This window comes from Melanostigma gelatinosum (assembly GCF_949748355.1).
Source record: "Melanostigma gelatinosum genome assembly, chromosome: 12".
NCBI lineage: Eukaryota > Metazoa > Chordata > Actinopteri > Perciformes > Zoarcidae > Melanostigma > Melanostigma gelatinosum.
The window spans coordinates 21128409-21272587 of NC_136645.1; the positions used below are offsets into that span (position 1 = coordinate 21128409).

The 144179-nt window shown below is 43.2% G+C and overlaps 3 protein-coding genes across 5 annotated transcripts in view; 1 reads left to right on the forward strand and 2 right to left on the reverse strand.

The window, feature by feature from the left end:
• adgra1b (adhesion G protein-coupled receptor A1b) overlaps window positions 1–5480 on the reverse strand; it is a 144449-nt gene extending 138969 nt beyond the window's left edge. Inside the window, exon 1 of the mRNA XM_079279793.1 lies at window positions 5228–5480. Within this exon, the coding sequence (XP_079135919.1) occupies window positions 5228–5448 (221 nt within the window). The 5' untranslated portion in view covers window positions 5449–5480. The remainder of the gene's footprint in view (window positions 1–5227) is intronic.
• Window positions 5481–33803: 28323 nt separating this feature from the next.
• LOC306785557 (gamma-aminobutyric acid receptor subunit pi) lies at window positions 33804–68173 on the reverse strand (the record flags this gene model as incomplete). The annotated part of the gene is made up of 9 exons (XM_079279980.1): window positions 33804–34175; window positions 34387–34577; window positions 35771–35923; window positions 36034–36171; window positions 40049–40131; window positions 41802–42019; window positions 42589–42656; window positions 45013–45125; window positions 68121–68173. 9 exons carry the CDS (start codon window positions 68171–68173, stop codon window positions 33804–33806), a joined length of 1389 nt encoding a protein of 462 aa, XP_079136106.1.
• A 67058-nt stretch (window positions 68174–135231) lies between these two features.
• Window positions 135232–144179, forward strand: part of LOC306786219 (serine/threonine-protein kinase mTOR-like) — an 8950-nt gene continuing 2 nt past the window's right edge. Inside the window, exons 1-7 of one of the 3 annotated variants that reach the window (XR_013772471.1) lie at window positions 135232–135349; window positions 135812–135954; window positions 136156–136264; window positions 136448–136680; window positions 137169–138308; window positions 139157–139296; window positions 143669–144179. The exon at window positions 143669–144179 is cut by the window's right edge and continues 2 nt beyond it. Coding sequence is in view for 1 of the 3 variants with exons in the window: in XM_079280918.1 (XP_079137044.1) it covers window positions 135826–135954; window positions 136156–136264; window positions 136448–136680; window positions 137169–137378 (681 nt within the window). In the remaining 2 variants the exon portion in view is untranslated. Of the gene's footprint in view, window positions 135350–135811; window positions 135955–136155; window positions 136265–136447; window positions 136681–137168; window positions 138853–139156; window positions 139297–143668 lie in introns of those variants that run through there. The other 2 variants (XR_013772472.1, XM_079280918.1) reach the window with 2 other exon arrangements.

Consider the following 144179-nt stretch of genomic DNA (forward strand, 5'->3'; position numbering starts at 1 on the left):
TGTCCTCGAATTTATGAGCCTTTAAGTAACTTCAGTATTTACTCAGCGGTGTGGGGGAGGAGGGATAGCATAGTATCCTTGGCAGACGCTGTATTTATCTTTACCTAATATTTTTAGTCTGGGTTTCGACACATTCTTGGGTTTCTTCAAGGCTGCAGAGTGATTTACCGACTCCCCCCTCTCTCTCTCTCTCTCTCCCCCAGCGGTCACGAACTCTCCCTCGGCGAGGCATCATAGCCTGGGGCAAAACCGATCGGCCGTTTTCTTCAAAGCGAACGGTAGTTACTGAGCTTTTTGGAGTAGCACAATCTCTGACTGATTTATCAATACAACGCCCACAGAAGCCCCCCCACAGCAGCTATTGGTGAACCAATAGCTGCTAATTGAGGAGGCCGTCTCACTTCTGGGGGTTAAGCGACTTGATGTTGGGGAGTGCGCTCATCTAAAGATAAACCTTTTTTGATTTCTTGAAATCTTCCATATCGCCGGAGATAAGAGCGAGCGAAGCCAGTTGAGAGAAGGGGGAGTGAGATTGGCGGGACCCCTCACAGCGTGAGACCATCTGGGGTCACCGGGGTCACGTGTCTTCAGATTAACAGCCGTGTGTACCAGCGACACACTGCGCTAAGAAGGTGCTCGCGGGGGGGCCAGGTGATGGCACGGGTGCCGGGGACCGTGTGTGTGTGTGTGTGTGTGCGCACATCGATGAAATATTCATGCACAAGTACTCACAACTCTGAAGAAGGGTAGAGCACAAACAGCACCTCGGCAGACGAGGAAAAAAGCCCTCCCGAGGAATAACAGAGAAGGAAAATAAGAGAGGAGGGGGTGGAGGTGGGGGACACAGAATAATATTTATGCAGATAAAAAAAATTAAAAAAAAAGATGAAAGAGGAAAATAAAATGAATTGTGTTTCGACTCTCCGTCACTCGCCTTGAAAACTTGAGTCTGCTTCTCACCTGTGATGCTAGTTCTGTGTGTTTTTGTTCTTTACTGTTACGTCATCTCTTTTGTTCATATTCTAATTGCTTTTGTTGTTTCTGTTTTTGCCATGTAAAGGGCCTGTGAGTACCTTTTAAAACGCCATACAAATAAAATGTATTATTATTATTATCTCTCTTGGAACATTGAATTAAAAAATAAGAAGCAAAAAACACCTTTTACTTTTCACGAATTCTAACAAGCTGTAGCTGTCTGTACTGAAGAAAATAACTGGTGTGTTGTTTTAGGCCGTTTGCTTTCTTTCCAAGTAAAAAATAAATAATAATCGAATTAAAGAGTACCCTTTGAAGGTGATTAAACCTATGACAATGTTCAACACCAAAAGCTTCCGCGGTAATGTCAACGACAGACGGATGAGCAAATAAACGATGACCCATTTGGTCATGTGATGAGCTGTTAAAGTTCAGCCTCCCCTCCCTGCCAGGTTGACACTGTTAGCGCCGTCAGTGTCACTGTCAACGTTAGCAGTGATAGTACCTCTCCTGTGTGAAAGTCAATTGAAACCCTAAATACTGGGCCGGCCACACTCAGCAGGTAAGAATAAAGTAGTCTGAATATTATGCAAATTATGCAAACCAGGCCAGCGAGAGTGACGGCGGCATCAGTCGTAGTACCTTAGAAGTTCGTAGGGACTTCATAAGTTTGTCGGTTATGTAAGTGCACAGTGTGTCTGCAGTTTCCAGCAGTGAAGACACTTAACCAAATGCTTCCCATCTCTCGCCTTCCCAGCATCCTCTGTCACTCCCCTTCATTCCTCTAATGGCTCTTTCACTGCCTCTCCATGCCCATCTCCCATCTTCACTCTACCCCCTTGTCTCTTCCCATCACAAGCTGCCCCCCCTCCTGTTAGAGCACTGCCTGAGACAACAGGTGGCGGGCCCACACTCTCAAGCTGCTCACTCCCTGCAGAGAGGCAGCGCAAGAGAGGATCGAGGTCAACAGAGCTGTCAGAGCTCCAAAACTGGACGATGAGTAAAAAAAAAACGAGCGAAACGGGAGCTACCGAACACAGTCTCACGCACACTTTGTTTTCAGCTTCCTGATTTACGCTCTCCCGTGTGATTGTGAAGTTGTTTTTCTTGCCGTTTTTCTTGCCGTTTTGCAAGGCGGCGCATTATCGCAGGCTCAGTTCCTCGTAAACATTTTATAAGTGCGACAGTAAAAAAAGAAAAGCAACAAAACCCAATGTGCCTCCTTTAATTAGAGGTGGCATTTGGATCCCGGTCGGCGCGCTTGAAGCGAGAGAGTCGTCGTTGAGGGAACGGCTCTACGAGGACGAGCTCTACATCCCCCTGATGCATCTGTTTATTTGCACAGCACATCCAAACAAAAGAGCGAGAGAGGCGGCCACCTCGGCCTGACAAAAGGTCACATTTCCTAACGCAGGAAAACAGTTTCCTGGCCGGCCGGGGCTCGGCCGGAAGGTCCGTCACATCGAGAGACGGGGGCTGATCTCAGAACAGCGTTTCTCCAGTGAGCTGAAGAAAAAAAGGGGGGGGTGTCAGTGTGTGTGAGCGTGTGAGTGAGTGAGTGAGTGAGTGAGTGAGTGAGTGAGTGAGTGAGTGAGTGAGTGAGTGAGTGAGCTTCACCTTGCCTTTATTTCGATCCCTACAGTATATTTAAGTTCATCTTTGCGGAGCAATTTAGAAGTAAATCAAACTTCGTTATCGCCCGCACCGCTCCAGAAGCAAACCCCCCCACCCACACACTCTGACGGATGGTCGACCGCAAAAAAACACAAAGCCTTTTTACCATTCCCCACTTAAAAAGGAAGCACCCTCCAGATAAATTGACACAAATAAACCGGGCCCTCGGTTCAGAGCGAGCGGTCGTCTGCAACCTGTCGAGGGCCTCGACGTCTCCGTGTTTTGTTTCCACTCTCGGGAAAAGGCAGACGTCAAGTTTCCAAGAATAAAACGCTCTATTAATCTAGCAGTCGATCCGCGCACCTGCAGGGGGGGGGGGGGGGGGGGTTATCAACCCCTCGAGCATTTGAAGTGCTATTTCATCTACAGGAGAGGCGCAGGTGAATACTAAAGGTCCCCCGTCGAAGCGCTACAGATCTATGTTTGAATAACTTTGAATGCAAACGCCCCCCCCCCCTGTAGAGCAGCATGGGGCTCACGCAGGGGTCTCAAACGTGGGTTTGCGGGGACCGCTGAGGGTCTTACGGTGCAGACGAGCATGGCCGCCATAAATATGGTGTTCATCACATGCAGCAAGAACAGTACACACTACACCAGGGGTGTCCAAACTTTTTTCAAAGAGGGCCAAATTTGATAATGTGAAAATGCCCAAGGGCCAACAGTCCCTGCTGACATTATTTTAAACAATACAAGTAGCCTATACATACATTGTTATTTTATCATTTTATTTTCAATGACAGCAAATAGCAATGTAACCAAATGTAAGCATTCATGTGTGAACACATCTCAACAACTATTCTGCCTTTCTTTCACATCTTGAAAGTCAGATAACAAAGAACAAGCCATCTAAAAGCTAATTACATAGGAACCGATCAATATTCTCACCTCAAGACAATCTTAAATATGACTTAGTGAGGGTGATGAAAAGTTGTCTAACATTTAAATTCAACACACATGAAACAGGCTCACGAAAAAAAATCAAGTTGTCTCTTCGTATCTGATGATAGCTCTTCAGCGTTACGAGCCAGGCAAACATTAGCAAACTCTGTCTTCTTCTCGGGGCAAATATGTTTTCTGCTATTTTCATAACACAGTCTTTGATAACCTCACATTCCGTAAAAGGTTTGTCATGTTTAGCAATTACCACGGCCACTCCGCAGCTTACTTTGATGATGTTTTCATGTGAAAGGGGCCGCTGCTGTGTGGCCAAGTTATCTTGGAGTTGCTTCACTTTTCTAGCACGGACGCTCTCTGATAGCTTGTTGTAGCATTAGCACGTTTGGTCTCGTAGTGTCTCTTTACATTATATTCCTTAAACAAGGCAACAGTCTCATGACAAATTAGGGAGACACAGTTGTTTCGGTTTTCGGTGAAAAAAATATTGCGATCTCCACCTCTCCTGGAAGCGGCGGCCCTCATTATCGACTTTCCTTTTTTTACTTGCCGTAGCCATGACAGTTCAAGGGTCAGAGCCAATTTCAAACAGCCAAACAGTTACAGAGTGGTGCTGCCACCATGAGGTAAAAATAGGAATTGCATGTTGAATTTGTATGATTTATTCATTCCGTTTTGACTGTGCTGGCGGGCCATAAATAATGCATTTTAAGACAGAAGGCGCGGGCCGTATAAAATCTGACCTCGGGCCGTGATTGGCCCGCGGGCCGGACTTTGGACATGCCTGCACTACACGAAGCTGCCTCACTACGTTAAACCTCTTCCCATCAGAGCAGATCCCAGACCTGCTTTAGATGCCAGTAGATGCTGAACTTGCAGGATTTAAATAGGATAAATTAAGATGACTTTTCTTTATAAATGTGTGCTGTTGTTTCTGACGCGGTTTGAATTGATTATCTCTGTTCTCATTTCTTCATCTAGATTAAATAATAGTCTTCATCATCTATAAATCCGTTGGTTATCTTTTTGATAACTTGTTTGTCTGTCTTATTTTGTCTGAGCAATAGTCTGAAACGTATTCCATTTAACATGATATATCGAGAAAGCAGCTTCGACTGCTGCCTTTATTTAACGACTGGAACAATAAATCAATTATCAGAGTTGTTGGCAATTATTCCCAATTATTTACATTGAATCAGTATCTGCAATGCTGGTGAATATTCTGTGTTTTGCTTTGTTCTCTTGAGGTATGACCACAGTACTTCCAGTTTGTTGTTGGGGAGTGATATTTCATTCTATGACCAACATATGGACCTCTATTATATCTGTAGATTAATATTCTGTGGAATATAAGCCGCGGTGTATTGATTTACTTGATTGGTGTGGAGCCCCTCTAAAGAACCCGTTCATCCAGAACCCGTTCATAACAGCTCTTTAACCTTGTGGAATCAATTCAGAACGGCTAACCCTCTCGCCCGCTCGTTCAGGGTCCCCTTGAGTGGGGATTTAAGGATCTCCAGGGGCCCTTTAAGGGTGCTCAAGGGCCCCATCCTCTAGACTGGGTCTCTTCGAATTCAAGGACAAAAATGAACTTTTGACTGCTCAGTGCTCACTGTAATCGCTTTCCAAACTAAAATAAAACAACACAAATCACACAGCACAGTGGACCGGAACCGATACTCACAGGGACACGGTTCTGTTGGGCAGGAAGCTGGTCTGCAGCGTGTCCATCAGGTCCACGTCCTCGCACACCACTTTGACTCTGCGGACGTGCTGCCTGCTCAGCTCCTTGGTCCTCTCCGCCGAGCAGTGACAGCTGTCAACGATCAGGTCCGGGCAGTTCCTGTTGCTCAGGCTCGACTCCCACAGCCCGACCGCGAGGCACAGCAACGTCAGCGCTCTCATGGTGGACTGAGATTCTCTTTTTATTATTACTTTCAGGTTATTTCCTCCCAGCTTCTGGGACAGGTCGGGACCATTTCACGTCGTCGCCCTCCGGTCACGTTACAGCCGCGGTCCGAATCTCACCTGCTGCGTCCCCCTAACCCCCCTTCTGACCCCCTCCTGGAAACTTTCAGCCTTTAAACGCCGACAGGAAAGTTAACCATCATCGGTGGGGGAGCGCTGCATCTTTGCCTCGCTGTGATAGAAGAAGTCCTCCAAACTGTTCTCCCGTTTCGGTGAGAGAGAAAAAACTTCCGACGGCGCGCTTTCAAAGTCCGGAGAAACTTTACTGCGACACATCCTTTCTTAAGCGGCGGCGCGAGCGAAACATGTGTCTGAGGTAGTTACTGTCATTACTTAGCATCATTTGCTGCTGCACGCCGTTCGGTGCTGCCGTTTTCGCTCGTCCATCATCCACTTCTTGCGCCCCGGCGACTTGTTGCGCAGCGTCCAATGAAAGTCCCTCCTCCCCCGCCGAGTCCCGGCAGACGAGCGTGCGCACGTGAGGCCACATGCACCAGTTGGATGACACGTCTGATATCGATAAAACCTCAGCGGGTGTTTCCATCATTTTGTTCCCGTTTTAAGTCACTGAGAAACAGTCTCGTCCCAACTCACAATGACGTTTTCTTCACTGTGCCACTCTATTGAGGGGGGTCCCCCGAAAAGTCCCCCCGGGTCCCGCTTTGGGGCGTCACATTTACACCAGGTGATTTAAAAGGTGTTGCGGTTTGTTTTGCTCCCCTCATTTACTCAGGAGCAGCTGCGAATGAGATGTTTATACCGTCTTTCTGTTGCCTGAACACAAAGTGAAAATGAATCACCGCGATACCCCCACAGCTGTCTCACTATAAGTCCGTCTTTCTACTGTGACGTTCTCCACAGTTGTCAAATGTGTCCCGGTTCCTGTTGCAGTGCACGTGAATGACTTGCGCTGACAGGAAATAAACACGGACCCAAGCTGTCGACCAGCAATGCAATTCATTTATTCAAGTCTCCCACAAAATAGCATGAATACTCCTCTATGTATTTCACATTGCAGTGTCATACAACTCTTCCACATAAGTCATACAATTATAATCAAAACAATCAATATAATATATCCCAGAATTCACTGAGGGTACGTGTGTTGGTCATTGAAGTATCATATGCTATATATACTGTATGTGTGTATATATATATATATATATATATATATATATATATATATATATATATATATATATATATATATATATATATATATATATATATATATATATATTAATGCCATTTAAAAATCAAACCCATCTCTGTCACGGTTGGGCATGCAATCAGTCAGTGGCAATCCATAACAAAATGATACGCTTATTATACCTAAACTATGTAAATAAATCAGAAAACACTATTTAATGATATGAATAATTTCTTATTTTGTTTGGTCAAATGAAGATATGTGATGATGTCTGCTGGGTAATGTATAAGTGGATGTCCGGTGTAAAGTTTATTTTTGATCATGTGACGAGACGATATCAATGCTCTCTAACAAGGATGGTGCATTAAAAGCTCAGCCAATTGTCAGCCAATTGTTTGATGGAATACACTTCCTGTCTCCCATGTGGGCGTGGTCATGGATGGCACGTTGGCCAGAGTGAGGTCTCAAACTCAGTAAATTTCTTCTTCAGATTTGTCCATTTTTTGTTGAAAAGTAAAAAAAAAAATTTACTTTTGTGACAATGGAGCGAAGGAATTGGTCATAGTCTGTGGTCAGGTTTACATCTCCCATTGTAAGTAATAGACTCAGCACCTGCTGTCATAGTCTCTTAACGGGGTGGGGCAGTGGTGAAACCAGGCGGTAACCTCCGGTTCTGCCCAGTGAATCCGATGTGGAAGTGTCTTAAAACTTGCATTCTTTCTACTGACCAGCAGGGGGCGACTCCTCTGGTTGCAAAAAGAAGTTTGATTGTATTGAAGTCTATGAGGAAATACTTCAACACAGCATGATGTTCATTTAGTAAATGATGATCCATTTAGAGTCAAACAGACTATAAAGCGGCGTGTGCCTTAGGGCGGGCTTTCTTTGATTGAGAGGTCTCTGCCGCTACCAGAGACGTATCCGGCGTCACTACGACGCTCCTCCGCATTCCAAATATGGAAACTTCCGTTTATCGGTTGCAAAAAAACAATAACATGGCGATCGCCGTAATCCAAGATGGCGATGGCGAGATCGTCGAACTTGAGGCGTCAAAGCATCGTTCCACAAACAAATGGGTGACGTCACGATGACTACAGTCACTTCTTATATACAGGTCTATGGGTGGAACCCATGTGACACAGATACAGGAAACTGTCTCTCAGTGCGCAGTCTCCTTTCTGAACCGCCTCTGAGCGTAGCTAGTTTGGGCTAAAAATCTAGCTGAGCACATCTGCAGGCAGAGCGAGCAGTCACGCCTTCCAACACAAAAGCAGTAGTAAGAAAAGACACGAAAGAAAAGAACAGGAGGGTGTCAACGCTCCTTAAATTCTGATTCCTTTGGCTTTTTTTTGTTCGTGCTTCACAACTAGCAACCAGCGTGCACTGCGGCCCGTCAAAACTCCCGTACGCCACTGGCTGCAGGCATCGGGCAAACTATACGAGCAAAGCCGGGACACTTGTAAACCTGACGCTCTTTTAAATGAAGGCAATCAATAAAGAATATGAGCTGGAAGGTGACCAGGTGGAGTCGCTCGGGAGATGAATAACGGCTCGCTTCTTTATGGCTGAACCTTAAAATATTTCAACCCGTGTTCACTCAGAAACGTCTCAATGTTCTTGCGGCGACCGAGAAAGCGAGGGCGACTCGGGAATCTGTCGGTGACCCAGACGTTATCGCTCACTCTGAATCGGAGATGGGAGTTTTTGAACAGCCCACACATTGTATTCGGCGGACATCAATCATGTCCGTTGATGGTGGACCTTGTGTATTAAGTGTCTTGCCCCGGGGAGACAGAAGCTGAGACAGCTGGCTGGTTGGGCTCCCCGGGGCCGGGGCGAGGTGCTTCCCCTGTGTGTGTGTGTGTGTGTGTGTGTGTGTGTGTGTGTGTGTGTGTGTGTGTGTGTGTGTGTGCACTGCAACCCTGTGCCAAATTCCTCTCTTATTATCCACATTGTCTCCGACGCAGGCCGGAGAGCACAAGGGAGGATTTGAAGCCGCTCCCACTGACCCCGCGAGCAGCTCCCCCCCCCCGTCCCCGTCCCCGTCCCCCGTCCCCGTCCCCGTCTCCCGTGTTGACAGGCGAAGACTCTCTCTCCCTGCAGGAGCAAACTGACCCCTCCCCTCCGCGTTCGTCCACATATGGAGGCCTTCTTTCCCTCCTCATTACGCTCCCACGGCGCCCCTTGTTCGACCGTCACTCACGCATATGTTGACACAGATGTATGTTTTACCACGTGGATGCAAGTGCGGAGGCAAGGATCCCTGACCCGCAGGAAAGTCACCCGGCGTGGCTGACGTTACCATCTCAAGGGGATCCATCTTTAATGAAGCCCGCGGGAAAAACATTTCCCCGGCCGCTCACCGAGCTACTCGTTAGCTCCTAATGGAAAACAGATCCATGAACACGAGTCAGGTTCTCTCTCTGGCAGAATACTGTGGTTTCACACCGGCAGACAGTTTCGTTTTTTAAAAGAATCAAACGACGTTATTTGAACTATAAAAAACCGTACGCGACCGTTAAAGCGACTCCAGATCGCAGCGTTAAACTCAAGATCAAGACTGGTTAGCACACGGCGGAAGAATGGAGTCAATCGCATTGGAGCAAACGCAAACAGTGTTCCTCCGCAGAGCATGTTCCGGCGTATCCCCCCGTCTCACATTAGTGTTCGCGGCTCTCCATTATTTCTCAGTGACAGAGATGAATCACGGTCCTCACTAAATATTTACCTGCTCCACTTGAGGAGGCCGCGCTACGGCGGGATGACGGACTCATTATTACTCCATGACTTTTGGGATAAAGACCCGCGGCGTTTTTTAAAACTTCTTCTACTTTTATGGGCCTTGTCATTGATGTAGCGTGAAAAGAAGAAGAAGGTGATGGCTGTTGTTTTGGCTTTTGGCAAACGTGACAGGTGGTTTCTAGTTTTTCATGGCGCGGTCATTAATACCGGTGTTATCTGTAGGGGGTGAAACAGTAAAAAGAGGCCATAACGCTCTCCTCGGTGGTTCAGTCCGAAGAGCCAGCTGACGTTAAAATTGCCCTCGCAAAATAAAACAGAAAGTTCGTGCTCAATATGGACATGTGGTTTTTCTACACCCTATTTATTGTGTTTCACTTTATTTTAAAGGTGTAATGTCAGCTTATGTAAAACTGCAGCCAATAACCAAATGTGCGTTTGTACAATATTTATATATTATTGGATCTTTTTCTGAAAGGTTAGTGAATGAACTTGCAGAAATACTAAGTCGCCTTATGTGTACAAATTTAAAGCTGCTCTAATAAAGTGTTTGTCATCACTCACCCAGTTGATGTTAAGGCTTAAAGTTATTATCACAACACCTCTTCAGAAAGCTATGCTTGATGTCACGGAGGCTACTTCCTTATTAAGTTTCGTCATTTGTCGATGATATGTCAATATTATGTTTACAGCTTGTTGCACTGCCCCCAAGTGGCCAGAAACGGGTTTTATTGCAGACACAAAACTGAAGGCAAGATCTCTTTTTTTTTTTTCTTGTTTCACCTTCTGTCTAAAGCACCTGGTCAGTACTTCACCTGCATACCAGCCACTTGCTGCTTTTCACAAATGCAACCTACTAATCTAACTGAAGTTAGTTTAGTTCACTGTTTCCATAGCAGCTCCAGCTGTGAGAACAGAGGCGGGTTCAAGTCCAAATCCATGAAGCTCACAACCCATTGGTTTGTCTGTGAGTCAAACATGAGCTGTTAATCAGCGTAGTCACTCGCTCCTTCTTCCCCACGTGTTACCATGTGCTCGTGCACGTTTGACGGAATGCGAGCGGGCACCTGTGGCAAGTATCGGTTTGACGCACTGAACACCAGCATGAGCCCGTGGCTTTTAAACCAGCTTTGAGCCCAGAGGATGTTGGTCAAGAGAAGTCAGGTCAAATCAAATCAGATTTATTTATGAAGCACTTTAAAAAAATCGAAAAACATCTACGGAGAACATAGGAAAAGGGGAGACGTAGCATATTACTCCACCAACAGTACAACAGCGCGGTATAAAAAGGCTAATTACATGTTGTGCACTGGACAATCTGGCCTCAGTTCCTGGTTGAAAGGGGGTCTTGGGTTGAATTTACCATCAATGAACCAAGACGGGCTATAATAAGGTGCCAAGAGGATTCGGTAAACCAGTGCTACTTTTAAACTTGAGAATGGAGGTCGGTCTGGTGTGAGCTGGCGCGTTAGTGCTCCTACAGCGGCAGGGTGGACCCGCTGACCACCAACCGCCGGCACAGGGACTCCAGTAAAGGTTTGGACCGTGTATAATGATCTCAACAGAGACGACTGGCATTAATCTCCCGAGGCCCTTTTATGAGAGCTATTCACCTCCACAGCTGTCTTCCACTTTCCCCCTCGCCCCGAGAATATCAGCGCTGCATCACAAAGGTGCCAACAATGAGTCTGAGCTCCAGTCGGTTTTTCCCGCCTCATTTACAACCGGGGCACGCGGACGCTTTTTCACAGAATTGTTTTCGACGGAGGCTGCGGACAAGAAGTCGAATGCATTCATTTGTAATCACCGTTTCCCCTCAAGTCTCGTAAACGCACCGCACACAAACTCCTCGGGCCGCTTTCACATCTCGATGCGATCATCGTGAAATTTCATCAGCCCGCTCGTTTGTCATCGTTAGCGTCGACGGGTCACTCCGCCGCCGCACGCCGATCCTCGACAATAAGTTTGACACGAATATTATTTATTTATTTTGTTGTTTTGACACGGAAGCGTTGGCAGAGAGACGTTTGCTTAGCTCCCGTCTGTGCTGCAGCAGTGAACCCGGCCTTAAGTATTCCGGTCTCCATCCGTAATCCGGGCCTGCGTGAGTGGGAACACAATGAGGAGATGAAGTACCATGGGAACGTTTCCTGGCAGAGGCGAAGGGAAGGGCACTGCAAAAGAAGATACTATTTCAAAAAGTCATTTTTTTCTGATCATGTTCCCATTCTTAAAATGAGGTTTTTTTTAATAAAACAAAACATTGAAAACAATCTGCCAGCAGGGCGCACGGAATTCACTCGCACCTTTGAGTTTATCTCCGTTCTCTTTTAAAACAAGGAGCAATGTTTCGAAACACATCACGCCGATCCTTGGAGGTCTTCCTGTGGCTTTTACTCCATTTAGAGATTTTAGAATAACAGATTTATTTCTACTGACATATTTTGTTGCAGTGTAAAAAAAAAAGAAAACATTACTCTGTTGATATTTACTTGCCATGTGAGATATTCTTGGATTAAGTGCAGTACAGCCTGGGAAAGGGCAGGATAGATACATGCACACATACACATGTGGAGAAAGAGAGACGCATGGAGCAAACAGTCCCACCAGTGTGATCCAAACATGGGAATTAAGTGGCAATATTGCTATGCTGAAAAAAAAGAAAGAAAAAAAAAAAAAGGGTTTCATACATTGGTTTCCACTGTTTTATAGTACAAACAATGAACAGGAAACGGAAAGGCAGAAACATGTTTTAAATAAATGAGCATATATATAACCAGAACCTATCTTTTTCAACACAAAGACGTATTGTCTGAATTGGTTGGATCTAAAAACAACCTCCGAGGGGCGGCTTTGCGTGTGAACTCTGACCCTGACGGCTGTAAACTAGAATAGCGAGGGGCAAACAGGCAGGGCTCCCATAGACTAGCCTATCGAGCCCATTCTTTTCAACATAATTGCTGCTTATTCTCGGTGGTGAGATATATCATAGCACAGTCCGGGCCGAGGCGCTCCGGTGGCGGCTGTTTCACGCCTGTTTCACGCCTGTCGGTAGATCTCTCGTCATCTCTCTGCCTCCTCTATTAAAAAGACATGCTTTGCCTCGTTTTTGGGGGGGACGTCGTTTTCATAGCTGCTGAGCGAGGCTTACAGCTGGACACGTTGGCGCGAGTGCATCGAGGCCTCGGTTCATCCCCGCCCCACTGCAGCATGAGGCCACTGAGTGCTTCTTTTTTTAACCGTCCTTATTTCACTGCGGATCCACTCCTCTTTGACGTGACCTTCATACAGAAACGTCTCTTTTCTGTTTCCCCACCACCACCACCAAAGAGGATGGATGGGAGGAAATCAAGAAAGCATATGTCTCCACCACAGGAAGCTTCGGCTAAGCCCCGCCTCACCGAGAGACAGTCCACGAAGAGAGTGAGGCAACTCTGGGCTTTTCAGCGATGCGTTCTCATTGGATATTTCACGGTCAGGGTGTGCTGGTGGCCTTCTTCCCGCCGCTCGCTCGCGCCCGCCTGCTCCGGCGCTTTTCGCAGGTTCGTGAGCCCCTCGGTCTGCCGACCAAACCGAGCCCTGCGCCCAAAACGCTTTGTAATTGGTCTAAACCGCTTATTTGGCTGGTGCGCCCCCGGCCTCCCCACAGAACGCTCCGCCGCTGCTCTGCCACAGCAAAGACTAGGAGGATACAGCGGGCTGTGGGCACAAGGAGGAGGGGTGTGGCTGGCATCGCCGAGAGAGAGAAACAAAAAAACCAGAAGGTCACGTATGTGTGTTCCCAGACGAGCTAAAACAGCAGATAGCCCTGAACAGCAGACCTCACTCAATCTGAGGGCTTTTGTAAGAATCTAGATGGTTATTATTACTAAATTACCAAAAAAGCAAAATTACTAAAGTGAATCTGTGACTGATCCTGCAGCTGGGAGGCAGAGCCTACGCGTTCTCACTCCCAACTCGTCGAATACCGACGCTTGGTCTGTTGCCATGATTCAAACTACGGCGCTTTACTTACCACTCAAGCGTCAGTTCTGTGGACGTGGCAGGGATGGCATGTCAGTTTCCGGTTATTACGTCCATAGTTTCTGTTCAAATAAACTTCCATCTTCACAGGAAACATACAGTTTCTGCCTGTTACATGCGCGACAGTCTTTTTTTAAATCACTTCCAACGTAGGTTTACTTTGAGGTTTACTTAGGCAACAAAATGATTGGGTTACACTTAGCAAAATATCCTGGATGGTAAGATAGAAAGTTTGTTTCATAACTGCCGTTAGCAAAGTTTGACAGTAACATAGCAAAACTAGGGTAAACACAAGACACAAACAGCTGTCTCCTGGGTGAAAGTCTCTGTGTGTTTGACTCATCCTGCCCTACGTGGACATTAAACTACGTCACTTGCTCTGAGTATGTTACTTAAAATTGTAAATATACAAGTTACGTAACTGCCGTTAAGTACGGAAGCTACGCAAAAAAGCTCAGCCAAAGTAAGTCAACGTTGTTTCACACGGGAAAAAAACAGAGGTCTACTTGGTGAAAGTCACGTGTTTGTTCGACCCATCCAACCTCTCGTCACTCGCTATGTAGACTCTCTTTTCTCGATGAGCTGAAAGCCTGATGCGTGTCATACAGACCCTAAAGGGTTCGGTGCGCAGTTGTGTGCAGTTGTGAATAATTCCTTTATTCTTCTTTGAGTTGAAGATGGAGATTTACCAAACTGGGTAAATCCAGATAGGGTTAGGTATGTTGCCGAACAGCAGAAAATCCACCCAAAAAAAGTACTTAATGTGACAGTCTAAACTGTCCTTTGCAGGAAATTTCCACCCGTCTGTCTCCATTTACTAATTTGCAGCTGCTATTGACCCTTGCTTGGGTTTCATTCTTCACTTAACGGACCATTGACATGTTTTATTGACTGAAGTACGTCAAGCTTTTTATTGTCCACGTCAATAATTCACTTCACTCCACAAACTATTGACGTGGAACCAGGCAGGGTTTCAGATGAATATATCTTTCAACATGTTCGGACTTTATGGACAAGTGCACCGGCGAAATAGCTACATAAGTTTAACACATGACTACGCAGGGGATTTATCACCTTTATTACGTAACTGTCATGAGGCAATAAAGATGTCAGACCCCCAGGTTGTTGGATGCGGTAGCAGAGGGGCCTCCGAGCAACAGCAGGATTTTTACGACTGGTGTTTGCTGGAATTATCGAGCATCTCTGCCCCCGCTGAAATGTTAACGTTAATGGCTCACATAGCACTTTAACGCCACAAGGGAAAATGAGTCCTATTTCGGTCCTGCACTCGGAATGCAGAGGGTGCTTCAAAAGATGGGGGGCTGAGGTCATTGGACTGTAAGAGAATCACCTGATGGTGTTCTGCTGCCCTACAAGGGCTGAGAGCGGTTACTAGGCCTGCAGAAACTGACATTTTATTTTTGAAAAAAAGTTAACCATTATCTTTGAACCGTGCAACATATAATAAGATCGCAATGCCTTAATGTTATGCCATTTTAGGCTGATTATTTTGCCCCCCAAAAATAAAAGCCCTAAACTGTATACAATTCTTACAAAACATGCAGATACTGCACTGTATCTTTGGATATTCTTCACAGAGAAAATGCAGCATTGACTAAATGTGTTCTTTAAGCTTTCTCATCTATTTAATCACTTTCAGAAAATAAACTGAATTGATTATTTACAGTTCAGGGTTTATAGGGACTATAGGTGTCTCTGTTTTGCTAGGAGTCCGCTCTTCTGTGGACTTATATTGAAAACAAAATGATAAATTCATTTAAGTATTTATGTATGTTTGAAGGTTGCTGAATCCATGTGAAGGTCATGTGAATTCCACCGGAGTCAAAACCTGAGTTGGCAGTTACTGCTACTCTGCTAAGCTCGTTAGCATGAGCAGGAGTTTAGCTAAGTCTATCTCCATCATTATTGGATTTAGCTTCCGCCTCATTCAATTATGTGGGCCAACAAACTGAATTATAAAAATGTCGGCTCATGAAATAGGACATGAGATAACAGCTAGGGAAAAAGCATTTGAGAAATTGAAATTTTAGCTTGAGCTAGGGCTAATTGTGGCTACCACACTGGCTAGCAAACTTATAATATCATGATAATATAATCAGCTGTCTAGTTGTCTGTCTCTTAGACACAAAGTATATTTAATGCAAACTGGGCAGCAACGGAGTTGTGAGAAAGCACACGTCTGCAGTGTTTTTGTAAGTACTCTCACTGCCAGAGGGAGTAGACACGGGTCCGCACTGCGTGTTTAACCATGGGGAAGTAATAAATACTAATGAACGAACCTCCAATTTGGGGATAGCTAAATAGCTATCAGCTAGCCAGCTTGCTACTAACTGGCACATAAACAGACAAGCGGTTGGTTCAATTCACTCTCTCGATGAACTAATATTCATAAATTCCAACTCTCTCTGTGCGGACCTTTTGTCTCGCCTTCTGGCAGTGAGAATAATAACAGAAACAGTGTTGACATGTATTTTTGTTCGACTGGAAAGTGTACTGATACTTTTGTAGTCTCTATTAGCAGAGCCATCTACACCAATAGACACTCCAAAGTTATTCAAAATGACCTCACATATGATTTTAGGCAAGTTTCATACGTCGTCCTCCCAGTCACTGATTCAGTAAAACCATCCAATTGCCGCTGTGTAGCTGGCGGCTGAATGTTCCCAAATATCATTCATTTTTTACAACGCTGCTAGCCCTGAACCGGAAGAAATGTGTTTCGAAATGTAAGTGAAGTAATGGACGGGGCAGCATAAGGTCAACGCGTTGGTCACCCATGAACTACTAAAGGATTTTTAACTTAAAAACTCTGAGTGCCTCCAATGTTTTCCACCCAACTACCACCAAGAACTTTCTTCATGAGTAAGCCGGACTGTCATTGTAATGTATTTATACATATTGTAGGGAGAGCAGATTAACCCCGGTGGAAGTCAACTCACCCCAAAGGGTTTCTCATGTTCACACATACTGTACTCTGCAGGGAGGTCTTGGAACTAGATGGATGAAACCTGAAGCTCAGTGCCGGAGTCCTCCGACCCCCGGGGCCGGCTAACCTCTGCTCCGCTGCTCCCTACTCTGCTCGGCCCTCGTGTGTTTTCTCTTTCTTCACTCGCTCGCTCTCCCCTGATTTCCTGGGCTTATTGAGTCATGATTGCGCAGCGTCGCCCAGTGACAGAGGGTGTCAGTTGGCTGTCAGGCATTCGGGAGGCTCCAGCTGAGTCAACAGTCGACGCACAGAAAAGCGCATGCACAGCATCTCGGTGTCTTTTGTATATATACGTAGCAGAGAAGAGCTTTAAAAAATATATGGCTACAAAACTAGACAGGAAGGTATTTACTACCTCCTATGGACATCATGGAAAAAGCATAACCTGAGGCAAACTGTATGTCGTGAATGACTTCAGAAGCGGACTGAACACCCTGGCTGAGCACACTCCTCCCTCTAGCCGCTCTTATCCTCAGCAGACGGGGCCCAGACGTCTAAGTGACGCACTGCAGGAGTTAAAAATATTAGCTCTTTTTCCTGTTCCCCCCCTCCTCCTCATTCCATTCGCATTTTCTCTTTTTCACTCCCTCCAGTTCATGACACTGGAAGCGTGCCAAGCAAAATGTTGACCCCGATTCCCCCGGCGTCACTCATGAGGCTGGTGCTGCAGGGCCTCGGCTCCGGCCACGAGCAGCTACGATTGGCTGTCGAGAGCCAACAGGCAGCGTTTCTTGTAGAATCTGAATTTGCTGGTGCACAAGGAAAGGATTTCATTTTTGATAAATAGACAGAAGTCCGTTTTAAGCTTGGGAAAAGCATTTTTCTGAATTCACTTTTTAAAAATAACTTTTTGGCTTGCCCCCCCACACCGAGTCTCCAAGGAGACGGTCAAACAGGATTTATCTTCAAAGGGATTGGACATGTCTAATCTGCCTGCTGGTCTGTCACCAAGAGGTCAAGCCATTCTCAGAACCTCCAGTGGAAAAATAATAATTCAGCATCGAAAATGTGCACACTTGACCTCCTTTCATTCAACTAAATTGACGTGGCAAATGTCACTAAACATTCAAAAATGACCAGATTGTTTTCACAGAGAAGTACCCAGCCGCTCTGAATACGGATTGAAATAAACCATCTGACCCCTTTGGATTCCTCTCCACTGGTTTTGCACGAGACTGAACCCTATATAGGTTCTACATCTGTGGGTAACTGCCATGGTCACCGCTGCACCCCAGATGCCCCCAGCCCAAAGCGGCCTGCAGCCTGGGGAGACTGGTACTGTGTGACATCACTTCCTGCCATTGTGTTGAGAACGCTGAGCCGAACAGACGAGAAAGCGGGGCCAGTAACATCCCAATCAAGTGTCTGGCTGCCTTCAGACCGACAAGAAAAACAGAACTTACAATTAGAGGAAAACAACATACTTTAGTCCAGCCGCATGAGTCATGAGAGATAATAGCCCAACAACAGACAGTTGCTTCTGTCTTGGGCTGGTAAACAAGTCAAAAATCTATTTTGACTGTATGTGACAAACTGCATATATGCCGAGTGTCATCAACCATATTTATCCTCGAATGGCCGGGAACGATTGAAACTATTTTATCTTGATGCAAAATATTGGAAAACATTGTTTTCTGCCTCCAAATGGCCAATACAATTATCGATACCAGCCTCAAAAATCTAGTGTTGGTCATGCTCTAAATAACATTCATAAGCCTCGCAGTTCCCAACCTGGGAGTCGGGATCCATACAGAGGTGGTCAATATGATTACAAAAAATACACACAATTATGTATTTTGTTCTGTTCTTTTTTTGTGTGAAATACTGCATAGTTCTATCTCACCAGTCCTCTAAAACTAGACAAGAAGATAAAAGAAATCTCTCTTCAGTTCCAAGCAACCTGTGACGAGAGGTCACGTGTAGACACTTCTTGTAAACATCTTCTAATTTTGTTTAGGCTTCCTACAACTCAACAGCAGCCTGGAAACTCTGCTCTGACTCATATGGATAAACAAGTGTATACTGCGTCTCAGAGAAGTTTGCTGATTCAAATTAGTGGGAAGAATCAAGTCTCACTGCACATCTGAGTCATCACAGCACTGATACATATGCACGAACTCTTGTGCTGGATAACAGCAGTGCATGGAAGGCAGCAGCTGCCCAAAAACAATGTTTGTGTTACACTGTGTCTGTCTGCTGAAAGTCGGTCAGAGTGTCATTTTTAAAAGAACACTTATTTAATTCATTACTCACCTGTACTCCTCTACAGCTCATGGGATGGAAAACGTCTGCTTTTAGACACTTGTCAGTTTCAAGCCAGCTTGCAGTTGACAGTGTTTTCCAACTCAGTGGTTGTCGAGGTATTTTATCAGCCATCGGGCTCACTTGTCTCGGGGCTGGGAGGAGATGTACTTCACTTCTGACTGTATCACTCCAGTGGTGCCTTCAACCAGGGATTCCCAGCCAGCGGTACTTGTTCACCAGGCGGACTTCTGCACTCGATGGATCGTGGAGTAGCTCAAGTAATTTGAAAAGAATGAGAAATTTCAATGTAATCAAAAAATATATATCAACGCATTGCATCAGCTGCACCTGAGCACCATGTAAAGTAATTTAGAGTGCGGAAAAAGTAATGGATAATGTGACATACATAGCTAAAAGTAACAGATAGCGTGAAATACGTAGCTAAAAGTAATGGATAATGTTGATAGCCTCAAATATTGAATAATGTGAAATGTGACTACATCAGACAAGAAAAACGGGAACCACTGCCTTAAAGTAACTATTCAACATTGTGACGGGCCGAGGCCTCTCCCAGGACTTGTGTGGGTTGATCCATCAAGGAAATGGAGGCAGCTAGCCACTGCTTCCAGTCTATAAGACCCGCCCCTTCCTGGGGGAGTGTGGGATTCTCTTCCCCAGGCACACCTTGTGCTATGTTGGACATTTGATTTGCTGTATCATTTATTTCAACATTACCTCAGTTGACTTGGCAGTATGTTCCCTGCCAGCATCATGTATTAGAATTCACATTGTGGTTACATTTGGTGAAGTAATTTCAATCTTTGTTCAATAAAAAGTCTTTATTTCGTCAATCTCTTGTGCGTGCTTCCATAATTTGCTTTGGTCTTAAAGCCGGACGATAATAACATGACAATCGTTGTGTCTAATATTTCGGTAATTTCTTAAATTATTGCAGCATGAATTATTTTCATGCTGCATTGGAAACATTGAACTCAAGTGCATTCTTTTTCTGCAGCGTGTTGGAGCGAGCAGCTCTGTGTGCTCGTCCTCCTTTGACTTGCCCGGGACCGGAGTGGCAGATGAAAGCTGACTGAATCACAAGGAGCAGCAAGCGGTCCACTCTGCCCGAGGATAAGACCCCCCCACTGAGGACTGTGGCCCCTCAACTTCAGTGACAAGTTCATCTGGAGAGGGCTCGCTCATCAGTTGGACCTATTCGTGTGTGTGTGTGTGTGTGTGTGGTGAAGACATGTCTGCACCAGGTGTTTGTACGGCACACACACGCTTCACCGCAAGCTTTGCCAATAAAATCATATCCATCTCGACGCCTTCCCATCCCCCGCTTCTAAACATCACCGACCCTGCGTTTACCGTCACCGGATGCCCGCAGTCCCATATGATGAAAATGAAGAAGCGGGCTGTGTGGTATCGCAGCACTTGAGTTGCAATATTAAATGATATAAACTGAATTGATCAATAACTTCACATCAATGTGATTGAGCATAAAGTCAACCGCACTCTGAGTATCGCATATGCTCAGAATGAAATCAAATGAATGGGTCACATATTGTCAATGAAAATCTCAATGAATTAGTCTCTTCAGCAGTACCAAGGAAATACAACTGACCAACACGTTACTGTCAAAATATTGGTGACATTTTTGCTTCATCGCTGCAAACAAAGGAGGCCATGTTTGAGACTACGCAGCCAGTATTTCACCACTTTTCCCTTTATCTCGGCCGTGAGGATAAAAATGTTTTTTTTCCATCAGCATTACAGTCCTTTCACTATCTATCACTGCCACCGACTCTCAAAGCTGTGGTTCAGTTTTTGATGGATTCGTGTTTTTTTTTTTTTGTTCCCCTGTTTTGGCAATCCAATAAATGTACAACGACCGCCGCTTTCATTCTGGATGTTGGAACAAGCTTTAACGCTACCTGTAGTTATCGAAGAAGAAGAAAAAATCAATTCAGTTTACGGCGTAGCAGTAAAGCTCCCATTTGTTTCCAGCTATCCCACAATTTCCACCGGGCTGTTCGGAGAGCTTTTTAACCCGCCGCCACACGTGATGGATGTGTTGTGCATTATCGGCCAGCGTTGTGCGCGTGTTATACATCTGAAGTTTTACATGCAGTTTGCACCGGGAACGGCTCTGCTATATCACAAAATGCTATTTTATATCACATTTCAGAAAAGGTGAAGATTACTTAGTTATTCAAGCTACTCTTTCAAAGAGGAAATTGCTTCTCGGCGTCGGTGAAGTTAGTCTTTGCGATACGGGAAGCGTCTAAGGGACGGTTGTTACAGTCTCCCACAATGCACCACTGCATCGTTAACTCCTCGTGTTTTCCACCTCCGGTTCCTTCATGCATGTCTCCCACGAAATATGTCCCTGCGCTGCTCCGATCAGTGTGATCGAAGAGCCCGCTCTGACATGCCTCGCTACCGATTTTTTCTAAACGAGCACTGAAGTGCAACATTCAGCTTTTGCACCGGTTATTAAAAACTGTGTCATAAATTAAAAGTAAACACGACTTGCCAGATGTTGTATGCAGCTTAATGCAAATGAATGAAGTGCTAGACGTGCTTTTTGAATTTTTAAAAGAAATTCTAAACCACAAACGTCTTTAGGTTTTGGATCGTTGAACAGTGAGGAGCATTTTTTTCCAGTGCCCGTTCGGAATAAGTCGAAAATTAAAAAATAATCAACATTGCTTTGTTATTCATATGGAAACAAATTGTCTTTTTTGAACGGCAACAGCAGAAATGTTGAACTAACTCACTATTGTTGACTGTACTGCTTCAATGCCAACAACAAATGTAAATTTCTAAATTGAGTATATTTGGAGTTGAGAGCATTGGTCCTAGTGGTGGTTAGTGGGACTAGCAGCTTCAAAATACATTAACTTATAACAACACAGCTGCTCCCGTCCACACCCTCCTGTGTCATGGAGGTGGTAGGGGGGGGGGGGGGTCTTGGCTGCAGCCTCAGCCAGTTCCCGAATCCTTAAAATACAGTCGAAGCTAAACAATTCGTTGAGCGATTAGCTTCCATTTGTTCGCCTATTCTTATGATCCAACTCCGTGTGGCATCGCTAACGTTACCTGCACTGGACGAGGATGGAGGATGGAGTAGAACACTGTGCATTTCTGCACATTCATGTTCTATGTGTTTGCTAAATGTTGTGATAAACTGCTGGTGTTTCCTCCCTTACTTTTGAGGGTTTTATTGCGTTTGACACAACGAGAGTTCTCAGCCTCTGCTGGAGTCAAATGTAGCCTCACTTTGGATCTTTTCCTTTTCTCTGCCATGACGCGTGTCTCAGCTGTACTGAGCCGGAGTCGGTGTGTGTGTGTGTGTGTGTGTGTGTGTGTGTCAGAGTAATGCACAGAGACAAAGAGACAGAGAGAGGAGGTTTGAGACGAGGACATCTCACTCTGTAACTTCTGAAGTACCGATAGCAGAACCGTTAACTCCAGACCCTATTGACACGATTTACTGCTGTGTTATCAGTTCCCGTTAAGAACCGGGTATCAGAGGGCATCCCCATGTGTGTCGTGTCAGTCATCTTCTGATCAGGCATTTGACAAATAGGAGCTTTTATCGTTTTACATTTGTTTGTTTTTAGGAGAAGATGATGAAATGAATAGATTTTTATTCAATATCAGGAATTCCCTAAACTGAGGAAGGATTAAAGGCCTTTGATTTAAATTCATTTAAAAGAAGGGAGTGGAGAGTGACTTTTCTTTATAGCCTTAATTACATTGATTTTGCTCTTAGATGGGCAGTGGTGAAGTGTGCAATATACCCCCCCCCCCCACACACACACACAAACTGTGTTAAGTGCCTGACTGTTTCTGTTGTTTCAGTTTGTCATATTCATCTCAGAACATTCTGGATTCTAAATGACAGAATTAAACTGAAGAACAGAACACAGTAGGCCCACCAGTAAGGAGCTCAGTCAGAAATCATTTCAGTGTCATCTGTTCAGACAGGAGACACAGAAAGACTCATGCTCTTCGAGTGCTTGGAATCTGAAAAAAAACTTGTCAACAACATGTCGCTTTCATCTGAGAGAGATAAACCTGCAGTCAGCAGGAACCTCGAGTCAAACAGGTGAGAGAGACTAAACGCGCCAACATGGTGTGAGAAAAGTCGAGATCCTTCTTCAAATGTTGAAAGCTGTCACGTCTACTCTTCAGCTACTTCTTTGTGATGTTCATGCTGTTTTTGGTTCAGGTTAGTTGAGCCAGAGGGCTTTTGTACAGTGAACTGTAACCTAGAGAGGGATGAGTCTGCAGTACTCAATAAGCACATTCAGAAAGTGTTTGTGAGTGAAATCACTGCAGTGAATTTATTCATTTATGTCAGGGGTCACTAATAGGCGGGCCGCGGTCCGGACACAGACGCTGTTGTATCCGGACGCTGGACGTAAAACCTAAAATAATTGAGAATTATGAAATTTTGGCGGAGCGCTTCTGTTTGAACCGGCGCAGCTTTTCCGGCCTCGTTCAGCGGCGCAGGAAACACACCGACCAATTACATGCGTTGTAAATCCATTCACGTGATGCTGCTCAGCCAATCAAATAATCATTACCTCAGCGCTCAGTCCCAAAGTGAAAAGGTATTGAAATAAAGAAAGATGCTATTATATCTAAAATTCACAACATGTTTTTATATTAAGATTTATTCGGCTCCAATCGATATTTGTTGCCGTCTAGCGTTTTTGAAAAACTGAATTGTCACTGTGGTCAAAAACGGTTTCCTCTCCCGCACGAATCACTATTGACGGGGCGCTCTAGCAGCAGTCTAACAGCACCATGAATTACATTTATATAAGCACAATAACACTAAAGAGGACGGACGCTAGTGTGTTGTTACTTGTCGCTTGAAACGCTCCAACAATGCGGTGAAGCATCGAGAAAGTAAGCGAAAAAGAGAGAGAGAGAGACTGACGACAACACAGAATTCCCAACAGGCGTTGCATACTTGAACAAGGACACCGGAGGACCATTACGGTGGCCAACCAGTATCGCGCTGACGACAATCTTGTCAAATTGCCCGAGCCTTTGTGGGGTTATGTCGGGTGAATATATTGGAGACTGTCAAGGCTTTCATTGTGTTCACTCTTTAGAGACTGGCTCACTTCCTCCTCTGTGTCAATGCGTCTTTCTTTGTCTCCCTCATTTCGTCCCATCATGTCTATTACACCGCAGGACGAGGGTTTATTCTTCTTCCTTAGGGACTCAGTGTCCTCTAACGCAATTGAATAAAACATTTATAACAAAAATAAAGACGAATAGGCATTTTGGGGTAAGTAGGGTGGAGGAGGAGGCATCTAATACCGACCATACTCGTGCTGCTTCTGATCTCAGAGTGGCCCACTCTTTTTCATTTGCTTGAACTTGTGCTTTTGCCGTCCCCAAAATAAACTGATTGCAGAAGGATTGAGACCCGTCGCGAGGGTCACTGAAAGCCAAATATGAATAATTTGTGGCTGCATCACATGAGCATTATCCTCATGCGGCACCCTAACAACGAGCAGCACAGGGTCACGTGGCGAGTCCACAGTGAAGTAGGGTCCTGCCATCGTCTTCACTTTATAAATTTTTTTTAAAAAAAGGTCCCCTCACACCTGTGAACTAACGTGGGGCCCTGAGCGCAAAGTTCAAACCCCCACCACCGCTCCCTCCGGGCGAGTGGGTGGTTCATCAGCCCGAGCTGCTGACGTCTTATTTCTGATAGGTGCGGGAGTGAGACTTTTGTGATTTAACCCGTGGGCCTTAAGGCCGTTCCCTTCCACCAGCTGGCCCCCCCTTCCCCTTTTCCCTCTCAGTGCAGTTGTGTGCGCTACTGACCCTAATCCCAAAACCGCTGCTGTCACTTCTGCTTAGCCACTGCCTCTGATTACTCTACAGGGGTAAAAACCCACTTTCTCCATTTTCTCCAGCCCAACACACGGAGTAGACTGCCGATGAAATGCGATACAAGAGATTTCAAGAACATAGATTTCTTTTTTTCTTCTTCTTCTGCTACTGCTGCTGGCGCTCTTTGCCCTCACCCCCCTCGTGCGCTGCGATCAGCATCTTGTGGGGCAACAAAGACGCCGTATGAATTCCACAGCTGTGGAATTGCTTTCTGTGTTGTTGAGGGGGGGGGGCTTTTCTTTCCTTTCGGTGTCTCACATGGAAAGAGCCATTTTGAAACGTTCTTTATGAAAAAATTGCATCGTCTCCTCCAGCAACCTTGAATATTCTGGTTGAATCGTATGAAAATAAGAGTTAGAGGCTTCGAAAATCCACGAAAAACACTGTTTAAAACGCGTTGCTTTGATCTTCATCGTGGCACCATGTCTCACCACCACAGTATTCATTTTACACAGGAAAGCTTTTCAATTAAATAAAAGCCGGAAAATGCCATATTTGTCGTGTAAGAAATTTGAGCATAGAACTGTGTTTAGTAGCTATAATAAAAGTGTTAAATAATTCATAATTAAGAATTCATAATTAGTCATAATCATAAGGGTTTTGGAAATGCATAATTAAGAAAAGCATAAAGTGTTTTAGGATCAGCAGCTAGAAGCAGAATTTGAGACATGAAGCTTTTGCCAAAGTTGCAGAAGTTTAACATTTATACTGAAGGATTATCATAGAGGGATTAAACAATAACTGACAGTCATTGAATGTGTTAGTAAACTCAGGGACAGAAAGGCAGACAGGCGAATACACTCCTGGAAGTTAGCTAATAGGAATTGGGATAGACTGAAGGGGAGGAGTTGCGAAGGGATATGAGGGCGGGAGATAGAAAGTGTTTTTCTGCCTCTTTTTAGCGTGTGGTTGCCTGGGACGGCTGTGTCCTGGGACCAGAGGTAGTTTTTTCCAAAGTGGGTTAATATTGTAATATTTCTTAGGAGTAATTTACTCCATTGTGTAACTGTAATCGTACTTGCATCAGTGGGATTAAATTCCTGTTAATTGTAAACCAGTTTTGGTAGATTTATTGTTGCAGCGTGTCGACTGTACAAAGCAGCCGGACACGTGCTCTGGCCTCCTCGCTGTGGAACAGACTCAAACTTCCACAGTCGGGGACACTCAAGTTCCCTGACGAATGAAGAAGAAACCCAGAAACAGGCTGATCAAAAGCCGCGCCGCCATTTCTAGCATCGTTTGAGCCTTTTTTGTATTCCTCAAGTCTTTAAAAAGGATCTTCTTAGTTAAACATAATCAAACTTTGAGAGTTTGATGAGGGGATCAAACAGATCAGGATCTGTTTGGTAAACACTCGAGAGGAAGTTACCAGAGAGCTCCTCGGACTGAAAGCTACTTATCTGGAGGACTGTTTTTATCCCTCCAGTTTGCCTCCTATGAATCATGGGAACAACACTTAGAGGCAGGAAATAGAAGCCAATGACTGCGTGCCTTATGGGAAGTAATGGTCGGTGTGCTAGGACCACAAAACAATATCCATCATGGCTCAGCCTCTAACAGAGCTTTGACAGAACAGAACATTTAAGCGTTTCGACAGCAACACAGTTTAAGTTCTGTGAAGAAACGTTTCTAAAAATAAAGAGCGAATATATTTATCTAAAATCGCTAAACATTAAAAACCAATCTATTGAATGGAAAGATGTACTTTATCAAAACCACGGCTCCCTTTTAAAAGTGCTCGTGTCTTTGCTCGCGTTCCGTTAACATAAGGCTGTTATTTTATCTTTAATATCACAATCCAAATCATATCCGACCATAACTAGCAAACAGTCTAAAGCTTCATTAATAATGTTGACATTTAAATGACTGTTATTGATAACTTACCATCTGTCTTCACTCTCTCCTCTCAAACACACAGCGAGCAACATGTCCATGAAGTCGTATTTTTGCTGATGACATCATTAGAGGTTGGGGGCCATTTCTGATCATCATCTGACAAATAGGGTCTATTGTCTTGATACATTTGTTTGTTTTTACGAGAAGATGATTTGACAAAACACTGATCAGACACGTTTTTTGATACTTATTTCAGTGTTAATGAATTGTTATATTAATCATGAATTAAAAAAAGAATCTTGAGAATAATGGGTCAGTCGATAGATTATGGGACTAAAGGATCATATCAATCATATGGTGCATCCCAAGACCGATCAAAATGACCAGCGGCTCTGAGACTCAAATCCATCACTGGAACTAACGCTGAGGATATTTCGGTCTCTGCTGCTTCAATTGAGTCTATTCTATTTCAAATCTCTCCCCTGCAAGTCCCACAACTTTATAAAAGTGCAATACCAAATTGCTGGAGCACCTCTTTAAATCCCTACCGAAAGCCACATTTTTGTCTGGGGTTGTAACTGCTAAGGTGCTAAGACAGGCGCAGGCAGAAATCCAAGTAGCTTTAAGCTTATTGCTTTTTCCCCTACAGTGCAGTCATATTGCACATCGCAGCGACCCGGTTGGTGGCCATATTCTGCCTGATTGTTACTCTGTTACTCATCACATTGCTGTTAGCTTTAATCCCATGCGACAGTCGTCTTTTTTCCGAATGTGTCATGAGCCGTGCTTTATCATCGTCACGCGATGACAGATGCTGAGAACTCAAAAATGTTCAACTGCTAATGATGAAGTGCAATGGAACGCCGAAAGTCGCAGATCCCACCTTTACAGTAAACTCTACCCCGACTTCATGAAGAAGCAGCTGTCTGACGTCACACAACAACGGAAGCTTGCATTGTAAACTACAAGGCAACATCAAGTATGTGCAACGTCTTCCACTCAATGTTACATTTTCAGGTATCGTTTTGAAGACAAATAAAAAGCATTACATTATGTTGATTCTCAGAGAGAGAGAGAGAGACAGAGAGAGAGACAGAGAGAGAGAGACAGAGAGAGACAGAGACAGAGAGAGAGAGAGAGAGACAGAGACAGAGACAGAGAGACAGAGAGAGACAGAGACAGAGACAGAGAGAGACAGAGACAGAGACAGACAGAGAGAGAGAGAGAGAGAGACAGAGAGAGGATGTGGTGAGAGCAGACATGTGATGGCGATATTAACAACAAAGTAAAAGGTAGTAGATCTACAGTGTGAACCCGAAGCGAGTGTCAACTTCGCCCTTATCTGTCATTCCTTTTCAGCTGCTTTTGCAACAATTTGGTCTGCTTCTGTTTGTCAGTCAGAGTAAAAGTTAAACCAAAATGAAACTGCTTTGATCTTACATCAATTTCAAATCTAAATAGAGGAATTAGCGCTTATGCTACTGAATATGACCGTTCCATAATGTCTGTTTGAACAGCAATAATGCAATTGTAAAAACAGCTTAAAATGTCTTTGATTTGTGGTCTCGCTTATTTTCTTCTGGATTCCACATTCTGTGATTCTGAACCATTCTGAAGGGGATCTTTTGACGGTATTTTGTCCCCTTACCAGCAACAATGCTCCAGTTTAAATGTCGAAAACATTTCACAGACATGAAAACAGTTCATGTTTATTATTAACTCAACACTCCCTGCTTCCATTTTAAAAAGAAGAGCCCCACTAGCACCAGTCTGTGGACAGAATCCCTTCATTTGTTCACACAAGGCTTTTACTCTGAAATATTTGTTAGTATTCTTTGGAAATGAAAGAATAAATGACATTTGTAATGGAATGAAATCAGACATTCTGGCCATTATGATAAAAAAACGATACGTCCTCAGTGCATCAACACGTGAGGGGATCTCACTGCTCTCTCTCCTGCTTTGCACCGCGGGTGGATTGTCTCGTGTGTAACGCGATTCCACACCGTCATCTTGTGGAGACTCGTGGCAGCACAGCGCACTCTGCATGTTATGGTATTCAAAAGAGTTAAAACGGTTTGATGAAGTGAATTTGCAGAGGGACAAACCTTTTACTCTCCAATGCTCCGAGCGACCACGTGGAGCTGAAAACAAACACAGAAGTAGTCAGATATTTTTACTGAAGTAAAAGTAACAATACTGCAGTGCAGAAATACTCTGCAATCTTAGTTTAGTGAGTATCAGCATCAAAATATATACACGTACTATGCAGATTGGCCCATTTCAGAATATATATATACATATATATATATTATATATATATATATTATATTATATATATATTATATATATAGGGTTAGGTTTAGTTAAGAGCGGTTAGGGTTAGGGTTAGGGTTAGTATAATATATATATATATATATATATATATATATATATATATATATATATATATATATATATATATATATATATATATTATTATTACTGGATTATAGTCAGTGAGGCATCATTGTCATTGTTCATTCATGTTCATTCATTGTATTCACTTTGAACTTAAATACTGACTGGCTCTCTGCCGTTCTCCTTCACAACACAGTCAGACCAGCTGTCCTGTGGGGAGCGTAACAGTTTTCACACAGAAACCATTGGTCACTTGATGGGTGCTTTCAAGATATCAAATTTTCCATATTCAGCAATAGTTTGACCCTGAAATCCATGTCAATTTTATAGTATTTTATAACTGTTTTTGGCTCAAGCGAGTTTCCTCGTGCACAATTGTACCTTTGAACGCAAACTGATGTCCTTACCGCACATTTAAAGAGCAAAACACCAAATAAATGCTCAGTCCTCAGTGTTAGCAGTGTGAGCTTTCCAGGTGTCTTCTGTGGAGTTGTTGAAGACAGTAGGGGGAGATTGAAGATCTAGATCAGGGGTGCCCACACTTTTTCGGCTTGCGCACTACTTTTAAAAGCATTAAAAATGCTAAATATCTATTAATTGATATATATATACTGAGTATACTTTATATTTACAATATATGTTGGCGTACCTTGCATACCTGCATGAACCCTTATGGCACAATTCAATTCTGTACATTTTTGCACTGCATGCACTTGCATGACTTGCACTGAATGGGATTGGCCAGAGTTGCATAGTCCGGACAGTAGCTGCTGGTAGCTGCCTCAAGCAGACTTCATCAGTTATGGTGGAACGGTGTTTGGACTTAATGTTCGTTAAAGACTGAAAAATGTCCTCTCCCCGAGTGTGTTCTTTCATGGGCAGTATTGTTAACAGCTCTTCTTTTGCAGTCATATCTGTAAACACCATCCGAATAAAAATGCACAACTGGGCTGTATCACTTCGGTCCGTAGACTCGTCCAATTGCAGGGAGAAACACTCGTTTAGATGATTTATTATCAAAGCTGAGCATAACATACTTCCAGTGGAGAATACCTGAGAAGGTGAAAACCTGCACCTTTGATATATGTGCTGTGCCCCACCGATGATCTCTTCTTAAAGAGATTTCTGAATGAGATTGAATCAGCCGATATATATATATATATTTATATATTTATATATATATATATGGTGAGACTGACCAAGAACACAAAGAATCAGCCCTGTAACAGCTGCATCCAGAGCTACATTTTTTTCTTTCACCATCTTAATGAGAAGAAATGTAGTTAGTTCACTTTCATCACATACTTCGAGGTAATGGAAAATCTTTGCTTCTTTTCAAATTATGTGCGGGTATGATGACCTCAGATCATCCTCTCCTTCTGTATTTTGCTGACTCAGAGCTAAATTAACTCTCCACCACTCTCACTGGGACACTGCTGCCCCAGCATCTGAACACACACACACACACACACACACACACACACACACACACACACACACACACGCATGTCTGCAGGCTAGCTATGGTCCAACCCGCTGCACTTCTCAATGCAAATGTTGGGACAATTAGCAGACTTTGAAACCTGTTTTGTTAAATCATGGTACGAACCAATGTCACAAACGTATAAACCAGAACACACGTTAAACCTCTTTTATTGCTGTCATCCATATTCATACACCTAATAAACATGCACAGTGTTAGTATTTATTTTCAACAGGTTAAGCGAAACCGATGCCTACACTAGCATGGCATATAAATACATTTCACATGAACATGTCCCAGGATCTGTGAGGTTGGTAGCCAACGTCACCTTGAGGCATTATTACCACGACGGGAAAGAAAGGGCGGTCCAACGGCAGCCATTTTTCTGTTGCCCAAAAGTTGCTCAACATTATGTTCTGGCAACGTTGCCCATAATGTTCTGTTTTCTGCAACACATTATCACATCCAAACCAGCACTGGCAATGTAGTTGTGACTGGGGGAGCCATAAGACAATTGATGCTCTTGAGCTTTGTGTGTGTGTGTGTGTGTGTGTGGATCAACTTCAATTGTCGAGTGGAAAAAGACGTTCTACGTGGTTGCTCTTGTGGCTCTCTATTCGTTTCTCCTGCCGTTCACTTGGTAGACGATCAAAATTACAACCGTGGCGCTATTTTTGTGTAAAACCTGACCCGAGTCTGTGTTTTAACACATACATTTTCCTAAGGGTCAGTGCTCCCCGCTGCCACGAGGGGTACGCAGCTCAAAGGGCAAATGAACACCATCGCCCATCCTTTCGATACGATTCGAATAACTGGAAATGAGAACACAAGTTTGACAATCCTGCACTTCTGGAGATCCCAAGTCAAAGTTGCATCCTTAGCAATTACAGATTGAATCCTTTCAATAGCCTCAGCTGAACATTTCATGATTTTACTCTCCTCCGTCATATTAAAGTGAAACTAAATCAAGCAAAGCAGAGTAAACAAAAGTTGCACTTGATAACCATGCGGGAAGAACAGAAACCAAAGTAAATCCTACTTTTCTATTATTGTCAGGCAAGGAGAGCAATCAAAACGTTTGTAAGTTGACGACATATTAAAAAAAAGGTAGATTAAAAGTAAACATGAGAAACGATGCAGATACAATTTGAACATTTGAACAAAAGGCAATGTAATATAAATAGATATTACCAATTTAGCTTATGTTCAATACACATCGAATGGTAGTTCTTGAAAATGAAATGCAGTGAGTGAGTGTATGTATGTCACAGTAATATAGAATAGAGCAATAAATAAACATGCATCTCTGTTGTTGAAACTGAATCCTGGTTTCTGTGTCACGCTCATCTGCCGGTTGACTGCATGCTATTTCAAAATCATCCCATCGATAACAAACATGATATTAACATTTAAAGAAAATGCATTTCAAATCTGATCTAAAGGGAAACAAAGAGGATATCAAAGTGTAATCTTTGGCTCTTTGGTTCACGTCACAGGTAGCGAACACACTGTCCTGAACTGAAATACTCACACAGCAAAAGATTGACATTGGCCTGAAAAGCTGAGGAGACAAGTGACACCTCAAGCACATCCAGCGCTTTTTCCCCCTCTGATTTGGATAATGCACAGATGATGACATCCTGTTGAAATATGTTGGCAATTTCATTCATATTCAAATCACTCTACAATGTCTGACAAATCTTGGTCTGACTACTGTTTGATGTTTTTACAAAAGCACAGGGAGACCATAAATAGCGCTGTATATATCACTAATATGTGGTACCTGTTAACCTATCAATGTGGCATTACACCTGCCCAATATCGAGACACAAAGTGTTCAACATTGAATAAATAAATACAACAAAATGCAAGACACAACAGTGAATAAATAAAGTGAAATGTATAGCCTAAAATAGACCAATAAATTGTGAAATAATTTGATGATAGAAATTCATTACAGTATTAAAGGAGTTATTTTTTAGGTAATTATAGAACATTTTATTTCAAAATCTCATTTTTTAATGGCGTTGACCTTGCCCCAAACCTCACTTCACAGACCAGAGCTGTGCTGCCAGCTAGCTTGCTAGCTAGCTCGCTTGCCCCTCAGTCCGATGTCAAGTAAATGATTCATGCTTACCAACTATCCGAGCGAGCTAGCTAGCTAACTGGCTAGCATAGTAGCTTTGTTAAACCAAACAAAAGTAGAGGTTAGTTTCTGTGTCTTTGAACAGTTTTATTTTTGCAGCAGCTAGTTAGTTGATTTAAAATGACTTCAGTACAGTCATTGCTCACGACTACCAGGAGCTAGCTGGTCCAATTTTGGGAATGTTAGCTTTAATTGTGCCCTGATACGAGAAGCTTAGCATTATGAAATTATGAAATAAAAAGTGTGATTGTGGAAAATGCCCCTATGAATGGTTTGGAAAGTGACTTCCTGAAATAAAATTGAATAAAATAATCAAAATCAAAATAATAAAAACATAAAATGTTACAATAACTTTAATAATTGGAAAAATGATTTCACAACTTGTGATCGATATATTTCACTCTATTTAATCACATGATTATTAATCTCATGTCATATTTATGCCACGTATTCTCATGTTGTGGCTTCGTTTCCGTCCTTGTGAAACTGCGGAGCACATTTGTGGGATGACAAGTGCCATAATACTGTTCAGGGTGGCCAGATTTCCAGAACACAACTGAAGGGATCAAAGGCCACTACATTTATAGTGCTCAGTGAATTAAAAATAACTTGTAGAAGGACACAGAAGAAAGAGAGATTTCAGCAGCAGAACGTCCCTGTGAGACTGATTTATAGTTTAACACACTCTTCATGGAGAGTTTTTATTTCCAGCTCCCTCGTCTCTTTCTTTCATCCTTCTTCCCCCATCCATTACTCTTTCCCACTAAATATTGTACCTGCAGGCAGAAAAAGAAGATGAAGTCGTAAAGTGTCGATTATCATGCCATCACAACAGAGAATCAAAGTGGGATTCGCTCTCCCTCCGTCATGGCGCCTTAAATTACAGCTCCATCTTCTGCGTGTCCGACAGTAACGACCTGCACGAGGAACGAAAAACACTACGGAGAAAAAGATGCAGACTGGGCGATCCGTTTCTTCAAGTGACGTTCATTTAATCTCAAGGTGTATCAGCGTCGATCGAATTTCGCCCCGTCTGTGTCGGACGGGCATATTATTTACCGGCTGTATACAACTTTAAGCAATGAGTTTGAATACACAATGTTTTGAGATGGAGCTGTAATCGTAGGCATCTCTCCCCCCCCCCCCCTCAGAAACAGCCCTTTATGTAAGTATGCTACTTCGCTCATGAATCCAAATGCTGAAATTGTACACACTCATCTCAAAACACACCGAAATAACGCTTACTGTACATACATACAGTAGAATAAACTTCTCGTCTGCACACCACTCTCCGTCTCGCCCTCTCTCAGGGACACGTGCTGCACTCGAGCGAATGCTAGAAGTACAGATAATAAGTCCAGTAGAGCAGGTTGACCATGACGAACGAGAGGGGGAAGGTGACTCTGGAGTAGTTGTCTATGTGGTGGGGGTTCTCTATGCGACAGCAATATAGTTTGTTGAGCACTTTGCGGACGGTGGCCAGGGCGGTGAGGCACCAGTGGGTGCGCTTCGGGGGCGACGCCTCGGGCTGAGGCTCGCTGCCCGAGGGGCTGGACGGGCTCACAATGAGTTCTAGGGAAGTGGCCGGCGGGGTCGCGGCCGCGACGGCGGCGGTGGCGTCCTTGCGTCTCTTGGCCCTGTTGTGATTGGTGATGGTGGTGATGATGCCGTTCATTTCGTCGTCCAGGTCGTGCATGTGGTGGCCGTACTGGAAGAGAAACGGGAGCCGACGAAAGGGTGAGTTTCGAACAGAAACAAGAACGCGACACATCCAAAGTTTGAGAGAGCTCGTGCCACTTGTTTTACTCACCCCAAAGAGCACCGCGATGACATGACGATGACAATGAGCACCATTTGTGAGGACAATGACCGTGACCACAACACTTAACAATAATACAGCACGTCCAGGAGGGCCTCACCATGATCAAGTGCGTGTCGAGGTGAGTGAGGCTGCAGAAGTGGGCCACGGCGTACTCAATGAGCGCTCCGAAGATGAAGCTGAAGCAGATGCCCAGGTAAACGTCAATGGCCTTGATGAAGCAGTTGGCATTGGGCAGTGACGTCCGGGCTCCCATCATTAGAGTGGTCATGGTCAGTACTGTGGTCACTCCTGGCACACAAGAAAAATACACAGAGATGCTGGTGAAATACGGATTCTTTGGCAAAGTTGGCAATGTTTTTATGGGGTGTAAGGAGTAAGGTTTATTTTTCATGGTTATGGGTATTCAACGTTATGGGAGATTTGAAACCTGGTTTTCAAACCTGGGGACAACCACCCAATTAACTAGTCAGTGAATAAAATCTTCTGTGTGATTACTGTGTTTTTTTGGTAACAATAGAGGTCAATGGCATAGATGAAGATTTGGATAAACAGGTATTTGTTTCTGGGGAGAAATCTGTGCATAAATGAATGTTCCTGACCATTTTAACTGCCATCACCTCATATTATCTTGAACAGGTAAACCAGCCATTTCAAAGAGATATGCATTTGATAAATCACTACTTATGCCGTTGTTATTGAAACCTACGATCCCTGTTAAATACTTTATGAATGAGACCAAATAAATGCATTTAGTCGGAGTTAACAGGCCATCTCCTTCCTTTCATTGACAAACAGAATGTACACTAGTCATTTATATTAGATTCAATGTTGCTACATTGTGGCTACAATTATTTAAAAAATACAAACATTCAGGCTCCCTGATGTGGCTCAAATGTGTACTGCAGATATAATTAATAAATGAAAGACGATGGAAGAAATTCTGCAAACTTATCTCATGAAAATCTCCCCTGGACCCACCAGTGGGTCCCGACCTAGTCTTTGGGAAGTACTGCTATAGATTAATACGCCCTCATCTGCAGTATCTCATGGATCCAATGTCCTCACATATGAGACAAAGGTTCAGAAGAAACCTGCACCGACTTCGCTGAACTCAAGCCCTTCACATCCGATGGTCCATGAAGTAGGATGTATTGTAGTCTTCTTTGTTTCGAGAACTTTGTGCCCCCCTGAAGCCCCCTGCAGCATAGCGGTGGATTTAATTCAATGCAACATCAATGTTCGGATGTCACCACTAGATAACGACAGTGTCACAGAGGCTCACTTCAAGCGTCAGCCCTCGAAAACCAAAACCCAAAGCAACATCTGTGCTCACTAAAGGACAGTATTGAAGTCTGATCAAGTATGATTGAAGATCATACCGATGACTGATGAAGAACAGAAATAAGGTACGAAATAAGTACCTACAGTGACGCACAGTATCTGCATACGGTTTGAGGCAAAGAGGATGCTTTGTTTCGTACCTATACAGATACGAGCTGGAACGGAGGACAGGGAAATCCAGAAGGAAACCCACGAGAGGACAACAAGCAGGCTGGAGGGGACGTAAGTCTCGAGGATGAAGTACAGAATGCTCCTCCTCAGCTCAAAGTGGAAGACCAGCTTCGGGTAATTGCCTTGGAGAAGAGAGACAGAAGTCTGTCAGCGTACGATACTTAATAACAGAAAACGACATTTAACGGCTGCAGTTAAAAAAATGAGCGTCGCCCCGGGAGTAACTCGTTACCGGTCTCATAAACGGCCTCTGAGACGGACGTGTAGTGGTCCTCCACCGTGTACTGGGCCAGCTGCAGAGTGTCTAAACCGCTGACGGACTCGTTTCCTCGGGTCCAGTAGAACATGACATCGTTGATGTTGTAACCCCCTGTAGGAGAGATGGAAATGACATTTCAGAAAAAGCTGCACTCATCAATATATATTGTTTTTCAACAAAAGTGGCGGAAATAAGTATGAATCAATATGTTTGTAGTAAAGAACCCACAGAGAATTATCACCCAATTCTTTAGTTCCCCTATAAAACAGTCTGCTTTCAACTCACTGGTTTTGGTTTTATGGCAACTTTACTGTTTCGTTTCAGACGTATCACTCTCATTAAGATTAGATTTGGATTTTGAACATTTAAGTCAGTATAAGCCTGTTATATAGAATGTAAGACAAGACAAGAATACCCATTAAATATAGGCTGTACAACAATCTCTCAAGAACATAATTAAGTGTTGAATGTCCGAAAAAGGAGCAGGAAGAAATGAATACTTACTGTTTGATCAGTAAACGTATTAATCAAACATTATTCAAACTTTCACCAGACACACCTCCATCACATCAATCAAACCAAACGAAAATGAGGTATTTAAAACAACGACCACCCATCACATATCCATTCAGTGTGTTATTTTTCTTAAATATCTATTCCAACTTTCTTCCCAGTGGTTCCATAAATCAACTCCTTTGACTGTAATACAATTCTATTCTACATCAGTCTTCCTAAGCTTGTTTCTTGCTGCAGCAGGCAGCTATTTTCAGGAGAAAAAAGAAAATCTCCGATTAAGCCACTGCACACTACCTACCGAGCAGCAAACAGCAGTCAGACGCCGTTAGCGACTAGCTGCTGGACCCGGTGGAGCTTTTAGCGGCTAAAGAGACAGACACGTCCCGCAGGAGTCGACCAGGCCTGCTAAGAAGGACGGTGAATATCCGACCGATCGCTAATGTTGCTCCGTGACAGCTGTTCTCTATAAAAACTGTATGAGGTGATAATGCGTCAGCGTTATACATTAGATGGAACAAATACATTTACTTCTTCCTGGAGCAGTTTCAGTGTTTGTGCAGGTGGAAAACATGACGAGCACGTTAGACATTAGCTCAGAAAGCTGCTATAATTTATAACTATTGTGGTGATGGTGGTGATGATGATGATGTAGAAACAGCTTTAACAGTTTTTGCTAAACCCCAAAGCAGCAATTGAGGGAACAGCTGTGAATTTTAACGGCTCCATCTATGCTGCAGTCTGGTCCTCTCATGGCTGAGTTGTTTGGGATTGCAACCGACAGCGGGTGGTAAATTCCCTCTGATGCTTCTCATCTGCACGAGAGAAGCGTTTTGCATAAAACCACTGAAACTCCTGAAAATCAAGTTTAAGGGCAGAGATTTTGGGCTATTTTTCCATAACGTGTCGTCTTTCAGACTTGTGCAGAGAAAACTACACGATCCACATTTAGGTCTTATTGTTGCTGCACTTTGTCAATTTGTGTCCCTGAGTTCACCAAAAGTTATCGTTATATAATGCCTCGTTTACATATTTAAACGGAACATTTTAGAAACCTTGTAATACAAGAGAGAACTATATTAATGGAAGCAATCAGCTGTGGAGGTTTCACAGTGATACCTGTTCATTCAATTCTTCACCCTATTCACATTTAGTGTCTTCAATTCAACAATACATATCTTAAAGATCGTTTTCTCTAATCTCAATTTACTTCACCAAACTTTCCACTTTCATTCCCATTTATACTCTGAAGGTTTTTACTGAGCGGTCTCTTTATATATCATTTACAGCCTGACATAAACAACACTTTATGACTAAAAACATGGGGTTTCTTTTTTTTATGGCTGTGGAGTATTTTCTGATTCATGGGGTGATAAATATGAGGTATCCAAAATCCCCTCTGTAAAAACTTTTGACTCTAATATGTCAACAAAATGAAACAAGAATTTTGAATCTGTCTTTATCCAATGTTCAGATTTCTGTTCTGGAAATGTATGCAAATTAGCACATATTTAATTAGATACGGCCTCATTTACATATTTAAAACATACAATTGAATAAAAACTTCTGAATGTAATGGTAATGTTTCATGGGGGTATCTATTGGTTGAATAGTTTAACCCCGTTCACCTTAGTGTTCCCTCTTAAGATGTCATGTTAGCCGTGAGAAGCTAAGAGCTAAAGATAGCTAAAGTTCCCGCCGACCGCTAAAGCGCAGCGTGTTAGCCGTTAAAACAACGCGACACTTTAAAGACTCTAAAACACGACGTTAATCTTTCATGTACGGAGCCGTACAGTCACAGTGGAAACGGTCTCCACTCTAACACAGCTTGACACACGGAGATCCAACAGGACTTTGCTAATGGAAATGCATTTGCGGCGCTCGCGTTCACGTCTTCAAATGGAGGGGGGGGGGGGGGTTAGTAAAGAGTCCTGATGAGGAGCTTAACTCTCGCCATCGTGCCGTAACAGACTAATCATGCACATTGCACACCAGGCCCCTCGAGAGCCCCGGTAACCTAAATAAATCTCGGGGAATGAGACGGCACTATGGTCAGAGATGCGGCGGCTAAAGTGTGGCAGCGCTACACATTGATGGTACAATGTTACTCTGTAATAATATAGATTTATATTTATTGAGGACAGAATAAAAGAAAACAAAAAGGTGTGATTCACAACCTCTGAGGTGTATTTGTCTCATTTATCTGCAGAGGGAGCAAGAGAATAAGAAACATAAGCCGGAGCTGGAATAACACCTCTCCTGCGTGTCCTACAGGAAATGCTCATTAACGTTACAGATGTAAACCCCAGTATGGGGTCATGTATTATTGGCCGATGGTGAGCTATGGTGCTGGGAGCAAAGTCCCCTAAAGAAGGGCAGTGGTGACGTAGCTGCTGAGCTCTCTCTCTCTCTCTCTCTCTCTCTCTCTCTCTCTCTCTCCTAAAGCCCGGACATTACTGTACATATTAGAGACGCAAATGGCTCGTGACTGGCGTGGAATGAGTTACACAACCTTTCCATTCGCCCCTTGAAAACAAGTAGCCATATCCACGATCAAACAGGGGAAAAAGTTTGACTGTGACTATTCTTTTTTGCTGCCGTCAGAACGCACTAAATATTTCACCGCAATCCCGATCTAAACGTGCTTAAACGGGTTCAATCCCCGGCTCCGGCTCTGCTAGTCGCATGTCGATGTGTGCTTGAGCAAGACACTTAACCCAAAATTGCTCTCGTAGTTGTGCCTACGGTGTAGAAATGTGACAGACTCTGAATTGTAAGTCGCTTCGGATAAAAGCGTCTGCTAAATGACTGTAATGTAAGTCGATTTTGATCCATAAACCTGTTTGTTGTCCTGTGAGTTTATTTTGTGAAGACTGTGTGACACATGTAACATGCGTAAGTTGAAACACATGTTGCTGGCTCTTGTGGGAAAACGCACAAAAAATGAGCGGTATCTTTTCGTAAGACATCACACGAACCACTTTATGAGGATCGGTTGCCAAATCACATCGTGCCTATTCTTCAGGAGCCCATTAGCTTAGCTTAGCATAAAGACTGTGAGCAGGGTAGCTTCCCTAGCTGTTCCTTTAAAGTGCAGACAATTTTCCAATGCTCATGACGGTAATTTATGACAGACGAACCCACACGGGGACAATACTCCATCGTGACCGGAATTGCCCCTGCTATTTGATCCACTGTGTGAAATAAGCATGCAGTCTCACACACACACACACACACACACACACACACACACACACACACACACACACACACACACACACACACACACACACACACACACACACACACACACACACACACACACACACACACACACACACCAGCAGCTTAGAAGATGAGAGAAAGTGATCCGTTTGATCAGATTCATTTGACATCGCGCCCACCCACCAAGTCACTGCCACAGCTTGAAGCTGCACACTTGGGTTTCTCTTTATTAAGTGCGAAGTGTCCTTACAGCTCTCCAGTTGCAGCATGCAGGTCTGCTTGTCCATGGGATACTTGGTCAGATCCATGTTGCAAGCCACGGTGGTGGTGATCCTAGAAAGAATTAAAAGTAGTATTACAAGGGAAGCCAATGCGGAAGTGCCTTATACTTATACTGCATATTCTCGAATGGCCAGCAGGGGGCGACTCCTCTGGTTGCAAGAAGTCTGATTGTATAGAAGTCTATGAGAAAATGACTCTACTTCTCACTTGATTTATTACCTCAGTAAACATACGATTAAACCTGTATTTGATTCACATATTACATAGCTTTCCTTTATAATATTACCAGATTGCATATATTTATATTGTGAACACATCTGTGGGGGAAATAGAGCATCTTCTGTTGGCTCTGCTCTTGCAAGCGTCAATATATTGAGTCATGGAAGTGTTTGATACATCAAATGATGGACAGTGTTGTGAAGCTCTGGTGATCGATGTGACGCAGCCATGACTCATCATGTCTGGAGGCTTCCTATTGGCTGATGGAGTGATTAGGGAGGGTAGTTTGGGTTTAACTTCAATCCATGCTTCACACTTAGGAGTCTGCACTTGAGAATAACACTGTCATACATAATCACGATTCATAACCAGGCAAAGGGACACAGATTTTCGGTATTGAATAATTAATATTGTTGAAACTTCTCTACACCAATAAGCTGTAGCACATTGACTTATAAAAGGAAAAATAACCGGAGGGGGCCCCTTAAAAAAATATCTGATTTCTGGCTTCATGATATTTTTCATCAGAGACACAAACTGGACCCATGTCAACCATAAAAGTAGAATACGGTAATTCTGACTGCTCAACTGCTCCGATGGCCTCAGTGCTTTCTCATGTCGCCCCCCCCGGCGCAGCATTTACCACAGCTGTCCTGTCCTCAACACCTCACATTTCTCACTCTTGGCTCTGTCTCCTGCCCTCTTCACAGCCCTAAATTCCTCCGAGGTGGCCATCCCCAACTTCACTACATTTTTTTCGGCTTGTTCTTCTCTGACTAGGCTCGACTCTCTGACTGTGACGCCTCACCCTGCTCCACATTTCCTCTGTCAGGGTAAAAGCCCAGAATCTGTGCAGTTCTCTGTACGGAGGCAAAGGTCCATGAAAACTAGGCCACACACACACACACACACACCATAAATCAACACACGTCACACTGCATATAACAATGTCACGCACTTTTAGAAAAGAAAGCATGAATCAAAAGTCACAGACGAGCATGTTCGCACTCCAGAGAGCGATGCAGGGCCCTGTTGATGTTTAGAGCGTATGGAGACATGATTAACTGTGTGGCCAGACTGAGGTGAGACCCGAATACCCAACCCAATTTACTCTAACATGCCGCCCACGCACATGTCTACCCCCCCATGATAGTTCTCATTGTGTAACGACATAACTCGTATGCAGTTCAGCACCGCTGAGGTCCAGGCGCAACAACAGACTGTTTGGGGGATGGGGGGCAAAGTCAAATCAGCACCACGGACAGCTCTCATACAATCCACAGACAGGCTGAGGTTAAAGCGCGCAACATAGAAGCGGTTGGATGTGTAAATCCCATCATCGCGAGCTTAAAAGAGCCAAACAAATCCACTTGCTGGATCATCCATAACCCTTCTATCTATAACCTGTTTGCGTGGCACGACGTCTAATCAGGAAGTCAAGGCGAGAGGCTCGCCAAGAGCTCATCAGATGCTAAGCACCGAGCTTTGTGCCTTATTCCCACCTCAGCGCGTAAAGGACGGTCCCGTTGGGGAAGATGCGTATCAGCCTGTTCTCCACGGTGATGTCGTGGAGGAAGGACTTCTTGGAGTCCACGATGAAGGTGTCGGGGACCCAGAGCAGCTCCACAAGCCGCCCGTCCAGGCTCAGGCTCTTGTTGCCCTCGAACACCAAGCGCTCGTCCGTCCAGCGCTGGCGGAGGAATATGGTGGCGGTGTAGTCCTGTGGGATGGGGGGGGGGGGGGGGGGGGGCTCAGAGGTCACAACAGAGCTAATGGACTACTTCAACAAGCGTGTCACAAATACGCTGACAAATAGGTGACGTTTTTGCAAACCAAGCTCTCTTTTGAGAACCAGCTTGTGCCTTTTTTTTCTTCTTTTCTTCTTTTCGCATTGTTGGGTATTAATGGCTTCAGGTCCCTAAGCTCCCTCTGTAGTAATCCACAGCATTGCTTCACATCAGCAAGTCTGTTCTGGTTTTGACATCATGTATTGTCATGGAGATCAAAGCTATACTGTATGTGCATATCAGGTTTGGTTGAGTCTTGGTCTATATGGGCCATATATGGGTCTATATGGAGGAAATTTGTTGAATCGTTTTTGTTTTTGTGTGATAATTTGGGAAAACATTATTAAACATCTCAGCGGGCAGGCTACAACTGATTGGTCCGAGAGCCTATTTAGACAGAGCCTGGTTTAATCAGAAGACTAGTTGTCTCGCCCCTCCTCCAATGGGATTGGACGGCTGATTAAAAAAAGTGAATGATTAGCGTATAAAAATATTGTCTTACCATGTTGATCTCTGAGATAGTGTCAATGCTGGCAATGTCCAGGCTCATACCCACCGTTACAGGACCATCTAGAAACAAAGAAAGAAACCACTAATAAACTGCTGTTCGTGTCATCGACTGCATAATGCCCACCATTGAATATATGTCTGTGCATGCATACAGATGGCTACGACTGTACATGTGACTGGGTGAGTTATATGACACAACGGGGTATATTGAGAAGGCACAGGGATCTACAGTGTTGTACAGTGACAGTTTCTTTAAGGACAGCACATTTAAAATGCTAAAGACCCCACATCACATCAGCAGCTGCAGTCTGTCGAGTGTGAGCCCCCTTGAGGGAATTAGTTGGCTTTATTAGATGGCTCACCATCAAAGACGGGTAACTTTGTCGCTCTCTTATGTTTCATCTTCCCATTTTCCTTCTCTCTTATCAATCTTCGTTTCTGTGAGAGGCTAATGAGTCTGTTGTCATACTGCAGATATTTGGGAAATATGCTTTCTGCGATTTCTGATGAGATAAGATAAGACGATCTATGACTCTCATGTCTGTACTATAAATATGAAGCCACGGTTAGCATCGGCTTAGCTAAGTTTAGCTTAGCAGTGAAAACACTGAAATCCACCTACCCGCTCACTTATTAACATGTTGGATCTGTTTTATTGAATTATGTATAAAAGATGTTGATGGAGTGTGAAAACCAAACACTTCCGTCTGGATTGAGTTACCTTTGGACAGAGCCAAGCTAACAGTGTCAACAAAAGTTGCGTTTCCACCATAGACTGTATATAAGAAGTGGACGGAGTCACAGTGACGTCCCCCACTGGTTTGTGGACTGACGTTTTGAAGCCTAAAGTTTGGCATTTTGGCCGTCGCCATCTTGGTTTTTTGCAATCAGATGTAGTCCAAGAAAGTGGAGCTCACCAAATGCTGAATGAGACATTTTTCGGTGACAAAAATGTTACAGAAAACACATTGTCAAAGGGTTTAAGTTCTGAAATGACAGACAACTCCCAGACAGGACAACGCTGTCCATCACAAGATAGCCACGCCCAAAAGCATCCCCTGCTTTATGGTCTATTTGACTCTAAATGGAGCATCATTTACTGAATGAACATCATGCTGTATTGAAGAAGACTTGAAACTGGCGATTGAGAACATGAACTCATGTTTACAATATTTACTGAGGGAATAAATCAAGTGAGAAGTAGAGTCATTTTCTCACAGACTTCTACACAATCAGACTTTTTGCAACCAGAGGAGTCGCCCCCTGCTGGCCATTAGAGAATATGCAAGTATAAGGCACTTCCGCATTGGCTTCACTTTTCAGAACCAGAGGTTGCTGCCTGGTTTCCACCGAGAAGTTCCAGGTCATTTTTTTAAGGAACTAAAATGTTGCTTTAGCCCGCTGTTGTCTGCGGTTCAATAGCGGTCTAAAGATCTACAAAGATGAGGCAAATTAGTCCGCTGACATATGAAAAAGCAACATAATCTTCTCATCTAACTCACAGCAAGAAAACGAATAAGCATATAACCCAAAACATCGAACTAATCATTTCAGGTTCCTTCTTCAGCATGAGAATTAATGATTACGTTTTGAGTAAGAGGGCAGCAACTGTCTGCACGGAGCGAACCTGCTGGCTGTGCCTGCGGCTGTCTGGCCAGAGGAGGACAGTGACGAGCAGTGAAACCTGCACCTTGCACCAAAATGTTGAAAATATTCTGACTTGTGTGTGGCTGAAAACACAAAGCACCAGAGATAATGCAAATACATGTGCGTGGGTGTGTGAATGTGTGTGATTTCAGTGCTTCTGCCACTAATGTGTGCCAAGCTTGCGTTCCAAGGCGGGAGGAGCGGCGATTATGCTGAATGGCATTCGCCTTGGTAAAGTCCGAGGCGTTATTACAGATCAAACAGCGAGTAAACAAACCATAATCACATTGTGGAGGATTCCTCGGAGCCCAGAACAATAACGGCGGCGAGGGATTTTGCGGTGGAATGACATAACATGGTTCCTCTGAGAGCAGACACTGAGACAGACTCTGCTTCTCTATTGGAAAGCAAATTAGTCACCTGCTAAAAAAAATCTAAATCATGGCGCGTATTAGCAGCAAAATGTTATATGTCCACATTTATACAGATATCAGTATTTTAAGTATATAAAGCACTCTTTTACAGGCTTCGTACCAGAGTTTGCTTATTACCATGTCATTACTTCCAAAGGATTTATGGGACAACATCAAAGATAAACTTCTTCTCATATAATTTTATACATGCAGTAAATTGAAATGCATGCATGTCAGACTATATTACTCCAAAGGGACAGGCGAGCACAAAATTGCAATTTGAACCCCTCTCGCTCTCTGCCAAACACACATTTCCCGGGAGTGTTCTGTCGTTTCCGTGGCTGCAGTTTCCTTACTGTCAAAGAAAGGCCTGAGGTACTTGTTGTATCCTTTCATCAGCCTATGAATGGTAGGAGGCAGAATCTCTCCCTCCTTCACTTCTGCGTTGAGCATCGAGTTCTCTAACAACCTGAGAACAAAGACACAGAGACACAGAGAGAGAGAGAGACAGAGAGAGAGAGAGAGAGAGAGAGAGAGAGAGAGAGAGAGCGATAGGAGGTAAAGGAAAAAACACAGAGACAAGAATTCTTTTTTATTCCTCATCCCGTCGTGCATTTACCAGGCGGATTCCTCTTCACGAGCGCCTCACTGTTCACAGAAATCTGCGGGGTGTCGATTGAGTTCCACAGCAAATATTAGAAACCATGCTGGCTGGGAGAAAAGGCGGGAGACTAAAATGGCAACTGAAAAGCAGCAGGAAGAGGAGAACAAAAACACGGCTTTTAATTATTTGGTTACCTCAAATTGACCGGGTTCAGGATATTTTAAACCACCCTCCTCTCTGTTTTTTATTTTTTGCCATTCACTTACACCTTTAAAATTACTATTGGCTTTCATGAGATATTTCTTTCTCCGTTGTTTCTCAATGCTATCCTTAAAGGCACATTGAAGTGTGGGAAGATGATTATATTCCTGGCAATTGCGGCGGGGAAAAGAACGCTCATTGCGCCTTCCCCAGTGGTGTGTGTGTGTGTGTGTGTTTGTGTATGAATCGGGCTCTAAATACGGAAACCCCTGCTCTGTGCAGAAAGCCCTGGGGCACGTGCCATGATCTAAGAAGGAGCAGAGGCAAGACAGATCGGGCCATGTGCAGAGGCAGGAAACATTCATCTCCGTATGCTGGCGGAGCCTCCGAGTCCCCTCTGTCACTTGTGCGCCGCCATCGTCGTCAAATGAGCGACAAGGAGAGCAAGAACACAGAGGCGAGATGCTTTTCTTATCAGACTCATCAGATGCCAACACATTCAGTCATTCATCGCCACTAGGGTGAAGAAAGTGCTACGTGTTTTAAAGCATCAGCGTGTTACTGAAAATTCATTTCGGCACGTTAATTGCTGTAAACAAGTTAATCGTTTTGACGTAAGATGATTAGTGGTTTAAATGTCGAGCCAGTCTTGTTCTATAAACGCTTTTGCTTCTTGTGATAAGGTGGCAGAAAAGCAACGCCCTCTTTGTTTTGTGCTATGAAGAAACCTCCTTTCGCAATCCAGTAGCTTTCCTGCTATTTCTGACCCTGTAGAACACCGTTGCTTCCTGGTGGTGATGACCCTGTTTGTATATGTTATAATTAACATATACAAACAGGGTTTAGAGACGTCTCAGGATGTGTTGAGGGAAAAATGTCCCCACAAAGAAAGAGGAGCAAGCCTAGCACACGTGGACCTGCTAGCTTTGCAGTCCCACGGCGCTAAAAACGTTACAGAAACTGGTTTACAGTTAAAAGGAATTTAATCCTGCTGATGCAATTACAGTTATACAGTAGAGTACATTACTCCCATGAAATATTACACTATTTAACCCCTTTGCAAAAAACTCCCCCTGCTCCCAGAAGACACATCCGTCCCCTCGGAGCCTAAGCTAAGAGAGAGAGAGAAAAAGTCTTCCTATGTCCCGCCCTCATATCCGTTCGAAACTCCTCCCCTTCTGTCTATCCCACTTCCTATTGGCTAATTCCCAGGTGCACTTCTGTAAACGCCTGTCTCAATGACTTTCTTTCCCTGAGTTGTTACACATTCAATGACTGTCAGTTATTGCTTAATCCCTCTATGATAATCCTTCAGTATAAAAGATAAGCCTTTTGCAACTTTGGCAAAAGCTTCATGTCTCTAGTTCTACTTTTAGCTACTAATCCTAAAACACTTCATGCTTATCTTCATTATGCATTTCCAAAACACTTATGATTATGAATTCTCAAATATGAATCATTAAACACTTTTATTATAACTTCTAAACACACAGTTCTACACTCAAATGTCCTACAGATGGATGCAATGATTTATTGATGAGGAAATGCTGCATGTAAGTTTTGCTTTCTGTAGGGAAACGCCGCCTTTGCACTTACCGCTAGCAGCTCTGTGAGGCTGTACCGAGGCGCAGCAGCGCTTTGACCTCAATGCTAATGCTAGCACGGAAACATGCTCACAGTGACAACACTAACATGCTGCTGTTTAACAGGTTAGGCTTAGGTTAGTGTGTTAGCATGCTAACATTTGAGAAATAACACCAAACAAAAAGCACTGAAGAAAATGATGAGAGTGTCTACTTTTTGTGTTGGAGGGCTTAAGTCATCTGCTATCGTACTGGACAAAGTGATATGTTAGCCTCATTAGGGGAACAGGAATGTCAATTCAACGTCAACCTGCTACTGGAGTAGCGCTTGATGAAAAGTTATGTTGCCACTCGTTGGAATTCATCCTCTGGGGACCTTGATTAATTCAGCGGAATTTCATCAAAATCCATTCAGTATTTGTCGAGACATTTCACACAAAACCAAGACTGTTAACCTCGTGGGACATTTAGTCAGGCAGCCTGGTGTTACTTCCAGGTCGTCAAATCCCGATGCTTGGTCATTGCCCCTCGGTGTCTTCATAGTGACGCACAAGGCCCCCCTTAAGCACCTTTGCAAACCCATCCGCGTCAATATTCAATTTTCAGAGTAACAGGCGTAGTATTAAGAGCAAGGGGGTCCACTAAAGGCCAGAGTGAGGGGTGGTGGATGGACCAAACAAACACAGGACTTTCACCGAGGGGCAGAACACAGAATTTGTGGGGATATTTCAGTCTGGACCAAAGTGATATCAACAATCATTTTTCACTTTCATTACACATTCAACCTTAGAATGTTGCCTGTGCTCATTTTGTTTTAAAACGCCATTCCTTCCTGAACTCACCACTTGAACTGTGTGTTCAAAATGGAACTGAGTCACAGCTAAAGATTGACTAAGAAAGAAAGGAATAGAGGATTGTACAATGATGTATGAATCTGATTAATAGCCACTGAAAAAATACATTGGAACAAATCTTAACTAAACCACGTCACAGTGAGTGTCCAGATCTATGAATCACAAAGCCCTTTTCATGTCTTCCCCATGAGAGGCCGGGCTGTGAATCCATCACACGGCCTGAGAGCCAAAACATCTTAACCGCACAGGCTTCTACAAAAAAATGGAGGAAAAAAAAAGCGGCACTGAAAAAGTCTCCTCCGCGAGACTCAGAACTTGTTTCACCTGACTGTGTCAAATCAGCTCAGACTGTGGGGTAACTCGCTCCCAGCGCACTGTTGCTGTGCCGCATAAAGTCTCACTCACTTGGCTCGCAGCCTGTTGTTTCAGCAGGCAACAGACGCGGATGGGAAAGCCATGTTAGTGCCGGTCGTGGCAGCGCTCTGACTCCGGCATGCTGCACTATCAATCTGGGTCGCCCTGTGTGACCCTCATTACATTCACAAAATGGTTTTGCATCTGTGTAACTGAGGTTATCCTCTTTGTGGCGAGGGTCCCCTTTTAAGGCGAGGGTCCCCTTTTAAGGGGACCCTCGCTAGGCTGTGTCATTTTGTGTCATATTTGGACCATTGAACACATATTAATTAATAATGATGTCGCATATCATATGAAACGTCAGAAACCTGGGATAAAATAGTTTCAAAGCCATTTGAACATACTCCAAACACAACTCAGTCCTCTAACCTTAGCATAACTACAATACCATATTCATATTTCGAAAAAAGACGAAAAATTGAATATCCCCGCATTTTTCCTCCGGAAAAGGTTCAATGGACTTCCTGTCTAGCAACAGAGACACACCTTTCGTTTGGGAGGGGTGATTTCACCCCACAGGGGAAGGAGGAACTTGCTCTCTCCCCCAGAACCTGCAAGTCACTCTCTTCGGAGACTTGATGATTTTGACTGGCTAACAGTGCTGTCACTCATTTTCAAGTGATTAGCTCAATTATATTGGCTCTAACGAATACAGAGAGGTATGTACCATGGAGGTCGGCCAATGGGAACGAAAGTTATTGTTCTGCGTAAGTATAAAACCGAGGAGCACGCTGCCAGCGGCATTACGCACAGCAGATTACGCTCAGCTGCAGCTGGTTCTCGGCTGCCTTTTTTAGTGTCGTTTGAGTTCCTTTTCACCGTTCGTTTTCATCGTCATCACAAGTATGATTGTCTTGTAAATATTATATTTATTGATCAATTTATTGGTCGATTTATTGATTTATTGGTGTCGAATTTTCTATCTGTCTAGATTTCTCAGGCCAAAATTCTGTCGTGTGAGAGTATACAAGTGTGTCTGTGTCCACGTGTGTTTTTGCTCATAACATGTGCTTTTTTTGTGTGTGCGTGAGTGCTTACATGTATTACAATTTCAGAACCAAACTACTGAATGCACATATTTAGTTTTCTTCCATATTCTGGTTTACAGTGATGAGGAATACCAGCCCCCCCCCCCCCCATGCCAGTGTGCCAGGCACTTCAATTTCCTCACAGCCAGCACGACGAGGACAAAAGACTGCTCAACGATCGGCTCGAGGACAAAAGAAAGGTCAACGACGTCAACAGCCTCAGCCAGCCGCATCACTTTATCAAAGTAAAACTTTGCAGAGAGACTGTTCACATATATGTGCTATGATTTGGGAGATGTTTTAGGCTGGGGGCTGCATCATTTCAATGAAATAATAACAATAAAGGGGCTTTTTTTTCAGGCGAACCTGAAACTTTTCAATTTGAGCTGTGTGCCATGTTCATTTACTCTTAACCAGTAACTTATACACTGATATTTACACATCTGAACAAATCTCACAAGTATTATTACAACACACCAATTATTCAAATATACCTTGTGCTTGCAAAGATGCACTCTTTTGAGTGAGTATGCAATTTTCGAGCAGAGGCCTAAACATAGGGCTCGGGCTTAAAAGGATAAGTGGTTTCGTGTGCGGTTTTTTTTTCTGAATGTGTCCCTGCCGTGGCAGAGATGAGAGAAATGGGGAAAAAATAAAACGTGAGAGGGGGGAATGTGATAAAAATAAAAAAGGAGTAGCATTCAAGGGAAATACAGAAAACAAAATGTATTTAGCACTTACTGTTAGCGACAGAGCTACTTATATTTGATGTTTTTTTTACGATCGGACAATGAAACGCGTCTCCGACCAGAATGTGTGCCAAGAGCTTCCGGCTCCTCATATCCATCTCCGCAAATCCTCAGGCTCTCGAACTTTTGGTTGTCTAAACCTTCACCTGCAGACGGGTATGAGACCTGAGCTCTCATACCTGCCAAAACACTCGCTATCCACTGAGCCCTGACAATGGGGAAAAAATAAAATAATAAGAAAAGGATATTGAATCCTCACAGAATCCCACTAATATAATCAACTCCCCCTTGTTATGTTCGTGCAAAGGCGGCATTGTGGTGAACATGGCATTTAGGCTGTGACTGGCAACCTCACACAAACACACACACACACACACACAAACATATTTATGTATTGTAGGCTCCCTCTCCCAACCCAGATGAAAGCACAGCTTGCGGAGTGCACCGTTTCCCAGGATGCACGCTGACAGCACCTGACACACCTGCTCACCAGGCTGCCTATCAAGAATAACAAGATGACACGTTGAATGCCCTCAACCGAGCTGAGGAGGGGCCTCTGCCATACTAAGTCACAAGCTTGCACAACACAATCGCAAAAAAACCCCGAAATATAAACTTATATGTTATACTGTATATTCTATAGGCTATTGCGGGAATATTTGAACGTACACTAGTAGTAAAGTAGCTGAAGCAGGGTATGACTATGTGTATATTTGTCTACTTACAGATTAGGCAGCGTTGCCTCACACTTCATCATATGACGGCACCAGCTGGGTTTCCACCCACAAACTAAACGCATGCAGGGTACACTTAAACCGCCCGAGTGTGTCTCTCTGCCCACGAGGACCGACAGCCTGTCCAGGGAGCCTCTGACCCGTCGCCCCCCGAGATGGGCTCCGGCCGGCTCACAACCCTGAACGGGGCGAGCTCCATCTGTCAAATGGATGGACGGGCGCATTGTTTTTTCACATTACATTTGGCGTTAAAGACAAGCTAATCAACGGCTCTTACAACTCGCGGTTCGGATCGATTCACAGATCAGAGTCACAGATCGGATCAGTACAAAAGAAAAAAGGGAGCAAATATGACTTTTACAGATCCCTAATCAGGTTTTACCGCTGAAAATAATTGCAGAACATTGATGATCCTCACTGGCAGATACAGATCCCCTTGTTGTTGTTTGATTATAGCAGTTGGTCTACACGGCTCCGGACTTTTTTTTTGCCACCTTCCCAAAATTAATTTCAACTACTCTGAAGTCAACCATCAAACATTCCTAATGTTATCCTTTTACTTTGCTGAAGTAATTTATAGTGGTTTTTTTTCTTCATAAAAACAGCATTATAATGATAAGGAAATAACAGATTGTGTTTGATTAAAATAAATCTTGTCATAATTTGAATGACGTATCATAAGCTGCTTAGAGGTGTTAGGAAGTTAAATGGCTCATAATTCATCTCTAATATCTATTTATGTTGGTGTAACAACTGGATTTATTCAAGTTTCTCATCAAAACTACCTTTCACGAGATTACATTTGAACACATCATACGACGTTATAATTTACCTTCGCCCAATACTCGTGTTCAATGAACAGAGCCTGAACGCTGAACAATGGAACTGAACTTAACCTCCCTTCATTAGCCGTTAGCCGTGCTGCTAACACTACCAGCTCTCCTCCGATCAATTTCAACACGGATTGATTGTTCACAATGTAACATCATCAGAGATCAGCGACTAGAAAAGCATGAACAATGTCCTGATGGCAGATTTGACTGAATACTGGCGGATAACGATCGTCAGTCAAACTTTATTTCACACTGTGATGGTTAACGTTAAACTGTGTAATTATTCCGAGGGGGAATCCGTACGTTTACGGATCGACAGCGACGAAACCCTGTGACGGACAAGTGATCTCTGGTGATCATCTACCAGGGGGATGGATCAGCACTTCGACTCCCTGCTGAAATGGAAATGTCGGCTGAGTGCTTGATCCGTCATGGCGTTTGGAACAGATATACATCATCCGCACAGACGCATTATGCCGTGGATGTAAACAACGTCTTCTAACGTGCTAATTGGCCGGTCGTCGCTGATCGCTTCTTCTTGGCGCCCCCTGAACTCGGTAGGATGAAAGTGCCAGCGGGAGACAATGATCAGTGTGTGTCTTTCGGTCGTGATCAGAGTCTTCTGTTATTCTCGGTAATGAGCCCTTTAGTTTGCTTATTGCGCGCCTGCTTCTCTCCTTGTTCTTTCACTCTCTCTCTCTCTCTCTCGCTCACAGTATTAACAATCAATGTCTGGGTTGCTTCACTGCGCCGTGATGAAGATAATTCGTCAAACTGTTACACCCGTCATATGACAGCTGGCTATACTGCATGAGAAATAAGCATGAAAACACCAGTAACACTTGTAATTACTCAGTAGTCACCAATGAAAGGAAGAAACTAGAAACGAACCGGCAATTCAAACAGGACAGGTGGACAGTGGTCCCAGAGTAAGGTGAAACCCACTGCTGCGAAGCTTGAAAGATCATAATTCATCATTTTGACAATGTTTTCATTTGCTTTTCTTTTCAAGAGTTTGATGATTAGCTTAGCATAACGACTAGAAGCATACTCGCATACTCGTCAACTGTCAATGGGAATGGAGCCTATCGCTTATTGTTAGCGAAATATCAGTCAGCTTTTGAACAAAGAGAGAGCCGGGCTAACAGTTTCCCCCAGCTCCCAGACTTCATGCTAGGCTGTTCGCCTCCTGGCTCCAGCTCAAAACTGAATGCATTGATTTTGATCTTCTCATTTCAGTGAGCTCACTTTTATCCAGATGTTAAACATGCCACTAGTTAGGGCTGGATCCACCACAATAGGCAAAATCGTTCATTTCATTTCAGACCTCTCAGCGACACGGCCTGCGTCCGCCGCCTTTGACATGCAGTCGGAAGCTCCGGCGGGAGGAGGAATGCTCCACAACCGGCAGCAGCGTCTCCTCTTCTGGCCAGGAGCAGAGCTTGGCCTCGCTGCTGCCGGTTGTGGAGCATTCCTGCATGTCAAAGCCAGATCTGGGTCTGTCCGCGGCGGGCTGGTGGCTTTCCAAGGCCCAGCTGGAATCTGATCTGTAGGAGTTTCTGGTGAACCTGCGTGATTACGTCCGATTTTGCCAGAATCGGTCCCGGTGGCACCGATGACAAGCAGTAAGAATAACTGTGTAGAAATATAGGCAACCTTCTCGCTGATGCTCTTGTTTACTTCTGTAGGTTATATAAAGGCATCAGTATTAAATTGGGACTGTTTTATAACCAGTTAAAAGTTCCTGACAGTAACCTTAAGGGATCACAAAGCAGTGCATATGTCGGGCAATGATACCTCAAAACACATTCACGAGTTAGCTGGTTTACATCCAGTGTAGCAGGGTTAGCTAATGCTCGGACATATGGATGTAAAAACCAAAAAAAAGAACACAGGGCACACAAAACATCTGGCCAGCCATGAGCGACCTCCACCACCGCAGGACGGCCTCTGTGCTCTACATCCTGTGGCCCGTAGGCTTGCCTGATGATGGTGGATGCGTGGGTGGAGGAGAAGGTTCAGACAGAGCAATACTGTACAGGGATCACAGGGTGGCTTGGAACGAAGGACTCCAAACCCTGTGGGGGGAATTCGCCTTTTCAGATCCTGTTCCATGACATAGCCTCCCCAGATAACCGACCCACCCCCCACGCTGACTCCTTCATCCCAATCCCTCAAGGCGTCAGGCCGGACATCACTTGCACATTTCACAACAGATTAATTCAGCTGAACACCACCCCTGCAGAGAGCTGAGTAACACTTTCCGTGGACCCCCTTCTCCCCCCTCTCCCCCCTCTCCCTTACCCGTTCCAACTCCCGACTTGGCAGTACGCTCATCTCCAATCCGCTCCTCACTCTCCCCTCATTGATTCATGTCATTCTCTGTTCCCCAAACTCCCTCAAACTGCCCCCCCCCCTTCCGCTGCAGGAATCCCCACAGGCATTCGCATGCCACAAAAGTAACACGTGTGTTCTGTATGTGCACGGGGAGCAATTTGATGAAAATATTACCTTATTCAGGAGCATTGTGCAAATCAGCTGAGCATGGCCGGGTTTAATAAGGCATACGGAATACGTTGTTGTTTTTAGTGGTGCCCCCAGAGTGGCGCATGCACGGGTTCCCCGATGCATTTTCATGAGAAGAGTTTGATTTGTTGCAAGCAAATCAGTTATATAGACTCTACTGTTGGTCATATTAGCTTCGTTTCTTCCCTAATATCAGTAAATGGTAGAACTGCATTGGTTCTAATGATGTGGGTTATGCCAGTAAATAAGGTCATGTATGGTATGAGGCACAGGTAGAACACACGGCCTTAGCTCGATCCTCAAGGTGTGCCGGAAACGTTTCCCCCACACTGGATGCTCTGCCTGTCAGGTTGCATTCAGCCTCTTCTTTTTCAGAGAATATTCTTTCTTTTATTTTTTTGCCGCTGTGAAATGGGATTTGAGGAAAGTCGCTGCTGCTCGCATAGACAGAGCTTATTCTCTCGCTCATCAGGGACTTCCAAAGCGTCCTCGGACCCCTCGGCAGCCGCTCCGGGCACCGCCAGAAAGAAAAGAAGAAACTCCTCCTGAGTTCATGTCGCAGGCTTTCGTGGATAAAAGCAGCTGTTTCTCCCTTTCATGCTGTCCCAGGCAGCTTCCTAAGCCCCAACACATGGGAGAATAGAAGAAGTCCCCCCTGCCAAATACAGAACATTTACTGTCTTTATAAGCCCACTGAAGTTTGACTCTCAGGGAAAAAATGGGAGCTGTGACATAAAAAAATGTGGTTTCAGGCAAAGTGTTGATGGTCCACTTTTAGATGGTTCTGGCTTCTAGTCTCATGTACTGTATATCCTTTTACAGGATCAGGCTAAAGCAAAAGGTTTATTTGATTTTAAATGAAATATCACAATTTTAAGCATTTGACGGAAGCGTTCCTCACACACGATGTGTTCAAGGACCGTGGGGATGAAAATCTTCTGGGTAGGATAAACGCTTTTGACGATTGTTTAAAGATAGCGTGCTTTTCAATCCCCCCTGCGGGTTTTGGGGTTCAGAGGGTTAAAAAGAAGGCGCCTGCTGTAGAATAATCTTGGCAAGTTAGTTGTAATAAAAAAAAGAAGCTCATTACCCGTATTCAATTTTGCCTGGATTACAAGGCTTCGTATGCTTGACAATCCTGATCGGTTTTCTTTCATGCTAAAGTACCACTTCTCAATCTTTACAGATATAGATGCAGCGTTTTTGCTCATTCCATGATATTATTCTGACCTCATGTTCATTAATAATACATGCAGGCCTGGAAACTCGGCTCTGCTGATTACTGAGAGTGAGATTTGTCAATGAAGGGCTCTGCTCCATCACCCCAAGCCAATTAAGAGGAAGTATTGCTCACTTTGCACTATCAACTTGTCATGCCCTCTCGTGTCCATGTGGCTTTTAATCAATTACGGCGCCGGCACAATCAGAAATCAACCGGTGTCCTGAATCGGCGCTGCGGCAAAACTGGATGGATTATTCGTGTGAGCTTTCCAGCATGTCTGCGTGTCACTCGTGTTGTTAACGCGCATCAGCCGCTGCTTTTATACAAGACTGCTCTCCGGAGGCGCTTTGTCACTCAACGAGCTGCAAAGTTGTATCGTTTGTGTGTGAGCGGTTGGGATATGCCGTCGTACTGCCAAACTGCATCTGGACAAAAATAGAAAACACAAAATGATAAAAAAAAAGAGACATATGGCTGTCTCAGCAACAAGCGGTGCGTGGTTTGACAATATGTTCTTCAGCGGGTTTCTCGGAGTGATTAAACAGCTTTTCGGGATCCCGCTGCGAGACAAATCCAGCAGGCATTAAATGAGCTGGCCCGCTTTCAGTCCGATGTTTATCGATCCAAACTCTTGCTCACCTCTCTTTGTGCAGTAATGGTGAGTCTGAGAGTCAGCCATGGGTAAGTGATTGAATGTGTTGTCTCAACTTCGTGGCTCAACTTCGGCGGGGTGGCTGGTTGTCATGTCCCTTGCTGCTTCCCATCAATGAGAGCCGGCACTGAGAGATAATGCAATTTTCCTCGAACTGGAAAAACACTGATGCAAATTTGAATGCCTTTTAGGAAAATGGTTAAACTGACATAAAGTAACTCAGAATTCCATAGTACAATATATATATATGAATATATAGAATCATGAGGACAAACACTGTGTGAGAACTGACGGGGCTCATCCCTTACCTGTTTTAATTACAGGCTGCAGTGTTAGAGAAGACTTGGAAAGGGATTCATGAGTGGCCAAACAATTTATCCAAGTTCCACATGCTCCTTTAGTGCAAAGATGAGGACAATATGAATATATGCTGGTGTTGATGCCAGTGCATCAGCAGGACATTACTGCTAGCAAAGGCATTTCTCTTCTTTTGCCATGCTAGCAACCTTTGGGAAGCTACAGACTATTTGGCAAAAATTGGCAAAAGAAATGCAAATTAATGTGCGTTTCCATCCATTACTGCTTAGCAAGTATTAGGAGTTGGTCAATTGAGATAAGCAGCTGGTGATGTCATTTCTCCATTTGGCTGCCAATACACCATTTGCAGAAGAAGAGGACGCAACAACATTGAATGCAATTAAAGAAGCGCCAGTCAAACCCAGGCTGCAACCTCCAGGTCTGAAAAGTGAAGGCAATGCGGAAGTGCCTTACACTCGCATTCTCTCGAATGGCCATTAGGGGGCGACTCCTCTGCTGTAAAAAGAAGTCTGATTGTATAGAAGTCTATGAGAAAATGACTCTCCTTCTTACTGGATTTATTACCTCAGTAAACATTGTGAACATGACTTTATGGTCTCAAATGTTAGTTTCAAGTCTTCTTCAACACAGCATGATGTTTATTTCGTAAATGATCGTACATTTAGAGTCATGATTTATTCACCAAGTCTCTTTCAATTGCATTCTGCCACGCTTTCTTTTATTATCAATAAACCAACCTTTTCAGCCCTGTCAAGCACAACCATCTTTTGGTGATATTCTGAGCTCTTTTTCAGAACATACTGTACACATTCACATTCCCGTCAGGATGAAGTGTAATTATTTCGGTGAACTTTTGGTCTTTCATGTCACGCTACGATCAGATCAAATTTTCAATTCTGTACCGACAGTACGACGCTTTTACTGTGACACACCACACAGGATGAAACAAACTCAGGACGGTGAGCACTAATTATCAAACACAAATGCAACACGGTTAGAAGGTATGAACAATAAAAAGAGGTTTGAACTTGCAATGTATACATTTATCAAAAATCAATTTGAATTCAAGGTTGGTCATGTTGGTGTATTCAAAACTAAAGCTCCCAAAAATAAGTCATTCTTTTTGCTAAAACTTCTAAAATAATCCAAAATTTGATCTCAACATTTTGCAGAAAGTATCTAAATCTAATCAAATGGACTAAAACTAACACTGAAGTAATATTGACAGAAACTGTTTGACGTCATCCTGCCAAGACTGTGATCAACAAGTTGGCTGTTCATTACAGGGGAGACACATTTAATGCCTCTGTGGGTAATCTATAAGTACATTTGGCATTTTTTTCCTGCCCATTACATGCAGAGTTAAGTCATTACTGAGGAAAAAACTCATTAGTTATGAAGAAAAATTTAACCATCCAGAGAAATCCCATCAGCGGGATAATTCACTGTGTTTTCTCGTCGACGCCAGATGAAACGGAGTGACAAGCGTGCTAATATATGCCTTCACCCAACCGGTCCACACATGACGTGCAGATTTGTGCCAAATTCAGAACAATCGTGCCGTAAACAACAATAACACTGTACTGACAACAGTGAGGTTTCATGGGATATTTTTTACCCAACCGTATATGAAATAAAACATCATACCAGCATCTTGATATGTGTTTGTAGATAATTATTAAAAATAAACCGCTGATATGAGCTGCTGCATCACACCGGCACTGCATGTTAGACTCAACCATGGAGAAACAAAAGGTGTATTTTTATATTTTTTAAAGGGCGATAGAAATACTTGAAGACCAGCCACAAACGGAAGTTTGAATTTCCGGGTCACAACACGTCCTCCATCACCGCCGGCTCTCTCATTACAGGCTGTCAAAAGTGAGTCCGTCAAACAACACAACAGTGGAGGAGAGTTGGCAGCAGTTTCGTCACATCCGTCAGAGACACATGAAATCAGGTCCGGAGGGTATTCAGTTCATCAAGCAGCACTGAATAGAGTTCTGTTTTTCGCAGAGCTGAAACATTGAGGTACGGAGAATGAAGATATCTGCAGGGCGAGTATAATAAGAGTCTCATTATATTCTCAAAAAGCCACCAAGCTGCTATCATTGTGCAGATACAATCTTTTAGGCAGGGATTAGAACTGCATCATTTTGTTTGATGTTTTATTTTTATTTTTAAAGCTGATGGATTCCTTATTGTGGAAGAGGTATCATCCCAGACACTGAGTGTGTGCCCCACAAAGCGAAATATGATTTCCTCAAAACGTAATTCACAATGCAGTTTCTTTGTTTGGTAACATCATTTTAAGGAGGGCTGGCAAGGTACGATACCATTCTCTGTTTTTCTTCTTTATTTTCAAATTCTAATCCTGCAAATAATCCCCATATGTATTCAGTGTATCAATCTGAATATGCCTTTTTTTCTGCAACTGTAATGGAATAAATTTACCTTTTTTGTATCCTAATTACTTACTGCTGTTCCATGTATTCACTTTCCTTAAACCTGAGGAGCTGACGTTATACTCCTCAACTGATTTATGTCTCCACATTGAACCGATCCTCACCATTTGAAACATCCATCTCCAGGGTAGCCCCTACCAATCACTTACCATGTTCGTTTGTCAAGAGAACCCCGTGTCCATGGAACATAGGGATGATCCCCTCTTGGGCAATATGTTGCCAGAGCCATTCTTCACTCTGAACGCACTGAAAGAGGACACCAGGCACCTGTAACAAGTTATTTTGGTAAACGAGCCAGAAAGCGAGGATCATAGTATCACTTCTATCAGATGGGACTTTTTTTAATGTTCTTGTCTGGTTAAAGGGCAACTGCATTCATCAAAAGCTGTACTAACACACCTACAATAAACATCAATTGTCTTCATGGGCGCCCCCATTGTGGTTTACCAGCTCATTTCACAGACAGAGAAGCTCGTTCGTCATATCAGCCAGAGAAACGCATCGTTGGAATATAAACACTGGAAACCAGAGGAAAGACTCACATCCGGGATGCCATCAGGGTAAGAAAGTTCAAAGGTGCTGTACAGCGGGATACCAGTGACTGAGAGAGCAGCAAGAAGGATACTGTGGAGACAATGGTGTGTTTTGAAACACTACAATGAGGCTTTGAATAAAGTTGAGGATGTTTGAACTTTGAGAAGCTCAAACCTTTGTGGATAAAATCATCTTCTCAAATCTTCTCAAGTGTTTGTGGTTTGTTTTGTAGGACATTTGTCCATTCTTACTAAAGTGTACACGCAACAGTGTTGGACAGTAAATAAGTAAGTATAGTAAGTATAAGAGTTAAATTGCCACGTATGAGTGATTTAAGGCAATCCACGGCAAAGGGAAAGGGAAAACACCAGTTTGATTCAAAATCCTAATGTCTTCATCTGAATTTCGACGAGTTTAAATGTAACACGGAAATGTGACTTGCTAATATACTGAGTTTTGTTTTACGTTTCCTTTTCAATGGCATATTTCTCCACAAGAACATAAAGCGAGTGAGAGAGAACTGTCGTGCAGGTCGCTGTGGTAACCTGACAGTGGGACATCACCCGCTGTAGGCTATAACATTTAAATGTCGAATATCTCTGTGATTCTAAAACCACTTAGTGAGGTTCAGGAAAAGTCTCGTGGTGTAGGGCTCGAAATCAACAAAGCACTGAAGTACAGAAAAGATGTCATAAACATCACGAACTTAACTTGAAAATAACTCAACACTAACACCGGTCTCCTGGGTGAATGTCCTGGGTTTATCTGACCCACCGACAATAAGTAGTCCTACTCACTTTTTATAGCACGTCTCTTGCTCTAAACGTAACATATTCACGTGTGTGCTGATTAGTCATGGATCGATTTGCTTCAGAAAGACGTTTTGTAGCATCAAACCTTTCCCTCCTCATTTCTGCCACAGTTCAACAACACTACTGACACTTTTTGTGTCTGATAATTTCCAAAAGATCAACCTGCAACTCCCCCTCTTTGCACTCTGTTGGAACACTTTTGTGAATACAGCTCACCCACAAATGGCAGCCGATTGTAGGGCCGTTGATTGTGGTAATGATGCAATCTAAAGAGCACACACCTCCTCATGAACGGGCGGCATCACTCCGGCTGAAACACGCAATTCATGACGTGCTGGAACAGTACGAACAAAACCTCAAAAACAAAAGTAAGAGTTTCAGGATGAGGATACAGGAACGTTCTTGCATGAGGCCAAATTAGTTTTTTTATCTTCAATGCCAATGATTGCTTCATTCCTTCTTCCTACAGTATCTGCACAGGGCAATAGTATGGTTATGGTTAGAGAAAGGTTGTGGTTGTGGCAAATTAACTTATGATTAAGTTTAGGCAACGCTTGATTAAAGGTAGGGAAAAAACCTGGGGTAGGTTGAAAATAAGCAAACAATTATTGCAGCTGCAAACTCTGGTCTCCAACAAGAAAGTTAAGAAATGCAAAATGCATTTTCCCTATTCCTTCACAGATCTGAGCGCTGGCTAAGTGTTTGTATTGTTCTCCAGTAAACTGTCGTGAGTTGTTCTCACTGAAGTAAAGAGGCCAATAAACACGCGCAGCCCCGTGGTTGAGGAAGTTGAACAGTGTGGAATAATCAGGGTCTCTCACGAGAAAATGTCTCGCAGAGGGGAAACGAATAAAGGGACAACGGTGTCATGACAAACCGCTGTGAAAATAGAAATGGAAGAGAAACCCAACAGAGACGAGATATTGCTTCAGATAGGGGAGCTGCAATTAAACTTAATGAACATGAAAAACTGGTTCTCAGTTCGCTCTGCTGCAGAAAATGATAGATTTCAAAATAGGCGAGGAAAAGGCAATTTGTGACAGTCGCTGTAGGAAAGACAAAAGAGGATCTTGTGGAATTAAAAAGAACCTCCTTATTTAAAAAAGCTCAAATATTCTTTATTAAAGATTCTTCTTTGACCTGTATAGGAAGTTCTTCAACTGTCAGAAACTGTAGCTCTTATTTTCTCACAAACCTGGAAGCTTTTAGTTAAATCACCGACAAACCCGTGGATAACATCGGCTATCTAGCGTTTCTATGGCAACAGCTGCAATAACGGCAACAAGGCGGAGGGTTTCAACCCACTTTAGTGTGAGAGCTGAAGTCAGATGTGTGTTTTTGGGCTTTCAGTCGGGCATTCAATGGACCGTGGCATCGCCTCCGACGCGTCAGTGGTGTTGTATTTTGGTAACCCTTGACAAGTGACATCAGCGTGAGCAGCCTCAAGCATTAACTTGTCAAATTGAGCATCACTCTTCCAAATCAACGCATGTTGGAGTCCAATCTCACTTTTTTGGGGTTTTTTTTGGACAATCTCCCGGAGGCTCACAGTTCCACATGGCTTCTAACGGCTTGCAGAGACATTGTCTGATTCGGTGTTATTGCTGAAAATATAATACGCTTCCCTCAAACCCAAATTTCCTTTTATTCAACAACTTTAATAACAACTCCTCAAAGACATGATAAACATCACCTTAATAAGTGACACTGAAAACACCACTTATTCCCTTTTAACATAGTGCAGGGTGTAATAAACTCTCAAGCCAGTTATTTCTCCTCATGTTCACTTTTGTGGGGGTTTGAGACAATTCAGTTACGTAACCATCTGAGCACAGGGGTATGCTTATCTCTCCACTGACAATCAATAAAACATTAAAAAGCTGACATGGAATATCGTTCTATGAGGACTAAGTAGTGTCTCTGCAGTAAAGGCATACTGTAAGCCTGTAATCTGCCTGTAATAGGCTTCAGACGTGTTTTTTATCCATGCTTTCTGTAAGCGGTGCTGTCAAACCATCACTTCCTAGATGCAGCCCTAGGGTGTAACTTTATGCTGCTAAGCTTCTATTGAGAGAGATTCAAATAGAAATCAATCCTTTGATGATGCTGCTGCCTGGGTTTATAGATGGCTTGCAGAGGGACACAGTTACATTCCGTTACAACATTGTAAATGCGTGCATTTCATACCCTGTGGTTGTTTTGACAAAGGCAATTACAAAGACTTGGCTACGGCAAGCATTACGCATCAGTCAGAGCAACAATTGGCATTTAAAGTGTTTTGGAAGATGGAGTTGTTGTTTTTTTTAAGCCTTTCGACCACCAGAAACTCGAGAGCAGAAGTGTTATAGAATATGTTTTCTCAGGTTTCTGGATTCTTCCCTCTACTCTCTGCCTGGATGCGTTTGCTTTGTTTCGACTGTCCCCCGGTGTTTGACTGCCCGCTTTCTCAGGAAAGACTTTGCTTTTGAACTTACCCTTGTTTCCTGTGTCTGTCTCTGTGTTACCAATTGTTTAAAAAAACGGCAAAGGATTGAGAGTGGAAATCTGCAACCGTTATAATTGTAAACTGCATAAAAGATGTGCAAGACCTTCACAGGAAAAACATGCTGGACAGGCGTAGCAACAGTAACAAGGCAAAGGTGAAGTAGATATCACAAAAGCCACATTTATTCGGTGTTTTTTTTTTTGCTCTCTTGCAAAAGACACCAGCCTCGATGTGAGGCTGGTGTCTCAGCTAAGTTTAGACCAGGAAATTCAACACGTAAAAAAGGAAATGTGTGTTGGCTGCATCAGTAGATACGTATTATGGCTGACTGCCTCATGTAAAAATGAGTCTAATTTTTTTTTCTTTAGATTTGATCCTCTTGAATTTTGTACTTTGTTCTTCTCTTCTGCCAGGGTTTTCACCGAGCGCCACAGGATCACGAGAGGAGTTTATTCTGAGGCTGGATTGACACTCAAGCACTTGCCATTGTGTCATTATTGAATTCTGCTGCATTGTTGGCAATACTGTATCCTCAACACGAAGCGGGACATCCGTCTTTCCACCGAGTCCAAGCGGGGCATTTGTGTCCCCGTGAGTCTTTTTCTGCTGGATGAATGTGCGACTCTCTCGACCCTCTACGAGCTCTTCGCTCGCTGCGAGGTGAGGGTCCTGGCAGTGTTAAGCATTGTTAAGGTCACGGGTCGTCTTCATAACACCGCTCGGTCAATAATGTCGGCGCGTGTGCTGGTGAAAATGTGCTGTACAGCGGAATTGTATTCCACTGGCAGAGGGCGAGCGGCATTTTCCTAATCACTAAATCACCGAGGCTATCGAGCCTCCGGAGCTGAACACCTCATGCTGACACGGTGTGCTGATGGGCTTCGGGCCACGATAAATCTACCATCCCAGGGTCTTCATATCACGCAGCTCACATCAATCACACACTGTGTTGTTTGTTACCATTTGCAATCATTGGATTTCCATCATCACATTACACACAATTAGTTCACTAAACACACCAGATTAAAAAGAAGACAGCATTTTGATTTATTACATTGTGGTGCTTAGATAGCACATACCAGACTTAAGCAAGTGCCATTTTTAAATGTTCCAGTTATGCAGTTTGCCAAATCCACATTTAGGTTAACATCAACTTTGTTTATGACACCACATTGAGACTAAATCTCTAACAGATCTGTAATCGTATCCCAACCACATACGCAAAGATACTGCATAGTATAGTATATAGACAGTGCATAGAAACATTCTATACAAGACAGCTGCCATCATTATGAAAACATCTACATCTCAAATGAAATCACCCGACCGACCTTCCACCAATCGGGTTCATCAGCAATCAACTGAAAAAATCCTGCGAAGAAGGGAGAGAGCACTAGCCAATCAGAGGCAGAGTAGGGCGGGTCTTCGCGGGGTTAAAAATGACCGTATTACTGTAAATAACAGACCGTGCAACCGCCAATGGCTGGGAAAGAGGTAATGTGGCATGCGGATGAAAGGGCACTTATACTTTGCAAACTTACTCAAATAAGATATCCTAAAATTCTCCTTTCCAATATAGTTCATGGACAAATTGGAGTCCGAGTCAAAGTCTGTCCTACATACATGCGAACATATGACGCTGAAATGCTGCAAACCTTAAGTCAAAGCGATTACTCGTCACGAGATTTAACTTGAATTTTGAAAACATAGTTGACTGATAGCCGGATAGTTGGCTGATAGCCGGATAGTTGGCTGATAGCCGGATAGTTGACTGATAGCAGGATAGTTGGCTGATAGCCGGATAGTTGGCTGATAGCCGGATAGTTGGCTGATAGCCGGATAGTTGACTGATAGCCGGATGGTTGGCTGATAGCCGGATGGTTGGCTGATAGCCGGATAGTTGGCTGATAGCCGGATAGTTGACTGATAGCAGGATAGTTGGCTGATAGCCGGATAGTTGACTGATAGCCGGATGGTTGGCTGATAGCCGGATGGTTGACTGATAGCCGGATAGTTGACTGATAGCCGGATAGTTGACTGATAGCCGGATAGTTGACTAATAGCAGGATAGTTGGCTGATAGCCGGATGGTTGGCTGATAGCCGGATGGTTGACTGATAGCCGGATGGTTGGCTGATAGCCGGATGGTTGGCTGATAGCCGGATAGTTGACTAATAGCAGGATAGTTGGCTGATAGCCGGATGGTTGGCTGATAGCCGGATGGTTGACTGATAGCCGGATGGTTGGCTGATAGCCGGATGGTTTACTGATAGCAGGATAGTTGGCTGATAGCCGGATAGTTGGCTGATAGCCGGATAGTTGACTGATAGCCGGATGGTTGGCTGATAGCCGGATAGTTGACTGATAGCCGGATGGTTGGCTGATAGCCGGATGGTTGGCTGATAGCCGGATAGTTGACTGATAGCCGGATGGTTGGCTGATAGCCGGATGGTTGGCTGATAGCCGGATAGTTGACTGATAGCCGGATAGTTGACTGATAGCCGGATAGTTGGCTGATAGCCGGATAGTTGGCTGATAGCCGGATGGTTGACTGATAGCCGGATGGTTGGCAAATAGCCGGATGGTTGACTGATAGCCGGATAGTTGGCTGATAGCCGGATAGTTGGCTGATAGCCGGATGGTTGACTGATAGCCGGATAGTTGACTGATAGCCGGATAGTTGGCTGATAGCCGGATAGTTGGCTGATAGCCGGATGGTTGACTGATAGCCGGATAGTTGGCTGATAGCCGGATGGTTGGCTGATAGCCGGATAGTTGGCTGATAGCCGGATAGTTGACTGATAGCCGGATGGTTGGCTGATAGCCGGATAGTTGACTGATAGCAGGATAGTTGGCTGATAGCCGGATAGTTGACTGATAGCCGGATGGTTGGCTGATAGCCGGATGGTTGACTGATAGCCGGATAGTTGACTGATAGCCGGATAGTTGACTGATAGCCGGATAGTTGACTAATAGCAGGATAGTTGGCTGATAGCCGGATGGTTGGCTGATAGCCGGATGGTTGACTGATAGCCGGATGGTTGGCTGATAGCCGGATGGTTGGCTGATAGCCAGATAGTTGACTAATAGCAGGATAGTTGGCTGATAGCCGGATGGTTGGCTGATAGCCGGATGGTTGACTGATAGCCGGATGGTTGGCTGATAGCCGGATGGTTGACTGATAGCAGGATAGTTGGCTGATAGCCAGATAGTTGGCTGATAGCCGGATAGTTGACTGATAGCCGGATGGTTGGCTGATAGCCGGATAGTTGACTGATAGCCGGATGGTTGGCTGATAGCCGGATGGTTGGCTGATAGCCGGATAGTTGACTGATAGCCGGATGGTTGGCTGATAGCCGGATGGTTGGCTGATAGCCGGATAGTTGACTGATAGCCGGATAGTTGACTGATAGCCGGATAGTTGGCTGATAGCCGGATAGTTGGCTGATAGCCGGATGGTTGACTGATAGCCGGATGGTTGACTGATAGCCGGATAGTTGACTGATAGCCGGATAGTTGACTGATAACAGGATAGTTGGCTGATAGCCGGATGGTTGGCTGATAGCCGGATGGTTGGCTGGTAGCCGGATGGTTGACTGATAGCCGGATAGTTGACTGATAGCCGGATAGTTGGCTGATAGCCGGATGGTTGACTGATAGCCGGATGGTTGACTGATAGCCGGATGGTTGACTGATAGCCGGATGGTTGGCTGGTAGCCGGATGGTTGACTGATAGCCGGATAGTTGACTGATAGCCGGATAGTTGGCTGATAGCCGGATGGTTGACTGATAGCCGGATGGTTGACTGATAGCCGGATGGTTGGCTGATAGCCGGATAGTTGACTGATAGCCGGATAGTTGACTGATAGCCGGATAGTTGACTGATAGCAGGATGGTTGACTGATAGCCGGATGGTTGACTGATAGCCGGATGGTTGGCTGATAGCCGGATGGTTGACTGATAGCCGGATAGTTGACTGATAGCCGGATAGTTGGCAGACCCTGGTCCAAACCGTCCGATGCTGCGCTCTGATTGGACAGTCGAGGGCGTGACTTAGCGAAGGCTCAATTGCATTTGATCCTCATCTTACCAACTGGGGGCCCTGCAGCTGTCATATCCTTCAGGTGCTTTATTCTATGATTCCAACTTCTCATGATGTCGTCAATCAATTTGTACCGAATGACTTCATATCCCTGTTTTCTGTTTTAATCAGCGCTTTTAAAACATACCAATGTATTGGTTTGCTGGGGGTGCCCCATCAAAAGCACCCAAGTCCACCGATACGGTTTAAATGGAAACAAACTTTTTATTGAGTTCATGTTTGGCACCGGCCTTCATTTGAAGTATCACACACGATCAGCGACACTCTGTCAGTGATTTTGAAGTGACTATTTTTGTTTACACAATATGCAAATTAACTGCAACTTTCCTAAAGTAATAATGACAATCTGTTCGGTTTTTTCCTTCAGATGACATTAATTACATAACTAACAATGTTTTGGGAAGAAATATGATTTCGCTACAACGGTTGTTTGTCACAGTAGTTTCCTCAGGGACCCCAGTTGGTCGCCTTGTATGTTAAATATGTTGGTAGGATGAAAGTTAAAGTTATATTTTCACATTCAAATAACATTTTTGAACGAATTGATAAAGAACAGAGATGACTTGTACAGCTGTATTGTCTGAAGGCAGCGTTGGCTGATGTCCACAGGGCAGTGACTACAGGTCATTAATCATACAAACACAACAATGATCACTTCTAAAGTAATCCGCCTCGCATCTTTGAAAAGCTCACAGATTCATGAAATTGTCCGGCATATGACGTTTATACTAAAAACATGCATTCTACAACATACCAGTGCGGCATGCAACCTGCTCCAGCACATTAATCCCGCAGCTGATTGTGCAAAAAAAAAAAAAAAGAGAGAATATACCGAGAATATCCTGTAGCGGGATTCAGCGGGACCCCGAGGGTTCGCCTTATCTGAAATGTGCAAAGTGTGTTTCGGTGCTTTGAAAAATAAACTGCGAGAAGAGGAGAGGCTCCTCTGTCACGGTGACAGACAAAAGTGCACCAAAAAAACATCCCTATCATTCCCGCCGTGCGGCCTCTGTGGGGATTATAACGCCAATTGCATTCGACGACTGATACATGCGGTGCTGGATCCTGCTCCAACTGCTCCGCTCAGCGCCGCCCTTCACTGTGGCGATGACATTTCAATGCTTTCCAGTCTGACGCGTGGGGAGCAGGTTAACGAGTATTGATGGCTGAGGAGAAAACGATACGACCAAGATAGGACGAGATAGAGGGTGCCTCTCCATCTTCCCCCTGCAAAGTGTCGGTGTTTGCTGCAAATTAGAATGTGACGTGACTTGATTATGCACCCCCGCCTGTTGAGACAGCTGTGTGTCTGCAGCGCCCAGCCGTTGTATTTCTGCATGCGCTCTCACCTGCTAATGAGGAGGATGGCGAACACCGTCCCTCCAGATACAGAGAGAGCCATGGCTGCCGGTGGAGAGGAGACGACCAGGTGGAGTTTATCTGCCATGAAGAAAAAGGACAACAACAACGTGAAAATGTAGAGAGGCGCACGAGACGATGGTAGATTCAGGAAATAAGGATTTTGCTCCTTTTGAAACATAAGATGGGTTGATGCATTTCAGCATGGGTGTAAGAGAGTAGTGACTCCTACATCTTCCCCCTTTTCAACCTGAATCGACTGGCACACATCACAGATGGCCTGTGGCCCTTTTTTTATTTCTACAGTTCCACAAATATTGATGTTGTCAGCCAGGTAACGATGGTGTTATCGCTGCTCCTTGTTTGGGTGTCTTTGCTCGAGTACTGACAAGCCCGAGGCCCATTCTCTCAGCAGCACAATGACCAGACTTTACCAAAAGGTCTGGCACTGCAAGCTCCAAACTTAATAAAGCATATTGCATTTCCTTCAAAGAGAGTTATCTTGTCGCCTACATCTCCATGCTCTCTCTCTCCCCCCTTCTCTCTCTCTCTTTCTCTCCTTCTTCCCTTTTTTAAGATGAAAGCGGACAGAAAACCTTCAGAGACCAGAATGAGACCCGACTAATGTGGACGGCAAACTGTGCTGCGAAAATATTTAATGTGAAGTTGAAAGCGAGCTTCTGCGGCTGTGGCGCTATAAAAGTGACTTTACAGTGGCGTGGGCTTGAGATACAGTAAGACCCGTTGGTGGTCACGGTGCCTCTGTGGTTACATAATACGCAGTGTGTGGTTCTAAGACATGGCATGATCACAACAACTGACAATGGACTTATCCACCAAGCCGATAATATCGTTACGTAATCACGGCACAGTCCAAGCTGCTTTGGACAGATGCAAACCACACAACACGTTGTTTTTGTTTTGTTTTTCCAGAACAATAATTGTCAGGGCTACGGCTCTGCACACAATTAGGACTCGTACTGAGCAACATTCTGTTTGTGCCTTTGCTGCAGTCAAACGGACTGCAGTTGATGACATCCCTGAAGAAGTGCAGCACGAATGGTTCAAGGTTTCAAACGCTGCAGATAAGCTCATTCAACAGCCGTGCATTATATAACATCCATTATATAACATATATATATATATATTGATAAAACCACAAAAGCAGCATACAAGGAGCACTAAAACTAAGAAATGAACAAGAAGACAGGCATCTGTCGTCCCCTTCAGTTTCTTGGTCAAATGCCTTCAGCTATGACAAAGTTTAGCGTTCGTGTACAATTTATATATCTTTGTTTTTCACCCTTGTGAGAGCTTAGCATTGGAAATAATCACTCATGTGAGGAAGCAGCCCATCAGTAGGCTACGCGCCGTGAAAAGTGATCACCATCATGTGAACTCGTTTGAACTCTCTTCAATGCTGTACATCAGCAAGAAAAAAAGAAAAGTGAAATCATCATATTTCCACTGCGTCGGGTTCCTCGCTGACCTGCCACTCACACAAATGACTGAGCGTGCTCCACTTACACACAGAGTGCACCACTTCTGAGTGATCAAAGCTCAATGAAGGCTGTCAAAAAACCAAATATAAATGTGTTACTTTTGGACCAATGCACTGGAGACGGTATGAACTCAAACAAGGGGAACTAGTGGGAAAGTGTTTTTCAGAATTGTTTGAAACGCGTATCATTTCCCCGATACAAAACACATTCAGATTTGTTCCTGCTCCTGCAAATATTAATTACAAGGTGCTGATTTGTACGTTTAACACTTAATTACGTGTATTCATCTTCACCAGCACTTTGTGCTTCGACCGCCACTGTAGACTGCCATTATAAATGATTATACACGCAGCCTGGCAAAGCATTAAAAAGGACTCAATGACGCCCACTCGCATGGAAGCAATTCAGCCAGTGCTTTACAGCGCATAACCTGGCAACCCTGTCTCCTGCAAAAGGACACTCCCATACACCTAAACTGCACTCGCAATTACCTATTACCTATTACAAATTAACAGTTTGTAACACGTGGTGAACATTGTAAATTGAAACAAAACAAAAAAACGACTTCGTTTAAGTGACAAAACGAATTGGTTACGCAGATTCATTCAATGCAAATGCTTGACTGCCTCGTATATCGCTGTGTATTCTAGGAAGGGAAGGATTCCTGGTCTAAAACAATGGTACAACATTAAAAAATATAAACCACCTGAAAAAGATGCAATGCTTTGTACAATATAGGCAATGTGGATTATTTTGATCTGCTGCTGGCGTGCTTTTTGCAACATGCGAACCAACAATTTGAATTCTCCATTAGCTTCAACTCCAGAGCAATAATATGGAAAACTACATGTGGGAAATTACACAAATGAACAGAATCCATGCAACCGGCTTGAGATCTGGACTCTGTGTACAACTCAATGTGAAGACAAAAATAAAGACAAAGTTCCCTCCTCAAAGCTCCTCTTGTCACAAAGTTTGTGACGACCATCATAAAAATGATGAGACATGATCGTTTGTGTATCTGCCCCAGTTACTCAGTGAGAAGATCTGGTGGACAGTAAATGAGGAAAAAACAACACCGTCATTTATTTTTGGTTTTGTCACGACCATGTGTGATTGAACTCATCTGTCACTGTCTGTGGATAATGTTTTGATCTATAAAGAAAGTAAATAAATGACGCACTTCCTGGTCTTATTTCACATTTGCGGTACACAACCTCGGACCACAGCACCTTTGTAATGATGAGAAACCGTGCACAGAGAAAGCTGGCTCTTGACTACGGCTGTTTTAACCCTAATCTTCAAAGCACCAACATATTTGCTTACTTGTTATTTAAGGAGATGAGGCAGGGATTTTATCAACGGCCCAAGGTTAGGCAGTGCTCCAGACAACGCACAGACATCGCCACTCTTCAGCCCATGTTTTTCTCTTAAATCTGATCTGGCTAGCAATACCCAAACGCACCCCTTCCCCCAGTTGTCCTCATTTCCCTTTCACTTTTAAGATACATTAACATTGTTTACTCATGTAAACAAGTAAGTGAGGGATAGCTAACCAGACGCCATACTTAGATGAGATCATCATTTTTTTTCTTGTTGTAGTGGTGTTCCATGCAGGAAAAGCTTTTTTTGTTTTATTTCATGGTTTTGATTAAATACAAGACAAAATGACAACATAACTTTGGCGAGCTAACCAAAGTGTAACCAGCAGGCACTAAAGCCACCACAACAGGAAAAATAAAATAATTGTCTGCTACAAGCTGGTTAGCCAGCCATCCTTATATGCTACATGCTAGTGTAATTTGTACAGCTAAAAGCTAGTTATGTTTTTAGGCTGGCGTTTGAGTAAAAACCCATGTCCTAGACCTGCTCTTAAAATCAGTTTTCAATTTTTATTTTATTTTTTATTATTTTTTTTCTCTGTGTATGTAATTGATTGACCATAGGGTCACATTGTGTTTTTATGCTTTCAAACTTCTGCTCTGTTAAGCACTTTGTGATGTTATGTCTGTGAAAAGCGCTCTATAAATAAATTTCATTCATTCATGTTAGCATGCCACATGTTCCAACGCAGCTGCATTTGTTTGCCGGAATATTTCAGCTAACGTTAGCTTACCATGATAAAAAAATGTAACTATTTTAAAGAATTACCCAATAGATAAATATAGCTTCCGTGTTCATCCTTTCACTGATAGCTGCATGAAATACACTAAGTAGTTTACTTTAGGTGAGTAGCAGTAGTGCTGCACACCTGGAACAGGTCTTTTCCCAGCAGACATTTTGACATGTTATAGCTGGAGAGGCACAGGTGTAATGGGTTGAATTAATGATGCCTGCAGTCCACTAGAGTTTGGCCCTGCTGTTGAGGACGCTGCCTCACTAGCTTTACAGGGACACCATTAATGTTATTAGGTACTATATTCTTGCTGTGACAAATCAAAGATTTCGCTGTGAAAAGGGCCTCGTTACAGATTTATAAACATTTAAAAACAGAAAATATATTTCCTATGCTGATTTTGACAGCTCAACTCAGGGAATTAGCGAATGCTGGGCATCAATCTGATAACCGCTCTCGTATAGGAGCCATCTCTGCCTTAGCAAGTGATTGCTTTGATTATATTACGAGCACATTATAATCTGGTCTCCTCTACCAGCATCGGCCCAGCCCCAATCTCCCCGAACAGCTTCAGCTCCTTGAAGAATAACTTATTTCGGCCAGTATGCTTCATACACACATGATGTTAAAGCATTCTTCCCAGCACTCAAACGTCAATCATATTCGATTTCCTTCAAAATTCCACAAGTACATCAGAGTAAAAAAGAATCGCTAATGTGAGAGTGATGGAATAGAGTCATGCAGTACTTCACTGTCTTGTAGACTATCTTCAGAGAATATCTTCATGTCTGTCATCAAATGATCTTTGTGAGGTTTTCAATGTTGACTCTTTAAGCTTCTTGCCACATGTCTAACCAACATTTCTTTACTCTGAGTACTCAGCACTCCCGACAGAGACCCTCTCTGACTCTTCCTCTCCCTTTCTGACACACCAATGCAATGTCTCTCAGGAACATTTGGGGCCCTGTGGACTTAGTCTGTGGGTTTAGAAGTCTCGATGCTGTGCTCTGAGTGACTTCTACTTCTCATCATCTCAGGCACGTCTCTGGTGTCCATCACTCTGCATTATTATTGGGATGAGTCAGCAGTGTTGCCCCTTAAACATACTGTGCGGGGAGGAGATCTGCAGGCGTGCAATTACAGCAGTGGTGAGGACGATGGGGAGGAGGAATCGGATGAGATGGAAAAGCCATAAAAATGGAGGTTGTAATGATAAAGTAGGGATTGTGTTTAAAGGAATAGTTTTTGAGAAATACCCTTGGTGGTATTTGCCTTCTTGCCAAGAACGATTGGAAGAATGTTACCGCTCTGATGTTCGTATGGTAAATAGCTACAGCCAGGAGGTTAGGGGTTCACGTGAAAAGCGCACTAATGAACCCAATGAGTCGCAAACTTGTTTTTTTGAGCGTCCTTGGTCCCAGAATTAAAGTCCCATTCGTTTTCCCCCACAGACCATGTTACATAACAGTTGACACACTTCCGTAGCTCGAATGGACAGTGAAACTCTCCTCAGCCGAAAGATTAACATCTACATTCGAACATTTCTGTTTCTTTGATGAAAAATTGAAAAGGAACAAGCTTGCGTACGTAAACGCGTTGGGAGAGAGGTTAACTACCACTCCCACAGTGCATTTCGTTGAGAAAAATCACAGAGCTGCAAATTCTGTGTGCCACTGAGGGCGAGGTGGAGCTACAGGTTACACTGTTGAGATTTACGACAGCGATCCGCTTGTAAAGTTACATCACTTTTGGATTCTGAGCAAATTTTGGACGAATGGGAGAAAAATAGTTTCTCTCGAAACATAATTGCGAATGCATTTTAGTTGTTGGGAATGCCATTTTGTAGGAAACAGGTTTGCGACAGTAAATCTGGCTCTTTTTTTTCTTCATAGCAACAGCGTCCAAGGATCATGGGTATTGTAGTATAACATGACGGACAAAACTTTAGAGACGAAGTTAAAAGAGGAAAGACGGCACTCCAATTTGGCAAGACGCCCTTCTTCATCGTGTATTCTGGCAATCAAAACCTTGGTTGAAATAATTATAATGCTGTAACATTAGGCTACAGGGTTGTTACGTCATCCAGGAGAATCCTGTGTTTCGATAGGCAACACTGAGGGTTCTGAGAAATAATGACAAACGAAGATATACCGGACTCATTCACAATATACTGGAACATACTGTACGGAACTGCTGGAGAGCATCTGTTCCTTCTCGACCACACCTCTTTGGCCACATTTCACCTGTAATTACTAGAAATCCTTGGAAAAAAGAAAAGCCTGAGGGAAACCAGTTGATCTGAAGACACATCTGGACACTGTGACAGCTCGAGAATGGACAGTACCAGAAGGACTCGGGCCATCAGATTATATTACCCATGACACATGACACTGTGCCGCTGAGTCGAGGCAAGATCTGGTGAGACAAAAACCAAGATAGCGACGAGACTGCTGGCCCGATGCACCTGCACCGCAAACTAACCTGATGAGTCTAGAAGTGCTTTGAGTTGATGAATAAAACACATCAGAAAGTGGGGTCATAAGGTCATGCCACCTGACGTGAGGGACGTGCTCCAAATGGATCGTTCTTCCAGTGGAAGGCAATGCTCTCATTAAAGCTCGAAAGACCACAGAAAGCAGTCAATAAGCAGGTAGAAGAAGCAAACCGAGAGCGAGGAAAATCAATACAGAGAGAGAAAGACAACTAATGAGGAGGACAGCGCTGTCACATATCCAATGAGGCACTAGCCACTCCAGCCAATTTACTGCCGTTTGTTGTTTATTCTTTCATGCTGTCCATCTGAGGGGGAGAGGAAATAGGGCTCTGGAGGTTTGATGATAACTGAGAGACTTCTCCTTTATCTCCACACACGTAAATCTCTCTCCTCTCCCTTCCTTATTGTGCGCCAGCCGGCCAATACACAAATCTGAATGGGCAGCTGGCAGTTTATACCCAGTGAGTGAACAAACAAAACAAAATCTGCACCAATTACGCGTGCCTTCACAATCTGTGCCCATTGCGCTGATTGCGGGCGTCGTCACTGAGGTAAATCTAGTTTGAGAAGATCGAGAAGGATACGGAGGGGGGGGGGGGAGATACACGTCTCGATGCATCACGGAGCATCGGTAGTGATTTTGATTCGTTTTTTTTTATCACAGTGGAACAGAGGCATCCCTGGGAGCATTAGTGTGTGTGTGTGTGTGTGTGTCGACATGCCAGCTTAACCGTCTTTATCTGATGCAGAGCCGCTGGCTGAAGATTGGCCACAGTACACGTCCCCATTGATAAGAGCGACCTAAAATAGGTTAGACTGGCTTGTGGCTGTCTGCAGGCTGTGTGGCTTACCCCCGATTCATTCTGCATGCATGTCTCTGCATCAGCCCGAGGGTCTCCACCAAACTCAGCCCTGACCATCACCTTAATAACTGTCATCCTTAAGAAAATCACCCCTGTGCCCAATTAAAGGCTGCAACATTCAAATAGTTAAATGTTGCTCCTATTATAAACTGAGCCCCCCCCCCCCCCCAATGAAAACATGAATGGGGAAATCAATCACCGAATAAAGTGTTAAGCAAAGACTTGATGATTTTAGAGAGAGAGCATCATGTATGTGCTGCTGCACCAACAACACCTCACACAGGCAGACTTAATTGAAAGCAGTAGAATTTAGGAGAGAGGACACACCCAACAACACACACACACACACACACACACACACACACACACACACACACACATACAGGCAAACCATGTTTGGCTGTTAAGTAACACCAAGTCATGACTACGCACGAACCTTTTTCGAAAGGATTTTAGAATATTTCCGGATTTAATAATAATAATAATACAATAAGTATCACCCCATACTTCAAAGTTGGAATCATCAGACTTATTTTCCTGTCCAGCCTGTATTCGCTATTCAAAGGCGCGCTGGTGAGAAAAGGCGCACGCGAAGACACTCCAAATTCGAGGCGCAGCAAACGCGAGCAGGTGCCATCCACCGTTCAAAACAAAATACAAAAGAAAAAGAAAGTCAGCCAGGGTTATGGACTTAGAATCCGAACTTTACCTGGAACTGCGGATCGCCGTGAGCACGTCACAGATGTCAGCGCATCCTGGAAATAGCAGTCCGTATGCGGTAAGACAATGTCCCGTCAGATCGGTGTGGTCGCAAACGTGACTTTCCATCCAGTTTTTGTCGGAGACGGCTACCTGCTGAACCGCGCATACACGTGCCCGCGCGAACAACTGGTTGTGCTCCGTCAGCAGATTCCCATTAAGCACTGTGGGCTGGACGCGCCGCTGCGCAATGACGCACGCCGTGGACTCGCAGCTGATTTGGAGTCTCCAAAGCTGCCCGAGATGAATGTCCGACATGTCCGTCGTGATTGTGACGATTTCGGCTTTGTATCAATTCATCTTTCATTACAGCATGAGGGTTTTGTGCCCCAACTATAACCGCGGAGGAGCTTTTAAGAACCTCTTCACACGAGACAAAGAGATTTAGTGAATACGCGCAACAATCAAAGAGATCATACAGGAGAATGATGCATATTGGCACACTACACATTAAGTTTATTATCATTATGTCTTTATTTTGGTACCTTGGAAGAAATCAAGTGACATTATAATCCTGCTGAACGCTTCACAGCAGCACTTGAAGCTATTACACTTTCAGTCAGCTTCGCAGAGAAACACGGGTCGCTCTAAAAGGAGGCTTCAGGGCTACAAGTCAGGGCGGAGGAGCTTTGTGCCAACTGGTATTCCCTTCTGCCCCTGGATATATTAAGCTTCACCTTCCAGGGAGGCTGCATGCTCTCTAGCTGACCCCTGACCCCTGACCATATCTTGCCGAAGAGGAGAAAACCAAGAGGAGGAGTTCATCATGGGGATCATTGAGGTCTTAGAATGGAGCGGCAGCATGCATTTCAAAGAGGCAGAGATACCCTGGAGGCAGTCTATTCTTAAGTTAAATCAGGGTTGACCAAACTTTTTACTGTGGGCCATGTATTGACAATATAAGGAGCCAGAGGCCAAACTATATCAATGTATGTTTTCTAGACCACAAAACCCCAAAGAGCCATAAAAACTACATTTCTATCGAAACAAATATGCAACAAACAGTTTAAATTGCAATCCTTTTTTGGTGTGCCCACATATTACAAAAGCTATTACGTTGATTCAACACTTTTTAACTCGAACACATGGACTAAGTGCCCACTTAAAATATATTATGATGTTATGTGTGAATCTGTAAATAATGTTGTTTGTCCATGGCACTTAAAAGATAACCATAGCAATGTCAACGTAAGATCAGTTTAATATCCAGATGTAACAAACAGAAAAGGCAGAATTGGTAAATTACTGGTTTCTGTGCCATGAGGATAAGATAACTTTATTCAGTCGACATCCAGTGTTTAAGATGTGCAATGTACACACAGTGTAGATAGTTTTCCAGTCAGAGGAACTGAGATTGTAGCGACCTCATCCACACTCTGTGTTGTGTTTTTTACTCATTTACGCTCACAGTTGCACAGGGGTGCTAAAAACATCTGAAGGTCAAAGCCATGTGTCCTGGCACCTTTGTTCCATGCCTCTGTCTGTCAGCCAGTGTTCCCTAGCTGTCTCTCTATTATAAGTATTTCTGTGCCACAAACACTGGTAAGGAAGAAAAACAACTCTTGGAAAAGATATGAAGATATATTTTTAAATTATCATTTTTGTTTATTATTTTGATGTCACATTATATTAATGATATAATTATTTAACATGGCACAAAAGTTTACCACTAACAGATTATCTCTGAAGAAAGTGGCTCCCAACCTTGGGGATGGGGCCCGCAAAAGGCTCACAAGATAAATCTCAGTGGTCACAAATTGAGTAACAAAGTAGAAAAGCAGAAATAACACATTTCTGTAACAATACATACATATTTATCAGATTTTTACTGTAATATTTGATTTCGTTCCAACAATTCCACCTCCAACTACATATTCTTGAAATACATTTTTTTTGCTGTTCACAACTGTTACTCACACAAATAGTAATTGTCATTTTGTTGTATGGAGCTAAAAATGTAACTGATGAAACTTCATTTGTAATAGAAAAATACAGTATGGTCGTGTGCCTATTGAGATCTTGCTGCTGCTCTTTTAACAGTCCAAAAAGAAATAAAATTCACGTCGAGAGACGATGACACCTGCCATGTCTTGCCGTCCTCGTCTCGTGTTACGGGCTTAATATCTTCTGAAGATCCTTGAAGATCCAGGGGACCCATTCCCCTGTCCTTCTTTATGCGAAGAGGAACGGACAGGTGAAAAAGATGAGGCCGCTAACTTGAAGGCCATGGTGCTCTCGACCTTTTCCTCCAACGACAGGTGATGAATCTCTCCTTAATATCTTTTCCTGTCTCATTTGAATCCTGGTATATGCGTGAGCCCTCATTCATCTGCTGCTGCATTCCACCCGGGGGCTACATGGCCATGCGCATGTTTTATGCATGATTTATGTGGTGCTGTGTTCTCCGAGTTCCATCACTTAGACCTGGGTCACCAGTGGAATCCAGATGAAAGGCGCACACCCTGAAACCAAAGCATTCATGCATTTGTCCAGTGATCTCTTGAGCCCTCAAAGGGTCAATAGCGCGATCAGTTATTCATATTCAGGGAGTTACGAGCTGCTGCATATGCAGAGAAGAAGATATTTCTCAAAGTAAGAAGAACGTCTTTGGAGCGTTTTGGCTGCAACGTTTAACGTTCAACCACAGAGCCAGTGATATTAGCATGGCCATACATAATGCAACATTCCATCAACCACAAACGTTTGAACTATTAATCGATTTAACAAAAGCATTTTCATCAGTTTGCAAGGTGACCTTGCCCTCCCCAATCTGCGTGATGGATTTCGAGGCAAAGCCTCAGAAATCACTCATCCACAATATATTTCCCGGGCAGAAGCACGTGGGCTTTGCAGAGCTGGTTCCATGCCGTCAACCATGGGATCTGCTGCCCTTGAGGTTCTTCTATATGGCAACAATTTGTGTACCATTGAAGCATCATTATTTCTCAAATTTATCTTGGCCCTGTAATTTGCAATAATTCAGAACCATGGACAGCAAATATTTCTCTTCGTGAGTGTCCACTCTGGGCTACTGTAGAAACATGGCGGCCAGCTCTATGAAGAACACCCACTCCGTGTATCGATGAAAGACTTGTTCTAAGGTAACGAAAGCACAACATTTATTTTTTCCTGGTGATTATACACAAAAGAAATCAAACAGAAAATCATATTTCCTTCCTGCCAATAGATCCCCCTTAATGCAAACATCATACACTGTATCATCGATAGATAACCGATCAGGCCAACTAGGCCCAGACCGCCTCCGTTACCTCTGTCTGAGGTAACAGTCAACATTTCTTGTTGGAAGGTCAATCAAACGACGACAAAGAGACACAAAACGAATACAGAGAGACAGATAATGACCTCAAAAATACAAGACATTACTAGAACAAACATCTTCAGTTGATGTTTCGTCTCTTACAGTCTGGATGTCTCTTACCTGTGTAGGATGGGTGGGCCTTTAACTGTCCTGGGGGCCAGTTTCATAATTTGCTATGGCTGTAGGCTATTTGGAATTACATATACAGCAGTGGCTAATTACAATTATTACATTTTAGAATATTTGATTGACTTTGTTATTACAGTGAAAACACTATTAAGCCTATACATTGTATTACAGTTTTTCTCAATTGCTAAAACACTGAAACCCATTGGCTGAACAAAGTTCTCAGTTGCCTGAACTCATTTAGCTAATTGTGCAGTCTGTTGTCAATACCTTAAACTATGTCACATGGTAAAACACAATTTGCAGATCTCACTTAGACTTTTCAGAAAAACTCTAAACACATTCTCAGTCTCAAAACACATTCTGCACTGTAATGCACATGTCATCCATACTGGTAAACACAAGTGGCAACAATCAAATAGAAATAGAGAACACATGTCATTGATTAAACACAATCACTCAAAATGGATTTCACTTGTATCAAATGATGTGACACAACCAATATAAGCCAGTTTAGACAGCAAACAGGTGGTTGAAGGTGGGAAGGAGAAAGTCTGAGAATGGATAGAAGAAACAATGTGAGAGGATGAGGAAGAGGAGGGCAAGGAAGAGGAAGACAAAGAGTGGAAATATCTGATGAAATTCGAGCAACAGTCATAGACCATGTTATAGTCCACGGACTGACAATGAGGGAAGCAGGACTTAGACTGCACCCCAATTTGAGCCGATTTTCTGTGTCCACCATAGTAAGGACATTCAGAGAAGAGAACAGGTACAGTATGCTACTGTATTTTTGTAATTGCAAATTGACTGTACTACACTATATGCAGCTGTTTCAATAGACATTTGTAAAGTTCATCACTGTATGTATTGTACTGCATGAATATTTTTTGGAACTGCACATCTACTTTTTGTAGAACTGCAAGGCTGCCACATGCAGGTGGAAGGAGAGCTATATTCACTCAGGAGCAAGAGACTGTTATAGTGGGCATGCTCCTTCAAGATCATTTAATACGACTCAGAGAAATCCAGGAACGAGTGATACAAGACAACACACACTTCCAGGGAATCGACAGTGTACAATAAACAAATTGTATGGCCTTGAACATGGTGCTTTCTATTTGTTACAGTAACAGTACTGACTGCTCAATAGATTTTGACTGGTTGCAGGTTCATATCAACAAAGAACAAGAATTACAGTATCACAGAGACAAAGGACATGTTTGTGAGATGCAGGGTACAGTACTGTACAAATAGGGGTACAAGGAGGAGGAAGAACAAAAGAAATTGCAAAGAGCAAAGCACAGTAGTCATTTCTGATCAATTTTCAGCTACTGTAACAGAACATGTTCTCGTTCATATGAAATGTGTTTTGAGATTAAAAATCTATTTCTCCCTGAGAACTACATGTTTTGAACAATGTGTTTTCTATTTATTGGTGTATTGTTTACTGACTGCTTGATAGTGTATATTATTTTGATCACTTTGTTTATGATTTGAGAGCAGTGTTTGATTTTGAGCACAGGTAAAACTGTTTTGAGGCGAAAGTTTCATTTTGCAAGAGGATTCAGAGGTTTTGTAAATAGTGCTTGAAGATGAGGTTTTGTGTTTACAGTTTTGAGAGAATGGGTGACCGTTTCAAGAAGTGTGTCTTAGCAATCGAGAAAAACTGTATTGCCAACAGCCAGGGCTTTAAACCTTCTCCCTGCATTCTGAAGACGCTAAACCTGCCCCATGTCATATAATGGCTATAATCACTAGAAGAGGTGTTGCAATATTGATTATCTTAAATGGAGTAAGACCACATGTTCCCTCATTAAGCTCTCAGTCACACCATATAGACTCATTGGTTGGAGCCAACTGCTTGGCTTGTACCGTGGAAAATAGACAAAGAAATATCGACTAGAAGCACGCAGTCACGGTGCTCTCCATGCAAAGCCTCACTTAGATTTGTATATGTTGAATAAGAGATGAAGCATCTGGATACAGATTGGCAGAATGACATTACACAAACAGACTTTTTTTTCGACGTCCCGGACGCTTCAGCGTTCAAGCTTTTTCATCCTCATTGCGCACGGTGTCTCCTTGAAAAGTTGCAAACCTCCTGATATCAAAGCGCCGTTATGTCTGGCTTCACAGGAACTCCCCATGCACCCTCATTAGACAGATGCCGCCGCCAAAGGGGACCGAGGTGTCTGGGGTAAACCGTTAGTGGCGTTCCTCGCGTTTCCTTTTACAGGAACAGCTGTCAGAGGAAGCTAAGGCTACCTTGTCATTCCACCTGAGGTTTCCATCCTTTCATTTCATTTTGCCGCGTCTACATGAAATTGTTTTTGTGTCTCGTGTTCCCCGACACTGGAACAATCAGCCATGGATGTCGCAATGGTGTGCCATTAGCTGAGAAGGTAATTACAGAGCAAAGATAAATGATCACTTTCCGGCTTAATAAAGTCACATGTCATTTATTCTGCATAGCCAGAAGGGATCTTGGGTCATTACAAGTACATGCTTTCTTATTTTGTTTTTAAAGATGGGGAATTTTAAACAGCGACATCAGAAAGGGACCTTTCTTTGTAAAAGAAGACTCTAGCACAACCGACGTAACCATCGGTGGAGCAGGTAGAAGCACAACAAACATGATTGGTTCCCACAACACTTTTGTTTTCTTCCCCTCCTTATGACATCCTTCTTCTCATTAGATATTTTCCCCATTTGATCGCACTCTATCGCTGTCTTCCTCTACCTTTGTTTTTCTCACATATACCCAGGAGAAGCTTGGCGCTGCTCATCGGGCAGAAAGAGAATCCAGACATATTCAGAATGGCAAGCGTCAAATATGAAGATTCGCGACTAATACACATCTACGTGGAGAAAGGAAACAAATGTCTTTCATCTTCCTCATTTTTTGATCTGATTTCCTGTCGAAATAGCCTCGCGGTTGCATCGCCTGTCAGTCTGTCAGCTTGTTAATTTGATGGACTGGATTTTTCATCAAGTCCATCAAGTCATAACAATGACGTACTGTAGTTTGACAAACCAAAGAATTCTTCACCTTGCAGAGATTGAGGTAAGCACAACGCTATAAAAAGAGAAGAGCGAACATTACATTTGCATTTGGAACTGTGCTGAAGTTCTTAAAATGTGTTCCGTGAGTCATCCGAGCTCACCGGAGGCCATCCCACTTTGAGTACTCACACCTTCAGTTTGTTTTTCTCTGCTTCAAACACATTCTAGACATATTCACTTCACCCGAAGCTGCTCAGTTACAAATGACCCAAGGGCAGGCATCAAAACAAGGCACCAGTACTCACAAGCAGTTTCACAGTTGTTGTTGTTTTCCTGCTGCACATTTTGCAGAGATCTCTTTACGAAATAGTTCAAACTTCTTTTTTTCGCTTTCTTGCCAAGAGTTAAGAGGAGAAGATCAGTACCACCTTCATGTCTTTATGTGAAGTACAGAACTAGAGCCCGGAGGCGATTAGCATAGCTTAGCATAAAGACCGGAGGCAGGGACTACTGTAATTATGTCTTAGCAGACAACAGCCGGATGCAGTTCTAGGACTATTGTTCACTCTCTAAGTATCATTTTTTATTAAGAAAAGCTCTGAAAGCCCACTGAACACAGACATAGCAACTAGAGTGCGAACACATCGTAGGATTTATCAGCTAAATAGACGGAGATTTCCTCCAGGAGTGGGTGGAGTCCAAACACGGAGATAAAAGACGATATAAAAATTGAACCTACATTTACCAGAGCCAGAAAAAAAGACGCTAGATAAGAATCTTGCTCCGTAACTACAGGATGTGTTGGACATTGTTGAATTGGACATTCAACAAAGCTGTGAACAAATGCAGGTTTAACGTGCAGGCACGATAGTGCTATCCATCTTCCTCTCAGCACGAAACCAAAGGATTGAAATGCAAATATTCACATACTAAACTGCAAATCCAGTGCAGAATGCAGTGCAGGTTTATTTGAAGAACAGCACATTGGCCCACACCTCAGTGTTTGCTACAGCCAGATGGAGGGAAGGATGGCACGGTGTGGAAAGAGATCATCTCCAAAAGAAAATGAAATATCCAGGGTTGCATTCTGTCAAGGCTTCCTCTCCCAGCTATTGCACAGACAATAAGATGAAAACCGTTAAGATACAAATAAAAAAATAATGATACTGAGCTATTATGGTGTAGATTTGACATAAACCGTACAGTGCACATTTCATAAGCTGCTGAAGAATTGCAGATGGGGGTGAATTCTCACCACCACATATTAACAGACACACCAACATTATTTTCAGTTAAGTAGAACAACAGCAAGTGCACTCCCAATGTGCTTGTTTTGTTTGACAAATACACCAATTAAACACTAAAATGAGGCAAATGTTAAATGTACCGCTGGTCCATGCAGAGTATGTTTTTGTTTCCACGGTAACATCCTGAATACACTGCGTGTTGATGTCTGCGGGGAAATCGGTGAACGGCATATGAAAACAACTTATCTCTGACCTTAAAGGAATAATTGGGATTTATTTATTTCTGAAGTGGGGTTGTATGAGGTATTTATCAATAGTAGCACAGGAGATCAGCAACGTACCGCTGTGGGCACCTAAAAGAACGGCCCATCTAAATACATCTTCATCACTACTGTGTACGCTTTACTTTCACGTAACACAGCCCTCTCTGACAGGAACTGAAGCCATTATCTACGCTTCCTTTGACTAAAACGGTAATTATACCTCGCAGAGCATTGGAGTTGCTGGTCTACTGCGGCCTCCTCAGTGGGTTTGCATTATTGTGTGATTGTGGTGTTGGAAAGGGTTTGTTCGGATTCACCAAAGTCACACAACAACACAACGACATTCACCAATTGAGGCAGCGGTGGACCAGCAACTGCTGTGTTCAACAAGGTATGATTACTGTTTTTGTCAATGGAGTCGATGTGGCCTCGGAGAGAGCATAGTTAACCACTTTAGTTCCCATCAGAAAGGGTTATCTGACGGCAAGGTACAGCAGTAAAAATATTCTAAATATAGCATATATCGAAAATAAGTTTTGCTGCTGCCCTCCAAACTGGAGGCATGCCGACCGCCATCTACTGCAGGTCATACACTGACTGTGGATAAGAACCTCAATCAACCCCACTTCAACAAAAAGAAATCCAAACTATCCCTTTCAGCAGACTGGAGCTTGTATGCAAAAACGGTCTAAACATCATTAGCAAAGAACTAATCGCTCTGCGGGATGAGCCGGTGTCAGTTCCACAGCAGTTTCATTTTGCCGTCCCTAGAATCTGATTTGGGCGGCGTTTTTCATTTGAGAAAATTCTGCCACCTTGGCAGCATTTGTGTGACAGAGTGGAAGTGTGTGGCACCTCTTTGTAAGTTTATTTACTTCCTCCCCGACCGTCTCAATTCTTCTTTCTCCCTCTCACACACTCTCCCGCCCTCTGATTATGTTTTTGTCCAAAAAGAAGTTTGAAACGTAGACGTCTGAAAGAAAAAAGATTGCAAGACCACCGGTCCGTACCTACGTACATTATTTAGAGAGGTTGTAAATGCACTATACACTTCAGGCTATTCAGCTGAAGGCTGGCATTATTTGCCAGGCAGCAAATAATGAGCTGCCAGCAACAACTAAAATATTTAAACCCAAGCCACCTCGTACTGTATCTGATCGTACTGATCGTACTGGATACGATTTCGAATCCCAGAAAAATAAATATTTCAACTGACACAACAAAGGAATGAGGCGCGGCCTGTTCAGGGCCTGAGTGTAAATAACTTGATTCTTATGACTGAAAGTTACAGCTGAATTGAATCCACAGGTTCAAAAGAGCTTCTGCAAATGTTTGTATTTCTTTCACTGATAGTTGGCAGAGAAAACTTTGGTGCGTTAATCATCTCCTGGGAGAGCGAGAACTTTCTGTTGGGTATCTGGCACACAGTTTGCTGCTGAAAAATACAGTACAACAGGGTACCAGGAGAGATGCTTTAATCAGCAGTCAGCTCACACACACACACAGGTAACGTATCACACACTGGCTAGATATTGCTTTGGAAACTATCATGGAAAAGGTCCAATCAGGTCAGAAAAACAAGAAGCTGCAATAGCAGATAACCAAAGTGTGTGTTTGTGTTTGTGTGCGTCATGGCATGCAATATGATGCAGTGGTTCTCAACTGGTCTGGCTGCGGGACCCACAATCACCCCTTAATGACAAGCCGGGACCCACGACCTAAATTATACAATTTGGGTTGTGGGTCCAGTATTGCATGCCACGATGCACACAAACACAAACTTTGGTTATCTGCTATTGCAGCTTCTTGTTTTTCTGACCTGATTGGACCTTTTCCATGATATATATATATATATATATATTTTTCTGCTTGTACACCAATTACAGTGTATTTCACAAAACAATGTATTGAACAAAAGTATTTCAAGGGGTTGGCAAACATGAATCAACAATCAAAAACTTTTATATATTTGCTTCCAGCTACTTCATAGTGTATGATAAACCCTTTATTAATCATTTAGCAGCTCCTCAAAGTATCACCAATTCAAGTTTGACAGAAGAAATAAAATAAAGAATTGTTTAATTCATAGATGCCCCTTTACTCAATTAAATACACTCAGGGCTTTCACTGCTACAGCCTTACTTAGTCTGGTATGACCAGTAGTTTAAGGCAGTGTTACCAAATATTATCTATAGGTAAATATTGTTGTATAACGCACATTACTGAGAAATTACTGTCATTTGTAGCAACAGTGTAAACGTTGCATAGTCTGACTTTAATGCTCTTCTATTACACGAATGTAAGTTCTCCACATGTCAAGTGAGACTAAATTCTCATGAAAACGAGTGAGTGCCACTCTGAATTATTGTTGTGATGGACAGGGTGTCTCCTTGCCTCCTGCTAAAAGTATGCATTAATAATAGTTACTGTATATACATAAATAATATAAAATGCTTGGATTGGCCGTGAGACTCACGACACTTAAAAGAAAACAATCCAAACAAGAAAATACATCCATGCCGAAGACGTCATGTGATCTGAAGAAATGATGTACAGTAATGCATGACTGCTGATGCTAAAGAGATTAAATAATCTGTGGATGTGTAGTTTGGCTTTGACTGACAGATGATTGATTATGATGGATGACGGTTGCAGCTACACTAGAATTATTAACACGCCTTTGCACAGCCTGCTTCGCCTGTGTTAGGGGGCTGTCTGCTCCACATTTGTTATGGGCTGTCATTCGGACAGTTTTGCATAAAGTGGCACCAAGAGGGAGAATCCATCATACTGCCTCTGTCAGCATGCTGTCAACACAAACGGATCATGAGACAGAGGGAAAACCAAGAAAAACACACACACACACGCATATACAGTATATATACACTCACATATACTGTATATACATATATATGTGTGTGTGTGTGTGTGTGTGTATATATATATATATTATAATAATATATACACACACACACACACACACATGTAAATAGATATACACACACAAATGTTGCATATATGTTCCCCTCATGCATTTTGCTGTATATACTGTCACATTTATGAGTAACATGCTGTCTGTACAGTCGCAGATGTCAATAATGCCTCTTTCACTTCAGATAAATAGCTGATAACCTCATGACTCACAGCATGATTACTCGAGGAAGGCCAACTGTGTTTTTGCACCATGTATTTGAAGTTGCTTTTCAAAGTGACTACAAATGTTCAACGTTACCTAAAATAGTTTGTGAAAAGATATAAATATGCTCAAAGCAAATGGGAACAATGATCGTCTCATCATGGCCCCTCCTTGTCTTAATAAGGTAGCACGGCCTCTGTGAAAGTCTGTCTTTCCGAGTATGTGTGACACTCAAAGCCAAGAAGGGAGGGGCCACTTGCGGGGCCCCATTTAAAGAAAGGCAATTGTCTTTATGTCTGTGAAGTATGATTAATAACCCACACGATTATGGAATGAGAGTCTGTGTTGAGGGTATGGAGCTTCTGATGTAATTACACTCTCTACCAGCTCCTCATACTGTAAAAGGATGTACAGTCTTCAAATAACAAACACCAGCAACTAATGATAAAGAAATGACATTGATTAATGACCATTATAATGAATACAGCTCGGTTACTTTCAAACTAAAGCACTTCATTATGGGTTTGTATTAGGGGTGTAACGGTACGCGTATTCGTATTGAACCGTTCGGTACGAGGCTCACGGTTCGTTACGCATGACGAACCGAATACGTTTAAAAAATATATATATATATCTTTTTTTTTTAAAAACCTTTATTTAACCAGGTAGTCCCATTGAGATTAAAAATCTCTTTTGCAAGATGTAAGTAACAATACAAGATGTAAGTAACAATACTACATCACATTAAGGAGCAGTTTTTGTTTTTTATGCTGATGTGTTGCTAAGAAGACACCCCAGAAGATGGGTCACTCAGGTATAGTTCCATCATTGTTCAAAGTCAAAGAATAACTTTATGATGTTAGTTGTAATGAATGAATATATTTTAAAATAAAGTACATTTCTCTGGCATTTATAGTTTTCTACTGTACCGAAACGTACCGAACCGTGGCTCCACTGTATCGTACCCAACCGTGAATTTTGTGAACCGTTACACCCCTAGTTTGTATACAGAGACTGCAGTTGTACTCATTGACCTTCTCAAGCAAACTGAACAAGGACTCTTACTTTAAAAGTGCATGAAGATAAATGAATTGGTTTTTATCTCACAACCTACTCAATGATTTCCTCATCTTCCCCGTTCTTTATACACGACAGCTCCAATTAAAACGGTGATGAATGTAACTCTGTGGTAATTGACGTTGTGGTGTAACATGTTGACGTTTAATCAAGGCTAAGTTTATGTGTTCAATCATGATATTTAAAACACAATTACCATCCAAGTTGATTGAAAAAAAAATGATTTCACTGCAGAGGGAGAAAGGAAGGAAGAAAGCATCGTCAATCCGAGAAAACAATTTAAAAACTCTTCAGAAATTCATAAGAATTCAACTTTGCAACGTGTTCCCTTTAAAAGCACCCTGAGGGCTGAGGAGGAGGCAACACAACATGAATACTTAACTTCATGACACAAGCATTTCTAAATGTCCTAAATGAGCCAGACATTGTCTTTGCTGCACATTTGTTTTCTATAATACGCTGGAGAGGGATTAAGAATGTGATCCTGATTAAATGACTGCAAACTCTGAATAAAGGATTGTCGAACATCTCCTAGGCTTCATGATAATGCAGCGTGCTTTACTAGTTTATTCGTAGAGCATGATCATGTTAAACTGCTGTTAAAGTGCTTTACAGGGAGGTTACACAAATGTTTATTTCATTTAAGATGCGCAGATGCACCATGATTATACAGTTGTGGCTACTACTATATGCTGCCTCCATAACCTCACTTCAATTTTATAGGAAAATTAAGCTGTGAGTTTACAGTTTTGTGTCATATCTGTTATGTCATATCTATGCGTATCTGAAGTGTTTCCGTTATCAGCAGAAAATTGTAGGATGTGACAGCATAAGTCCAGCTTTCACGAGTCTTCAGCCCCGTCAAGGAATGCTAACGTGCTCGCAGTGACGCGCTTTCATGCTAATGATTAGCAAGTGCTGTATTCTGTCTTTCTCTAACATGTTTCGCTAACATTTATTAAAAAGCACAAAACACTTTCATTTGTTATTCATTTAAGTATTCTGCACCAAACCAAAGTATGAATGTCTGTCCCAAATTTTACAATCCATCAAACAGTGGCTTTGATTCACTCCAAACCACAAAGGCCAATCTCAACATGGGGCTCAAAGAAACACCAGGGAATCCCTTGTGACAGCTTATCCTGTGGGGACCATGAATCCTTGTACAAACACATATAAACAACACACCCTGACCTCCACACTTAACATCTTTATCTGGGAAACTAGCAACTCGGCAAACTAGGTCACTGAACAGCTTACTTTAGCAGCACGGTAGTGTCAATGTGACAAACACAGTATTTCAGGCATAAAAAGACATACTGTATGTTTCTGCCTCTTAATTGCTCATCACAGCATGCCCTCAGTGTGTTTCAATGAAGTCATCGTTAGATCATCACAACACTACGGTGAATCGTTGTCATGCCTCACAATACTTCCTGCATTCCCTGCTGTGGCTTTAGCTGCGATTACCGGCCATTGCTTTTGCTGTAATTATAGCTATGGGTGCTTGGCTACAAGGCTGTAACACGTATGCTTTTAATGGGTGTAAATAACATGCAGGAGTTATCGAGCCGAACATTAAAGTACCATGGGCCCTGGGGCTAAGACTTTCACAGCACCCTCACCTACTCCCCCCAAGCACCATCACGACTCACCTAAATACAAGTCATACAATCATTGTAAGCCACAGTGACGCATACACAATACATACATTGTGTCGCTGTAGGCCAACATCACTCTCTCTCACACATAACCCCAATATGCACACTTACACATACACCAGAGCAGTGGTTCTCAACTGGTCTGGCTGCGGGACCCACCATCACCCCGTAATGACAAGCCGGGACCCAAATTTTCAAATGTATTTAATGAAAAGATGGTGCAGTGTGAACCTGAGCTGAACATGTCCTCTGCAGTCGTAGTGTAGGGAGCTCTCTTGTGCAGAGGAATTCTTCCTGTAAGTCCCCGTCCCACACATGTTTCACGTAAACCAGTAAAACTGCTTTGTTTGTGATGTCTGTAGATTCTTCCATTTGTAATGCAAAATGGCTACTTGCCTAAATTCGAGCTGTGGTCTGTTGTTTGACGTCATCCGACATGTCTTCAGTTCGTCTACTTGTAGTGTCATTTGACAGAGGTATCGTTTTCAGTTTATCCTCTGCTTATGTTAGCATTACAAGGCATTAACGCCAAATATTGTTAAGGAGTGTTAATAGACGGCTCTCCGCACAGGAATTGTATTGTTTTTTTTTCTCCAGGCAAAGGCCCGGACCCACCAGTTGAGAATCACTGCACTAGAGCCCTACACGGGTCAAAAACTCCTGCCGTAGCCTGGCCCTGGGGTTCACGCCCTATCCTGGCACCAGACTGACACAAATCACTTCATAGCTCTCTCTACAGTGCACTCTCTCTGATACACAAACACACACTCACACAAACAGTTGGTATTACCACACAAAGCCAACAAGGATTGTTTCTTTCTCCCTGTGATAGAATTCCAGGCCCCGGAGACCCAGGCTCCTGAGCCCTAGTCCCCAGAGACCCGAACTCCAGAGACCCGAACTCCAGAGACCTCCAGAGCTCCGACATCCAGAGGCCCAATCGCCAGAGCTCTGACCTTTAGACGAGCTCCGGCTGTCTGGTCACCCTCATGCCCATCCTCCGGAGGGTCTGCTTTGCCCCCCAGACCATGAGTCTGTGGTTCCCTGCTTCACCCCTGTCCAGTCCTGCATTTGGGTCCATCCCCAGTTGTCTTTTTGCCCCGCCGTGACAGTCAGTGTTTCTATGAACAAGTGAAATGACTAAGAATTATTTTATGTTCTGCACCGATCTAGAGTTGTCAAAATCAAATCTCATCAAACCTAGAACTTAAAAATAGAGTAACAAATAGTTTTCTACATAAAGTTCATGAGGGCTTGTAACTATAGTTAAACATATGGCTGATCACTTTAATGGGCAAGCTCCAGTCTGTCTAAGCATGCACCCAGTGTAAAACGTATTGCTTTGCATTGCTCATCTATCATGCATGTGCCATCTGTCTGGGGATTCATTCCATTCTTTTTCTCTCTTGCCTCACATGTATTGTCCCTCTCTTTCACCGTCTGTCTCTCTCACATTGGGATTCTGTCTTTTTAATATCAGGATTCTGCCAGTGATCGGGTGATGGGGGGGGGGGGGGGCACACCATGTCAGATTAGCAAGTCTGCCATATTATCCAGAAATGTGTGGGAGACTACAAAGCCCTGTCAAGTGCCGGAGGGCTCACTGTATAATCTCTCAGTACAAACTGTGCCGCAAGACACAGCAGCTGGTTTTTATGCAACGCCACACGAAAAAAGGAGAATAAGGAAGAGGGGCCATTCTTAACTCCCACGTTCGACCCAATCAGGTTTATACAAGTAAAGGACAATAATAATAATAATATAATAATGTATTTTATTTGTAACGCACTTTTCATTTTACATAGTAAAAACCTGGTAAAAAGCATAGTTAGAAACATAAAAAAACAATAATAAAATAAAAACCAGTGAATGAACGGAAACACAAAAGAAATAACTGACAGTGACTTAGGTCAGAAAGGCTTTCCTGAATAAAAAGGTTTTTAGGCCAGTCTTAAAAGAGACCAGGGTCTGTGTTGCCCTTAGATGGTCAGGGAGACTGTTCCATAGGCGTGGAGCTGCCGAGCCAAAGGCCCGGTCGCCCATGGTGTGGAGCTTGGTGCTGGGGACCCGGAGAAGCGAGCTGTTTGATGATCTGAGGGTGCGGGTGGAGATTTGGGGAGTGATGAGATCTTGTAGGTAGGGAGGTGCATGTCCATTTATGCATTTATGTGTGAGTAGTAGGACTTTGTAATCAATCCGGAATGAGACAGGGAGCCCAATATAAATGTGCAGCCGGTGATTACAAAGGAGTAGTCAAGAAAAGGGTTTATCATCAGGAGACGACAGAATGTTAGTGAAATGTCTCTCAGCCAGGAGAGGTTTCTGCACTTCTGGTGGATCAACACCAGACGTGAACAGATCCTCCCATCAAAACACCACCTAAGCCAAAGAGGGAGCGGGAGAACATCTAGAAAGTTCACGATGAAGAGGAGCTAGTTTTCACAGCTCCAAAACACCATAAATTGACTCTTCAAAGCTCATGGGTGACCTACTTTTGTGAAGCCAATTATATTACGTCTCCCGCTTGCATCTTTTTTGTTTTTAAGTGGGTCAAGAAACACGAAAAAATCGTAAAAAACAAAATTTGTGCGTTTGTACACAGGTGTGTTATCTGTTCTTCTCTTCTGAATCATGATTAATGAATGTCTTGGGTTGTCAGGATCAATTAAATATGAATTACTTGGACAAACAGAAAGCTGTAGACATCAATGGAAGACGTTTAAGACGAAGACGTACCGAGAACTTAGATAAAAGAAGAATTTAGTTGAAAGGGTTAGGCATGGGAGCTGATCAGCATGTTATACTCTTACTTCTTGCAGAAGCCTCTTCGGCTCATACAGTACAGCAGAACTTGCTTTTGCCCGGTTTTAGTCTGAAAGTACTCTTAGTATCATGAGCACGTCAAACTAAAGACTATGACCGATTACCTCTCGATTCACGAACATCCATGATAGCAGAAAGACCTGCTCATAAACACGATTAATGGGGTCAAGGCATGTCCTGCATGAGTCACGATATGAAAAACAACAGATTTGGCTCTGTTTTGATCAAATCCCAGTGTTAAAAGTACAATATCAATTTTACATAATAGCATTTTGCCTGCAGCTAACAGTGAATATGGGGAAACAGAGAGGGAACCATTACAGTCCCTGCACTCAGAGCACTGCAGTAATACTACATCGCATGGACTGTAAACGCAGTGTTTATTCACGTACAGATATCTTTTGGTAAGCAACAAACTTCAGACTGCTGGTTTTTCATTGTAAAGGCCCTGTATCATTGCCTAATTGCAGTCAAGTGCCAGTAGGACGTGTTGCTGGATGCAAATGTGAATGTTAACCGTATGAAGCGAAATGAAGCATACATTTGCAAAAATGTCTTTTAGACCAAGAACACCTTCATCTGATGCTTGTAGATTGTGAAAACAATAAAAAAGGTGCATGTATACAAAACAGAATCTTTAATTGTCTTTTGTAGATCTATACCCAGGTATTGTCATGAGGCTTTATGTTCACTGTTTAAAGCTGCACTATTTGTTCCAAAGTACATTTTCTCCGTTACTCAAATGTTAAAGCAGTATCAACAGATTTCTTTCTTCTTTTTCTGACTTTAGGACAGTGCCTGAAGCTGTAAATGCAACACTGGGATGTTATGTCCTTATACAGTAAAGGTGATATGGCGACCCCATTTGCAAAACTACTTCAATTGGCTGATAACATTGGAAGCGGGTGATAGTTGCCTCTTTAAACTCTCTTTTTACCTCCGTTTTGGTCTCCTCCAACTTGCTGGGGGAAATATGTCACTCTTTAGCTGTTAAATGCTCAACAATGTTCACCATCTAGTCACTAACAGTCTGATGTTAGCTTTCAGTCTCCTGGCTAAGAGTGGTGACAGTATACCATAACAATGAAGCTGCAGGCTGTAAAACCAAAACAACTCGCTGAAAGACCCTAAAATGCTGGAACTGCAGAACTTGTAATCATTATTTTCTGGTTTACATGTGATCATTCCGATTGTTAAGATCAACATGTTGATTAGTGCAGCTTTAACTGTAACTAAGATATTTTGTGCAGACATTTTCATACAAATGTAACACAACATGCCGTAGGAAAGGTTTTGTGCATGTTACGTCATTTGCGTACATATTTTTATAGTATGTCAGCACCAGCAAGTGTCAAAAATTGTAAAAAACATTTTGCCTTCACTACCTCCGACTTTGTCCATGGAGCGCACACACTGGTAATGCACAATGTTCAGACACAGCAGCGATCGTTAATAACCCTTACCGAGCATCTCACTTAGAATGATGGAGATCCTTTTCAGGCCTTGATATGTGTGCTGTGCAGGTACCTGCACTTTACGATTATCGTACAAATTGAATTAGACAGGGGCTCTCAATCACCAGAGTAGCGGTTGTTGTTTACAAATGCTGCATGGAGGCGTGTGCTTGTATTGCATAACTGTCTCTCTTTTTCGAGCACAAGCACAACAGAATACTGACAATTCCACGCTCTCCTGCTGTCTTTATCAACACACACATTGGTGCACACATGAGACTACTGAGAGCCAATCCACTAAAAAGAAAATGAGACTCGGCGGCAAAGCAGTTGCTGTCGAAAGCCCCAACAAGACACGAGGCAAACGGAGGTCTGAGTGGAATTTCAAATGCGGAGGTGAGGCATGAAGCAGGGGATACAGCTGCTTAACAACGCGTATGAGTGTCTATTTCTGTAAAAAAAAAAGAAAACAGCTTACACCTCGACCATAACAAAGCATCTGTCTGTTAAACTCTGAGTTAACAGGCATGAAGTTTCTGTTCTAGCTGATATTTTACCTTCCGCTCTGTTGTCTCCCCTTCTCTGGCTGGATTTCCGGCTTTATTTTTGCTCTTCTGAGACAGTCCGATGGGTTGAAGGGAATAGGTTTAAAAGGCTGGCACCAGTATGTTTTGGACTAAAGCTGCTGAAAGCTCAAACGGACACTGAATACCAGTAAAACTGACCATTTTCATGCCAAACACCTCCTGGAAATACTATTTGCCGTTTGAATTTCACGCCTCTGGGACAGCTTTTAGAAGATAAAGCACTGAAATTCAGACTCATGACAATAATAATGGAAATCCAAATTTGGTGTGGACAGTGGAGCGTTATCAAATCAACATGTAATGAAACATATTAATCACAGCCACCATATTTACAGGTCTTCAATAAAAAATGCAAACCAATACTTCAGCTAAGCCCTTAATGAAGATCAGTGTACTGAGAGGAACTGCGTGTGTTTGGTGTGGCAGGCAGCCGAGGCCATTTGGCAAGCAGGGTCGTGGTCTCCGTCACCGGGAGGAACACGCGGCAGAGCCCGGGGGAGGGCGAAGAAGTGGAAGAAGGTAAAGCGCCATGCGGATACTCAAGAATAATCACTCCCTCCCCCGCCACCCACACGCTGAGTTCTGTCAGCCCAAATACAGCCACCCACGCACTCTCCGTCCGCGGCCCTGCAAACATTGCAGCGCCAAACCGACACAGTTCAGCAGGTTTTTTGAAAAAAGGGAAAAAAAAGCATTTACCTGGTAATCAGTCATATGCAGACAATCGTCCTCTGTACAGCCGAAACAGGTCACACAGTGTGCGACAGCAAAGTAAACAGCAGCTGCTCTCAAATGTTTCATGAGAATGCCCGAGTAACAGCCTGCGGAGAAATGGTGGCTTGGCTGTTGAGGCTTTTGTCGATAATGTGGATTTTTAGAATGTGACAGCCAGTTTATAATGCATAGACTTGAAGCACAATAAAATAATCAACTGTCAAAAAGTTACATTTCAGTAGTAGAATAGAAGAGATTCTTCTAAATTGATAAATAAGAACTAGAAATCGTAAAAGTTGAAAAGACAAATTTGCTTCTTTGTGACTGCAGTTTGATCAGATCTGATCAATAGTGGCGTCTATGGTTGAGTTTGGGCGACTCGGTTAAAATAATAACGTCATTTTTTTACACATTGGAACCGTGTATATCATTTAGGGAGATCTATGATGTTAATAAGTATGTTTTTTTGCGTGTATAATCTCCTAAAAATAAGAATCTTCTTGTAACCTTAAAATGAGCTGTTTGTATCCACATAGAGAGCAGGTGCCTTACACAAAACTGGCCGCCATGTTTCTACACTAGTCCAGAACGGACGGACCAAACACAGGCTTGGACCATCCATGTTTTCACACCACTAGATTCCGCCAAATCCTACACACTGACCCTTTAAACAAACAAGACGTGACATTTGAATTAGTGCGCTTTAGAGGTGCTGGTTGTTCGATTTTATTACCAGAGCCAGGCTAGCAACTTTACACCTTGCGTATCACAAATGGCAGCAGGTGGTACCCGTTACTACATAAAGAACGTTGGTGCTTCCCAGTCTGGTCGGCCTGTGATAAAGCAACGACAATAAGATGGGGGAAACGCAACAGCGTCAAGCCTACCTTGAAGTTACATGCTGTGCCACCTATGAGAGCGGTTTCAATGAAAACAAACACTGGGTTTGAAAGGCAATTTGCATTTGAGGGATTGCTTCTATCCATTTCCTGCTGTGTGTGCATTGGGTGACTGGCAGAAAACACAGAGCAGAGAATTGCAGCACTGATAGGAAAACACTCTGAGGGATGTTGAAATGAGATTAAAAAGAAACTTTACCCCGAATCAAATTAAGACCAGATGCTTACTGTTGAAGTCTTGCTCTGCTGAAGTTGTTGTCAGACTGCGGGAGAATGAACGACAGCCATGCAATGACAAAAAGAAGTCCTGGTATCTGATTGGGTTTATCTTGTCTGACTGGGTAAATGTGATAAATACATCTACTTACCGAGTGGCATTGTGTGTGTTTTTGTGTGTGTGTGTGTGTGTGCGTGTGTGTGTGTGTGTAAGCGACAAAGAGAGAAAGAGAGAGAGAGAGAGACTGTGTGTGAGTAAATGTGGGTGTAACGGGCTCCAGCAGGAGATTCACTGATCATTTTGGGATGCGTATGGTAGGAGGACAGAGAGGGTGGGTGGAGGGACTGGAGAGGATGAGAGTGAGAAATTGTAATTTGCTCATGGTTGCATGGCAAATATGTTCTGCTGATATGTTTACAGAAAAGAAAAAAAACAGGCTGGTGGGATACTTGCAGCTGTTTTTGCAGCATTCCCCAGTGTTATTAGGCTTATAACACCTTTTCCACCACCAACACACATTTATATGCAGGAATAGCACATTTTGAGCAACTATGATTTGAAGCATTTTCCTCTAGCAGGATCTAGATACCAAAGAAGGCCGTGATGTTCTTGCTCTTTGTAGCTAACTTGCACCACTATGTCTTGAGGGTTGTGTCACACATCACGTCCCACTTTATCGTGCATGACTCAAAGAAGTCAAGCATAAAAACACCTTTGTCAGTGTGTTATGGCAGCTACCATGAAAATGGATGCTGGGGGGGAGGGCAGTCTAGATGGTTCATATCACATATAGGACTGTTTTCTTCTTTTTTTTTTTTACAAAATTGAAAGAATATATCAATAAATTTGTATTCATACCACAACGTTGCTCTTGTTTGAGTTGAAATCAATGGTTGTACCCAGCAGGTAACTCACCTCACCCTTCTGTTAAGCCCTGCCCCCCGCTGCTACATCGTCAAGCTGTCAAAGCAACTATTGAGTCCACATTGTCACTAACACCCTTAATAATGTTGTTTTTTGGAAAAACGAAAAAGCCATTTCAGAGAGAGGAGGGTTTACAATATGCATTTTGAAGGATGTATCAGCATCTCAAACTAATTAAGCAAAGCAAACAGTAAAGACAGAAGCTAAAGCCTACAGATCAGAATGTAAAAGTGAACCGCCACATCATCGATCGAGACAGTAGAAAAAATGAAATGGAGGATCAACCTCTGCTGTATTGTGTGATTGAATCAATACAACCCACCATGGACTAATTCGCTATATGCACCCAGCTGTGTGAAGAGTAGTGAGTTAGGTGTCAGCAGGCAGTCAGTGGCAGTATAAAACAGGCAATACAAAGGTGTTTTATGTGAGCCACCACAACCAGGCCATTGAGCATAAGTGGCACCAAAAATATGTTGCAGTTTGCTGCAGCAGAATGCAGGATTAGCCGTGGACAGACACAGAGGTGCATACACACTCACTCACAGACAGACGGCACACACGCAACCAATCGCATAATCTTCCTGAAGGAGATAAAAAGTAAAAGCAGCATGTGTGCATTCAGTATACATTCGGCTAGTGTAACATAGAACTGCCAACGCTCGTTAAGGTAAAAACGCAACATTTCAGGTCTTCTCCCAACCTCCCCGGGTAACGAGGATCACTATCACACAACATTTAACCGTGACCAGCTTGAAACCCAAAATTGTAAATAAATTGCACATGTACGATAGATAGTCTGCGGTTGATTTGGATTCAAACAAACATCAAGCTTCTGCACAATCTTCCACAACAAAAACACCCGGTGTCAGAGTGCCACCCAGACCTAGAGAACATCCAAGGATATAGCTGTCAGAGCCCAGGACACACTGTTTGATGGAAGCAGTATGAGGACATGTTAATCACAAAAACCAGTCGCTATACAGACCACTTTTGTTTGTGTTTAGTTTTAGTAACAAAAACATCACCCTTCTCAGTACTTGAAATGGAGAACATCTGCGATGGCACATAGGGCAACATAAAAACAGAAGTGCACAATGTACGGTAAGTTTAATAGGCTATAGCCAGCAGTGTTTTCACTTTGATGTCTTTGCATCTGCTGTAAGCAGCAGAGAGGCTGTCTGTTCACAGGAGGTGCTTTCAACATCCTTCCACGACATAATACTCCTCAAGCTGGGATCTGAGCCCCAAGGATCTGTTGGGTTTGGGCGCAATAAGTGTCACACCAAGGAAAGGATCTAAGCTAATAATAAAAATAAAATAAATAAATATATATATATATATATTATTTTTTTTTTTTATCTATGTATTTTGTGTATGTATATATATATATATACACATATATATATACATATATATATACATACATATATATATATACATATATATATACATACATGTATGTATGCATGCATACACATGCATGCATACATACATGTATATGCATGCATGCATGCATGCATATACATGCATGCATACATACATATGCATGCATACATACACATGCATGCATACATACATATACATGCATGCATATATACATATACATGCTTGCATGCATACATACATATACATGCATGCATGTATACATGCTTGCATGCATACATACATATACATGCATGCATGTATGCATACATACATATACATGCATGTATACATATACATGCATGTATGCATATACATGCATGTATACATATACATGCATGCATGTATACATACACACACATGCATGCATGCATATACACGCATGCATGCATACATATACACACATGCATGCATGCATATACACGCATGCATGCATACATATACATGCATGCATACATATGCATGCATGCATACATACATATACACACATGCATGCATGCATACATACATGTATGTATGCATGCATATATGCATGTATATACATGTATGTATATACATGTATGTATGCATGCATATATGCATGTATGCATGCATATATGCATGTATATACATGTATGTATGCATGCATGTATATACATGTATATATATATATACACATGCATGCATGCATACATGCACATGCATGCATACACACATGCACATGCATGCACACATACACATGCATGCATGCATACATGCACATGCATACATACACATACATGCATACATGCATGTATATGCATGCATACATGCATGTATATGCATGCATACATGCATACATATATATGCATACATGCATACATATATATATGTGGAAAAAGGTCAAAGGGCGTCAAGAAGAAGGATTCTCCAGAGTTACAAAGTTTAGACCCAACCAAAGCATTATTATGGAGGCTGCTGCAGTAGTTTTGAAGATATTGACACATGATGCGATTGCAGACAGTGTCAGTGTGCACACGGGCCACCTCGCCATCTGTTGTCCCCATCTGGGCAACAGCCACTGGAGAGAAAACCGTGAGCGGAGACGTATACGTACCGACGGGAGACCGGGAACAGAGAACTCCCCATGCCCCGGGTTCCTGTTGCACTGGAGCATCTCCACTGCAACCAGCACGCGCGTCATCGCCGACACCTCCTCGTTCTCACACTGCAAAGACGGGGCAGAAACCAATGCACGCTGAACACACACCAATCCCATATGTTTAATTATAGAAAATACAGATACATGTATTATTATTCGCTTATAAATCATACATGAAGCTGCAGTGAGATCATCATATTGCATGTTTCCTGACCTCAGTTGATAATGTATGACTTGCTATTGTGTGGAAAATTAGTTCATGAAGGATTTATTGAGATTAACATTTATATTAACGCTACACTTCCTAAGTTGCAATGCGAGAAACAAACCTTTTGTAGCTGTGACTCAAAGCACATCAGGCTGTATACAATGCTGTAATATGGAAGTAACACCTACCGCATCAAAAAGATGAACAAAAATGTCATCAGCTACAATATTATAAGCCCATTAAAGAAGAGCCATAATGTAATACAGGATGCATTGTGCATGTGACGTGATTATGTTGTGACATCAGTCTCAGCGAGTATTCACTCTTCTTTACATTTCACATTTTTTTGTGTTGGACAACAAAAGCTTTCAGAACAAAAGCTTTCAGAATAGGGATACCATCCCCTCCAAGGAATACAAAATAAATAAGTTCACAAACATTGCAAGACTGACGGGTTTCTGTTGTTTTTCTTGGACATCATCAGCTGGAGCAGCAAAGCCGGGTTAAAGCCATTCACCGCAGCAAAGTGCAGCTGCAGGCCTGCCCCGTCCCAGACTACCGCTCACGCACTCACAGCAAGAAGAGCAAGACAACAACAATGTACGGAGTCTGGAGACGGGGAGAGGGTGAGGTCGTCGATCAAAGTGTTCCACTTGTAACGCGTTGTGTAACGAGTGCCGTGAGTTGTCTGCTTTAAACACGTTCCAGGACTCATGTGGTCTCATGTGTCCATGTTTCACTCCCTTCTCTCGTATTTCAGGATATTATTTAGCAATAGTCACAACAGTTTGTGTGGTGCCTTTGTTTTCTCAAATACCACTGTCACTGCACTAGTCACTGCAGAGTGTCGGCTATTAGTCTGTGAATTAACATTAAAAATGTTCTGCATCGTTTGGATAATTGTGTTTATACATATCTTACAATTTGTAACTAATTTGAAGTTATTCCAACCCAATGCTGGACTACAATGTAATGAACATAGGGTCCCCACTCTTCTCTAGAGATCCTGTTCCAGGACTTTGTCAGTGATGGTCTAGCCTGTCATGACAGACAGGGATTGCACCAGACACTAGTATGTTCCTTTCTGTGGAAGGTAGCTTTAAAAGACGTGCAGTCTATGGCTAGAACTTGCCATCCATCTAAATGATTTCCTACAGGCTGAGCAATGATGACAAACCATCATAGACCAGCCAGCAGAGAATGGTACCTGATCTTTAGTGTCCATCTTTGAGCCAATCTCCTGCTGCAGCAGCCTCCTGACCTGCACCCACGTGGCCACCACCCGTTTCCTTGCTGCGATGGGGACGGCCTCCCCTGGGGTGTTACAGGTGGACATGCGAAGGCCGAAGTCACACAGCTGGGAGGAAGTGTCGAAAACGACAATGAGCTTGCATTGGTACGGTATTAGCAGCCTGAGAAGCTCAATAAAATACCATACATTATTCTATGTATCTATAAGAAGCCTTTCTGTAGCCAGAGGCCCTCTGCCAGCATGCAGCTGCAGGCACGGCCAACATCCACAAACGAGTTCAGTTCAGGCTATTTATACAAAATGCATCGGAAAGGATCACTTTTTTTAATCTTTCCTCCAAAGAGGAAACCGACACGATGGAATCGAGTTAATAATTCACTGATAAAGTGCCTTTCATCTGGAGTTAGAGCCGACATTCATGGTGGATCATTTGAATGGTAAAGGAGAACGGAAACAGGGCTCAACTGGGAACTGCAGCTCATACAGAGAGCAGAGACATGAGACGAGACAGTCACGGGAGCGACATGTGTGTTAAGCGACGAAGGGGATAACAAACTGTACATCTTCCTGATGCTATGTTCACACTACGAGCGGCAAAGCTACAAAAGTGTCCGGCTACATTGTCGCCGTTGAAGTGTCTCTCAAGTGCTTGTTGACGTAGTTCTGGCGTAAAATAGCTCGGAGAACCGGCTAACGGTTTGTTTTGCTTACATTTTATTTTTACGACGGAACAGAACAGGAATTGTGGGTAGATAAAAGCGGAGCAACAATTTGAGCGGTCAAGGACAGCTAGACAAGTGTCGGGCATCAGTTCGTAGCTTCCATTGAAAACGAGTTGTAAACCGGTGCTTTGCTGCTCGTAGTGTGAACATAAGAGCGTTTCAACTTTTCATCTGCGATGCCCTAACATCTGCCACGTCATATCCTCTGGAGGAGGAATCAATGCTTCCTGAGAGGCCTCGTAGTTCCTGCGTACGCATTCTTGGATTGTCTCTCGCAATTCTACATCGACGACTTCTGCGCAGAATATTGTTTTGTTTTCCAGGTAAGGTCTACTATCCGTTCCGTGACCGTCCCAAAATGTTTTGTTTATCATCCATGATCATCTTTTCCCATCCCTATGATGGAAGGACCTTAAGTTACAGTTAGTCTTGTCTGTTTTGATGAACCCACTCACCTTTTTAGCATAATAATACTAGACCTACGGACTGAATTACAGAACATTCCAGGTGATGGATTTATATGAAGCTGACTAGCCAGCCACACTTTATGGAGGATGACATGAAGTGTGATACCAATCCGTTTCATAATTCATAAAATGAAGAGAGAACATTCGGAAGGTTGAAAGTAAGCTGCACTGTTTCCCTTCCCTTGCCTTGGGGGTTCATTGCAGCCATCATTGCACAACAGCCTTTGAATGATGTTTTAGACTTCTATTATTTACTTGTTATTAGGGGAGTAATACACCACTTCATGCAAAAACATTCAACACATTATTCTACAATAAGGTTAGAAAATGGAGGGCAAAACTTTGACGCCTTTACATTTATTTCTCTCCACGAAAGTCATCTCTCGAATACATAACGCAACACTATCAGCTAATAGGCATCGGCCGATTCATCTGCCATCATCCAAACTATCGTTCCTATATTGGCCAATAAAAGTCCACTCTCGGCCGACCTCCAGTTTAAAACTTTAAAAAGAGTCGACAGTGTGGAAAGCGTTTCATACATATCTGTACAAAAGATTTCAACTTGGAGTTTCTGAACACGTCTCGCAAAGATTCAGCAAATTCCATTCAGAGATTATGCACGCACTCCTTTCTGCTATTTTGTGAGATTCTGATCCGTTCTTAAGCTTTGAATGATGGAAGTCTTTGTTTTCACAGTGGAGAGATCAGAGAGGGAAAAAACTAAAAGCAGCTCAAGCCACCGCAATCAGCCTGGGAGGGTCAATCGTGTTCGCCTCAACAAAATGCAACAAATCAAACTTCAAACCCAAAATATTTTGCTTTACTTTACTTTGTGATGCATGGACATGTAGGAGCCAGAAAGACTGGGGCCCATGTTGTCAGGATTTCATGTCACATTATCCTCAAGAGTTCTAAACCCTCTAGAACTCAGATTGTTCTTTATGATTTCATTCATTATGCATCTGCTACAGAGGTTTTTGGACAGAATTAGTGACTGCACAATAACCACTGGAGTCTGAACAGATAGTTGTAAGTAGTTCTCTATGTTGATAGGCTTCTGAATCTATATGCAGATATGGTGATGTCATTAATTGTTTTGCAAATGAATCCGGATTTAAATAGTGTTAATGCAAATGTATGTAAGAGAGGACATTTTGATGCAAATTGATAGCGATGTGTGCAACATTTATGCAAATGTCTTGCGACATAGGAGGTTTATATCCAACTTTGGTTTTGATTTTATAACATACGGAGCCTTTGCACATGTTGGCAACAAAGGCACTTTTATTGGTTCGTTTAAAAGGATATTTTATGAGATTGAAGACTCATGCTTGGATAAATTAACAGAACCGAATGTCAGTGTTTGTCAGAAACACTTCCATGGTACTGATTATTAAATCTACTCATAGAAACATTTTGTCACACACACACACACACGGCCATTAGCAGCATCGCCCTCCCACACACACACACACACACCTCAGATGCCTTGCGGACATCCTGAAGGGCAGCAGGGTCTAAGAGAGCCCCGTGGGCACTGGCAGCCTTCTGACGTCTGTTTCTACCCTCGTCTCCTGGCGGGGCTTGCTCGGCGCTTTCTGGTCCACACAGAGGCTGAATCAATCCCCGGGCCACAGCATCGCAGAGCAGCACGAACAGAGTGCGGTTCCTGAGAAATACAATACAGAGAATGCTCCAAACTGACATCATCTGGAGAAAAACAAGGACGGGAATTTGGGCTTGCAGGCCAAAACATACTGTAGTTCCTTCTGAAAGTAAAAAAACAAAACACACCACAGATTTGGACAGCGAGATGTATGATATCACTGAATCCCAACATTCAAGTCATTTTGAACATTCACTGCTTCTTACAGCCAGAAACTAGAGCCGAGCTTAAAGCGCATGTTTTTCTGAGAGTGAGCTAGCCAGAGAATAAATGAACAAACATTTGTTTTACAAGTCAACTCTGAGCGTGACTAAAAGGATTTTCTGAGAGTACATATTGCAGCTATCGGCTGAAAATGTAACAGTTTTCAAGTTTCGACTGAATTTAAAGACTGTTTGCATCGTACATTAATCTATGGTTCAGTCAGGAACACTCTCGTCATACTTGGCGATGATGGCTCCGCTCTTTGAATGCTCCCCGGATTAGCCAGCAGCTACCAAGCTAAGACGGGGAGCACCGAGCTATAAACCCCCCATTTTTTAAATACATTTCAACCATTTGCCAGAAAGATGAACTCTGAACTAAAAAAGGGGCGGAGGCTGGGTTGGAGGAGGCGAAGCTTCACCAGCAGTGCAGTCTGTAACAGCGTAGGTGTAGAATGAATCAGTGAGGAGGGAGTCAAATTTAAATAAACCTCCTTGAAGTGAGAGTGGGCTGTGATTGGTGTGTGGCTGTCAGCTGGGGGCGTATGACTTCCGTGTCCTGCATGAACTAACGCTTTGCTTCATTCAACAACTTTTCCCCCCCAAGGGACCTCTTTCCTATCGTTGAGTAACCGCTGACTAAGTGACCTATTTTATGGACATTTCATATCGTACTCAACAACAGAGCAACTGATAAACTGAGCCCGGCTACCAATACTGGTGAACACAATAACTGCAAGAAGATCGTGTGAAACGAGAGACTTAGGTGAATTTTGAGAAGTTCCTGTGAAATTAATCGCATGAAAATAAACACCCACCAGTGTGTGAAAGCCTTGACAGGTGTATAGACCCTGTAGTGAAAACTGATAGTAATTTAGAGACCCGGCCTACCCAGAGAACTCCTTCTTTCGGAGCATCGCCACGAGGCTTTGGAAGGCGGGAAGCAGGCGTCGGTACTCCCCAGCTGCCAACAAGTGGCTGCTGTAGTTCCACAGGTAAATGGCTGCATTTGCTACCACCCACGGCTCCTCGAGCTCTGCTCCGAGCTCCGCGAGAAGTTGGAGGTGGCGTAGGCGGACAGAGCCTGGATCCAGTCTCTGGGTGAGAGAGAGGCAGAGAATACAGAGTGGGAAAGGGAGATAGTCCATATGATGTTGTCTCTCGTGTCTCTGCACCATCCACAGGGGAGAGGAACTCCACCTCTACAATGTCAAATACGTTACATCAAATGCAGCTTTCAACACCAATTTGTTTGAGCACCTGGGTGAAGCTCTCAGCCGGCATTATGTTACAATGTGCTGGAGGTGAAGAGTGGAGGAGCAGTATTTCCACTGCTGGATGTGATGTGTCAGGTCTTGTCAATTCAATAAAGAACGTAGGCTGTTACGACTTTGTGCGATCCTGGAGCTTTGCGGTGTATATCTACAACATCCTGGTCTTTAGTAAAAGGTAATCACGTCATTGATAATGTTTGCAGCCTTGTTGAAACCACGTCATTGGTCTGAGAATGCTTTCAGATCTGCTGTGCAGTTTTGGTTCAAGAGTTAACGGGCTTGTAGTTTAAGCGATTGTGTTATTCCCACCACTACCTGTCATCATCATCTCTGACGAGTTACGCAATGTGTTCACTTTAAAAAGGCTAAAGCGCAAGTTATGGTCCTTTGAAACACTTGCATTAAACCACACCAACAGAGACGACAGTTGGCAATGCACATAGAAGCATTAGGGGAATTTGATATATATATCAAATTCCCCTAATGCTTCTATGTGCATTGCCAACTGTGGCATATATGAGATATATATGATATATACGACCATATATATATATATATATATATATATATCATTTGATATATATCATATATATATGATATATACGACTATATATATTTATATATATATATATCATTTGATATATATATATATATATATGATATATACGACTATATATATATATATATATATATATGTATATATATATATATATGTGTATATATGTATATATATATATACACACACACACACACACACACACACACACACACATACATACATATATATGTATAATTCAAAGATAAACATTCAATCTGGTATCCACAGTAACGATGCCATCAAGGACTCCATGGATAGAATGTTGTTCTGATGTCAAGGATTCCATGGATAGAATGCTGATGACATCACGGATTCTGTGCCTTTAATGTCAAGGATTCCATGGATAGAATGCTGATGACATCACAGATGTCCCTGTACATGCTATGTACAGGGGTACATAGCCTCACAGTTGAGAGCAGACAGTTGAGAGCAGACATCAAATTGATTAAGATTGATACACTCTTGACAATTGCAATGGAAAACTCACGTACAGTATTTCACACCAGACACCAAGTTGGTTCAAAGATGGAAGTAATTTCTGAAGAGGTTGAACATCAAACTAACTATTACCTCAGTTCCCTGGAGGAACAAGCAAGATGTGAACTGTTGGACAGCGAGGCGAGGATCATCCAAACAAAAATTAAGGACAGAATCCTCCTAGAAATTAATGAAGACCGTCTTCAACATTTTCTCGATCTTGTCCACGAAAAGACAGAGGAGGAGATGAAGATATTTAAGATCTTCTTTCAGGCTAACGCCAACATGAAGCTGAAAAATTCTCATCTACGATGGCAAAAGGAGAAGTCTTCCTATCAAGCCCAGATGGACAAACAGAGAGCGGAGATAAACAGGATCGCAGCAGCTCTGAAAGAAACACAGGACCTGCTGGAGACTGCTCGTCCCGTTCAGCCTAAAAGTACCACTGAGGAGGAGATGAAGGTATTTAAGAACCTCTGTCAGGCTACAGTTGATGAACAGTTGGAAGTCAGCAGTAAGCTCAAGAAGGATCTTGAGGTATTCAAGAACTTCTGTCAGGCTACAGTTGATGAACAGTTGGAAGTCAGCAGTAAGCTCAAGAAGGATCTTGATAACGCCAAGCAGGAGCTGAAAAATGGTCGTCTACAATGGCAAGAGGAGAAGTCTTCCCTCAAAGCACGCCAGCAAAACAACTGTGACCACTTTTACTCCCAGGTGCAGGTCATCGCTTCCATTCGAGCACAAGAGCAGGAAGCAGTAAAACAGACACTGGAAAAAGCCAAGGCTTTCTATGAAGCCCAGATGGACGAACAGAGAGCAGAGACGAACAGGATCGCAGCAGCTCTGAAAGAAACACAGGACCTGCTGCAGACTGCTAGTCTCGTTCAGCCTAAAACTACCACCGAGGAGGAGATGGAGGTATTCAAGAACTTCTGTCAGGCTACAGTTGATGAACAGTTGGAAGTCAGCAGTAAGCTCAAGGAGGATCTTGATAACGCCAAGCAGGAGCTGAAAAATGGTCGTCTACAATGGCAAGAGGAGAAGTCTTCCCTCAAAGCAGGCCATCAAAACAACTGTGACCGCTTTTACTCCGAGGTGCAGGTCATCGCTTCCATTCGAGCACAAGAGAAGGAAGCATTAAAACAGACACTGGAAAAAGCCAAGGCTTTCTATCAAGCCCAGAAGGACGAACAGAGAGCAGAGACGAACAGGATCGCAGCAGCTCTGAAAGAAACACAGGACCTGCTGCAGACTGCTCGTCTCGTTCAGCCTAAAAGTACCACTGAGGAGGAGATGAAGGTATTTAAGAACCTCTGTCAGGCTACAGTTGATGAACAGTTGGAAGTCAGCAGTAAGCTCAAGAAGGATCTTGAGGTATTCAAGAACTTCTGTCAGGCTACAGTTGATGAACAGTTGGAAGTCAGCAGTAAGCTCAAGGAGGATCTTGATAACGCCAAGCAGGAGCTGAAAAATGGTCGTCTACAATGGCAAGAGGAGAAGTCTTCCCTCAAAGCACGCCATCAAAACAACTGTGACCACTTTCACTCCCAGGTGCAGGTCATCGCTTCCATTCGAGCACAAGAGCAGGAAGCAGTAAAACAGACACTGGAAAAAGCCCAGGCTCTCAATAAAGCCCAGATGGACGAACAGAGAGCAGAGACCAGCAAGATCTTGGCAGTTCTGAAAAAGACTGCAGATCAGTTAGAAGCTGAGCATCTCAATTGTTTGGAACTGGCATCCCGCAATGCACACCTGGAAAAAACCTGCAGGGACCTCGATCATGCCCAGCTGGAGAACCTAGCTACTCTTCAAACATTGGAAGAGGAAACTACACAGATGTCCAAAAGACACCGGGCGTCCCAAGCCCAGCTGGAGGAGCAGAGAGCGGAGACAAACGGGCTCAAAGTAGCCCGGAAAAAGTCAGAAGATATGTTCCAAAATGAGCGTCTTCTTTGGCAGCAGGAGAAGTGCCTCCTTCAGGCCACCGAAGAAGATCTTCAGAGCCAGATCAAGAACAAGCAGAAGAAGAAGAAAAAATGGTTCAAACTCTTCTAATGCCCGGCTCCCCTACTGTCAAAACATCAGACAGTAAAACACTGATGCACATATACACACACACACACGTCTTCTTTGGCAGCAGAAGAAGTGATTTCTTCAGGCCACCAAAGAAGATCTTCAGAGCCAGATCAAGAACAAGCAGAAGAAGAAGAAGACATGGTTCAAACTCTTCTAATGCCCGGCTCCCCTACTGTCAAAACATCAGACAGTAAAACAGTGATGCACATATACACACGCACACAGACACACTGACACAGACACGCACACACTGACACAGACACGCACACAGACACACTGACACAGACACGCACACAGACACACTGATCCACCTCCTCCGCGAACCGCCACCTTAACGTGGTGGAGGAGTTTGAGTGGCTCAGTGATCCTGGGAGCTATGTTGTCCGGGGACCCTGGTAGGGTCTCCCAAGGCAAACAGGTCTCAGGGGAGAGCCCAGACTAAGAGCGGTTCAAAAATTATGAATAGCAGCCCACAGACTTCAGCCACCTCGGCCGGACCAGGGAAACCGGGGCACTCTCCCGGAGCCAGACCCAGGAGGGGAGCTCGTCAGCGGTGGCCGGGGCTTCGCCCATGGGGCTCAGCTCGAAGAAACAACATGGAGCAGCCACCCTGTGGACCCATCAGCCTCAGGGACAAGCATCTAAGCTTGTCCCTGAGGCTGATGGGTAAGCTTGTCCATGTGCTATAAGTTACACATTTATCTTTAATATCAAATGTATTATTGTTCGATGAATTAAGTGTCCAGTGCCATACAGTTTGTTTTGTCCAGTTTGACATCATATTCTTGTCATGTTCAATTTGAACATAGTTGAAGGAAATGATTTTAATAAAAGAGTTGAATTATTAATTGACACTTATATTCGTTCATTTTTCCACTAAATGTCCAAGACATCAGCACATTCATTATTCCAGTGTTATAGTTGTGGGTAATTATTAAAGCATCTTTTATTACCTACAAATAGACATCAAGATCATTCAAATCGGGGAAATACAAAGTTTTATTAAGAAAACAAATTTTCGGGAGGCCCAATTAGCGGCCATCTTGGATTTTTGAATGGCCAATCAGGCAGGTTTAACCAGATACCTCTGCAGAACAACTCAACCAAATTTCATGCTTGTATCATAAATTGCACGATTAATCTACTGTCTGCCCCACTACATAAAACATTACACGATCATTTATATCAGTATTTTAAGAGGATTTATATTTTTTATTTTTTATATATATATATGGTTTCATATAGTTTCATTTCTTTGCCATATTTTAAGGATCATGAGAAATCATTACATTCATAAATTCAAAGATAAACATTCAATCTGGTATCCATAGTAACGATGCCATGGAGGACTCCATGGATAGAATTCGTGATGTCATCGAATTCGTGATGACATCATCAGAATAGAAATCATCAGAATAGAATAGTCAAAATAAACCAGGCGTCCCAAGCCCAGCTGGAGGAGCAGAGAGCGGAGACAAACGGGCTCAAAGTAGCCCGGAAAAAGTCAGAAGATATGTTCCAAAATGAGCGTCTTCTTTGGCAGCAGGAGAAGTGCCTCCTTCAGGCCACCGAAGAAGATCTTCAGAGCCAGATCAAGAACAAGCAGAAGAAGAAGAAAAAATGGTTCAAACTCTTCTAATGCCCGGCTCCCCTACTGTCAAAACATCAGACAGTAAAACACTGATGCACATATACACACACACACATACACAGACACACACACATATATACACACACACACACACACATATATATACACACACACACACACACACACACACACACACAGTAAATTACCTTATTAATACATCCATTCTCATGCATGTTTAAACATTTGTGGGAATAATAAATAATAAAATAATAATAAAAGCACTCTACAGATAATAACTCAGCCAATGGACTGTTAGTGTTTACATTCACATTCATTCTGTTCGCTGAGACTTGTGTTTGTATAGCACAGCATCTATTCAATGTGTATGGTGTGGAAATACAGATCAATGACCATTGATGTGTACCAATGGTTTTCCTGTTTGCTCAACCAACAGACGGGATCCATTGTACATTAATTGCATGCATGTATATGCCATGCATGCATGCACATGCATGCATGCATGCATGCATATGTATACATGCATGCATGTATACATACGTACATGCATGTACATACATACATACGTACATACATGTATGTACATACATACATACATGTATGTACGTACGTACGTACATACATACATGTATGTACATACATACATGTATGTACATATATACATACATACATGTATGTACATATATACATACATACATACATACATGTATGTACATACATACATACATACATGTATGTACATATATACATACATACATACATGTATGTACATATATACATACATACATGTATGTGCATATATACATACATACATGTATGTACATACATACATACATGTATGTACATATATACATACATACATACATGTATGTACATATATACATACATACATACATGTATGTACATATATACATACATACATACATGTATGTACATATATACATACATACATACATGTATGTACATATATACATACATACATGTATGTGCATATATACATACATACATGTATGTACATATATACATACATACATACATACATGTACAAGGCTAAAGCGCAAGTTATGGTCCTTTGAAACACTTGCATTAAACCACACCAACAGAGACGACAGTTGGCAATGCACATAGACGCATTAGGGGGATTTGATATATATATATATCGATATATATAGATATATATATAGATATATATATATATATATCAAATTCCCCTAATGCTTCTATGTGCATTGCCAACTGTGGCATATATGATACATATATGATATATACGACCATATATATATATATATATATATATATATATATATATATATATATATATATATATATATATATATATATCATTTGATATATATCATATATATATCATATATGTACATATATATACATATAAATATATATATATATGTATGTATATATATATATATAAAAATATAAAACATATTTTAAACAACATTTTATAAGATTCACATGCATCGTTATAACAGAATAACAAACTTGGTCACTGAAAGCTTTCATATCGCTGCTTATATTACACTTCCAGCTTTTAATAATCACAAATACAACAGAATTTCTTTGTTGTTTAACATAGTTATGTACAATGTAACTTTAAATGAATAAAATAACAATAAAATCTGTGATTTGCAAATAATAAAGTAGAAACATATAGACAAAAGACATAATACAGACAAAATATTGTTGTTTTATGATGCTAGCATGTGTGTGTGTGTGTGTGTGTTTTCACCTGTAAACAACCCAGTGTGGATCCTCCTCAGACGCACACAACTCACTCTCCACTGCAGGGACAGCAGGGCCGTTGAGCTGAACCCCCTCTGTGAGCAGCTTTTGGACGGTGGCCTTGACAAGACACAATACTTTCATTTCTCTTCCACAAAGGATAATATTAAAGAGGACTTCCTGTTTTGATAAATTCAAAATCAAATGAGAAGAGAAGACCTCCTGCTCTGGGAATGACAGCTTCTGTAGAGCCGCTAAAGCTCAGCGGCAGCAGATCAAAGAACAAAAGGAAGCGACTGGTGAGCGTTTTACTCCAGCGGCGGACAACTCAGGCAAGGCAAGAGGACTGAGATGTAGGTATCTATTCAGTTCATGAATTATGACCCCAATCCTCCAAAAAGAACCCCCCGGTGTACCGTGGAACAAAGAGAGAGCTACATGAGGGGAGCGAGCATAGACGCTACAGTGTGAGTCAGTTCTGGCAAGGTCATGTTGTAGCTGTGGATAGTTGTCTCCATTTTCTTCAAAGTGCTGTCAAGTTAACATCTCCATGGACTTAATAGCGACTTGGAGCTGCAGGCTTGATGGGAAGCGGGATTACGCAATGAGACAAGCTCAGAAGACAAGCACAACAATCTCTGACTCCAACAAATCAACATCTACCTCACGGGCTTGTTAAAAATCCCATAATGCATGTTTACTACTGCAAGCAGTGGAACGTTACAAAAGGAGCTAAAACAATAACATACAATATTCCTACGATCTGAGATAGCTAGAATTTTTGTCAACGTCAACACCTCGATACAAAAACATCTGGATCCACAGAAGCTTGAAATACAAAGTTGGTAGAAGCAGGACTTTCCACTGCTGTAAGAAATTTGAGCAAAAAACTGTAGTTAGTAGATATAATAAAAATGTTTAATAATTCATAATTAATAATTCATAATTAGTCATAATCATAAGGGTTTTGGGAATGCATAATTAAGATAAACAGAAAGTGATGTAGGAATAGTAGCTAAAAGACATGAAGCTTCTGCCAAGTTGCAGAAGTTTAACTTTCACACTGAAGGATTATTATAGACGGGATTAAACAATAACTGACAATCATTGAATGTGTTAGAAACTCAGGGAAAGAGAGTCATGGAGACAGGCGTTGCAGTGCATAGAGAAGTTAGCCAATAGCAATTGAGATAGACGGAAGGGGAGGAATCGCGAACGAATGTGTGGGAGGTTTGAATTAAAGTCTTTTTCTCTCTCGCGTGATGGCCCTCAGACGACGGACGTGTTTTTCACCTGAGGAGCTGAGTTGAGTTTTTTGCAAATGGGGTTTTATTGTTTTAATATTTCATAGGAGTATGTACTCCAATGTTTAACTGTAATCTTACTTGCATCAGTGGAATTAAATTCCTTATAATTGTAAACCAGTTTTGGTACTGCACAAAGCAGCCGAACACACGTGCTCCAGCCTTCTCTCTGTGGGGGTTGAGATTCAGCCTTGACACTGCGCATGGTATATGATGCACATCAACACTAATAACTGAAAAGGGACACAAGCAAAGTCAGACAGCTGCAAGTTTTTATGTCTGATCTGTAGAATAAAATCAATAATTATTTTTTTTAAAACACGTAAAAATGTGTTTGTGTCCCTGGAAGCCCCACCGGTCATTCTATGGCTCGTCTTCAATCCTTCCGATTCTCATGAGTTCATTTCCCTACCATTTATGATCTGCATATTTTTAGCAATGGCCATTCAGTGAATATAGTAGATACCTTTCTATATAGTTTTAATTGTTAGTGGCAGAGTCCGCCATTCCAAAGCTGGATTCAAATTGCCTTCACGGGAAACGATACAGTACAACAACAAGCGAAGAAATGAAGGCTAGAGTGTTGTAGTGGGAATTAGGCATAATGCAGACGGGAACATCCTGTTGCTTCACATTAAAAAGGTACAGTGAGTAGCATGTAAGGGGATCCATTGGCATAAATGTATCTGTGATATCTGTAATATAATATTAATATGTTTTCTTTAGTGTAAACTCGCCTGAAAATAAGAATTTTGTAGTTCTCCTGCCCGCTTGGGTTCAGTTTCAGTTGGTTACAGTCTGCAAACTCACGGCCGGTTTCTACACACTAGACCTTTAAGTGTTTACACGGAGTGGCTTTAACTGTGAAGAAGCCACAGGGAAAGCAATGCTCTTTAGGCGGCCCATGATCATTCATAAAATAAAAAAAAGATCGTCTACAGAACAGACAACGGTCATTGAGGGGGAGTAATGGAACAAAAAGGAGCCGAGAGCTCAAAGAGCTTTTGACCTGCTTTCTGCGTACACGCAGGAATGCAACCACGTTAGTACAACAGGAGCAAATGTGAAACCTGTTTATGTGGATTACTCCTGCAAGAACATATGAAAAGTGTGTACGTGTTGGTCGTCACACACCTCAGCACTGATGAAGCGGATTTCGGCAAAAAGCCGCAGCAAGTCCCTCACGCAGGTTTGGCTTCGATTGCAACCGTGAAGAGGTTCTGCACCGCTTTCCTCCTCCGAGAACCTGCATTCTGGATCAAATTCACAAAATCTGTGACGCAAATTCTCTCAATGAAACCAATCGTCTCCCTCTTGTATGTATAACTAATTCAGATACCACGACTATTTCCTGCCCATCACGCCGATATTGAGGAACAATATCAGGCCGTCGGCCTGAGGACCGTTCACCATCTCACCGTCGGCCTGAGGACCGTTCACCATCTCACCGTCGGCCTGAGGACCGTTCACCATCTCACCGTCGGTCTGAGGATCGTTCACCATCTCACGTCGGCCTGAGGACCGTTCACCATCTCACCGTCGGCCTGAGGACCGTTCACCATCTCACCGTCGGCCTGAGGACCGTTCACCATCTCACCGTCGGCTTGAGGACCGTTCACCATCTCACCGTCGGCCTGAGGACCGTTCACCATCTCACCGTCGGCCTGAGGACCGTTCACCATCTCACCGTCGGCCTGAGGACCGTTCACCATCTCACCGTCGGCCTGAGGACCGTTCACCATCTCACCGTCGGCCTGAGGATCGTTCACCATCTCACGTCGGCCTGAGGACCGTTCACCATCTCACCGTCGGCCTGAGGACCGTTCACCATCTCACCGTCGGCCTGAGGACCGTTCACCATCTCACCGTCGGCTTGAGGACCGTTCACCATCTCACCGTCGGCCTGAGGACCGTTCACCATCTCACCGTCGGCCTGAGGACCGTTCACCATCTCACCGTCGGCTTGAGGACCGTTCACCATCTCACCGTCGGCCTGAGGACCGTTCACCATCTCACCGTCGGCCTGAGGACCGTTCACCATCTCACCGTCGGCTTGAGGACCGTTCACCATCTCACCGTCGGCCTGAGGACCGTTCACCATCTCACCGTCGGCCTGAGGACCGTTCACCATCTCACCGTCGGCCTGAGGACCGTTCACCATCTCACCGTCGGCCTGAGGACCGTTCACCATCTCACCGTCGGTCTGAGGATCGTTCACCATCTCACGTCGGCCTGAGGACCGTTCACCATCTCACCGTCGGCCTGAGGACCGTTCACCATCTCACCGTCGGCCTGAGGACCGTTCACCATCTCACCGTCGGCTTGAGGACCGTTCACCATCTCACCGTCGGCCTGAGGACCGTTCACCATCTCACCGTCGGCCTGAGGACCGTTCACCATCTCACCGTCGGCCTGAGGACCGTTCACCATCTCACCGTCGGCCTGAGGACCGTTCACCATCTCACCGTCGGCCTGAGGACCGTTCACCATCTCACCGTCGGTCTGAGGATCGTTCACCATCTCACGTCGGCCTGAGGACCGTTCACCATCTCACCGTCGGCCTGAGGACCGTTCACCATCTCACCGTCGGCCTGAGGACCGTTCACCATCTCACCGTCGGCTTGAGGACCGTTCACCATCTCACCGTCGGCCTGAGGACCGTTCACCATCTCACCATCGGCCTGAGGACCGTTCACCATCTCACCGTCGGCTTGAGGACCGTTCACCATCTCACCGTCGGCCTGAGGACCGTTCACCATCTCACCGTCGGCCTGAGGACCGTTCACCATCTCACCGTCGGCTTGAGGACCGTTCACCATCTCACCGTCGGCCTGAGGACCGTTCACCATCTCACCGTCGGCCTGAGGACCGTTCACCATCTCACCGTCGGCTTGAGGACCGTTCACCATCTCACCGTCGGCCTGAGGACCGTTCACCATCTCACCGTCGGCCTGAGGACCGTTCACCATCTCACCGTCGGCCTGAGGACCGTTCACCATCTCACCGTCGGTCTGAGGACCGTTCACCATCTCACCGTCGGCCTGAGGACCGTTCACCATCTCACCGTCTGTCTCGGAGATCTTCCATCTGCCGTCGTCGTAGAGCAAACAGAATCGACAAGCAGCTCGGCACACATCCCACACTTCCTGTTTCCTGGCTGTCTTCACCAGCGTTGCCCACAGCTTCACTCTGGAGCAACAAAGAAAATAAATAAAGAACACTTAAGAGATGATTAAAAAGGTGGAGGTCAGGGAAAGGGCAAAGCAGCACACTGTATATGATTTAAGGTTGGGTTTTTTTGCCGGGCCATGAATAACAAACTTTTCCTTTGGGGAATCTTCAAGTCAAACATCTTGCCCTCTCCGGCCCATTAAGCTTGCAATGTCTCATGTGCACACTTTTTTACTGTGATGATGTTGGTGTACAGGCAGCCTCAACTACGCACTGTGAATGTAAAAGAAGGTTGTAGACGCCTACAGTCACACAACAGCTTTCACTGTGGAGAGGATCAAAAGACAACAAGGCATACAAACCTGCTTAAGCTGGGTTTCTGGGAAGCCTGACAACTAAAAAAAAAAAAAGTAATTTCTAAGAAGACTTGACAGGAAGACTGCACTTGTATTCAAGAACATACATGTATAAGCACAATGAATACATGTACATGTACAAACACACACCTCTCTGTGTTATCTCCCTGTCTGGCCAGGTGTCCGTCCAGCTTCCGCACAGATGTTGGAAGACTGAATACATAAGTCGATTAATGCTACTGGAAAAGCTCCAGTGGTTTCCTTAAATATTGATTCAATACAATTTTCCAGGCAAGTATGCATAACAAAAACTGGAGCCAGTCTGTTACACAACTCCTTAGGCCTAAAGGATGCATAAAACATGGAATAAATGTGCACTAATGTAGGCCGTGAGAATGTTATCCTTTCGAGGAAGTTACAAAATGAGCCTTATTATGCCACTTCCACGTAAGAAAGGAACGACTAAGGGACCGCGAGAGTAAATGGCCCATTTCCAGCATGGCAACGTCACAGACTACGATGTAATTATGTCGACAAGTAAGAAAGCAAAACAAAAAGCAAAACAACGGAGCATGTTCCAGATTTTTAGTCACACCCGCCCGCAGCAACAGAGTTATTCAGAGCATTTGTTGTATGGACTGAACTCCAAAAAGAGGTCTGTGACTTTGACTGCCGTGTTTTAAAGAAGCAGAACGCTCCCGAGCCTGCACGCTGACCAAAGCAATAAAAGGCTGTACGCACCCGCTCTCATGCACGCACCTCTCGTTGAAGTCCATCTGAGGTACAACACAACATCGTGGCAACAATACAAGCTGCAATTAATTTAAAAAATACTTGGCGTGCTGGCTTTGAGGCACCGCACACGACGGTTAAGTGTCGTCATCTAGGGGACGCTTGAGGTTTATAGACAAAACCAAGAGGGGCCTCCTCTACGGACCAAAGGGGCCCTTTGACTAGCTGTCAAAAAGGCTGAGGGGAGTTAGAACAGTGGGGTTTGTCCGAGATCGCAGAGTGCAAAAAATAAAATCATATACCGGTACACATACTCATTAATGGACTTATTATGAATTCTAAAACATGGACTAATGCCACAGATCAATGTTTTATGAGTCAATCGTTTATAGTATGTGTTTAAAGCTATCCCAACAGATGAATATTTCTTCTGACAAACTGCACGTGTGTTGAGTAAATGTTGTTGCGTCTCTGTGAAAACTGAAAGCAAGAGGAGAAATGTGTACTTTTGGAGGTGTCGTCAGCATCCAGCACCATCTGGAAATGGTCAGGGGCCAAAAGCTGACCCACGGAGACCAGGACGGGACGGCTGTCCGTCCTGTCTTGGGGCTGCATGTCCCTGGCCTGAGGACGGGAAGGAAGGGTTGGATGTCAGACTTAACTTGTAGCCATTACGAGGCACACTCCTCTTCTCACCATACATAAAAACACACTGAATTTAAGTTCTCCTTCCCTGTACCGATGTATGAATTCGGTATGTTTTTACATCATAAAAGCATCCGCTTGTTAAGTTTTAAAGAACCGCTTCATTTTGTAATGTTAAGACCGTCTGACACAGACGGGCTGCAAACCTGCTGCATCAGCATATCGGCTTTATCCTCGGCCCGGGGGGGCGATTGGTAGAGGGTGCCTCTGAGCTGCAGGAGGCGGAGAGCTGACGACAGGCGCTCTCGTCGCGTCCTGTTATCCAGCAGCAGGGCTTTCTGAAGGAGAGTCAAAGAAGCCTCAAGGCGCCCGTCCTCCTCTTCAATCGCTGCCAGCTCCGAGTGGACTTGACAGCGCGTCTCCAGCAGCGCGCTGTGAAAATAGCAAACAAACACTTCCAGCATAAACTCGTACATTATGAATGACGACAAATCTGTAGGTGTGATACCACAGTTCAAAATTGGGAGACAGTACTTCATCTTGAAAAGTACCTGAATGTTGGCTCTCTGTCAATGTTACGAAAATACGACAGTGAACAAAAATATTTCGGACCATAAATCATCATAATAGCATTTTTCTTGATCCAAAAGTCAAACACAAACATATAGTACATTTTTGAAAAATAAATCAGACTCTGCAATCTCTCAAAAGCCAACAAAATATGATATGGTATTGCATCACAACACAGGTTGAGCTATAATACAACATCATAACATGCAGTATACTGTATGCAAAGTGGATTTGAGGAAACTGTAAACCTCTGAATGTCTTCCAGGACTTGGGCCACCCTGAGCAGAGGCGTCCTGATGCGTTTCCTGAGGTTGTGCTGCATGAGGGGCAGACAGGAGCTCCACTGCGCGGCGCACACCGCCTGCGCGGCCTGAGGGTCCCCCTCCCTCACCGCCGTCTGCAGCCACTGATCCAGCTGGCCTATCTCCTTCAGCCGGGCCTGTGGGATCAAGACTACAGATTGAGAGCGTCTCTCCTGTAGCAACGAGAGCACGACACTTCTATCATCTGCCAAGTGCACTTGGACTGTATTAAATACGGGGTGCCAATTTGTTTCATTTTCAAGTTTTCAAGCCAAAATATTAAATGGTGCAAAATGAGATTCCAGAGAGGAAAAACTGATGATTAAAGTTGTCAGCTGAAACTCTAAGCGCTGCTAGCTGGGTTAGCAGTTTTAAGGCAGAGATACCTAGAGTGTAAGGATGTACTGCCTTCAGACAGAGAATGAGATTACAGAAAATATTACAGAACAGTTAATCACGACTCCGCCAATGGGTCCACCGCCCACATCACATGCTGGCGGGAACACGCGGCTGTATGATCGAGCACCTCCACGCTGGCTTTGGAGTAGTCGTTCGTCTTCCCCTCTCTCTTCTGGAGGTTGATGTCACAGCTGACACATTCCATTATTACGCGCTGGCCAAGACTCTGAAAAGACAAAAGCACATACGTGTGGTTACAAGAGTCAGCGCACAGAAGAGAGGGCGACACATCTATAAGGGGTGACGTATTTTATGCATGTGCAACGTTGCCAATTGTGTGATCATATCACCTCATTCACAATACGAGCAAAATGGTCAAATTTGTGAAAACACGACACACCTTTCTATAAACATAATCTTACATTGTTGAAAGTAACTGCAGCAACCTCTTAAGCTCTTGGGCGTGAGCTCAGCTAATTGATTTCATCTATTAGTGCCTACTTAAGAGTGGATGTCAGAATCCACGCATGCATTTGCATGTATGTACGGTTACAGTGTGTAGCCTCTGAGGTTTCAGGAGAACGCCGGACACTCACAGTCTCTCCCGCCGACCTCAGCTCCTTCAAACAGTCGACAGCTACTTCATGACGCTTCACTCGCAAGGCCAGCAGAGCCAACTCCAGGAGGAGGAAGACTCTGCAAATCCCAGATAAAAACATCATTGACACAATTCCAAGTAGAGTAATCCGGGCTGTGCTCTGCCCCTCGGGTTATCCATGGTTGTGTGGTCGTAAGAGGACAGGGAAGGACATTTGTTCGGGTCACTTGGGGCCACAGACCTGTCAGCTGGTTGGATGGGTGTCGGGCTCTGAGGAGGACTGGAGTTCACAGCTGCAGCAGATGCTTCGGTGCAATCCATCAGGAGACGAAAGATCTGCTCGAGCTCCTCTTTTGTTGGTTGGACCTCATTCATTTCTTCTAACTTGCTGTTTGTACAACATGAAAGAAAAAACCTGTCTGTTAATTAAAAATACATAAACGTATGCACCAGCGAGTATGCACGCATCTGCATTTCCCTCGTAATATACTCACACTGAACAGTGCATTAACCTCAGGCAAAATGAGCGACCGGTACATGAAGCCGACGATGGCTGGGTCACACTGACTCATGCGGCTGACGTTTAAAGATGAGCTAGAGAGCCATAAGGAGCTCTGACATGTCGAGTACATGCCTGCAGAAAGGGGACTGGGTTTGTACGACGCCACACCGGGAGCCGTGGTGCTATATCATTACTGTGTGCAGGCAGCCAGACAAACCTGCCCACCGGGGGACGCTGTGGGCTTATTAACCGCGGGCCTGTGGATCGGGTTTAATGTTTGAGTAGCTTCCAAGTTCGCTGAACGCAAACAAAACGTCAGAACCCAAAATGCACCAATATCCCTGTGAGTCCTACAAGCTTGAGAAAGCGTGGCAAATATTAACTAGAAGTACCGCCTCCCGGGTGTGTGCCACTGCCAACAGTCATGCTGCAGTCTGTCCAAAGTGTCATCGCGTTATCATTTTATCCTCTTAGACATTTGTGTGAACTTGTCACCATTAGCATATGAATTCTGGAGTTATGGCCAAGATAATAGTTTGTGAGCCAAATTTGACAATAATTTGCTGAGATATCACATCCACGAGAATGGGAAACATAATACCCTCTGTAGGTTACAAACACAGAATGGTGAAACTGGTAAGTTGGTATGACCATTAATAATACTTAATAAATGGCTGAACCTGCCGGTAGTATCAGCAGGGAGCACTCTAAAAACACAAAGATCCAATCAATAAATAAAGCATATTCTTCCAAACAGTTTGGCAGTGTCTTGCTACAGTACAACGATTAAGTAGAGCAAAGAAAATGTCCGTACTTTTTTAATTCCTGTATTCTGTAAATGACTGCTAAGGTAGTCCACTGCCTGCTCAGTTCAATGAGGACATCCCTCTCTGTCAGCTTGTGTTGTACCTGAGGAGAGAAGAGTAAAGGTAGAAGTTTATTTCCAGTCATCATCCCCAAATGCTTCACTAAAAGCTCTGCTGTATTTCACATTAAACACAGAAGTCTTGTTTCAGGTTGTGTGATCCCAACACTTCCATTAACTCCAGAAGTCCAAAATGTATTGAAAAAAAAAAACGAACTCCTGAAATAAATGCCACTCCAAAATGAAATGAAACGCCGTTCACCAGTCACGTAAAGAGTCTTGGATAGAGATGTGGGATGTGGGACTTCATGAATTCTTCTGTAACTTTGGCAAAACCTGCAGCATCTTCCATTTCACCGGCGTCCACGAGACATTTAATAAGATGCCTGAGCAGAAACAGAGAGAACACGAGACTGATACTACTTCAGTGTGAAAGAACAGTGTTTTGCAATGCTTACTGGGATATTTCCACAAAATATGGACATTGTTCTCCACAACGATATATCAGCCAAGTTCCCAGGTTAGTATTTTACATACGAGTATGGAAACCAGAGCGCTACTGTCACAGATGAGCTGCTGGTTAATTAGCTCTGTGCGTCACCAGCATGAGACCGGACTGAATCAGGACTGGACTTATTCATGAAAGAGAACTAAGAGAGCATCGAGGGGCCACTTGCATCATGAGCTCAGCCCTCCAGCTGTGGTCCCGGTCTGCCACCTCGTCCAGACTTTGGACCACCTGCCCGAGGGAGGGGACCAGGCGGCGGCACCGCCCCGGCTGCAGGAGAGGGCGCACTGTCTGGAGGTACAGCACCGAGGCGTTGAACGCTAGGAAGAAGTATCTGTGAGAAACAAAACGGATGCAAAATAATTTGCAAAAAAATGTATTCACATTCATATATATTCACATGATCTGCGCGGGCAAGCCTTTTGATCTCTTGGAACAACTCAATTCAGACCAAGTGTCAACTCTGTACGGAGAAGTTCTGTGGATTGCAAATGTGTGTGGATCAACCATCGTCCAATGGGCCTCAGGAGAGCCCCCCGTAGGAGCCTTTCTATGTAAAATGAGGGAAATTCATGAAACCAAGGCGCTGTTTTAGAGGAAATTGTGTGAACGGGTCGCTTGAGTGCTGCTAATTGATACACCAGAGAGTGCGTTGTGCATTCGTCTGGGCTGGATGTATTAGAAACATATTCCCGTTGGTGTTAATTGGGATTGCTCATTCAGCCCTTTTATTGACGGGTTATGAGTTCATTAGCGAAGAGAGTCGGCGCCGCTCGCTCGCAAAGGCCGCTATCTCCCGATGAGTCGTTCTTCAAATGTCACAATTTCTATCATCACATCTATATTCATCATCCTTTTCTTCCTGCTCGCAGATTAAGAAGAAAACATGCTGAATATCATCCACCTGTGGGGTGAAGCGTGAAGAATCATGTCACATTTCAACTGTATTCTTCAAACCTTGATGCCGCAGAATATATCTAACCCTCATAACCTATCATAGCTATAAAAAAAGAAGAGCATTCCCTGTTTGGAATATTTCACGTTCATTGTGTGCAAGCAATAGCAGCGATGAGAAGCTGTGCGTGGGATGGAACTGGTCAACTTTCTTGACACTGTTAGAACAAAGCCAAACACACTGGAGGTAACGTACCTTGGTTCATGCTTTGCAATTTCAATTGCTTTAAGAAAACACAGCACAGCCTCTTCAAAGTCTCCCTGAAATAGAAAATAGTGCAAAAGACTGTCACAAACAAAGATCAGAGAAGGAAACTCTTCAATAGAGCCCACAGTTTGATAATACACCAAGAAAAACTGCACTTAAGTGTGAAAAGACAAAGGGCAATGTGCCTTGAAGAATCACATTGTGAAGAAAAGTAGTTTACGAAGCGGGGACATCTGCTCCTTTTACAGTGCAAAACAGTATATTTCTAAAGTAACTGTGTATGTGTGTGTGTGTGTCCTATTGGCAAAGAAACACACATACACACAACCCCCCTTGAGGAGATGTGTCCACTTTGGTGTCCTCACCACACTGGCAGTGGCCGGCGGAGACTTCAGCTGGCCCCGGCAGAGGTAGGCTCGACACAAAAATTGATGAGCTGGCGGATTCCCTTCAAAGTACATCTTTAGACACGCTGTGCTTATCTCCAAACAGCCCAGCTGAGGAAAAAAACACAAAAGGCCAAACAAAAGACATATTTAGACCTCATCAGCTGTTACGTTGCGTCACCAGCATTTTTCTAAATTTGATGCGGGATCAAAACAACTCAGAAATGACTTGATGTGTCGTGTGATGCGCATCGATTTTACGCATGATGAAAAACATCCCAACTGCAGGTTCTTGCCCTTGCGCATGTCAGTACTGTACTTAGATGAACTCACTCTGGGTAGTTTTCATTCAAGGAATTGTAGCGCTGTCAGGGGAGATCATTCGTAACAGAAATGTTGTATACTGTAAGCTTTTAATTGTGTTATCGTTAAGCATTTCATTGTTTCTCATGCTGGAAGATGATAAAACAAGTGAAACGTAACAGTGGCATCAGTATCTGAGAAAACGTACGAAAATTGTCTCAATGCAACAGGAATATTCATAGTTCTCTAACAAATGAGGACTATTGTGATGTAGTCCTGGTGGGGATGTGGACTCATTCAGTATTCAAACAGGCCTGAGACTTCAAGGCAAGCTGCTTTTTCACTGAGGAGCCTCTCTGTACCACATAAAAAAGAGAACAAATCACATTATGGAATACCACTGTGTTCCATTATTCAAATGAGCTTCCACTGCCCTAGGACACTTCAGTCGACATGAGTGAAGATTCATTATTATCCTGTCCTACTGGGAGAATAGCTGGATTTAGCTAACTAAAGTTACTGTATGAAAACAGTGACATAATGGCATTTGTGATAAGACTCTTCTAGCGCCGTTACTGCAGAGGTTTTTATTCAAATGATTTTCTGTATCAGTAGCTTTAGATGCTGCCATTAACAAAGTATGTGTGTTGTTAATCAACGAAGAACCCGAAAATGATTTCTGCTTTATTTACTCGAACCAAATAAAATATGTGATATGTAACCTAGTAGCTTAATTCCTTCAGTAGAATTTGCCAAAAATAAATAAACCTCAGGTGTCAGTGGCATTACAATTGCACTTTTGGCATGACTAGTTAGATCCTAAACTTGATTAAACGAGATTTAAGTCAATAATTATATCTTGTAGGCTTTATTCGTCGGCCATTTTTAACAGTGCAGACACAACGAGGCCTGTGACTATCTCATCCTAACTCGAGGATAATATAAAACTTACATTTCTGTGAGACATTGTTTCCAAAGAACTCACATGGTCTCAGAAAATACACACAGACTTTTTATTATTATTATTTATTTATTTGACCCTGCTGAATCTACGACGACATGGTTTGGCCACATTAACAGGTAACGATTTACTGCCCCCGGTCTCACCTGTAGAGCTGCTTCCGCACAAACGACGTACAACTCCGGGGCAATACGTGGAGTTCGTCCGCTGGTTCCAACCACCTCCACGTTCTCAAGTAAACGGTAAGCTGACTGCAGAGCTCCAGAGTCTACGTGAAGTGACGTTACATGACGTTAAACACAACGAAGGCACATTTTAATAACTCGTTAAAGCTGAAAGTGCTCCTGCATGAACGTCAGTATAATACAAACCTTGTCGCTCCTTTGCCTCGCTGAGATACTGACGAATATCCAGCTCCATCTCGGGAGAACGATAACTGTCGTCAGCTAATGTGTTCTGGTAAAAATTAGCTGATGTTAGCTTGCTACAACTAATTCGGTTGAAAACTATGGCCAGCCGCACCAGTTAGCTCTCAGAAAAATCGCTGACCTGATGGATGCCCCGAACATCGCACGTGGAGACACCTGTGGGTTCAAGCAGTTTGCACTGCGATTGAGAGCACTAGTTGGTATGTGAGATCAGCTTGGGGACAGTGGACATACTGAGCTTCACTGTGGGTCACATGTGACACGGCTGTTGTCCAAGCTGCCTCAGGATATGCGGGCTGAGTTCAAGAGGTTCCTGTACCCCATGCGTGTTACCATCCCCAACCTCTTCCACTTTTCAGACTGGCTCGACTATGAGCTGAAGATTCAAGAGACTGTGTACGTTTCACTGTACAGAGAGGATAAGAACAAATCAGGACCACGGCCAGAGAATTACCGCGACAGGAGCAAGAGTGGCAGGAGCACCAGCATACTGCCACTACTGCTTAAACACGCAGCACATTCTCGACCAGTGTGTAAGCTTTGCACAGCTGACAGTGGAACAAAAAACAGCCTGGATCAAGATCAACAAAAGATGCTGGAGATGCGGCCGCTCGCACCAGGCTGCACAGTGCCGCCTGAAGTTTACATGTCAGAAGTGTAAGGGGAAGCATCTGCAAGTTCTGCACGATGTGAATATAAAACCTGCAGCTGAGAATACGTCCTGCCTTGTCAGCACAACCAATGACGTACTGTACTTGGACAGACGGTCCGGGTGCAGCCAAGTCCTACTCAAAGTGAGTAAGGTGTTGCTGCGCAATGGTGAGCACACACAATTGCTTGTTTGACTATTGTCAATAAACCTCTCAAAAGGAACATCTTGTCTGGAGTGCATTCTGATCGATGCCCCCTGGTGGCCACACCTTTTAATGAACCACAGTAAAAATATACAGTCCTTTCCCAGTCAATACAACAACCTATTTAGGCCAACAGTATGTACCTGACAGTACTCTTCTTCCTCTACCTTGGTTTGTTGCAAAGTAAAAACACAAATGTACCTTGAAGTTATTTTCTATGTCGTTCCTTATTTTGTTATCATCTGTGCCTCGCCAGTGTTGGTAAGTTCTATATGATCATTTTGAAATAAACTACAGCAGTGTTATAAAAAATTATAATAATTCATTAATTTATTATTCATTAATGTCAGATCTTGTTCCCTTGGACCTACATGTATGTATCATTACGTTCTGCACTGGTTAACAAGCAGTAAAGATTTCAATTATTTATGATTTAGTTTGAATTAAATTGGGAAGAATTATGCTGCACGTTGGGGCCATAATCTAAAGCTTTCCCCATTTTAGTTATATCAACATGTAATATTATGATTATCAATACGTAACAGTACTAACAGTAATGCCTTTGAGTCAAATGAAAATCAAAGACATTAAATTATAATTTCACAATATTTATTGTATATTAATTGTCATACATAGTCAGATTATCAGAAATATTTTGACATTGTTTCAAATAAAAATACATATTTAGAAAGTTTGTCATACATTGATTTTTATTGTGCTGCTCTATAAATAAACAGTATACATACAACACAACAATGTAAAGGTCGTATAGTTGAGTTCAAAGTATTCATCTCTTGTGTTTGTGTCTCACAGGGCAGGACTCCTCTGTGCTATTGGCTCACTCGTGGGGCAGCTGAGAGTGGACGTCATCCAACCATCATCCCAGGAAGACCCAGACCCACCACAGACCACTGAACCACTCTCAGCACCCCAGAGAGTCAGAGACCCAGCGGGTACGGTGACGTCCTCCTGCCGCCCCCCCCCCCCCCCCCCCCCCCCCCAACCCGCTCCTCCACCCACTGCCTGCAATTGAAATATTGTTAATAGTGTTGATGTTGATGGAAGTAGAAGTGTTGGAAGTGTTGTTGATGGAAGTAGAAGTGTTGTTGATGGACTGCGGATGGGAAGAAAGTGTTCGTGTGGCGTGAGGTCTTGGTCCTGATGGACCGCAGACTGCATGAGTTAAGGTGAGAGCACCTTGGACGAGAATGTCCAGTAATTCCACAGAAGTTAACTGAAAAGTTGGAAGTAAGTCCGCTGGAGTTGTTCCCCTGATGTTTATGAACTCCTCTCTGGTGAAAGAGCTCTGGGTATCGCAGCATAAAACTGAATTAAAAACAAAACAATGCGCACCAACACGATTATCATTATCAGAAATATTTTGACATTGTTTCTAATACCCAGCGGGGACCCAGCGGGTACGTCACCGTACCCGCTGGGTCTCTGACTCTCTGGGGTGCTGAGAGTGGTTCAGTGGTCTGTGGTGGGTCTGGGTCTTCCTGGGATGATGGTTGGATGACGTCCACTCAGCAGCACGAGTGAGCCAATAGCACAGAGGAGTCCTGCCCTGTGAGACCCAAACACAAGAGATGAATACTTTGAACTCAACTATACGACCTTTACATTGTTGTGTCGACCTCCATGTCCTCGTCCTCCATGTCGTCGACCTCCATGTCCTCGTCCTCCATGTCGTCGACCTCCATGTCCTCGTCCTCCATGTCGTCGACCTCCATGTCCTCGTCCTCCATGTCGTCGACCTCCATGTCCTCGTCCTCCATGTCGTTGACCTCGATGTCCTCTTCCTCCTCCTTAGCTGGGACCAAAACGTCACCGGTCCTCTGCCTCTTCACACTTACCTGCTCCATGCGCTCCTCTTCCCTGCGCCTCTTGGTGGACTCTTCTGACCTCTGGGGGACCAGGGGCGGAGCCTCTTCAGGACGTTCCACACCAAAAAGGAGGGAATGCACATAATAAATACATACTACACATACTACAAATACAACACATACTACACCTGCTCCGTTGTCAGAGGAGTAGGGGAGGATGCTGTAGCCCACTGGTGGAGGAAGTGCCATGATGTCGTTCACAGAAGCTGAGAGGGAAAAATTCAAACTGTAAGGATTTCTCATAACATGAAATATTTCTGGATTACATTGAAGAATAATCAAAGATTTAATTAGAAAAGAATGATGACCGCACTACACGTGTCACCAAGTCACCAACACAGAAGAGGCTGTTTTAATATTTTAACAATAATATCAAACATAGTGCAGCTCTGCCTCTGTTAGTTTGAACACATAACACAACTATATTAATAATGATAAAAATAATATAACTGTAATATAACTCTTACTCTGCACTGTGTGTTATGATAATAATTGTTACATACAATATGTGTACATAATTGTTAAACTCCATACATCAGATGGTGTTTTGCCAGGGATTGACATGAGAAGAGTTTAACAAAACATCCAGCAGGTGGTGGTATAAGCAAAGCTCTCTACGTTGTACTGTACTTAACTCTCAGTGAAGAATCAATGCTAACAATTTGATATTCAAGGAGGGATTTGGTAATCCTTAAATTATTATGGTGGCACCAAACATACCAAGCTAAATTACGAAAAGTGCAAACGGACAAAATCTATTCTGAATCCAAAGTGACAGGTCAGACATGCTACTGGTTCACACGACAGGAGTTTGGTGAGGGTATATTACCCCATCACACTACATCGGACACGGGGAGAACACTCACGCTGACTAGCACATGTGCCACAACAGCGGCAGGTCCAGCAATCCGGTGCCAGATAATAGATATGATCCAAACAAACCTGCGCGTGAATGATAGCATAAAGACTCTGTCCTAATGTAGGAGGTGAGAGGAAATCCCAACATTTTACACAGTTAGTTCATTATTTTACAACTGTATGATTGTAAATACTATATTTCAATATATCCCTCCTATAAGCAAAGCTCTCTACGTTGTACTGTACTTAACTCTCAGTGAAGAATCAATGCTAACAATTTGATATTCAAGGAGGGATTTGGTAATCCATAAATTATTATGGTGGCACCAAACATACCAAGCTAAATTACGAAAAGTGCAAACGGACAAAATCTATTCTGAATCCAAAGTGACAGGTCAGACATGCTACTGGTTCACACGACAGGAGTTTGGTGAGGGTATATTACCCCATCACACTACATCGGACACGGGGAGAACACTCACGCTGACTAGCACATGTGCCACAACAGCGGCAGGTCCAGCAATCCGGTGCCAGATAATAGATATGATCCAAACAAACCTGCGCGTGAATGATAGCATAAAGACTCTGTCCTAATGTAGGAGGTTAGAGGAAATCCCAACATTTTACACAGTTAGTTCATTATTTTACAACTGTATGATTGTAAATACTATATTTCAATATATCCCTCCTATAAGCAAAGCTCTCTACGTTGTACTGTACTTAACTCTCAGTGAAGAATCAATGCTAACAATTTGATATTCAAGGAGGGATTTGGTAATCCTTAAATTATTATGGTGGCACCAAACATACCAAGCTAAATTACGAAAAGTGCAAACGGACAAAATCTATTCTGAATCCAAAGTGACAGGTCAGACATGCTACTGGTTCACACGACAGGAGTTTGGTGAGGGTATATTACCCCATCACACTACATCGGACACGGGGAGAACACTCACGCTGACTAGCACATGTGCCACAACAGCGGCAGGTCCAGCAATCCGGTGCCAGATAATAGATATGATCCAAACAAACCTGCGCGTGAATGATAGCATAAAGACTCTGTCCTAATGTAGGAGGTGAGAGGAAATCCCAACATTTTACACAGTTAGTTCATTATTTTACAACTGTATGATTGTAAATACTATATTTCAATATATCCCTCCTATAAGCAAAGCTCTCTACGTTGTACTGTACTTAACTCTCAGTGAAGAATCAATGCTAACAATTTGATATTCAAGGAGGGATTTGGTAATCCTTAAATTATTATGGTGGCACCAAACATACCAAGCTAAATTACGAAAAGTGCAAACGGACAAAATCTATTCTGAATCCAAAGTGACAGGTCAGACATGCTACTGGTTCACACGACAGGAGTTTGGTGAGGGTATATTACCCCATCACACTACATCGGACACGGGGAGAACACTCACGCTGACTAGCACATGTGCCACAACAGCGGCAGGTCCAGCAATCCGGTGCCAGATAATAGATATGATCCAAACAAACCTGCGCGTGAATGATAGCATAAAGACTCTGTCCTAATGTAGGAGGTTAGAGGAAATCCCAACATTTTACACAGTTAGTTCATTATTTTACAACTGTATGATTGTAAATACTATATTTCAATATATCCCTCCTATAAGCAAAGCTCTCTACGTTGTACTGTACTTAACTCTCAGTGAAGAATCAATGCTAACAATTTGATATTCAAGGAGGGATTTGGTAATCCTTAAATTATTATGGTGGCACCAAACATACCAAGCTAAATTACGAAAAGTGCAAACGGACAAAATCTATTCTGAATCCAAAGTGACAGGTCAGACATGCTACTGGTTCACACGACAGGAGTTTGGTGAGGGTATATTACCCCATCACACTACATCGGACACGGGGAGAACACTCACGCTGACTAGCACATGTGCCACAACAGCGGCAGGTCCAGCAATCCGGTGCCAGATAATAGATATGATCCAAACAAACCTGCGCGTGAATGATAGCATAAAGACTCTGTCCTAATGTAGGAGGTGAGAGGAAATCCCAACATTTTACACAGTTAGTTCATTATTTTACAACTGTATGATTGTAAATACTATATTTCAATATATCCCTCCTATAAGCAAAGCTATCTACGTTGTACTGTACTTAACTCTCAGTGAAGAATCAATGCTAACAATTTGATATTCAAGGAGGGATTTGGTAATCCATAAATTATTATGGTGGCACCAAACATACCAAGCTAAATTACGAAAAGTGCAAACGGACAAAATCTATTCTGAATCCAAAGTGACAGGTCAGACATGCTACTGGTTCACACGACAGGAGTTTGGTGAGGGTATATTACCCCATCACACTACATCGGACACGGGGAGAACACTCACGCTGACTAGCACATGTGCCACAACAGCGGCAGGTCCAGCAATCCGGTGCCAGATAATAGATATGATCCAAACAAACCTGCGCGTGAATGATAGCATAAAGACTCTGTCCTAATGTAGGAGGTTAGAGGAAATCCCAACATTTTACACAGTTAGTTCATTATTTTACAACTGTATGATTGTAAATACTATATTTCAATATATCCCTCCTATAAGCAAAGCTCTCTACGTTGTACTGTACTTAACTCTCAGTGAAGAATCAATGCTAACAATTTGATATTCAAGGAGGGATTTGGTAATCCTTAAATTATTATGGTGGCACCAAACATACCAAGCTAAATTACGAAAAGTGCAAACGGACAAAATCTATTCTGAATCCAAAGTGACAGGTCAGACATGCTACTGGTTCACACGACAGGAGTTTGGTGAGGGTATATTACCCCATCACACTACATCGGACACGGGGAGAACACTCACGCTGACTAGCACATGTGCCACAACAGCGGCAGGTCCAGCAATCCGGTGCCAGATAATAGATATGATCCAAACAAACCTGCGCGTGAATGATAGCATAAAGACTCTGTCCTAATGTAGGAGGTTAGAGGAAATCCCAACATTTTACACAGTTAGTTCATTATTTTACAACTGTATGATTGTAAATACTATATTTCAATATATCCCTCCTATAAGCAAAGCTCTCTACGTTGTACTGTACTTAACTCTCAGTGAAGAATCAATGCTAACAATTTGATATTCAAGGAGGGATTTGGTAATCCTTAAATTATTATGGTGGCACCAAACATACCAAGCTAAATTACGAAAAGTGCAAACGGACAAAATCTATTCTGAATCCAAAGTGACAGGTCAGACATGCTACTGGTTCACACGACAGGAGTTTGGTGAGGGTATATTACCCCATCACACTACATCGGACACGGGGAGAACACTCACGCTGACTAGCACATGTGCCACAACAGCGGCAGGTCCAGCAATCCGGTGCCAGATAATAGATATGATCCAAACAAACCTGCGCGTGAATGATAGCATAAAGACTCTGTCCTAATGTAGGAGGTTAGAGGAAATCCCAACATTTTACACAGTTAGTTCATTATTTTACAACTGTATGATTGTAAATACTAAATTTCAATATATCCCTCCTATAAGCAAAGCTCTCTACGTTGTACTGTACTTAACTCTCAGTGAAGAATCAATGCTAACAATTTGATATTCAAGGAGGGATTTGGTAATCCATAAATTATTATGGTGGCACCAAACATACCAAGCTAAATTACGAAAAGTGCAAACGGACAAAATCTATTCTGAATCCAAAGTGACAGGTCAGACATGCTACTGGTTCACACGACAGGAGTTTGGTGAGGGTATATTACCCCATCACACTACATCGGACACGGGGAGAACACTCACGCTGACTAGCACATGTGCCACAACAGCGGCAGGTCCAGCAATCCGGTGCCAGATAATAGATATGATCCAAACAAACCTGCGCGTGAATGATAGCATAAAGACTCTGTCCTAATGTAGGAGGTTAGAGGAAATCCCAACATTTTACACAGTTAGTTCATTATTTTACAACTGTATGATTGTAAATACTATATTTCAATATATCCCTCCTATAAGCAAAGCTCTCTACGTTGTACTGTACTTAACTCTCAGTGAAGAATCAATGCTAACAATTTGATATTCAAGGAGGGATTTGGTAATCCTTAAATTATTATGGTGGCACCAAACATACCAAGCTAAATTACGAAAAGTGCAAACGGACAAAATCTATTCTGAATCCAAAGTGACAGGTCAGACATGCTACTGGTTCACACGACAGGAGTTTGGTGAGGGTATATTACCCCATCACACTACATCGGACACGGGGAGAACACTCACGCTGACTAGCACATGTGCCACAACAGCGGCAGGTCCAGCAATCCGGTGCCAGATAATAGATATGATCCAAACAAACCTGCGCGTGAATGATAGCATAAAGACTCTGTCCTAATGTAGGAGGTTAGAGGAAATCCCAACATTTTACACAGTTAGTTCATTATTTTACAACTGTATGATTGTAAATACTATATTTCAATATATCCCTCCTATACGGTCAAACGGAAATTAAGGAGCTTTTATTGCATCATTTGGAGTTGTTGAAGCGTGATATCTTATTGTGAAGGACAAAACTACGGTCCCGGATGTGTTGACAGCATTGATGGTGGTATTTTGCGACCCTGTTACATGAGAATATCCCCAAAAAACCAGCGGATAGAAGTCCGTACGGATTAGGTCATTAGCAGTGCACGGCTAATTCGGTTAGCATCGTTTTAACGACTCTGGTAAAGGCAAAGCTAACTGTAATAATTACAACAATATTTCGTTTGAAAGGTACGAAGTTTAACTTCAGTTTAACACCATTAAATCAACTGAAAACATTACACGATCATTTTTATCAACATTTTAAGTGAATTGTATTGAAACATGAGCTAAAAACTGTCCGGTTTGGGGTACAACTCCGTTAGAGAAATAGTTTCAAAGGATCAGATGTTTGTTCAATAACAGGGTCGCATCGTGTCCTGGTTTGATGACGTAGGCTACGGCCAGACGCTCGCCTCTCGTTCCATATGGTTACCATGGTGCACAACTTCAGCATTTATTGAAAGTGTTCTATTTTCAGAAATATACATTTTAATGTTAAAATAGGAAGATTTGATGCCTTCAAACCAAAATAACTGTGTTTAATTAAACATCTAGCTACATTATTGTGAACACCTTCCACAGATGTCCCGCAACATTTAAGACATTCTGCCACTCGAATAATCAGTTTACACGAGCGTCTGTTTCCGACAGGCCTGATAATATAGTGTCAACTGTTCACCTTTCACTGATTTCTAAACGGAGAATGCTTTAAATGCTTTGAAGGGGGTGAATCAAAAGAAAAATGCTAAAATAAATGTAAAAGGTAACTTACCCGCAGAGGGATGGGCTATCTCTCACAGCACACTCCCAGCAGGTGCTTCTCCTTCAGCCGAAGATCTTTCGTGCTTCTGTTGTCCACGAGAGTATAGCGATCCAGTAGTTTCTCCAACAAGTTTTGTATCAAGTAGCTTTTCAAACAAAAGTCAAGAAGTTAAAAACTCAAAGAGTCGGCTCTCCACGGTATGTCCAAGAGGTGTTTACGCTCAGGTCCAAGTGCAGAGTGAGCGATCAGAACGTTCTGAGGCCTCAAGTAACCTCGGGTGGGTCCGTTTCCATGGCATTCAGTGACGCGTGCGTGAGTGAGTGCGTGCGTGTGATTAGCCAAGACAGAAAGAGAGACATATTAATTATTTTATCTAATATATAATATATTTTTTATTTGATTTATACTAGTTATTTGTATTTGACTTACCATTCAGTACAGCTATGAGTTGTAAACATTACACAACCAGTCTCTGCTTATTCTAATACAACAAATCTGTATTGGAAACGAAATTGAGAGAGAGAGAGAGAGATTAAGTAAATATATATACATATACATATATTTATTTATTTCTCAAATTAATCTTTCTAGTAGAGACAAGAGCCTGGATTGCAATAAGGCAGAGGACAGTTAACAAAAACAACAGCAGCAAAACGTGTTTATTAACTTGCAGTAACACATATGCACATACTTTATATTTTTTTGCTTGCAAGGCAGTCACCCTGCCCTGCAGGATTATTTTCTCCAAAATTGTCCAAATCACATTGAGTCAATTATGAAAAGAGAAACACGTATCAATAATATTCACACAAGGATGCAAACTTTTACTGAAAACTGTACTTTACTCAAGGACATATGCGCTACATGCGTTCAGCTCTGCGCAGGCCACTCGACGCAACACAGCGCTTGTGAAGTTTTCCGCACGTACCCTGCTGCAGACGGCCCAGCCTAACTTAGCGATGCGATACCTAGCTAACATTTCTCTGCACTAGCTAGGTAGTCGTACAATGAGAGATATTCTGCAAGAGCCGAATATAAATTGACCGACACATATAAGAGAAACACGTAAGTGGTTCAAAGCGACGTTGCTATCTTGCTAACACTTTGCTACAATAGATAGCTTAACCGTAGCCATGGCTAACGTTAGCTAAACAAAAGCAGCATGATACACTCATGAGGCTCTGTGTTAGCCTGTAACCTACGTGACATAACACAACGACACACTACTTAGACATGTCAGTGTTGTACTAACTCTTATTATTGTACAGGGTATACTTTTTCTAGTTTCGTGTAATGTCTGTTTGGTATGTTGAGTTAACCAGTAAGGTTTCTGAAGCTAACCAGACGCGTTAGCTTGCTGCAACGTCAGCTAACAACAACATTGACCTGTGTAAACAACTCAGGACGGATATAGTCTCTTTCCAAGTATGGTATTTGAACTTGTTATTCTTTTCTTTGTTGCATTTCCTTTGACGACCCAGGAAATGTTAGCGAAGGCATAAATCCACGTTATATGTCTCCTTGCAGATTAAGCCATCCAAATGGTGATCATGTCAGGCACAGCCACTGTGCTGCAGCAGTTTATCAGTGGGCTGAAGAATCGAAATGAAGACACCAGAGCAAAATCTGCCAAAGAGCTGCAGCACTATGTGACCACAGAACTCCGAGAGGTAAACATGGATGTAATAGAAACCTGCCACTAGGATAGGATTACAATATACTGTTGTTGCCCACAGCTGACTGATCAGCTGTTTACACTGATTCATTGTGGATATGAAGACTTTTTAGACACCTAGTTTTCATTTTTTTTCTTTCATTGTACAAGTCATCAGTTATGCTTTTTCAACACACATTTTTTGTGCCTTCCACAGTTAAGTCAAGATGAAGCCACTACATTCTACGATGAGTTAAACCACCACATATTTGAGCTGGTATCCAGCTCTGATGTGAATGAAAAGAAAGGAGGGATTCTCGCCATCGGTAAGCCGTAAACTTCGACATGCCAGATTAACTTCATTCAATTTAACTTTTGATTTACCAACGATCTGGTGGAATTGTCCAGAGATAAGTGACTGTCCTGCATGTATGTCACATGAAGATGTGCAATACAGCACACAGTATGTGTGAAACAGCATATTACTGAGACTCAATCCTGTGTTCCAGTGAGTCTGATTGGAGTGGAGGGAGGCAATGCCACCAGAATCAGCCGCTTTGCCAATTACCTGCGCAACCTGCTCCCGTCCAGCGACCCTGTGGTGATGGAGATGGCCTCTAAAGCCATGGGCCACCTGTCTATGGCAGGGGACACCTTCACTGCAGAGTATGTGGAGTTTGAGGTGAAGAGGGCCCTGGAGTGGCTGGGAGCAGACAGAAATGAGGGCCGACGCCATGCTGCAGTAAGTGATTCACAGACGGCAAGGGCTGTGTTGTTTGTTGTTGAAATAAAGCCACTTCTTGGTGGTGTTTACAGTATGTGTGGTGGAGATGAGGGCTGAGGACAGTTTCACTCAAAATTGTCCCATTGACCCGTTTTTACTTTGTAAAGCAGCACAAAGCTAGAGTACTTTTATTTTAGTGGCACAGTTTCCTCCGGACACATTCATCTCTCACGCTCTCTTTACCACATCGTCCCCGAGTTGATGGTGAATGGACACATCATTTTAGCAACCAAATATAACATTGTTATGACAACACATTTAAGATGATGACGGAACAGTACACACACAATTTATTTCCAGTAGCACTTTTTTTTTTTTAATTCTAAGGGTTGATATTAATTGCCGAGTGATGTCTCAAAGCACAATATTTACACATATTTTACACTGGAAAGACCCAAGAACGGCAATCAATGCCCAGCTGTGAAATGCTTTCCTGTCCTCTCCAGGTGTTGGTGTTGAGGGAGCTGGCTGTGAGCGCGCCCACCTTCTTCTTTCAGCAAGTGCAGCCCTTCTTTGACAACATCTTCTACGCAGTGTGGGACCCCAAGCAGGCCATCCGGGAAGGGGCTGTCTCTGCACTGCAAGCCTCTCTCATCCTCCCACCACAAGGAGACTGTGTACCGTGGTCCTACGCCCAAAATCCCTGTATTCACTGAAGGAGATCCTAGGGAGTTTGCTCGGCTTAAGGTTGCCCTGGAGAACCTGCTGCCTGAGGATGCTACAGAGCGCTTTAATTATCAGATCCTGGTGGACCACCTGAAGTATGAGGAGGCACTGCTCATAGCGGACTCCTACAACAACTCGTTGCAGCCCTACACTGACACGATGGCTAGCCTCATTGAAAACTATGGCCAGCCGCACCAGTTAGCTCTCAGAAAAATCGCTGACCTGATGGATGCCCCGAACATCGCACGTGGAGACACCTGTGGGTTCAAGCAGTTTGCACTGCGATTGAGAGCACTAGTTGGTATGTGAGATCAGCTTGGGGACAGTGGACATACTGAGCTTCACTGTGGGTCACATGTGACACGGCTGTTGTCCAAGCTGCCTCAGGATATGCGGGCTGAGTTCAAGAGGTTCCTGTACCCCATGCGTGTTACCATCCCCAACCTCTTCCACTTTTCAGACTGGCTCGACTATGAGCTGAAGATTCAAGAGACTGTGTACGTTTCACTGTACAGAGAGGATAAGAACAAATCAGGACCACGGCCAGAGAATTACCGCGACAGGAGCAAGAGTGGCAGGAGCACCAGCATACTGCCACTACTGCTTAAACACGCAGCACATTCTCGACCAGTGTGTAAGCTTTGCACAGCTGACAGTGGAACAAAAAACAGCCTGGATCAAGATCAACAAAAGATGCTGGAGATGCGGCCGCTCGCACCAGGCTGCACAGTGCCGCCTGAAGTTTACATGTCAGAAGTGTAAGGGGAAGCATCTGCAAGTTCTGCACGATGTGAATATAAAACCTGCAGCTGAGAATACGTCCTGCCTTGTCAGCACAACCAATGACGTACTGTACTTGGACAGACGGTCCGGGTGCAGCCAAGTCCTACTCAAAGTGAGTAAGGTGTTGCTGCGCAATGGTGAGCACACACAATTGCTTGTTTGACTATTGTCAATAAACCTCTCAAAAGGAACATCTTGTCTGGAGTGCATTCTGATCGATGCCCCCTGGTGGCCACACCTTTTAATGAACCACAGTAAAAATATACAGTCCTTTCCCAGTCAATACAACAACCTATTTAGGCCAACAGTATGTACCTGACAGTACTCTTCTTCCTCTACCTTGGTTTGTTGCAAAGTAAAAACACAAATGTACCTTGAAGTTATTTTCTATGTCGTTCCTTATTTTGTTATCATCTGTGCCTCGCCAGTGTTGGTAAGTTCTATATGATCATTTTGAAATAAACTACAGCAGTGTTATAAAAAATTATAATAATTCATTAATTTATTATTCATTAATGTCAGATCTTGTTCCCTTGGACCTACATGTATGTATCATTACGTTCTGCACTGGTTAACAATCAGTAAAGATTTCAATTATTTATGATTTAGTTTGAATTAAATTGGGAAGAATTATGCTGCACGTTGGGGCCATAATCTAAAGCTTTCCCCATTTTAGTTATATCAACATGTAATATTATGATTATCAATACGTAACAGTACTAACAGTAATGCCTTTGAGTCAAATGAAAATCAAAGACATTAAATTATAATTTCACAATATTTATTGTATATTAATTGTCATACATAGTCAGATTATCAGAAATATTTTGACATTGTTTCAAATAAAAATACATATTTAGAAAGTTTGTCATACATTGATTTTTATTGTGCTGCTCTATAAATAAACAGTATACATACAACACAACAATGTAAAGGTCGTATAGTTGAGTTCAAAGTATTCATCTCTTGTGTTTGTGTCTCACAGGGCAGGACTCCTCTGTGCTATTGGCTCACTCGTGGGGCAGCTGAGAGTGGACGTCATCCAACCATCATCCCAGGAAGACCCAGACCCACCACAGACCACTGAACCACTCTCAGCACCCCAGAGAGTCAGAGACCCAGCGGGTACGGTGACGTCCTCCTGCCGCCCCCCCCCCCCCCCAACCCCCCAACCCGCTCCTCCACCCACTGCCTGCAATTGAAATATTGTTAATAGTGTTGATGTTGATGGAAGTAGAAGTGTTGGAAGTGTTGTTGATGGAAGTAGAAGTGTTGTTGATGGACTGCGGATGGGAAGAAAGTGTTCGTGTGGCGTGAGGTCTTGGTCCTGATGGACCGCAGACTGCATGAGTTAAGGTGAGAGCACCTTGGACGAGAATGTCCAGTAATTCCACAGAAGTTAACTGAAAAGTTGGAAGTAAGTCCGCTGGAGTTGTTCCCCTGATGTTTATGAACTCCTCTCTGGTGAAAGAGCTCTGGGTATCGCAGCATAAAACTGAATTAAAAACAAAACAATGCGCACCAACACGTCGAGGCAGCCGTCCGCAGCGCAATCTTGATGTATAAAGAAGCGATACTTAAAAGCTCTGCTGCACGATGCTACCTATCGTCAACCCCGCCAGACGCGAGGGAAGGCGTCTGGTGTTTTATCAGTCCGAGTCTGACCTCTGGGGAACCAGGGGCGGAGCCTCTTCAGGACGTTCCACACCAAAAGGGAGGGAGCGCGGATGGCCAGTGGGAAAGGGAGGAGGAGTCGGCAAGCGGTAGAACCCATCCCAGAAACTGCTAGGTGGTAACCGCTGGGTGAGAGGGTCATCTTCATCCTCTTCTTCTTCCTCCTCCTGGTCAGCTGGGACCAAAACGTCACCGGTCCTCTGCCTCTTCACACTTACCTGCTCCGTGCGCTCCTCTTCCCTGCTCCTCTTGGTGGACTCTGCTGACCTCTGGGGGACCAGGGGCGGAGCCTCTTCAGGACGTTCCACACCTAAAGGGAGGGAGCGCGGATGGCCAGCGGGAAAGGGAGGAGGAGTCGGCAAGCGGTCGAACCCATCCCACGTTGTCCGCCATGCATGCACCGCCATGTTTCCACAGCAGGCCAGAACGGACAAACCAAACACGGGCTCTAGCGAGAACCTTTCACGTTTCAACGTTAGCTGAAGGTAGGGATGGGTAACCTGGAATTAAAAAGGGCCTCCTAACAGAGTTTGGATTGTGTGCGGCCCCTTTAAGAATTAGGATTTGGGAGTGACGCGGATATGAAAGCTAGTTTATCTGTCTTTCCTTTACAAGCAGGACAATTATTTCTCTCTCTTCATTTGAGAGAAGTTCATATTTGTGTTGTCAACGTTGTTGAAACGTGCTAAAATCTCATATCATGTCGGCATTTTCAAAAAACTCCATGCAACCGTTTGAAAACTGTAAAAAAAAACTTTAAAAAATAGAATAATTCTAAACTATGCATTGAAAACATGCTAATATCCCAAACTGCATCAACACATTAACATCTTGCAAAATAGCTTTTTATTACAAACCTGTAACATGTAAACTCGTTTGTTAAAATGATCGGTTAAGTTACGTGACATTCGTAGCTGACAAGCTAGCTAACGTAACCGGGAGCTTAAACATCACATGTTTGTTCATAGTAGTAGTAACTGACAAGCTAGCTAAGAGCTACCGTTAACGTCATCTGACAAGCTAGCTAAGAGCTACCGCTAACGTTAGCTAGCTTGTCAGCTAACATTAGCGGTAGCTTAGCTAGCTTGTCAGCTCGTCTGCCTGCATCCGACCGTAGTTAGCCTTGGAAACTAACTTTGAATGCCTTCACTTTCAAACCTCAGAGGTTGACTAATATCTTACTGAGATTGTGACGATTTTACAGATGATTTATACTTCATATTATGTCCATAAACGCTCTGTAGAGTATTGTGTTTGATCAAGCCATACATTTTCAATGTAATATTATTCTTCAGACTATTTACTCTATTCTATACATGTTCACACTCGTAGCTTAGGTCTTGTCTTCCAATTTATTTTAATATAATACATTGTTTCCTTTGAAACTGTATTACATGTTGACCTATTTTGCATGTGTCCAATATCAAACCACTAACAGCATACACTTATTTGAAATAAATATGTAATAATATAACACATTTAGGCTATTTGTACATCCAGCATTTGGTTATTTCATCATGTTTTCATTATCATTACAAAACTTGGGTTTCTCCAGCAGCTGGAATTGGTCCGGTGACATCATCTACATGATGGATGGTAGAATTCTTGGAAGTTTAAGAAATCACCAACTGAAGTAGAAGTAAAGAAGGAAAACTGAGGGAAAGTTGGTTCAACAACAAACAACCTTTATGTGGACACAAATAAACATTGAGACACGGGTAACCTTAAAATAATTGACTCTTTGCTCCACAGAATCAGACAAAATGTTTCCGTTGCTTTTGACATGATGACATTTTAAATGAACACTGTGGCTCATCTTGCGCAATTATTGTACACAAGTACATGGAAATAGTCCACTGGTTATTTTGGTGGGGTTAGGGTTAGGTTAGGTTAGGACGGCCAGTTACGCTATTGTTCGCGCTAAATTACCCCATTTAAAACTGCAGTGTTACAGGTGTGTGAAAGGTGTTACGTCGGTCAACAAGAATTTCAAAACTGCTTGAATATTAGAAAAGCAATACATCCGTACGTTTCATTTTACCGTCACTGTAAATATGCCAGATATTAGTGTCTTTAATGAACAACTAACCCTGTGTCGACAGTAAAATGCTGAACAGAGCCAACATCCGTGTTTGTAGTTAGGGAGCGTTACCAAGCAACCCAAGAACGGATGAGACTACGGTAAACGAAGAGGACCAAAAAGGCTTGTTTGTATTGATTGACTACTAACTTGAGTTCAAACAACTCACTGTAGTCTCTAAATTCAAATGAAATAGACTTATTTTTACATCTCTCTCACTCTCTCGCTCTCCCCCCCACTCTCTGACTCACATAAAGCACCTCTTTAGGCTCCTGGTCCCAACGCTTCTTAACTTCAAAGTGCATCACTAGAAATCAGGCCACTCAGTGTGCAAAAATAATTTACTTGGTCAAACCAAATACTGTTACTGATGTGATGGGAGAAAATCGTGAGGCAAGGCAAACTACAGTGGCACTCCCTGCCATGGACTCGGGGTTCCTAGTTAGAGGGTTAATTGACAGAAAGATGTATTACCTGCCAGAATTTCAAAGCAGCATAGATGGCTCCTCAGTGGCCCTCAAGCAAAGTTGTTGAGCAATTCTTTGTGGAACCTGTCTAAATATACACAGGACTAAAGATCACCAGATCATCTGCATACATGATGTGATTAACCAGAGTATTTCCAATCATGCACCCAGTATTACAGGCTGTCAGTTGCTTGGACAGATCATCAACATACAGATTAAACAGAACTTGTCTGACACCATTGCTAACCCCAAATGGGGCTGACACACTTTTACCCCATTTTACTTGCATACTCTGGTGCGCATACCAGTAAGCCAGAATTCTCACAATGTATGTGGGGACACCTCTTTGGCTCAGTTTAAAAAATAATTTACTATGATTAACACGATCAAAAGCTTTGGAGGCATCAATAAAACACATAAGAAGTGATGAGTTTTGACCTCTGTATTTGTTTACAATTTCCTTTAAGGCATATATACACAAGTCAGTGCCATGTTTGGCTTTGAAGCCCAACTGGTGATCTGTGGAGGTGATGAAGTCCTGTATTCTGTCCAGCAGAATTCTTTCTAGGACTTTTGACAGGACGCTGGCCAAAGCAATGGGCCTGTAATTCTCTAGGCTACATACTTTACCAGCTTTGTTTTTAATGACTGGCACTAAGAGAACAGACGGCATTGAGTCTGGTAACAAGCCGTGAACCATGAAGCCAGTAAAACAAATAGCGAGGAGAGGAGCTAACCTCGGACTAGCATATTTAAGGTGTTCAGCAGTAATATGGTCTAAGCCACTTGCTTTGCCTTCAGACAGTTTATTGATAGCTTGGTGCACCTCATATGATGTAATTGCCATTGACTCATTACTCTCAGAACTGTCCACGCTATACAAATCGCTTTAAATATATAATATATTATTATTTACTGGAAGAGTCACTTGACCTACTTCATGGTTACGTGACAATAGCTGACAAGCTAGCTAACAAGCTAATGTTAGCGGGAGCTCGTCTGCTTGCATCCGACGGTAGCTTGGAAAGGAACTTTTAATGCCTTCACGTTCAAACCTCAGAGGTTGACCAATATCTTACTGAGATTGTGACGATTATGTCCATTAACGGACCAACAGGAGCTCAAGTAGACAGGTTGTGAACCTGAAATATCACTTTAAGTCCGGTAACATTACAAACGTTGAGATTAATTACACGGATAAACTACATTTGAGTATTTTGCTCCTTTTGTTTTGTGGTGTGAAATAAAACTAACTCTACATTTTGTTTTGTTACAGGGAGCCAGGAGCTGAGGGGGGAGAACGACGGCCTCTTCACCGGGGACAAACATTCAGCAACCGTAGCTTGGAATTAAGACATCAGTCCATTTGTAATATCTCCATTCTTGTACTTAAAGCTACAATGAAATTAGCTCTCAAACTATATAAAGCCTTTACTAATAGGACAACCAGTAGAGAGGACAATACACTTCTGATGTGTTATTGTTGCTGTCACACAGATGACCGTTGTGACTGTCACCTTTTTCTTTTATTTATTTAAACCCACAATAAGACATCCATGTAAATGATTTCTATATGAATTTGTGTGTATTCTGCTGTGTAAAATGTGTCAATCTTCTAAGTTTGCATCCTTGTGTGAATATTATTGATAAATGTTTCTCTTTTCATCATTTACTGAATGTGATTTGGACAATTTTGGAGAAAATAATCCTTCAGGGGAGGGTGACTGCCTTGTAAGCAGAAAAAGGGACAACTTATAGAAAGAATATAAAGTATGTGCATATGTGTT